We start from the raw sequence: 140,749 nt of genomic DNA, 5'->3' as shown, positions 1-140,749 counted from the left end.
GGGCAGAGCCAGGGCTGGAGCGCTGGGCAGGCCAGGCTCCCTGGAGAGAAGGGCAGGGGTGTGCCAGGATGGCTGTTTGGAGGAGGGAGTGCAGAGAGGGCATCTTGGGGGTCATGCTCTAGTTAGGTCCTCGGGTGGGGATGACCTCCCCTTCAGAGATGAAGGCGAGAACATTCTTTGAGTGGTCTCTCCATTCACCCAGGCGTTATCCACCAGCATCCCCAAGCCTCTCCAAGGCATCCTCCAGTCTCTTAGTCAAATATAGCCCTAAACCACCCCTACTCCAATCCTACTCCTGACACACCTTCCAAGTTGAAACTTCCTTCCAGCTAGCCCCACGCCTTCCCACTAAGATGCCGGGCATGGCCAAGGTATACCTGAGACACATCTGTCACACCTGTGTCACACCTGGAACACACCGTAGGGATGGCCAAGTCATGCCTTGGACTACCTGAGACATCTCTGAGGTGTGTCCAGGTTACACCTACAAGCATCCTCAGGGGACCAAACCCTCCCGCCCCTCCCCCCCACACTCACACATCGCTCTTGGTAGTATAGACACTGTAGTTCAGAGACTCAATGGCCATCCAGCGCACGGGGAGACGCCCCTGGGAGAGAGTGGGTTTGAGGGGTCAGGTGACGAGAAAGGGGCTGTTTAGCAGGTTCTGGGAGGCAGGGCCAGGCCTGGCCCTGAGAGGGGGACCCAGTGAGACTTACCATCGTCTTCTTCACATAAACCTCCTCCCCCCGAGAAAGGCCGAAGTCCGCAATCTTGGAGGCCAGGTTCTCTCCGACTAGCACGTTTCGGGCAGCCAGGTCCCTGTGGATGAACTGCAGGCACGGTCAGAAGTCAGGAAAGATGGGGGATGAGTGAGCCCCAGACTCTGGGGCCAGCGAGGCGTCTGGCCCCGTGGCTGCCTTCGTGGGCCCCTCCATGCCTTTAGTAGCCCCTTACTCTTCTGCCCCCCAACCCAGGCCTCATTCTGGATCAGAAACTCCTGCCTGAGAAGAACCACAGTGCTGGCTGTCATCCCTTCCTTCTAGTGACCTGGGCCACGGCCAAGTTCAGGCTGTACCCCTCTCCTGGGATGAAGGTGGGCTTTTCCCCAGTGACCACACTGCACCTTCTCCTCTTTGCATGCTCCCTGACCCCGTCTTTCCTGACCTCTCCCCGACCCCCACCCCACTGATGAGCGTGGAAAGGCCCTTCTCTTGCCCAAAGTGACCTCTCCCTTGAGTTCCAGATCCTCCCCACTGGGCACTCCACCTTCCTCAGAGACCTCTCTCCATCACCCCTCCCTCTATCTTGGCCCCTTCCCCTCTGCTTTCAAAGATACTCAAAACTTTAATAACTTCAAAATGCCTCCCCTCAGTCTCAACTGTCCCCTCTCTCCTTTTATTGAAGCGGGGTGTCCTCGAACTTGGGCTCGGGCCTCCCCTGTCTGTTCTACCCTCCAGCCTCTCCTGGTGAGTCTCACCCACTCCCTGGCCACCAGTGTCACCAACTGTGAAGTGACAGCTCCCAGACTGTCGTCCCTGGCCCCCAACTGTGAAGTGACAGCTCCCAGACTGTCGTCCCTGGCCCAGGCCTCCCTCCTGAGTTTTAGGCTGGCTTCTACAACCGCTAAGCCAACACCTCTACCATGATGTCCCTCGGATGCTTCAAATGCAACACCTTTTTCAGACCTGCTTCTCGCCCTGTGTTCTCACCCGCTCATCCAGGACAGGATGGGGTCACGTCCCTCTTTATTCCTCAATCCCACATCAATTAGAGCCTGCTGATTTAATCTCCTGAAGTCCGCTCCATGGTCTCCCCTCCCCTCCCCCAACACACACTCACACACACCTGCTTCTCACTCAGGTACTGCATGCCATTGGCAGCATCACTGGCAAAACGTAGCAGCTGCCGGGAGCTGAGGGTGGAGGCCGTTCCGTGTTCTCGGGCAAAAGCTGGGTCAGTTTCCAGGACCCGGCTCTTCCTCAGGAAATCGAGCAGGTTCCCATAGGGGGCATATTCAATGGCGATATACAAGTAACCTGGGAGGTGAGGAATACGGGGTGGTGGTTTATACTCAGGCAACCTGGGGTGGTAGCAGGCACCCCATGGTACTAGACAGGGAACCTGGTGCACAAAGGAGAACCAATAGTGATGTTTCTGTGTCCCGAAGCTTCCCACAAGCTACAGATACGAAGGCGACGGCTGATAATGGGGGTTTGGAAGAAGGGGTAGATGATGAGTTGGGGGCTCACCTCGGTTCTCACAGGCCCCCAAGAGGTTGATGATGTTGGGGTGATGTCCCAATTTGCACAGAACTTCCAGTTCTCCCGCGAAGTCACGATGGTCATTTTCAGAGGCATACTCTGTGTAAAGAATCCAATATCACTTTTGCCGAAAATAACCCTGGAGAAAGGGTATGGGCTGGTGAGGGCTGGTGTCAGTTGCTGGTGGAAGCCAGGTGGGGCCTGGGATTGTGGGACAAAGGAGAGGGTCAGGGCTTGGGCGGGAGCCACTCGCAGCGGACCTTTCAGCATCTTGATGGCTGCATTCATCTTGAGTCCGTCCTTCTTGATCATGGCCCGGATGACCTGGCCGAAGTTCCCTTCCCCAATGAGATCCTCAAAGGTGATGTCCTCCCATTCCAGCACTGGGTAATTCAGGGGCTCGGGCTGCGGTTTTGGCCTCCGGGTCAGTGTCAAGGTGCCCGAGCTGAACTGCAGGATGGTCTCCTCACCCTTCATAGGATGGGACAAGTGGGCAGACAGTCCACACAAGAGACAGGGGCAAGATGCACAGATAGGCAGACAAAGAGTGGTTAGACAAATGGATAGAGACTCAGACAGAGGGCACCCTGGTGGCCAGCCAAGCACAGTCAGACACAGGACACATACTGAGACAGAATCATATGAGATGGAGCCACAGGTGGGCTGTTGAGTGGACAGATGTCCAAGGAGAGAAATGCAGAGGCCGCCCCCTGGGGATCAGGTGTGTGGGGCTCTGGAGGAACAAGGAGTGGGTAAAGTTGCTAGAAGCCACGGCGTGAGTCGATGGAAGGATGATACTCCTAACATTTAAAACTGAAAGGAATTGGAATGAACTGTGACGAGGAGTAACGAGCTTCCCCTTGTTGTGCTGATCCCACAACCAGTTTTTTTTTTTTTTTTTTTTTGTCACCTAGGACGCTCTGGAGGGGGTTCCAGCCCTGGGCAGTGGGCTAGGGCACATTTACTGTACACCTACACCATGCTAAGCCCTGAGCTGCTGGGAGCCAGTGGATGGGTTTTCTTCTCCACCGCAGTCGAAGCAGAGATTACCCCTGTCCACCCACTTGGTGGCCACCCATAGCTCTCAAATCACCCCGGGACCTGAGGATAGAAAGAGCATAAAAAAGAGGAACATCCACTCCCCACAACCAAGTAGGAGCTGGGCCACCTGCGCAGGGCTGATAGGAAGAGGAAACCGCTAAACAGGACCACGGGCGCTGCCAATATGAGAGCCAAAAGAAGGGTTAAGACAGACCTGGTGGTGGGTGCGGTCCTCACGTGAGCTGCAGCCCAGCGTGAGGGGCGAGGACTGAGGACACAGGTCACATGGATTCACACAAAACATGGACAGCTGAAGGCACACACCAGCATGCACACGCATGTTCTAGTGGTGGCCCGTATGCAGGGCATCCATGAGAACTACACGTGGACATGTGCTCAAGCAGGAGCACAAGCAGAGGGACACACATATCAGGGACATACAGATGGGGGTACTCACAGGGACGCACACGTGCACTCACGCCCGGCACACGCGCTCATGTATACATGCACGCATACGCGCACGCAGGTGCATGTAGCAGGGGTACATCTTGATATATGTCAGGGTGCTATACCCAGTTAAGGCTGCTTTCCTACTCCTTCCCTCCACATTTGTACCCGTGACCCTCTCCTGCCACAGCCAGGGCCGCTTTCTGCACACACTGACCTCAGAAGGAGGCCAATGCAGCCTGGAACAAAGAGGCCGATTGAATCTCTGAAGGGAGTTTTCTAAAGGCATGGCAGAGACAATAGCCTCGGACACTAGGCTTTGTATCACAAGGATCAGCCCTTGAGAGAGAAGTTTTTTGTTTTTATTTTTTTGAAATGCCAAAGCTTGGCTGTAAATATCAAGAGCCCAGGCACAGAGGACCAAGGTCAGAGTTCAGATCATAAGTGACAACAGTGGGGAAGATCCCAGAGGACAGAGAGGTGGGAGGAGGTGACAAGATGAGGTGATGCCTGGTCCCTGAAGAGAAGCCAGCACCCCACCCCCACCCCCAGCCCCTCTGTGTGGGCCTGCTGGCTGGAGGGGCATAGACAGGACAGAAAACTCAGCCAGGTTTACAGGGAAGCCAAGAGGGGAGGCCTGTGCTTCCTGTCTCCGGGAGTGACAGGTGAGGCTGCAGGCCCAGCTCAACAGCTGTAGGAGGGCCTGCAGCAATGGGTCTGAGGGCCACAGAATACGCTGTCTTCTGCAGGGCACAGGGAAGCCCCTTGGAGTTCTTACGTCTCCCCAAGGAGGCCCTGGGATTTGCAAGGATGGAGGTTGGGACGAGTGCCCTGCCGGCAGGAAGGAGGCTACGGAAGGGCTGAGGACGTGAGTCACAGGTGCGTGCAGGTGCAGGGTGGTCCCCAGATGCGGGACGGCCCGCCCAGACAGAGGCCGGCACGGAGCCCAGGCGTTCCCTACATCATCACCAGGCTTCCCAGGCTTCCGTCACCCCTCGTGAGAAGGGGGAGAATCCTTAATTGACCGTGGTGCGACAGGGACATAACCGAGTGACTCTGAACTGGGGATATTAAACATGTCACCACGAATATAAATGGGCTGTGAGTTGAGTTCACTTCTAGAGAAATAGAGAAAGTTATTGATAAGTACCGTACCCTTGCACGTTGCTGAGTGTAGTCTTATACCTATGACACAAACACCACGTGTGCGCGCACACACACACACACTCGCAGTGTACAAATACTCATGTGTGTATAGGTAGGAACATATATGCACAAGGTCTGCACACACGTGCCCTGAGAAGGGTACAGGTGACTGACCGATCCCGACTGGTAGGTGAAGGTGCGTCTGCGATGCAGGCAGCTTCTGCGGATGCACGCCAGGGTTAAGAGAGCAGCCAGGATGGTGAGGCAGGTGGCAGACACAGAGCCCACCACAGCCAGGACCAGCTGTTGATCCAGACCCTCTTCAGCTGCCTGGACCTCTTGGACCGGGCCCTCGCTCTGCAGCCCTGGACCCAATAAGAGGGGCAGATCATAGGGACGCCTGGGTCAGGGAACCCAGAGGCCACCATGGGGTCACACAGAGGGAGAGGTCAGAGATCCCAGCTCCAGGGAAGGAGCAGGTGTATCAGGCCTAGGACCGATGGGTCTGGAATGACATGATTTTTCCAGCACTAGGACAATGGGTCATAGGAAGGGAAGGGTCAGGGTCCCCAGTGCCAGGGCTTGTGTCAGTTGTTGGGAGGGGGCCTAGGATGCCCTAGCTCCAAGGCAGGGGATCGCTTGGAAGGAGAGAGCATTGAGACTGACCCTGTGGCCCAGGAGTCCTCTTGGGCCCCGCCCTCTCACCGTTGCTTAGGGTGGACTCTTCTACCATGTCGCTCCAGTCACCGGGGCCCTGGACGCTGGCCCGCACACGGAAGAGGTAGCGCGTGCTGGCGTTGAGGCCGCGGACGACGGTGCTCGTCTCCTCGGGCCTGTCCACGTCCATCCACAGCGGGTCTCCTGAGCCCTCAGCCACCTGCACCTCCACAATGTACTTGGATATAGGCCCAGCTGGAGCCTCTGGGCGCTGCCACACCAGCTGGATCTCGGAGTCTGAAAGGGCCTGGGCGTGGAGGTGTCGGGGGGCTGGGGGCCCTGTGGACACGGGGTGAGAAGGCAGGGCTCAGATGGGACCGGGCTGTGTGGCTGTGGGGTCAGACAGATCCACGCTAGCTGTGTCCCCGGCTCCGCGAACCCAGAACGGGAGGCACCCTGCCGACCTCCTCCTTCCTTCCTGGGCTGAATCCCTCTCCCTGTGGCTTCCTTTACCCCTGAGCTTCTGCTGCCCCTGGTTCTCCTTACATGTATGTTCTCCTTACATACATTCTCTTCCTGGTGGCCCAGACCCTCCCAGTGTCATAGGTCCTCCCCATGTCGCTCCACACCCTGTGGTCCCACCAAGTCCCATGTCCTCCTGGTACCCTGTATCCTTCCCTGTGTCATGTCCTCCCCATGCTTGTGTCTGCCTCACATCCCGGGTCCTCCCTATGCCCGTGTTTTCACGTGCAATGCTCTCTGCATGTCCATCCAGGCTCCTATAACCTCCCATGTCCTTTTGGGTCTCCTGTGTTCCCTGCATCCCATGTCCTCCCTCGTCTTGAGCCCATCACCCCCTCCCCAGCGTACCGCTGGGGGGCAGAAGCACACGAGCAGCGGGTGAGGCTGGGCCCAGGAGGGTACAGTGGTAGAGCCGCACGTCCAGCTGGTAGTGGGTGCCAGGTGTGAGTCCGGTCAGGAGGGCGGTGCGGGCCTGGGGGGACGAGACGTTCTCCCGCCGCTCCTGTCCCCGGGCCCCGTCCCACAGGCGCAGCAGGAAACCATCGCCCACCAGTGGCCCCGGCACCGAGGGTAAGGACCAGCTCACTCGCAACCGGTCGGGGCCCTCCACATGCCAGCCCTCCAGCCACGGCTGCAACAATGGCTCTGGGGCCAGAGGTCGGGGGTCAGAACTGTCCGGTGGGTCCCTGGGGCCGGACGGGATAGTGATCCCCAGGGGACGACCCCAGGGTGGACAAGCCATGACAACCCTGAGCGCATAGGACAGTAACCCCTGGGGGGCGGAAAGGGATAGCTCTTGGCCTCTCACCAGGACAGTCTGTGGTCATGAGGGTGGGAGGCCCCCAGGCCCCCTCCCCCCCTTCCCCTGGCCGGCTCAGCTGCGCGCGGACCCTGTATCCTGTCTTCGGCCTCAGGTTCATTAACGTCACGTTCTCACTGGGGTCCACTGGGGGCGGGGCATGCAGCACACACTGTTCAGTCCCAACCCCTTCCAGAAGCCCCTCTCTTCTCCACACACTTCCACCCCCCTTCCCCTCATCACTGCCTGACATCCCATCCTTCCCCAGACACCCCCACCTCCACCCCTTGCTCTCTCCCCGCTCACCCACGATGGTGGACCAGGCCATGGTGCTGTCCTGGGGCCGGTAGTGCAGCCGTACAGAGGCGATGGGCCCGTCGCCGGAGAAGGAGACCAGCGGGGAGACCACGAGCTGACGGCTCTGCTTGGCCAGGAGCCGAGGGGCAGTCAGGGGCACCGGGGGCACTGCCAGGAGACTTGGGGTAAGGCATGGCCCAGACAGCGCCCCCAGTCGTTGGAAATAGGAGCAGACTCTGTCTTCTGGGCATCAAAGACAACTCTGGCTTTCGGTTTAGATCGGGGGACCCCCTGGGCTGGGGAGAGACCAAGTTCAACAGATGACCAGAGTGTCCAGGGCCCAGGGAGGACAGCTCAGGGTGCAGGGACTCGGCAATAAGGACATGAGGATGTCCCAAAAGATGTGAAGTGAGGGAGTGGCATGGCTGGACAGGGGTTTGGGGGAGGGCACTCTGCCCATGCAAGGTGGGTGCAGAAACCCAAGGCAGTGTCACCCTACTCTCTGCCCCTCCCCCCATCATCCATCATTCTCTTAATTAAAAAAAAAAAAGGGTAGCAGGTGATGAAGCACCTGCTCTACCCGGATGCTTCATGCGCATGGTCTCTAATCCTGACAAGGGCCTTCAGGCAGGGTTCATCACCCCTATGTTATGAGTGAAGAAACTGCGGCTCAGAGACATGGAACAACTTGCTTAAAGACACGGAGCCAGGGTTTGACCAGGCCACCTAAAATCAGCCCATCCTACTCCAAAGAGCTTTTGTGCTCCTGCTTCGTTTCCTTACCCCACGGTCACGGCCCTTTCTGCCTTAGCTTTTCTCTCCGGATTATTGCATTAAGGCCTTAACTGGTTCCCTTGCCTCTTTCAAACATTTTCCAGACGGATTTTCTAAGAATGGACGGATGGATGGATCGATGGATGGCGGAGGGTCAAGGAAGGTGCAGGGGTGTGGCTGAGGGAGTGGGAGGGAACAGTGGGGTCAGGCAGGAAGAAGTATGTCAGGAGGAAGCGCTGGTCTGGAGGGAGAGGAAGGTCCAGTTTGGATCCTATGGAGCCCCTGGGCCTGTGGCTCACACGTGAGGTTAGATGTGGCAGTGGCTGGATAGAAAGTGGGCCCTTGAGCCATGCACCAGGTAACTTCCATGCTCACTTCAGAATCAGACCTCCACTACACAGAGGTCCCACCAGTTGGGTCTGGGGCCCAGGAGAGGGGTCCAGGCTGCAGATCATATCTGGGAGTTGCTAGGGAACATCTGAAATCTTAGGAATAGTTGACATTTTAACTAATAATAAGAATAAATACCAACATACGTTGAGCACATACCCTGTGTCGGGCACTGTGCTAAATGCTTAAAAGCATCATCTAATTTAATCTTTACAGCAACCCTATCAAGGGAGCACTGATATCCTCATTTCACAGGGAGAGAAACAAGCTGTGAGGAGATAAGTAACTTGCTTAGGTGATGGAGCTAGAGTTTGTAGTGAAGATTCAAGGCCAAGCTGTCTGGGCCCAAAGCCTGGGGAGAGCGAGAAGAGAAAGGCTGGAGGTGGGGCACTGGGGTGAGTGACAGAGTAGTGGAGAGAGAGTGGGAGGCAGAGTGTGACCGTGAGAAAGAGGAAGATGAGCAAGAGATCTGGGCTTACGTCGGGGAGGGCGGCGTCAGGAGCACAGGGAAAGAGAAGCCAAGGCGCGGCAGGGGCTGTGAACGTCTGAGGCTTATGGTCCTGGAGAAGGTGAGGGACACCTATACCGGGGTGTGGGTGCTCTGCTCTGAGTGATCCTGGGCAATGGCAGCTACCTCCTGACTCACCAGGAAGCACCTTTGGAAACGAAGCAGGTCACCCTCTGAGCTCCATAGCCCCAGGCACCCCCCTGTCCTAGCAATGAGTGCCCTGTGGTGTGACTCGGGGTTGGCGGGTGGGGGGATGCAGCATCCCAGAGGTAGAGTGAAGGGCACTGTGTCTGTGGGGCGGGGTTTGGGGGAGGTAGAGAGGGGAAGCATCACCCTGGGCAAGGCTGCAGGGTGTCCCATTTCTGGGGCATGGGATGCCCTTTCCAGATGGGACTGAGCTGTGCTCCAGCCGGGACAATGCCCCGCCCAGGCCTCAGGTTGACGACAAGCCCTCTTCTCTGTCTGGCGCTGGGCTGTGACCTTAGATGCCCTTTGCCCCTCCTGCTACGATGCCCAGTCTGAGCAGCATCAGCTAGGACATCACTGACCTTTGACGTTGACCCTGAAGCGTCGGCTGTCTTGGCCACCTGACGTGGACACGCGGCACTCCCAGAGTCCACTGTCCCCAAGAGCCAAGCGGGGCACCTCGAACTCGGCTGTGGTCCTATCTGGCTCCACAATGGCCTTGGTGGACTGGGAGAGATGGGGAAGGGACAGACCACAGAGAATGTGTGCCATGTGGCAGATACAAATGTGCTCGTCCAGGCTGATGAGGGGACAGAGCCTGGGTGGTGGTGCCTCAACAATCAGCCTGACCCCATTTGAGCTGTGGTCAGGCCGGTGGGCAGAGCCCGCAGAAAGCCCCGAGGGGTCAGGGGTCTGGAGGGGCAGGGGCCCTGGGCTGGGGTCACGGGGCTGACCAGGAGGACCGTGCCGTCCGGCTTGCGGAGCTCCACGCTGCCCCGGACTGGGAAGGGGTTCCCCGCGGCGGCACAGTTGATCCGGGGTGTCGTCTCTAAGTTGAATTCCAGTTCTGAAACCATGTCCAGGATCTGGGGGATCCGGTCTGGGGAGAGAGGGGACACGCATCCTGGAGGCCCCGCGAGGGCAGATACGTGACTGCCATAGTGCCCCTCCCCCGGAGTCCTGCATCTTAGCGGAGGTACTGCCAGCAGCTCAGTCACCCGGGCCTGAAAGCCAGCAAAGTCCTGTGCAACTCCTCCAGGGCCCTCACGCCCACCTCTGACTGCCCCTGAGTCTACCTCCTTCACCCTCTGCCTCCTCATACCTTCCCACACGGAGACCAGACCCCTTGCCAGCCTCACAGCCGGAACGCTGGTTCAGGCCTCCATCATTTCTGGGCCCTGCAACAGGTCTTCCAGGCTCTTCTGCTTCCACTCCCCACCCAGCAGCCAGTGTCCTCTCTCAAACACAAACCCGAGAGCCCCGTGCCTCTTCAACAATTCCCTGCTGGCCTCTCATATTAAGTGCAAATCCTATAGCCTGTCATTCAAAGGCCCCAAGATTTGACCTCCTCTGATCACTCCCGGAGCCTCCCCTCACGCCACTGTCCTGGTACCTGAGCCTGAGTCCTCAATCCCCCGGCCGTTGCCCTGCTCTCTCTCCAGCCATCTTTCTCTTGTCCTTCATATCCCATCTCAGATCGCACCTCTTCCCAGAAGCCCTCCCTGACTCTCTCAGGCTGGTCGGGGCCTCCTCTGGGCTCCCACCCACTCTGGGGTGCTGCCCATCCCTGTATGGATGATGTGGGCTGGCGGTGAGAACTTCCAGACCATGAGCTCCCTGAGGGCAGGGCTTTGAGCCAGGGAGATGCGTCTGGTGAAGGCTGACCTGTTCCGAGGGACCTCAGAGCCCCCCGAGCTCGTACCTGACTTCTCACAGTGCACCCCATGCCACCCGGAGGGGCAGACGCAGCCGCTGAAGCGGTCACAAGTGCCGCCGTTCTGACACTGGCACTGGAGGTGGCAATCAGCCCCAAAATGACCTGGGGCACAGGCTGGGAACAGAGGGGGTGAGGTTAGAGGGGCACAGGTCAGGGGGCAACGAGGGCCGGCTGGGGCCTGGGTAATGACTGGCTGGGTAGAGAGGGCACTGGCCAAGTGAGCAGGGACCGTGGAGGTCTTGGTGTGCAAGTCGGGGCCAGAGTGAAGGGCTGGGGCCGGGCCTGTAGCCGACTGCCCGGGTCAGGGAGCATGGAGGGTGGTTAGTCCGTACCTTCCTGGCACTGGCTTCCTCTCCAGCCAGATCCACAAGAACAGCCATAGGGGTCCGGGAGGCAGAAGGTGAGGCCTCGGCAGCCTGATGTGCCTGGGCACTGTTCCTGGCAGCTCTGCCCAAAACGGCCCTCTCTGCAGGCTAGAAAGAGGGCATGTGGGTGCAGGGGCCTCTGCTGGGCCCCAGGGTTCAAGACCTACTTGGCATGTTCACCCTCCAAGGTCCATGCCCATGGTTTGAGAGTCTTCCCCCAGCCAGGCATCCTCTCCTGCCCAGGTCCTAGTGCCCCCCTCCATCTTACCTTGCTCACAGCGGGTCCCAGTGAATCCAGGGGGGCACACACACTCGCCGTCCTGGTCGTGGCAGACACCTCCATGCAGGCAGCCCGGGCATTCCTTGGTACAGTCCTGTCCCCAGTGCCCAGCCTCACAACCTGCAGGAATGTGCTTTCAGCAGCTGACCCTCACCCACTGGACCACTGCTGCTGAGGACGGGGGCAGCCCTGGGGGACCAGAGGATGCAGGGGGTCCACAGGAAGTACCACAGGGCTCCCAGCCTCCCACACCACCCACCACCTCTGCCCTCTGCTCCTGACCCCGCACGATGAGTCGAAAGAAGGCGCTGCCCAGTGGGCTGGCTTCCAGGTAGGTGGCACTGTAGATGCCGCTTGACGACGGCTGCACGTTTGGGAGCTGCAGCAAAAACCGCCCTTCCTGGGCCTCATGCCAGTCCAGGGTGTAGAAGTAGGATCCTGGGGGCATAAACGGGTCAGGGGCCTCACCATCACACAAGAGCTGGTGTTCCCTCCCTCTGCCCACCTCGGCCTGAGTCACATCAACGTGCTCCAGGCAGAGTGCGCAGACCTGGGGGAAGGCACCAGCCAGTGTCTGGACCCAAGGCAGAAAGCTGGGAAGCATCCTCTTTTCCATGCTCCACCAGCCACTCAGTAAATCGCCAAGTCCGGTTCAATCTCCCCCTCGTCTCCTAAAGCTGCCCACTCCTCTCCACGTGCACTGCCACCACCCTGCTCCCAGCCTCCCACAGCCTTCCAAGCAGGCTCTCTGCCTCCAGTCTCCCCCTTTCCTGCCCGTCCTTCACTCAGCAGCCAGTGAGGTTTTTCTCCAATAGATTCCGCAGTAGCTCCCCGGCTTAAGCTCTTCCACGGTTCTCCACTGCCCTCAAGACAACATCCTACTGCTTAGCAAATCATGTGCACCAGCCTGGCCGCCGTGTAGCCCATACCGCTCCACATCCTGCCTGACTCCTGACATTCCTGAATTCCTGAATTGCTTCTATCTCTTCTAGAAACACTGTGGTATCTCACAGCTTCCTGCCTTTGCTCTTATCAATCCTCCTCCTGGAATGTTCTTCCCCTCTTCTTCGTGCAGCTAGTTCCCAGAAGCCTCTCCCTCCAGGAGGTGTGGACCCTAATATCAGGGTCCTTGTCCCTGTCCCACCCCTTCTTGCCTCTTTGCTCAGGACGGAACAGAGATTCTAGGGAACGCAGGTCTACCTGACTCTCCACACCTCTCATCAATTCGGGGGACCTGGAGCTCAGGAGGCAAATCCCTTGGGCCAAGAAAAGGGTCCTCCTCCCTCAGGAGGCCAGGCACACATGAGTCAGCCAGAGGGCTGTGGGTGTGAGAGCTGAGGCAGGAATCTGTGGGGCCACACAGGAAAACTGCTTCCTTCTATGGGGTGGCCAGAGGGCCTGATAGGGCCAGGATGGGGGCAGGCCTGGGCTGAGATCCCCAGGCCTGCCCAGGCCCCTGCACGTGTCTTGACAAATCTCTGCAAGAGGCCAAACCTCCCTTGCCTGTTCTGGGACTTTGTTACCCGTTCTCTTCTTCAGCATGGGGACTGCTGCTCCCTGCCAGACGGGCTAATGTGATAGCACCTGCTAACTCTCAGAGGAGAGTCCAACGTGAGGGGTTAACATAGCGCTAGTGTGGGGGTGACAGGGAAGGAGGTAGCTGACCACGAGGCTGCTGGTCCTCTGGGCGCAGTAGGAGGACATCTCACAGCTAGAGATGAGTTGGATGCAGGTGCTTCCCATGGACCTGGTGCAGGAGAGAGGGGGCGCCCCGGAGGTTGGCCAGTTGGGGTAACAGGTGCTGTGTCAGGGGCCAAGACTGGGAACACTGAGGGCCGTGGAGGTGTTGGGGTGTCAGAGCTATGGGTTTACCTGCCCACCCAGTTCAGATGCCCCTCTCACCGTTGCTCTTCCAGATCACATCTGTCTGCTTCTCCTTGCGCACCCACGCGGAAAGTACTGCCGTGTCGCCCTTATTCACCGTGTGTGTGACCTTGTCCGGGAGCAGGTGGGCTGCGAGGCGGATGGAGGGCGGGGTCAGGGGTCAAGGGCAGCCCCTCCTGCCCCTCCTCCCCGCCGGCGGCCGGACTCACCTCCTGGGCTGTTGTGCACGTAGAGGACGCGCGTGCGCCGCGCCCCCGCGCCGCCCACGCAGGAGAAGACGCCCACCAGGTCCGAGGGCTGCGAGAAGCCGCGCAGCGTCACCTGGCGCGAGCCATTGCGGGTCAGGTGCAGGGGCTGCCAGGGCCGGGGCGTGCGCACAATGCGGTCGTCCTTTTCCAGCAGCAGCGGGGACCCCCAGGCGTCCGAGCCCCTGCCCGCCCCCGCCTCCCCGGACACGCAGGTCAGGAAGAAGCGCTGGGGCTCGGTCAGGCGCAGGTCGGCCAGCAGCGTCAGGTCCACCGCAGCGCCTGGACCGGGATACCGGGCTCAGTATCTGGCAGGGCCCCGCCCTCACCCCTGCCCCACCCTCCCCCTCTTGCCCCTCTCCTCCCAGCCTCTCCCGTCTCCTCCCCTCCTCTCCCCCGCTCTCCCCGCCCGCCCACCAGGCACTGAACTTTATCAGGCACGTCCACCCCCGTCCCTTCCTGTCCCAGTCCCCTTCCCGGTGCACTGGCCCCTTTCCTTCAAGTCTCTTCATCCTAAAAGAACAAAAACAAAAACAAAGCCCCTTCTCTGGCTTCCCCATCCCCTCCCTTCTCCTGCCAGATGGCTTCCCTTTACAGCCCAGCCTTCGGAAAGAAAGAATGATCTATGCGCCCCGTCTCCATTTCCTCTATTCCCGGCAGTCCCCTTTCCTGACCTGTCTCTACAGCTGCTTTGCAAAGGGGAGACGCTCTCCCTGCCCTCCCCCGCCCCTCCCCCCCCAACCCCGCCGAGAGATCAGAAGTGTCTTGGAGGGACCCCCTCCCCATCACTCCAGAAATCTGGACCTGTTTGTTGTGCTGGGATTGAAGGTGGGAGAGGCTGGGTTCTGCAGCCAGGTGGTTATGGGGCAGAAAGGAAGAGAGCTCAGGGCCCAGCAAAAGGCCAGAAGCAGGGAGGGCAGACCCTAGGGCAGAGTTGGGGCTGAAACACACAGACACCAGGTGGGCCTTGGTCTTTGCCTTCCAAAGGGCTGTGGGCCCCATGAGGAGACAGACATGGACCTACCTGTCAAATGCAGGGCACTGTGTGGGGAGCACAGAGAAGGGATGCCTAACTCAGCATGGGGGAGGCAGAGGATGAACAGGTGCCTCCCGGGAGATACAGCTTGAGGGTCTTAAAGCTGAGCAGGGTACGGTGAGGGTTCAGAATGAGGACAGGGTGAGGTCAGTGGTAGGAAGGGCATGCTAGGCAGAGGGCACAGCCTGAGTAAAGGTGTGGAATGAAAGGCTGGGGCACACAGTGTGAGGCAGGAACCAGGAGGGACCAAGCAGAGCTGGAGTCCAGGCCTGGCTGAGCCCTGCCAGCCTCCTCAGCCCCGGGGCCCAAACCTTCCCGAGCCCCTCCTACTCTGTCCCTGCCTGTTCACTGCCAAGTGGTTAGTTGGTTTAAGTGCTACTTCACTTATCAATGTGAGTAATGAAGTCATGAGTAAATGTACTTCACGAGTAAACGAAGCTGACTATCTTGTGCCGAGCACCTGTTTTCCTTTGGGTCCTCACACCCTCCAGAAGTTGATGTCTTTCCATCCACAGAGGAGGGTCATGATAATTATTCTCGACGCTTCCTCTAGCAAGCTCATCCCCTCCCTGGGCTTTCACTATCACTTCTGAGTCAATAACCCCTGGATGGCCTCTCAGCTCGGGCCTGCTTTCCATCAGCTCTTCCCAAACCTGCTCCTCTCTGGGCCCCCTGCCTCAGCAGACGGCAAAACCCGCCTGAGATACAAGCTTTGGAGTCATTTCATACTCCTGCTGTCATAGTAATTAATGTTTATTGGAGGTCAGTGATATGCCAGGTACTTTACTTATGTTCTCTCATTTTATCATCCCAACTCTCCTGGGAGGTGGGTGTTATCACCCCAATTTTATAACTGGCAAGTTAAGGCTCAGAGAAATAACTTGCACAAGGTCATACGATGAGTAACTGGCAGACCCTGGTTGTCTGACTCTAAAAGTCTACACCTCAGAGCACTACTCTGGTTGCCCCAATCAGTCACAAAATTCTATTTCCTCAAAGCCTCTTGGCTTCATCCCCATTCCCAAGCCCGCCCTTGTTAACCTTCATCCTTACTCCCCTGGACCATCCTGACAGCCACACTCCTCCTTCCTCAACTCATCCTCCAAAGTGATCCCTCTAAGACCTTGTGACTCTCTGGTCTACAACCTTCCATGGCTCCCTATTGCCCTCAGGATGCAGTGTGCCCTCTTGAGCCCTCTGCTGCTCACACTGCCCCTCCTGCTGCATCCCCTCCAGGAACCCTCTCTCCTATGCACTTCCCCGCCTCTGAGACTTGCATCTATTGTTCGGGCTGCCTGGAATGAAGACCACCCCTCTTAGTGCAGTATTTCCAAATCCCTTTTCATCTCCTACCCTGAAGCAGAGTAAGCTGACTCCTCCGTGTCTATCTGTTCAGCGCTCACCTGGTGTCCCGTGTCCCCCACTAGACCATGAACCACTCTAGGTGGCCTTTGCGTTCTAATCCTCTTTGGGTACCACACTGAAGGAATCGGCTACCGCTTATTCAGAAGCTCTTACCAAGTGCTCTGTGTCAATTACCTCCTTTAAACCCAGTAACAGCCATAGGAGGTCTGCACCATTTAATCTGTTGTACAGATCTAGTGACTAATGGCCTGTCACTTAGCACAGCTCCTGGAATATTGTTGGTGCTTGATAAATGCTTGATAAATGAATAATTGCGTGAGTCCCACACACTGACCATATGAGTACCCACTGAAAGCTTCACGGGCCCAGAGGCCCTGCTGCTCCCCACTGATGTGCACAGCCAACACAGGCAGTGGCTGCTCCCCTCCCCCAATCCCTAATGCCTGCCTGGGTTTCCCAGGCCGTGATCCCACTTTCTAGCGGATCAGCGTGCAGAGGAAAGCGATGGCAGTGATGATAGGGTTTTCTCGGGGGGAGTCAGGGCTTTGGGGGTTGGGTGGGGGGAGGTTCAGGGCAGACTTACCAACATGAGAAGCCAGGAAGACGATGGGGAGCAGCAAAGGGGGCCCCAGCCAGACCATAATCCAGAGGCTGACCAGGCCAGCTGGGACAAGCGGGGCCCACGGTCAGTCACTCTGGGTCCGGCTGCTCAGCCTGTGCTGTCAGTGTGTGTTGGTATTGGGGAGGAAGAGGAAATGAGTTAGCTTGGGTGGGAGGCGGGCCGGGGAGAGGGCTGGGGAGGACTTATCCTGCTTCTGGGCCTCTGGGCCCCCCTAGTCTGGCCCCTGCAAGGCTGGGGATGGGTGTGGTCTGGAAGGTCCTGGACTGGGGTCACTTGAGGTGGGGGAGGGTTGTGATAAGGACAGACCTGGGGACTGTGGGACTGTTTCCCCTCCCCTCTTCTCCGCGTGGTCCTCAGCCTTGCCAGCACGCAGGAGGCAGGAGGCAGGAAAGGGAGGAAGCCACTGGCTTCCTCCTATTGAGAGGGGATGGGGGAGGATATTGCTCTGGGGTGTCCCTCCCCCAGCACAAACACACGATTCCTCAAGTATGCGTCCCAGGACGTGGTTACATGGGTGTCCTCGAGAGCCGTTCATGTATGGAGCGCAAGGATCTGGAACGTACACAAAGGAACAAAAGAACACACTCAGGGCAAAAACCCTTTGATTCAATCTTGTGTAACTCTCTCATTTCACAGACGGGAAAACTGAGGCCTGCAGGGCTTGAAGGCTCTCTGAGGTCATGGTGAGACTGAGACCTGAACTTCTGACTTCGTTGCTCCTCAAGGACTCATTCTAAGCAGACCCAGAGAATGCACAGGGAGTGAGTCCCTTGGCTTAAGCCAGTAACAGAGGCTTCAGCACACTGTCTGCCTGATGTCATTACCCTTGGGCACTGGGGCAGCAGAAGCCCCACCCAGGGAGCGCCCGTACTCTTGAGGGCTGATAACAGCCTGGGAGCAGTCCCAGCCCCTTGACAAAGGCTCTGAAGCCCCATGGATCTGCTGTGCCCCTCATCTCTCCCGGCCCTGGTGCCACCTCTCCACTGGCAGTTCCCAGAGCAGAGCCTGACCCGCAGGCACAGAATGCCTGCCGAGGTGGGGTGGCAGTGGGGGTCTGTCCTGGCAGGGAGCAGAGGGAGACGTGTTAGAGCCCTCCGACGGCCAGGCTTGCTGGTGAAATCTGTGACTCCTCTGCCCTTGAATGGAGTGGTTGCGGTGGGGTGAGACCTGGTGCCAGGTTAGGGGACTGGTTTGGGAGTCCAAACCCTCCCTTTGGGGCTGGGACATCTTCCCAGAGCCTGTTCCCCGGGTGAAAGCTGGACTCTCTTTTGGACTCACCAGGCTCTAATTCACTGTCTGGGGGAAGCTGGGCCCCTGCAGCCTAGCTGAGCTGCTTTAGCCCTGCGGCTCATCTGAAAATCCCTGAAAAGTCTCAGGAGAGACGTTGACTCCGGGTGTAGTTTGAAAAATGGATCAGGGAAGACCCCCGGGCCCACGCTGTAGGCCCCCCGGACACCCCGTTCCTAGGTGTGAGCCTGGGAAGAGCTTTCTGTGGACAAGACTCGGGTGGGAGTGGGGGTGGTGGATGCCTTCTTAGTCTTCTGCTCATCTTGGTGCCAAGACCTTTGACTCTGGCGAGAGGAAGCAGCTGGGGAATGCTGCGGCACTTTGTCTGACAGGGTTGTAGTCAGAACTTCCTGCTTGGTTCTGGGAAAACCTGGTGGGCCTAACGTCATTTTGTGTGTATACATAGAGCACTTGGGCAGCATCTGATCTGGAAAATGACAGGTACCGGCACAGGTGTTTGCTCTGTGACACTATAGCATGATGAAGACTACAGGTCCATCTGGCCTCCCCACTTTCAACTGGGAAACAAAACTCAGTAGTAACGATCTGTAGATAAGCACAATGCACATCTTGCAGGGTTTGTATATAAGGGTTTATATTATAAAACAATGTCCTGTAAGTGTAAAAGTATATTTTTACATGTGTTGAGATTATGTTGCAAGTAACTTAAGTAGCATCTGTTTACAAACAGCATGTCACAAATGAACTCTCACCACACCAACTAATTTTGCGTGGGTTGTGTATACATCTGGCTACGGCAATAGGAATACTTAAACCATAATGCATTTCTTAAAGTCTCAGTCATTGGAAAGTTACAGACCAAGAGTAACGTTAATGCAGATATGCAGTTCTACACATTGGGAGGTCAAACCTCCAATCCAAAACAAAGCTGATAATGATAGAGCTAAAGGTAATTTATTTTTTAAAAAAGTAAGCATAGCAGCATGACTAACTCCACACAAGGCTGATAATTCACTGCTATGAAAGTCGCCTTCCTGCAAATAGTGGGAATTCCAGCTCTTGGCACATACAGGAGTTTTGCCAGGTCGCCAGGGGTTCAGGGCAGCCAGGCCTCCTAGTGTAACTCTGAAGCAGAGATCTTTAGTAGTCTTCAAGCCATTTTACTTTCCAAATGCCAGATTTTAGTCACCTTCAGTTAGAATGTTGCTAGTAAGAAGCCTGCTGTTGGACCTGAAAAGGAAAGGTAATGAAATTAGTTATCATTTGCCCATAACAACTGAAAAAGGACATGTGATTTTGGAACTGTCCAAGACTCATGGGGGCAGGCTCGTGCTCCACTGTGGGGCTGTGGAGCTAAAGAGGTCTGTGTTTCCTCGGTGGTATCAACTGATACTGAAAATGGTTGTGTATTTTTCATAGCTAATCCGTAGCTTTGGGGCTGCTGCTTTTGGAGACGCAGTCTGTCGCGGTCCCTTTGGGCTGCCATAACAAAAGCCTGGGTGATTTATAAACAACAAACACTTATTTCTCACAGTTTTGGAGGGTAGAAGTCCAAGATCAGGGTGCCAGCATGGTCTGGTGAGGACCCTATTCCAGGTCTCAGGTCCTCATAGGGCCGAAGGGCAAGGGAGCTCTCTCAGGCCTCTTTTATAAACATATTACAGGCATCCCTCAGAGATACTGTGGGTTCAGTTCCAGACCACAATAAAGTAAATAATGCAGTAAAGCGAGTCACATGAATTTTTTGGTTTCCCAGTGCATATAAAAGTTAGGTTTAAACTATACTGTAGTCTATTAAGTGTACAATGGCATTATGTCTAGAAAACACAATGTATATACCTTAATTAAAAAATACTTTATTGCTAAAAAATGCTAACAATTTTCTGAGCCTTCAGCGAGTTGTAATCTTGTTGCTGGTGGAGGGTCTTGCCTCGATGTTGGTGGCTGCCGACTGGTCAGGGTGGTGGTCGCTGAAGCTTGGGGTGGCCGTGACCGTTTCTTAAAATAAGACAATGACGTCTGGATCAATTAACTCTTTCTTTCCCTTGAACACTTAGAGGCCGTTGTAGAGTTATTAATTGCTCTGATTTCAATATTGTTGTGTCTCAGGGAAGCCTAAGGAGAGGGTGTCCATGCAATTATTTTTCAAAATAAACAGAGTGAGAGTTCCATCTTTGCTTCTTGGATTTAAGTCAAGCTATTACATATAAACTGTGTAAAGTCAGTATGTGAAGCTGAATGCTGCTTCGTTTTCCTCAGTGATTTTAAAGGAAATGGGTAGTTCCAATATGCCCCCCACCCTATTACATTCCTAAAGCATGCCCCTGTGTCTTGGCTCCTAGAATATTTTGAAAAATATTTATTTCTTTGTTATGTGCAACCCCAAATGCCGGTGTCTATCTATTCCATAAGTGCTTTAACTCTCTCTACTGTTCATCACAATTGCTTTTTGAAGCACCAAGTTAAAGTGTTGCCCAAAAAACATTAAGAAATTTTCTTTTTTTGAAATAAGCAACACATTAACCCAATTCCTAAGTCCTGTCTTTGCTTGAAAAATGTTGATCAGCAAAAAAAAAAAAAGAAAAAAGAAAAAGTAATTGTTTTCAGGTTTTTTTTTTTAAGGTAAATAGGTGGTAACAATTGTACTTTCACTTAACTTCAGCAACAACTAAAGCCATATTGGCAATTCAAAAACAGTTTTTGCTGTTCTTCCAGGAAATAACTCTATAAGTGAGAGGAAGTTTGTCAGCAAATGCTTTTGAAACATCAGGCTGGGGCTGTATTCCTGAAGTTAGCAAGTGAGGGAGTGTGTGTGTTTGCACTCTGGGCTGAAAAGATGTGCCAGGTGTTTGTGACAAGCTGTGATGAGGACTGTAGATTACTTGGAATCCATTGTGTTCTTTTCCCTTGTTGGAAAAAGAATGCTTCTGAAAACAAGCCCTTATTTAAAGGAAGCCCCAGTTAATCCAACAAGGCTTGGATGAAGTCCCTTTTATACAGACTGCTTGACAAAGGCCATTTGGTCCCGAGGAACCCTGTGAGGCCAGAAGCTGGTATCAACACCCCAAAGAGGGTTCAGATAGTTCAAAGCTCAGGACCTTCTTAAAGCACAACAGACTTTTATCGACCTTGGCTAGAATGAAATTACCCAGTACTGCAAGCAGAGGTCTTACATAGAATGCCAGCAAACCCTCATGAGAATGACTAACAGTTACTGAACATTTACAGGTGTGAGGAAAAGGTACTGACACCTCCTCATGGGCTCCCCACCTCTTGAGGCAGGTTTCATTGTGATTATCCCCATTTTACAGATGAGGAAACTGATGCTTCCTAAGGGTGTTAAGTGGTGGAGCTCAGCTTTGACCTCAGACAATTGGATCCACAACCAGAGAGCTTAACTCCGCACTGGGCCTGCTAAATGGCCCTGCCTAGATAGCAAGCAGGGTAAAATTCTTCTCCAGCGTTCACAGGGGGTGGCTACCATCTGCATGTATCACCTCCAGAGTCTTACAAAAGATTTTAAAAAGCCAGCCCTTATGTACTCAGAAAGCATTAGAGGTTTTATTCCAGAAAAATAATTTGCTCGTCTCTGTGCTGTGTCATGATTGAGTGGGGACCCTTTAAAAGGCAAGGGTGGGCCGGCAGAGAAGGGCAAGCATGCATTTTCAGGGCGTCTTGCCCTTAAGGTACACCGGGTCCTTGCTTCACCCCCAGATCACTCTGAAATCCTAGAACCACTAGCACCCGACACAAATGACTCATTGTCCTTGGCCTCAAAAAACAGCAAGCCTACTTAGAATACAAAGCACATTTTCTGGGAGTAAATTGCACCGGCCATAGACACACCTTCCTTCCTGCAGGATCCGTAGCCTGGTTGAAGAGCGGGGATGGCTTCCTGGCTGCTCAATCTCACTTCAAATGTTATTTGAGGATAAGGAGTAGTGATGACGCAAGCCCATTAGCTCTCATGATTCATTCACCAATGTCATAGGGATGTCCCACCCTTTTCTTAACCCTTTTTCCCTGAAGGCATGTTGGTGCACCATCCTTGCCCACGCCCTGAGGAAGGGACGCTTGTTCTGATTGGGGCATCGGAGTGGGTGTGTGTGCAATAGCACGCAGGGGTGGGCTTCCTGTTCCCGTGGGAAGAAATGCCTTTTCCCAGGCATGAGTGGTGCTGGCCACCAGAGGATTTCCACTCGGGAATGCTCCAACACTCCTGGGGTCTCAGGTGGGACCTACTTTCCTCCTTTCCAGACCCCAGGAGAAAGTGAGAATGTGGAAGAGATGACTATTCCTATTGCAGGGAACCCAGGGAGGCAGGGCTGCGAGGGGCAGCCTGATGGGGCCACTCTGTCTCGCTGTTCTGCCACCTCTGGCCACTGGCCTGGGCGTTACATCCCTCGGGAGAGGGTGTGGTCATCCTCTGCCAGGTCTGCTGAGTTCTGTTCCTCCCAGATCCGGTTACCCAAGAGGTAACTGATCATAGGGTGCCACAGATGGCTACCTCATCACACTGGGCACCTGTGATGTCCAATTATAAATCCGTTGCGGCAAGTTGGAGCTGGTGGCTTGGGAGGAAGTTGTCCCGTGAACCTGGATGTTGGATGTGGCAACCATCTGAGGTAATTATACTGGAGTTTCAGGGTGCTTTGACTGGGATAGAGGAGGTTTAGCAAGCTCTCCCTCAGGGCTTTGCGGAATGCCATGGCCCCAGACAGGCTGGTCTGCCTTGAGCAAGTTAGGAAACCGTAGAAGCTGTGATGTCCAAGCGTTTCCCTAGTCTCAGCGTTTCCCTAGTGTAGGTCTGGGAAGCACCACTGGGAATATATCCTTTGACCTTACTTCAGGGATGACCAGGTCAGAGAGCTTGTTTTCACCAAGTCTCAAGCCCAGTCCCCGCTGGGACTACGTCAGGGATGCTCTGAATGCTGGGGCACGTCCAGGAGGTCAGCGTTGGCAGAACAGGAGCAAGGAACAGCCAGCCTCCAGGGAAGATGGGGGTTGAATGAAGGAGGAAGAGGGCAGGATGGTGCCACCTCCACCATTGGGAGGCTGGATGCGACTGGGAGCAGGAAATGGGCAGCCACCCTTCAGAGGCTTGCAAAGGAGAGGTGCTCTACCTAATCAAAGGGGTACCTGTTTACAATAGAATAGAGGTTCCTGCACACACAGTGTGCAGGAACTGGTGTGTTAACACCAGTTCTTAACCCCAAGAGGGCAAGTGAGACCCCTGGAATTCCAACCATTCATTCATTCGACAAGTTTTTATTGAGCCCTTACACCCCGCCAGGCCTGTGAGCATATGTGACTGGGTGTGCAAATGCATTTTGTTTTTCTCATCAGCTGCTTTTTTTTTCTTTTAAAGAGACAGCCTTTATTTTAAGGATTTTACATTGAAGACTCAAAAAAGTGGCAGGTTTTTGGAACTTATCGATCTGTATTTAAAAGGAATTGTTGGGCTTCCCTGGTGGCGCAGTGGTTAAGAATCCGCCTGCCAATGCAGGGGACACGGGTTCGAGCCCTGGTCTGGGAAGATCCCACATGCCGCGGAGCAACGAAGCCCATGCGCCACAACTACTGAGCCTGCGCTCTAGAGCCCACGAGCCACAACTACTGAAGCCCACGCGCCTAGAGCCCATGCTCCGCAACGAGAGAAGCCGCCGCAATGAGAAGCCCGCGCACTGCAACGAAGAGTAGCCCCCGCTCACCGCAACTAGAGAAAGCCCGTGTGCAGCAACGAAGACCCAACACAGCCAAAAATAATAAATAAAATAAATTTATATAAAAAAAAAAGGAACTGTTGACAAAGATTCACCGGAAATAATCTGAACCCGTGGGAAAATACAGTTAATACTACTGAAACCTACTAAAATAATTCCAGGACGTATGGTTTATCCAACATAATGATACCTCTGAATGCTGTCACTGATATGAAACTGACTGCTTCTTACTTTTCCAAGCACACAGTGGTATAATGAACAATATTCAATCACTTCTGTTCTTTCCTGAATATATAAAAATTAAAATACCAATTTAAAAACTAATATATTCTTTGCTTTAAATGTTTCTTACAGATACAGTTTCAATATTTTCACTCAATAGTGATGTGGTTTAAGGGATTTTTCATTCTCGAATCAAACAGCAATCTACCGAAAGGCAACTGATAGTCTATAGGCTCATCGTGCAAATAGAGTTCAGGACTGCAGCAAGTGACGTTTCTAAAATACAAAACAGATAAAATTCTTAGAAGATACATACAATAAGCTCTACTAAGCAGCTGGCCACAGAACTAGAACATTTGATAATTTTACTGGTGATTTCAATGGGACTCCAGATGTTTCTAAACTCAACTTGAACTCAGGCTTTGTATTTTGCTTTTCTAGTTTCACTGATGACACGAACATGATTCAAATCCCTGAAGTATTCATTATAGTCAAGGGCATATCCTACAACAGACTTGCCTGGAATTTCAAATGCAACAAAGTCTGGTCTATATCCAACACTTTGAGGCGTCCTTTTCACCAGCAAACTTGCAACCTTGACCATCTTTGGATTATGCTGTTCGACCAAGGGAAGCAAGGTTTGCACTGTTTTGTCGGTGTCAATGATACCTTCAATAATCAAGATATTCTTTCCAGTCAAAGTTGAGAGATCATCTCCACCAATTACCTTTTTTAAAAAAGTATTTATTTATTTATTTGGCCGCGTTGGGTCTTCGCTGCTGCACGCGGGCTTTCTCTAGTTGCGGTGAGCGGGAGCTACTCTTTGTTATGGTGCGTGGGCTTCTCATTGCGGGGCCTTCTCTTGTTGCGGGGCACGGGCTCTAGGTGCTTGGGCCTCAGTAGTTGTGGCACGCAGGCTTAGTAGTTGTGGCTCGTGGGCTCTAGAGTGCAGGCTCAGTAGTTGTGGCGCACAGGCTTAGTTGCTCCGCAGCATGTGGGATCTTCCCGGACCAGGGCTGGAACCCACGTCCCCTGCATTGGCGGGCGGATTCTTAACCACTGTGCTACCAGGGAAGTCTCTCCACCAATTACTTTTATGTCACCTGTTGACTGGTCATTACAGTAGCTCTTCAGTCTGATAAAATCTACCATCATAGGAATGGATCTATCGCTATTTCTGTTCAGTGCTTTGATGTAATCAGCAGGTCAGCAAAGAATTTATAGCCCCCCGTTGAGCACACAAAGGGCCACGATGTGACGGCCTCCCATCTCCTCCATCACATCTCGAGCAAGCTGTTCAGTCCTGTCCATAATTAGTCCACGAGGAATAAACACCTTTTCCAAATCCTCAGCATAATGATTAGGCATACAAAAGAAATCCAGGTCATAACCTGGTTCATTATCACTAATCATGACGGTGGGGCTGCAGGTCACCATAACGGAGCTGGCTGGTGTGTGGGCTGAGGGCAGTCGGGGTTCTCATCAGCTTCTTAAAGGGGACGCAACTACCCCAAGGCTAAGAGCCCTGGGTCTGCCACAGGGAGGGGTTGGGTGAGGTGGAGGAGGAAGTAGGTGCAGGCTGGGGACCGGGACACCTCATTCTTTTGCTTGCTCAGCATTCATTCCTGGTTCTTCTAGTAGCAGCACCCCGAGCCTCCTTTGGGAAATATAAGCAAATCTTTGAAAAGCAGTGATTGCTATCTGTCACTTCAAATGACTGTGAGGAATGGAACACCTTGACAGTGTTACTCATAGGAGCAGTGGGGATGCATCTGGAAACGTGCTGGACCTAGAGGCAGAAGACCTGGGTTCAAATTCTGCCTCTGCCATGTACTCATAGAGCTGTTAGCACATAATCATTGGACCTCTGATTCAGCAGGTTGAGTTGATATGTTTCTGATAATAGTAAAACCACCACTGGTCTGTAAACCCTACCTCAGGACCACTCCATGGTTCACGTCCTAGGGCTTGTCTGTATCCCCTGGGTAACCTCCATTTCTATATGCTGTCATCTGCCCACCACCTTCTATGTTTTCAACTTTCTCTAGTACGTCGGTAATCGCTCCTAAAATCTATCAGTCCTACCACTTTTTCAGGGTTCCTCACCCCTCCCCGACCCCATCCTCACTTCCCTCTTTACCTGGCCTGATTGTCTGGGCCATCACGTCAACCACTGCCTTGCCTACAGCTCCTTGCCCCTCTCTGGCTTTATCAGACTTGCCTGGCAAGGCCCCAATCCTGATTAAATTCCAGGCTCCATCTTCTCCCCACCTGCACACCTGGAGTGGCTGGAAAACAAAACATTCAGCCACCCTTCCTGCTATCACTTTAAATTCATGCCGCCCACCTCAAGGGGGTCCTGATGCTGCCTGGCAAGCCTACCACACTCCATCCTCTCTCCAAAGCCCCAGGATGGTGAACTTACACCTTCTCTTCTCTCCTCAAACCCCAGCATCCGCTCCCCGCTCTTCACTCTCAGCTGATGACACTGCTTCCTATTTCTCTGCAAAAACAGAAGCCATGCGAAGAAAACTCCTTAAGGCTCCTATCACTCACCTGACCCTCCTCCTTCCTCAGAGGGAACCTCCCTGCTCCTGCCCAAGGCTAGCCCTCCACCTGTGCGCTCAACCCCGCACCCCTCGATGTCATTAAGGACTTCCCACCCCCACTGTCCCTTCTCTCTTCCTTCTGCATCATCAGTTTCCTCCCTCTCCTGGATTATTCTGACCCGCATACACACGTGGTCTAAAAGCTCCTAGCCTTGAAAAAATCCTTCCTTGATCCCACACTCGCCTCCCATGTCTGCCCCATTTCTCTGCTTCTTTTATAGCAAAATTCCTTGACTGCATTGTTTCTACTTCCTCTGCTCCCATACCCATGCATCGCTCTGGTTGGGCCTTTGTCCCTGACAAATCAGTGACATCGTCCTTGTCAAGGTCACCAGTGACGGCTACACCGCCAAATTCATTGTCAATTTTCAGTTCGTGTTGTCTTAGTTGACCTAGCCTCAGCATTTGGTGTAGCTGGTGAAGCCCTTGCCCTTGAAGCGCTTTCTTCTCTGACCTCCAGGGCACCTCCCTCGCCTGTCTGACTCTCACCATGCGGGGCCGTTCCCCAGTCTCTTTTCCTGCTTCTCCTCCAGTCCCTGACCTCTGCTCCCCGAGTGCTCCAGGGCTCAGCCCTCAGCCCTCTTCTCTTTCTGCACTTCTCTTTGGGGCCTCACCTAGATGACCAGCTTTAAAAAACCATCCACTTTTGGGCTTCCCTGGTGGCTCAGTTGTTGAGAGTCCACCTGCCGATGCAGGGGACACGGGTTCGTGCCCCGGTCCGGGAAGATCCCACATGCTGCAGAGCGGCTGGGCCCGTGAGCCATGGCCGCTGGGCCTGCGTGTCCGGAGCCTGTGCTCCGCATCGAGAGAGGCCACAACAGTGAGAGACCTGCGTACCGCAAAAATAAAAAACCATCCACTTTTTACTGGTTCCTCAATTTATATTTCTAGCTCTTACCTTCTGCTGCCTTCAGGCTGGTTTATGCTATTACCTACTTAGTATGTTCTTGGATGAATCACGGGCATCTCACAAGTAACATGTCCAAAACTGAGGTACAGACTGCCCTTCCAAAGCTGTCACCTCTGCAGTCTCCCACAACACCATCCTCCTAGTTGCTCAGGTCAAAACTTTGGAGTTATTCTTACTCCCTTTCTTTTTCTCAAGCCCCATATCCAGTCGGCAAATCGTGTTGACTTCACCTTCAAGTACATCCAGAATCTGAGCACTTCTCCCCGTTTCTGCCTGACCACCCTGATGCCACATTGCCCTTCTCCGGGATGATAGCAATGGCTCCCTGACTGGCCGCCCCGCTTCTGCTTTGGCCTCTTCTAGTCCATTCTTCACACAGAAGCCGAAGAAGGCATCCTTTGGTCCCCCGATCATCAGTGGCTTCTCATCATCTCACGGAGGCAAGGACCCAGTGCAGCACCACCATCTCTCCCCATTTACTGAACCCCATCCAGCCGGCCTCCTTTCTGTTGCTTGAACAAGCCACGCTCTTGCTTCTCCATCTTTGTTCTGGCTGTTCCCTCTTTCTGGAATGTTCTACTCCCAGATATTGGCATGGTTGCTCACTCACTCTTATTCAGATCTCAGCTCAAACATCCCCCCTTCAGCGAGTCCCCCCCTTTTCCGACCACCTAATATAAAATAGCAGCCCTGGGACTTCCCTGGTGCTCCAGTGGATAAGACTCTGTGCTCCCAATGCAGGGGTCCCGGGTTCGAGCCCTGGTCGGGGAACTAGATCCCTCATGCATGCTGCAACTAAGAGCCCACATGCCGCAACTAAGAAGTCCGCATGCCGCAACTAAAGATCCTGAATGCCACAGTGAAGATCCCGGGTGCTGCAACTAAGACCCAGCACAGACAAAATGAATAATAAGTAAATAAATATTTTTTTAAAAAGACTGTCACCCATAGAAGTCACAGCTATTAAAAAAGAAAAACAATAGCAGCCCCTTCCACAACTCCATCACTCGAAGCTATTTCACTTTCTTCATAGCACTAACCATTATCTGAAATGATCGTATTTATTTCTTTACTTGTGTATTGTCAATCTTCACCACCAGAATGAAAGCTGTATGGCGGCTGGAACTCTCCCCAGCAGCTAGCACAGAGTCTACCACGTGGTTGCCAGGGCTGCCACGGAAGGTTGTGCAGGTTGTTCACTGCACCAGAGCTCCTGGCTGATGGGCAGGTGGGTGCCAGTATCCAGCCTGCTCTCCATGCTGTGGGGCATCTAGCAGGTGGCCTTTTGCTATTTTGCAATGCTTGCCATATGGGCTGGCTGTGGCTCTGTGGTGGGCATTTAGTAAGTATTCATTGAATAAATGGCTGACTAATGGATGGGTAGACCTTTACTTGTTTTCTTCTGTGGGACTTAACGCAAATTACCATCTCATGGCCTCATTTTATTCATCTGTTAAGGAAATAATTAACATCTATCTCATAGTACAGTCAGGAGGATTAAATGAAATAATTCATTAAAAAGCTGGCCCAAATCTGATTACATTTGTGGGACATATCCAGAATAGGCAAACCCATAGAGACAGAGAGCAGATTAGACATTGCTGGAGGCTGGGGAGGGGGAAATGAGGAGTGATTGCTGAATGAGTGGGGAGAATCCTTTTGGTGTGAAGAAACTGTTTTAGAACTACATAGAGTGGTGGTTGCACAGCATTCTGAATGTACTAAATTGTGCACTGAAATTGACTGATATGGTGAATTTTTTGTTATGTGAACTAGATTATGCCATGTGAATACCTCAATTAAAACAACAACAACAAAACCACCTGGCACAGTGCCCAGGACATGGTAGGTGTTCAATGAATATCTTTTGAATCCTGTGACTTCCTTGCTTCAAAATCAAACCAAAACCCTAAAACTTCCTTGGCTCTTCACTGCCCCGTCCAGGATAATCTCCACGTTCGTCTCATTTATTTCAAGAATATTTATTGTTGTCATTTTAGATATTAGGGATTTGAAGGGGAACAAGACAGACACAGACCCTACCTCCAGAGTTTACAGGCTCATAGGGCACTCTGACAAGTAAAGAGAAAATCACAATGCTGTGTGGTCAGGGCTATGGGGGAGAAGGGCCAGGGTCTTCAGGGGGCACAGAGCGGGGAGGAGGGATCCAGGCTAGGGTGCATCTAGATAAAGAGGACCTAAGCTGGGGCCCATGTGATGGGAGGAACAGTCAGCCAGGTGGGAGGTGGACATGTGGTGGGGAGAGGATGAAGGTTAAGGTTGGAGGAAAGCAGGGGTCCCAGGAAGAGCGCATGCAAAACCTGGGAGATGAGAGCATGGCGGGTTCTAGGAATAGGGGACAGTTTGGTTGTGACTGCAGCAGAGAGTGTGAGGTGCAGGTGGGAGAGTTAGGAAGGGGCCATTGGCGGCAGGAGCTCAGACTTGGAGCCAAGATCTTCGAGGTCCTGCATGAACTGGCCTCCACTTTCCAGCCACAGTTCTACCGTGCCCCACTTGCAAGCCTTGGCAGCAGCCCTTGCTCCGCTGTGCCCTGCGGGTTCCTGTGAACTCCTGTGCCAGCATGGCTTAGCTCATGGAACCCTTCCCCCCTTAGATATTTACTGAGGGCCTGCCCTGTGGCAGGTGCTGGGAACCCAGAGACTGTCAAACTTGGCTCCACCCTGGGAGAGCTCCCCTGCTAGTCCAGGTGGGGAGGCAGCACAGGAAGAAACAATTACGAGATCGTGAAAGCAATGCTGTGACAGACGGTGCTCTGAGGATGGAGGAGGCGGGGCTTGCCAAGTGGAGGCGGGGCTTGCCAGGGTGGAGGCGGGGCTTACTGGGCTAGACGGAGGGCTCTGGGAGCGTGACTCCATGAGGGTCTGAAAGGACAAGGAGGCACTCGGCCTGGGGAAGAGGAGTAGGGCAAAAGGTAGAGGTTCAGAGCCTAGCTTTGTGGGGTCACAGGATCCTTGAGATCCAGACAGAGGCTTGTACCCTGTCCAGGTAAACACACATACACACAATAACCCCCCCAAGGGCACATACACACTCCTCAAAAGGCCTCTGAACTCACACTCCGCATTGACCTACACACACACACACACAGACTCGCTTACATACTCTTGCAGGCAGTTTTGCGTCTTCTTGGTCCCTCTGGCTTTGCCTGGAGAATGCCTACCCCCCTCCCGTCTGGTTCCGGCCGGCCGCCTACACAGGCGGTCCCTCTTCAACTCTGGACTTCGTACCTGTCACCGGAAATTCACTTGTTTATCAGGGCCGCCAGCTTGAGCGTCTGCCTGCTGAAGACTGCCCCCTCTCTGGATCCCAGCGGCACTAAACCCCCAACCGCCCCCGCCCCCGGTACTGGGGGTGGGGGTGAGGCCTGCGCCAGAAGGTTCTCCGCAATTCTTGGGAAGGTGTAGCATAAGTCCTCCCTATTGGAGGCTCTGCTCTCCGCCCTCATCTGCGGCTTCGGCCCCGCCTGGCTGCTGCGTCCACAGGTGAGTCAAGCTGCAGTTCTGGCCCGCCCACCTGGCCGGGTCCTGCCGGCTCTAACTGGAAGCTCCTCCGCGGCCTGTGCACAGTTCCTACAGGTGGGGAGCAGAGGGAAAGACACTCGGGGGGCCTGGGGTGGGGAACCCACAGATCCCCGAGGGCTCCTGGGAGCAGGAAAGGAGCTACAAATCAGGGTGGGGTGTGTTTTTGTCGTTGGAAGAAATGTGACCAGAAGGGGTGGGGTGACAGCCTGAGGGTGTGTGTGTGTGTGTGTGTGTGTGTGTGTCCTTGGGAAGAATTCACCGGGACAGGGCAGGAAGGAAAGGAGTAGGAGTAAAATCTTAAAAACGTCAGGTTGAATTCAACTCATTTCAATTTAACAAAATCCTTCTTTTTTTTTTGAGGACCCAGTGCCTACTGCCAGGCTCGTGGTAGGCACCCAATGAATGTTTGCTGATGAATGGATGAGTGAATGATTTACTCCTCCTTTCTAATGACGCCCCACCCTACCCCCATGTCCACTCATCTCACAAACATGTACGGAGCAGCTGACTACTAAGCTCTCTGCCAGCGCCAGGACGCACGTTATTCAGCCCAGTCCCTGACCAGGGAGCTGCCCATCTAGTAACTGGCCAGTTCTGACTGGTGGCTGACTGGGCAGGGCAGTGAAGGGGGTGATGAGAGGGGCCCTGGGACAACCTCACAGTCAGGTATGGTCTGATTTGACCTTGAGGGATGGGGGACTCAAAAAACAGGAGGGGGTGGCTGGGAAACAAGAGGGCAAGGCAGGGTGTGTGTGTGTGTGTGTGTGTGTGTGTGTGTGCGTGCGCGCGCGCACGCGTGTAGGTGTGTGTGCGTGCCTGCGTGTGTGTGTGCGCGCATGTAGGTGTGTGTGTGTAGCACGGGGAGGGAACTGGAGGCTGTGTGCTGGATTGCGTGCTGGATTGCGAGGACTTGAAGGATGTGCTGAGGAATCTGCACTCAGCCTTGCGGGCCTGGGGAGCTTGTGCAGGATTTTTAAGCAGGGGAGTAATGGGGTCAGACTTGAGCCATAGGCCCATCACTCTGAGGAATGGATGAGAGGTGAGGAGAGACCAGTTAGGAGGTTATTGCAAGAGTTGAGGTACAAGATGAAGGTGGCTTGGACTGGGGCAGTGGCGGCGGGGTGCAGAGGAGGGGCATAGGCATTCTAGGGATATTGAGAGCAAGAACTCATGGGGCTTGGTGGCAATGTGGAGTTGAGGAGCGAGGGCATCATTACAGTATTGATATTAAAGAGTATGGCCGGGTACTCCCCTAAACTAGGTGCTTCTCTCTTAGGTGCTTTCCTAGCCTGGACACCCCTCCCAGGTCCTCCTCTGATTCAGATACCTCCAGCCCCAGCTGTTCCTCCTCCAGGTACTTCTGTAACCCAGATGCTCTTCCTGTAGGTGCTCCCCAGAATCAGACACTCCTCTGGCCCAGATGCTCTTCCTCCTCTAGATCCTTCCCAGCCCCTAGTGATTCTCAGCCAGATATTTTCCTGATCCAGTTGATTTACATTTGGCTACTCCTAGAATACAGCTCACCACCCACTGAGGCAGAGGTGAAAGGACAAGGAATGTGCCTGAAGGGCTGAGGGTAGCGGTGGTGGGTGTGGACGCAGGGCTTCTGACTCAGGAGCAGAGGGGCCAGGCTGTGTCTGGAGCTTCCTGTCCTGGGTGGAGCCCAGCACCGTCCTCCGTGCGTGGTCTCCACTTTGCCCATTAGCTCCCAGCAGTTGCTGTTGCCCAACCTCTGGAAGCCAGGACTGCCTCTGCCCCACCTACCATCCTCAGCTTACCAAGCAGGGGAGCAGCCTGGGTCTGGGCCCTGGCATCAGAGACCTGGGTTCAAGTCCTGGGACTTTGGCTGAGTTAATTCACCTTTCTGGGCCTCAGAGTCCTCACCTGGAGAGTGGGGATAATGTTTATGCCCTCATTACAAGGTTCTATAAGCACGTTGCCTGGTGACTGAATCACGAGTTGTGCTCAGTAAATTCCAGCATTGAGTTATTTTTCCAGCCGCTTCCGGGTGTTCCCTTACAAACAGCCAATTCCCGTGGCTCGGCTTGTTTTTCTCCTGCGGGCAACTGGTTATGGTCAATTGTCCAGTCTCCGGAGTTTGTGCAGCGCCCTCACACAGCTGTGAGTGTGGCCTGGAACATGCGCCCTGTGGCCATCCCTGACATCCAAACGTGTGTGTATGTTCCAGGACTCTGTGCCCTGGGGCTGCCTGGCATCTGGGAGTCTCCTTAGAGCCAGGGCTCTTCTGGCAGAGGCTGAGGCTCACCAGTGTCTTCCGGCCCCTCAATGAGTGAGGCAAACCAAAGTGAGTGACAGTGGGAGGGAGGCTGAGGAGGGGATTGGGTACCCCTTAGATGCTGAGGTTGCGGGGAGGAACTTGCCCCACTCCTCTCAGTTTCCCCAGGGAGCCAGTCGGGGGCCCCATCCCTAACACTTTCCCTTTCTCTGCAGCCACTGTGGAGCCCTCAGAGCTCCCCACAGCATCGGCCGTATCCCCTGGACTGGGCAGCGGGGCCCGGGCATGGCCTGTGCTGGTAGGGGTCGTGCTGGGGGCTGTGGTCCTTTCTCTCCTCATCGCACTTGCTGCCAAATGCCACCTCTGCCGCAAATACCGTGCCAGCTACCAGCACCGCCCGCTGTCTGGGACAGTGAAAGGGGTCTGCCCCGAGGTGGGTGAAGATGATGATGATGGTTTCATCGAGGACAATTACATTCACCCTGGGGTTGGTGGGCTGGGGACGGAGGCCAGTAGGGACCACTTCTCCCTCTGAGCCCTCATCTTCAGACCCCCCCACCCCTGTGCCCGACAGCTTAAGGACAGCAGATACTTTGTGGGAACCACAAGCCTCAGGGACTTGGTGGCTAGGGCTTAAGGGCGGAGCAGGGGTAGATCAATCCCCCCTTCCTTGACACTAGCCACCAAAGTGAAACACCCTCTCTTGCTCAGTAACCCTCAATGGCTCCCTCCTGTTCTTGGGATAAAGCCTACCAAGGCCCTGGCTGTGAAATCAGGTCTCTGTCAGCCTTTGGCTTCCTTTCCTGCCTTTCCCGACTTTACTCCCTGCTTAACCAATTATTTGTTATTCCTCCCCCACCTACCATGCTGCTTCTCCATGGACCTTTGCTCACATTCTTCCCTTGTCTCCCTGCCCTTCTCTTCTCCCAAGTCCTTTATGACAGTGATGAGAATCCCTGGCCAGTAGACCCCATGTGGGCTGCCTACCTGCCAGCATTTCACATGTGCCCAGGTGAAAATCATTGTGCCAAGTTTCTCAGGGAGATTTTTTTCCTATCAATCAAGTGGTAATCTAAATAGTTATAATATATTATGTTTTTCACAGATACTAATAAATCTATTTTCATTTTAAATAAAAATAGGAAGAAGTCACTCATTTTTTATTTTCCTGAACCGAAACTTGTGCATAAACATGTCCCTGTCACTCAAAGGCATGACAGTGCTCGGACATCCCCTCCCTGGGACACCTTCCCGGAGCCCCTCCCTTCCATAACACCTGTGAGTTTCCCTGCCAGTCTCTTACCACGTTTAAATTTAGTCTTTATTACAATTTGCGCTAACCCCTTACCGGGCTAGACTGTGAATTCTCTGAGGCCACAGTCTGCGCCTTGTTCTGTGTCCTCAGAGTCTCTCACACGGAAGATGCTAAATAAATATTTGTTGACTTTGTAGAATTCCCGTGGGCTGACAGGTGAGTGGATGAAAGGTGAGGGCGTGGAGTTTACTGTGGAAGACTTTATCAAGAACCTTGGCAGAGAGAAGGACAGACTCATGGTTGCTGTGGGGGATTTTGGGGCAAGGGAGGCAGTTTCAAGATGGCAGAGACTTGAGTTAAGCTTCTTTGGTTGCAAGCAATGGAAAGGAGTTTTGGGGGTGAATTAAAGGGACAGATGACTCAGGAGGGCAGGAAGCAGGTGGTCCCAGCTGCCTGAGGTCAGGCATGGGACCTCTAGTGCTTTGTCATTTATCGGCACTTATGAGGCTCCATGCCTGGGACTGCCAAACTCTTGATTCTGGGTCTCAAGTATTCAGGTGCTTGAATCTGATTGGTCCAGCTTGAGTCAAGTATCTACTACTGTGGGGCTTCCCTGGTGGCGCAGTGGTTGAGAATCCACCTGCCAATGCAGGGGACACAAGTTCGAGCCTTGGTCCGGGAAGATCCCACATGCCGCGGGGCAGCTAAGCCTGTGCGCCACAACTACTGAGCCTCCGTGCCACGGCTGCTGAAGCCCGCATGCCTGGAGCCCGTGCTTCACAAGAGAGGCCACCGCAATGAGAAGCCCATGCACCGCAACCAGAGACAAACCCACGCACAGCAACAAAGACCCAACAAAGCCAAAAAAAAAAAAAAAAAAAAGTATCTACTACTGATGCAACCAGTTCTGACCAGTGGGGGCAGGCTCCTGTAGTCCACTTGTGATTTGGGGAGCCCACCTGTTTGTTCCAGGTCAGTCCCAGCCAGAAACGGGGAAGTCGTCGGGAACCAGGCAGCCACTCACATGTGTCCACCGGATGCAGTGTTAGCCTCTGAGGAAAGAGCCAGTGGAGAAAGAAAGGGATGGCTGACTAACATAGAGGGGTTCTTGAGGAAAAGGCAGGGGGTCCAGGAGGGTTGCAGTGTAGGGTCCAGGGTGCCCGCGCCAGTGATGAAGCTGAAGAGGGGGATGCCGTGCGTGGGGATGGATTGCAGGGGAGAGACCCAGACATGACGAAGGTGTGGTACAGGGAACAGAGAGATTCCAGAGGTGTGACAGAGGCAGGGTCACATCTGGAAGGGATGGGGGCGCATGGCAGGGGTGGTTGACAGAACTTTCGGCTGCTGGACGTGGGGAGTAGGGAGTCAACGAAGCCACCCTGGTTTCTGACCGGCTGGCTGGGCACTTGAGGAAGAGCAGGTTTTGGGGGATTGAGGGTTCAATGCCAGACACGGGATTTCCAGGGGAGAGATGCCTGGGGCAGCTGGATTCACAGGGCGAAGGCTGGTCTGTAGATGTGGGCTTGGGACTCATTGGCAGTAGGTTCCCTGAGTCCCTGGGAGTGAATGAGATCACCAGGGAGGGGCCGGGGTAGTGGAGGCGCTGAGGTCTGAGCAGGGAAACACTGGCAGAAGAGGGTTCGACTGCAGAGGAGCGCGTGGCAGGAGAGCTTGGCGAGAAGCCGCCAGGGAGGAGGGGAGCCCAGCCCCAGCCATTGTTCCTCAGTCCCGAGACAGCTGACCTCCTCGCAGGCCCGGGAGGGCCCTGCGTGGGCCCCAGCCCGAGAGCCTGCAGAGGAGGCTGAGTAGCAGAGCGTGTCCTGGCCTCTGGGGGAGGAGCTGCTGGGAACCCAGGTGGGTCTGTCCCCTGCCCTCATGCGTTCCCAAGGTCCACCTGGAGGGGCTGCCCTGCCTGAAGTTCGGGGCTAGGAAAGAGCTCGGCCGTCCCCATTTTCACATCTTCTAGGGGACTTGAGCCAGAACCTCTGAGGGATCCAGGAGGAGGTAAGGGCCCAACCCCAGATTAGAAGTCACTTTTCTGAGCCCAGCACCAAGAAGGGTTGGCAGGGAAGGCTTCCTCTCAGAACCAGCTGTGGGTGGCAGGAAACGTGGACCCTGAGAGCGGCCCTGCTGGATTCCCCTGAGGAATGGTTCCCACTGAGCTCCGCATGCCTGGCCCCAGGCACGAAGAGGGAGCACAACCTGGGTCCACAGGTTCAAAGGCCCGGGGATGCTGGAACTGCTGGGAGGCCTCCCTCTGGTCTGCCCTCCTCTGGCTTCAGACCCTGATCCCAGCCCGTCTCTGCCCCCGGCCCTGCACCCTGTCCTTACCCCTCAGCAGCTGGTATCACCTTCTCTTCCCAGGGAGCCCCAACCCAGACCTGACTGCAGAGGACAGCCTAGCTTCCTGGCTGCCTCATCCTGCTGCCCCCAGAGTAAGGCCACATCCACGGTCCTTGTGTGGAGGCCAAAGACAGGGGTCACACAAGCCACGGACATGAAGTTGAAGAAGCCCAGCAGAGCAGTAAACTGCGTTGAGAGCACAGACTATCTGGATTCAAATCCCAGTTCTGCCATCTACCTGCTGTGTGACCTTGGGCAAGTTACTTACCTCCTCAGCGCTCCAATTTCTTCTCAGTAAAATGAGGATGATAACAGTACTTGCCTCACACAGTTTTAGAAGGATTGAATGAGTGACGTGGAAAGTAGAACCGAGCAAGCATCTGCAAGTATTAGCCATATATGTATGGGCACCACTGGGGCAATTGCTCCCCGGGACAGGTGATCAGTCTTAATCCTGAAGGAGGAGCTTGCCATGCCTCCTCCTCCTCATTCTCTCCAGGCTGGGATTTGAACTTCTCTGTTTCCCAGGACTCAGGTCAGAAGATCCAGTTCAGAACAGCAAAGGACTTGAATTAGAAGTCCTGATGCCGTAGAATATAAAAATCACGACAACAATAACAATAATACCGGTGTGTTAGCACTTCCTGACAACCTCCCTGCTGGGCAGGCATCCCATTTTATAGACTGAGAAGTTGAGGCTCAAACATGTTAACTGCAACTTGCCTGCTTCACTCAGCAATAACGCCCTCATCTCACCTCTAAGTCATGATCAAACAGACCCAGCGAAGGAATCTCCTGGTAGCTGGACTTGTTCCCACCCTGCCTGGGCTGGAGCCCCTCTGCCCCGTGTGAATGGGGGCCAGGAAGTTCCAGGTTTGGGAGAGCAGGCTGTGAGGGTAGAAGTGGTATGTCCCATCCCTGGCTGGGGAGGGGATCAGAGTGGGCCGGTCTCTGCCATGCCCAGGGCAGTCTTACGTGTCCCGGGGAGCAGTCCGGAAGGCAACCCAGTCAGTGTGGAAGAACTGAGCTTGTGTTGGTCCCCCGAGGCCCGGAGGAAGCTCCTCGAGGGGGGCCTGAGGTCTCAGGTGGGGTGTGACTGGATATGATGGAAGGACCGCCTGGACTGGAACACATTTGGAAATTTCAGGAACGTGTTCTTCCAGGACCCAGCATCCAGGTGGCCCAGGAGGAACATGTGGCAGGTCTCTCTCCCTCCACCTTGCCTGCCGCCCAGTGGGAGCTTCTAGGAGATCCAGACCTCTCTGTGCCGTCTCCAACAGCTCCTCTTGTCTTTTCCCCCAACCTCAGTTTAGATTACAGGGCCCTTTATGTCAGCCTCCCTCTTGCTAGTATCCTCAGCTTACCTGCCCTGTCATGTCACCATAACACACTGCAGGTGACACTCCAACCTGAGGCCTGCATCCCGCCCTCCGTGTGCTGTGGAGGAACGCCCCCCTCGCCGCCCCCCTTGCCCAGGCCGTGCTTGTGCTTCCGTTCCCGCCTGTTCTCCAGCCTCCCGCGGGCTCTCAAAGCCTTCAGCAACCTCGCCGTTCTCTTGGGCATTCTCGGCAGCAGCTCCTTAAAACGGCCTCTGCCTCACAGAGAGAGTAGTTGTCAGTTTCCTGCTACAAAACCCACAGACCTTCCTGTCCACATTCTTCCTTCTCTCCTATCAAAATAGCATTGTGAGCCCAATCCCTCCACTGTGGGCTCGATCCACCCGCCCCGCCTCCCCGCTCAGGGACTTGAAGACTGGCCTCTTCTCTGCCTTGTGTCTTCAACTTCTCTTTCAATCGTCATGGACCCATCACATCTGTCCCATCCTAAAACTCCTCCAGGTAGTTAGTCACAAAGACCTGTCGGTCCCACCTTCTGAGCAACCATCGAACCTGTCCTGTCTGACTCTGTCCCAGCAGCCACCCCCACCCTTGTCCGAGCCGCGTCGTCTCGCATCTGGAGGTGGCATCAATCCACCAACTGATTTCCCTGCCTCCATTTTTACCCCTTCCAATGAATGCTAATTGTCTTAAAATACAATTCCGGCCAGGCCATCCCTTTCCTTAAAATCCTTCTCTGGATTCCTCTTGGCCTTAAGAAACTGTGCTACCTGCTAGGGAGCCTCTGAAACCTGGGAGGGGCCCAGGGATCCCCCCAGCTTCACCCTTGCCTCTTGCCAGCTGATACTCCATGTTCCCACCACCCAAACCTTCTGTGGTTCCTCGAAGGAACCAATTCTTTTGTCTCTGGGCCCTTCTGCGATTCCTTCTTTCTGGGGTTCTCTTCCCAACCTTCTTGACCAACTGCTTCTCATCCCTCAGGGGCCAGCTGAGATGGCATTTCTGGGGCTGTTTGGTCATTTTTTTTTTTTTTCTGCTAAGACCAATCCCAGCTTCACACTGCAGCCAGCGAGTCCCCAATCCTATTCTGCTCAGAGTACCCCCCTAATTAAAATCTTTCCATGTTTCTCAGTGTCCCGAGGACAAAGTCCAAATTCCTCAGCTGGGTTGACAAGACCGTTTGACAGACAGGAGTAAAGGAGGCGTGATTTCGCAGGAGCAAGGTGGAGGCTTCCCACCCCGCGACTCTTATTTTCTCATGGCGAGCGAGGGAGGCCAAGTCGTCTGCAGAGAGCAGTGTTGGGGGCTGTGAGGGGGTGATGTTGTGGTGTGAAGGGAGTGGAGAGAACTTGAGGGCGCTGTGGGAGCAGCAGCTGGCCAGGGAAACAGTGTAACTGGTAAGCTGAGTTTCAGACCTGGTTGAGGTTGGTGATGGGGAATCACGGTGACATCAGGCTGCCCGGCTGTGCAGATTTCTCTCGTAGCTGGTCGGTGTGAGGGTTCATCCACGGAGGGGATTTTGCTGGGAGGGTGGGACCAAAGGTCAGGGGGCTAAGTTGTTGAGGACTCTGTCAAGGAGTGGGTGACATGATGGGTCACAGGATCTGAGCCAGATGGGAGATGAAAACAGAATACGCTGCTTTAGAGGGACAGAGAGAGAGCAGAGGGGCCAGTGGATGACTGGTTGCCATGGGGACCAAGATGGGTTTAGTGCACAGCTTTGAGCACTCAAGCTGGAGGTGGGAGGTTGTGGGGGTCAGCTTTAGTGAATCAGGAAGTATTAGCATTTCCGCCCCACCTGGGCCTCCACCCAGCTCCTACCATCCTTCTCATGTTGTAGTTGGGTGTGTACATGCCGACTTCCACTGCCCTTTGGAATAGGTCCACAGTGTCCTCTGTGGGCACTAACCATGCTCTTCATCTGGCATCCTTCCCAGGAGAGCCTGACACGGGCCTGGCCTACAGTAACTGCTCATCTAGACATTTTCCTGTGTAACTCTTCCCCTCCCCCCGCCAATTTTCTGTGTTTCTGTTTTCCTTTAGTTTCTTAAAAGAAATATCGTAAAAGAGTCTAACCCTGTCTTAGCTGAAAAGAAACAGGATTTATCCCTGTTTAACAGGAGGAAGAGGCATTCTGTGGTCCTCTAATGGCCCAGGAATTGGGTGATAGTGAGAGCTCCCTCTTGGGAGCCCGGGAAGAATGAGAGTTTCTAGAGAAGACAGTGTGGGGCCTCAGGAGGGAAAGATTCAGGGCCAACAGCAGACAATGGGCTAACTTCCCTACCCTGCCCAGTTATAGGTTGGTCTCACCAAGCCGAGTCCTTCATCTGCCCATCCACACCTTACTATGTGCCCAGGCCCATGCCAGGACCGCCCGTGGTGGAGTCACGACAGTGGTGCAGCGTGGCTGGCTCGTGGGTGTGTTGAGGAAAGAGGGAGGCCTGTGGTGTTGGGGAGTCGGCACACTAGCCTGCAAAAGCAAGGCGGAACCTCGGCACCTGAGGTCTCTAACCTGGATGCTGGGTGGAGGGTGAGACGGGGACCTAGTTCAGGGTAGAGAGGAGAGGGGCTCACATTTGAATATGTGGAGTCTGAGGTGCACGGAATTCCCGGTGCACCTGGACTTGCCCTATTCTCTCTGCTCACGTTTCTCCCTCCCAGGCCTGGCAACACCCTTTCCCTCATCCATTGGCTTAGTGTTTTCTCCAGGAAACTGCCTTGATCTCGGCAAGCCGAAAGCCATCTTCTCCTGTCAGAGCCTCTGTAGCTCCACATTTGACACCTGTTAGGCAACACGTCTGTCTGGCTTCCCGGCCTCTCTCGGTGCCCCCCGTGGGGCTTCCTATAATCTTCATTTTGTGAAGCAGCAAGTGATGGAACAGTAACTGGCGCTCTTGGGCGTTCCTCCAGTGGACCTCTGTCCTTGTCACACAGGAAGTGCCCCTGCCTCCAGAAAGGGAGATCCCTTCCAGGGCTGACCCCAAGCAGGCAGGTACTCTCATCCCCAAGCGGGCGTCCAACACCCCTCCCGTGCCTGGAAACCCAGAGGCGGGTCCGCCGGTGCTGCAACGACACAGAACAGGATGTTCTGGTTTCAGAGGTGGGGTTAGGAGCTGCAGCCTCCAGAGAAACCAGGCGATAAAACCCCAATACTTCAGGCTTCATCTGGAACCAGCACATAAGCAAATGAGGACTCACCATCCTCCCTGCCCACAACACCCTCTCCCTGGGACCAGAGACGCACTACCTTCCTGAAGCTAAGCATCCCCTCATCCGTCTCCCCTCAGGCTTCCTAGTACCTATGAGGAGAGACCACAGGTCTGGCTGAGGATACCTTCAAGGCACCTTGGGTCAGCCTGAGGTAGGCACGATGCGTTCCCTTTGGGAGGGGTGGCTGGGGGTGGGGAGGGGAGGGGGAGGGGAGGGAAGGTCTCTTGGTGAGATGGTGAGATAAAGACAATACCACTAATAGCAGTCACCACTTTTTTTTTTTTTTTTTTTTTTTTTTTTGCGGTACGCGGGCCTCTCACTGTTGTGGCGTCTCCCGTTGCGGAGCACAGGCTCCGGACGCGCAGGCTCCGCGGCCATGGCTCACGGGCCCAGCCGCTCCGTGGCCTGTGGGATCTTCCCGGACCGGGGCACGAACCCGTGTCCCCTGCATCGGCAGGCGGACTCTCAACCACTGCGCCACCAGGGAAGCCCCCAGTCACCACTTTTATTGCACATCTGCCGTGTGCCCGGTCCTTCTATACGTAAATAATATCATTTGATCCTAACGATTGATGACCGTGACCGTGACGCTCAAGAAACCGGGGCTCAGAGAGGTTAAGCCACTTGCCCAAGGCCCCCACCTGGTAAGTGGTAGAGCGGGGGACTGCAGCCCAGGCCTGTCATGCCGGAGCCTGTGTTCTGTCCACTCTATCACCATTCAGTCTCCTTGATAAAAGGGCTCACTGGCGCAGTCTCTGGGGCAGGCAGCAACCTCTCCTGGGGAAATCCCTGACAGGTGTTACAGGGCAGAGTTGCCTTTGAGGGGTGTTAGGGATAGGGGCCAGGGATCTTCAGGGATCCCAGACCCTTCTCTGCCTAGAGGCCCCGGACACAGACAGGCAGACTGACGGTTCCTGAGCTCCAAGGAGAAGCAGTTCCCTCCTTGTGACGTGGGTGTGTGGGTGCAAATCGGCCCCTCATCACAGTCACACAGTCACTCAGAGGGCTGAGCAGTCCTGGGGACACCCATGCAGTCACTCTCCCCTTGCGTGTGCACACACGCGTGTGCACACACCCTCACTCGCGCCCGGGCACGGCTCTGTGGAGGCTGAGGCAGGTCACGGGAAGCAGGGCCCGGGCTCCGTCAGATGAGGCTGGCGATGCTGGACGTGGTCTCGTGATGCTGGCCAGCGGACAACCGTCCTGAGATGCTGAAGACGCTGCCATTCCCACTGTGGTCACTGCGGGCGGAGGGGGCGGCCGCGCGGGTAGGGGGACAGTGTCCGCTCACGGCCACCTGATACAGCAGCAGGCCCAGCAGCAAGAGCGCACCTGAGGCAGCCAGGGTGATGCCCACGGACAGCATGGCGGCCAGCGGCCGGGCGGGGGCAGGGGCGGCGGCCAGCCCCGCCAGCGTCAAGCCGGTGACCAGCAGCACCAGGCCGCTGAGCAGCACCACCAGGGCGTCGGCCCCGCCGCCGCTGCGGAGCAGGGCCACGTGGCGGGGCTGGCGGATGCAGTTCATGTCCTGCACGGCCGAGCTCATCAGCTGCTTAACCAGGACCAGCAGGGCCAGCAGGCAGAGCACCGTGCCCACCGCCAGACGCCACTCGCCCGAGCGGCTGCTGGTGGAGGACAGCAGGGCCACGCCGCCCGCCCCACAGCCCGCCACGAGGCCCACAGCCACGGCGAAGCAGAGCGCTGAGCGCCGCGGCTGCTGGGACCACCACAGCTCCACCTGCTCTGCCAGCACATCCGGCGGCAGCCCCCGGCCCGGCGGGGCCCGAGCCCCTCCCTCAGACATGGCTGATCCGGCACGAGTAAGGGCGGAGGGCCGCGTCAGGGGGCAGAGGTACGGATCATGGCCTGGAGCCCCCACTACCTGCGCGACGGCCAGAGGCCCAGAGTCCTGTTCCTCGCACGGTCCAGGGGATGGTCACCATCACCTGCAGGGGGGAGAATCACACTTGCTATCTCCCTGGCCCACCTGCCCCTTATGGTCTCTCCTGGGAGCCTTGGGGATGGTCCCTGGGAATCTTCCCATGTCCCCTGCAACCAACACCCCCCCAGGGAAACCTCCTCCCTAGCACTGCCCCCTTGGGAATGCCTCTCCAGAGATCTCAGGAGAGCTCCCTCCACCCAAAGCATCCTCACCCATCCAGGGAACCCCCTGCCCAGTCCCTGACCTCTCTGGCTCTGGCTGTCTCAGTTGCCTGTCCCATCCCGGCTGGCCGAGGGAGCTGGTGCCACGGTGGACGATGGGACTGGATGGAGACCCAGAGATAAAGCCTCATTCAGGATCCGACTCACATGGCCTCAGCTGTCACCGCTGGCTCCTGGGGGGAGGGTTGTGGGGAGGGAGGGGGCTTATGACTTAACCCTTCTGCAACCAGCTGCCTGACCCTGAATCTTCTCTCTTTGGGCTGCGACTCCTTCTCCGCGAGTCAGGATCTGACCCCCAACACCCCATCCCACCTCACAGGCATGGCTGCTGTTTCCCAAATCCCTCTCTCTCTCAAACCCAGATCTCCCTCCCAAGCTCCAAGACCCATAGGCAATTGTCACCTTGATGTCCCACAGGTACCTCTGATGCAACGGCTTCCAACCCAAGCTCATCATCTTACCGCAAACCCACTCCTCCTCTTGTGTCCCTCCCTTGTGCGTGTCACCTCTAAACATGTCTCCGTCCCACTCCCTGCCCTCGTCCTCCTGCTTCTGCGTTTCAACCTCCCTCCCCCCAGCTTCCTCACCCGTCTTCCTGCTTCCCCCACTCTTCTCCCTCTCACCGCACTCCCATGCCATCCTCCTCCACGATTTCTCTAAAGTGGTACAAAGGGAAGGAGGGCTTTGGACTGGACCCCCAGCTGCAGTCCCTGCCACCGTGGGTATGTGGACGAGGGACCTCGCAGTGGTTCCTCATTGAACACATCCTCCAGAGGCCAGTCAGCATGACTCCCACTGGGCAAAGTATAGCAGCCCGGCCCCTGCCCTCAGGGAGCCCCAGTTTATAGCAGGTGTGTTCCTGTGATGAGTGCTGGCTGTGGGTTAGTCAGAAGAGGGGCTTGGGGGAGGTCAGAGAAGCCCCCAGTAAGTTCACCTCTTGGAGCTCAGGACCCTTATCTGAAAAGTGAGGATGATAACTTTTATCTTGAGGGGTGGGGGCATTAAAATCTCCAGGTCAGAATTCCAATGGGAATAGATGCCCAGAGCATGCTTAGATGCCCAGAGCATGCTTTCTGAATAAAAGAACACAACATTCTCTCCTCCCGCTTAGGACGGGACTCCTGCTTTATATATAGGACGCAGGTCCTGGATCATTCGGGACTATGACTTCATGGCTGTACGTGGGTTACACCTCTGATAAGGTATCCGTCCTCCACGATCCCTCAGCAGGGGTTGCCCCGCACACGAGGTAGGACGGGCAGCTGCAGGTGCCCCCAAGAGAGGTGGGGGAGGGGCCGAGGGAGGGGCCCTGGAATCAGTCCCAGCATTCCCCAGGGCTGTGACTTCACGGGTCTGAAAGTGCTTGCACAGGTGTGCCGGGACCATGGAGCCAGGCTGGGGGTGGGGTGGAGGCTCTCAGGGGAAAAGCCAGTGGGAGACGGTGAATGGTGGGGGTAGGGGGGACCACGGGGCACTCACAAGAAGCCTGGAGGTGCTGGATCCGATCTGAGCAGGCAGGGCGGGCAGGTGGGGCGCTCCAGCTCTGTTTCCGGGGAGGCGCTTCACCTGCCTGACCTGCACCTGGGTGAGCTCAGGCGGGGGTGGGGGGTAGCGGGGGAGGATCAACAGGTGTTTCCAAGGCAGGGCCTGAGACGATTGGCTGACGTGGCGCTGCTCCTTCTGCTGGGCTGAGGCATTCCTGGGAAGGGAGGGGCTTCTGTCCCTTGCTGTTAGGGCACGAAGACAATTTCCAGACCCGGGCAGCAGTAGGAATGTCGTCCATCTGCCCCAGAGCCCGGGCCGGAGCCCATCCCCCAGCTCCAACCCAATTTAGCTTTAGTTCCAGCCTTAAACCCAACCCCAGCCCCAGCTGCAGCTTCAAACTCTAACTAGAACTCCTAGCTCCAACCGAGGCCCCTACCCCACATCTCAGCCCCAACCCTGAATCTCAAATCCCAACCCTGACCCCCCAGCCCCATTTCTAAATCCAATTCCAGTCCCAGCCCGAGATCCCAACCCCAAATCTGGCCTGAAACCTCAGCTCCAAACGCTGAAGTTAGATCTTAGATGGCAGCCTCATCCTTGGCCCCAACCTTGACCCATGTTCCTGAATCCAGCCCCCAAATCCTGAATCCAAGCTCAAATCCTGCCTCAGCCCCAAACCCAGCCCCAGTACCTCCATCCCTTGGCGCTTTCCCCTGGGCCGGAGCCCCACAAGCCCCTTGCCCATTCTCCTTCAAAGCCTCAAGGGCCTGACCAAGGGAGGTTTGTCCCCCTGAGGAGGCAGGATTTGAGTGCACAGGGAGGAGGGGGTAAAGGCTTTTCAGGTGGGAAACAGGAGCTCCCTAGCTTAAAACACTTGCAGAATAAACACTTCGGGATAAATGCCATATTCCTTTATAAGGCTCACAGAACCCCTGCTATCCACCGCAGGCCAGTCGTTTGCCCCTGGCCCCTGCCCTCCAGCCAGAACGCCTGTCTTTCAGTTTTGTATGCTCTGCACTGCTCTGCCCTTCCGCTTGGTTTTTGAACTCAGAGTTCTCTCTCCCTGGGATATTTACCACGCCCCACCCCCAGCCTTGGTCTGGCTAACTCAACTTCTTCAACTGAGATGTCACCTCCTCCAGGAAGCCCTCCTTGACCTCTAGGCTGGTTCAGGTTCCTCTTTGGGGCACCTATGGCCCCCATGCTTTCTCTACAACTGCTCTTACTGCATGTGCTGTGATTGCCCTATTTATTCACCTGTCATCCCCCACTAGATGTGTGGTTCCCAGTGCGTGCAGGTTTAGTGGCTGTTTTGCTAACCCTCGTGACCTCAGCAGCCAGCACTGTGCCTGGCACATGGGAAGTATTCAGTAAACATGTGTTGAATGAATGAACTGTGAACTGCCAGATGTGGGGCTATGCAGGGAGCTTGTGAGGTGTAGCTGGAAAGGCAAGTTTGGCTCAGGTGGCACAGGGCCTTGAATGCCTTGGTGAGGCATTCGGACTCATCTGAGGTACTCATGGAGGGTTCCAAAGTATAATGAGGACATGGCCAGGGCTCTGCTTCTAACAAGTGAATCTGGCACCACACACTACACGATGGGCGGCGGTGGGTGGGGGGGCTAGTTGGAGGTAATTGATAGTCGGCTGGATTGAACCCCTTCTAATGCCTCCTGCTGTCTCTCCTTTTGGTGTGTATGAAATAGACAAGAAAAACAAAATCAAAGTTATCTTTCCATTATCAACTCACAAAATAATTTTGCTGGACCTGTCCATGCTTCTCTTTGCTTTGCTCGGTGGAGATGACTGGGGGCCTGGTCATAACTCTAGAGCAGCACGGTCCAGTAGAAATATAATACGAGCCACATATGTAATTTAAAATGTAAAATCGTCTAATAATCATGTGAAAAAAGGAAAGAGAAACAGGTGAAATTAATACAGTGAAATTTTAATTTAAGCCCCAAATATTTTCATTTTAATACACAGGTGATTGAGCTCTTTCAGTCTTTTATTTCGTCTTGAAAATTCGCTGTGTATTTTATGCTTACAGTATGTCTCAGCTCAGACTAGCCACATGTCTAAAGCTCGCCACGTGTGGCTTGCAGATCCCTTGCTAGGTGGTTCTTCCCCTCAAGGAAAGGTTAGGGCAGGCTGGATCTTGGGGACAAACATGTGGGTTTGCCACTTTGCAAAGCATTATAAAGGAGTTCCCTGCCCTGGGGTGAGCGGGGAAGAAAGGGCCTGGCAGGGCTCAGTGGCTTTGTATTCCTCTTGTCCCTCTGACATTTATTTTCCTCCTGGTCCCAAGGTGGGGCTGGTCCCAGCCAGACCCATCCATGTCCAGCTGTCCTGGATAGAGCTGGGCAGGGCAAGTCATGAGATCCACGTCCCCCTGCCCTCCACCGGCTTCCCTTGGGGGTTTGAAGGGAATTTTTTGGATGGAGGGAACAAAGCCTAAAAGCTTCCAGTTTAAACATTGATTGGGGCTTCCCTGGTGGCGCAGTGATTGGGAGTCCACCTGCCCATGCAGGGTACGTGGGTTCATGCCCCGGTCCGGGAGGATCCCACATACCGCGGAGCGGCTGGGCCCGTGAGCCATGGCCGCTGAGCCTGCGCGTCCGGAGCCTGTGCTCCGCAAGGGGAGAGGCCACAACAGTGAGAGGCCTGTGTACCGCAAAAAAAAAAAAAAAAAAAACATTGATCGGGTGAGACTTTGTTCTCATTCTGGGTCTTATCGAATAACTTGGAGTTAAAGTGGACAGCAGGCTCCTCGCAGGGCTGTTGGACTCTGTCCCCAAAGCAGAGGCTGTTGAGGCAGCTCAGCTGGGCGGTACTGAAGGCGGGGGAGGAGGTGGCAGTGGGCAGAGAGCCTGAGGTGTGGATTCTAACTGATCCCTTAGAACAGCGGTCCCCAACCTTTTTGGCACTAGGGACTGCTTTCGTGGAAGACAATTTTTCCACGGATTGAGGGGTGGGGTGGGGGATGGTTCCGGCGGTAATGCAAGCGATGGGGAGCGATGGGGAGTGGTGGGGAGCGGTGGGGAGCGGTGGGGAGCCGTGGGGGGTGGTGGGGGGCGGTGGGGAGCGATGGGGAGCGGTGGGGGGTGGTGGGGAGCAGTGGGGAGCGGTGGGGGGCGGTGGGGAGCGGTGGGGGGCGGTGGGGGGCAGCAGATGAGGCTTCGCTCGCTCTCCCACTGCTCACCTCCTGCTGTGCGGCCGGTTCCTAACAGGCCTTGGATGTGGCCTGGGGGTTGGGGACCCCTGTGTTAGATGGTGGGAGGACCCAGGAGAAGGGAGAGCTGTAGCCCAGCCTGTAGCCCAGCCTGTAGCCCAGCCTCCCTGCTTCGGCCAAGTTCCCACCTCAGGCTATTCGCCACCCGGTAGCTAGAGTGATCCTGTTATAAGGTAGAGCAGGTAAAGTCCTCCAATGGCCTGTCTTACCCAGAGAAACAGCCAGAGTCCTCCCACAGTCTCTAAGGCCTTCTCTGACTTCACCTCCCGCCTCGCTGTCCCTCTTCTGCTTGTGCTTCCTCAGAGCCTTTGCACTGGCTGTTCCCTCTGCCTGGAGCTCTTTCCTCCCACATGGCTCCCTCCCTCACCTTTCTTCAGGAAGGTGCTCAAGTGTCACCGCCTCAGTGAGGCTTCCTTCCTGTGTCTAAAATCACAGCCTTCCCCCTACTTCCTACCTCTCTGCCCTTCATCCTTTGATTTTCTTTATTCTCTCATGTTTCTCCTTAGCACTTGTTGCTGTCAAATATGCTATATATTCTTATCTGTCTGGAATATTGTCTGTCTACTGCCCTGGAAGACAGGCTTCATGAACGGAGTGATTTATGCATCCTAGCTCCTAGAACAGGCCTGGCATATAATAGGTGTTCAAGGAATGCTTGTGAATGAAAGCATGAACAGTGGAGAGAATATTGGTTTTGGAACTAGATTGACGTTGAAGGTCCCAGTCCCAGCTCTAGCCCTGCAACCTTAGAAAAATGGCTTAACCTCCGTGTGTCCCAGTCTATTCATCTGTAAAATGGGGACAATAATACTTAGTCTAAATAGTTGGTGGGGGGGCGATAAGTAATATAATTCATCCAGCAAACATTTACTGTTTCCTTCCTCTGGACCAGGGATTGTGCAGGTGCTGGAGACGGTGGTGAGCGAAAGAGGTCCCATCCTTGCCACCCTGAAAGGCAGTTGGAGAATAAAGGGCTTAAAGCACAGGTGCAACACCAGGTCTTCAATGGCTCCAGGTCCCCTGCCCCCACCCCATGTTCCATGACTGACAGCTGCCCCAGACAGACATCTTTTGGAATATCTGCTCCACTCACAATGACCAACTTCACTACAGGGATGAACCCCAGTAACCAGCATTCTGTCCTGTGACCCACCCCTATGGGTACAGTTGATTGGATAGTGGTGAGCTCCAGATTCAAGCTAGGCCCCAAATATTCTCCTTGGGCAATTTAAAGTTAGACTAGAGACTCCATGTCAGCCTTGGGGCATCTACTCATGGGATGCTAAGGGTCCCCTTCTGCCAACTTACTGGCAATGGGAGGCTGGTCTATAGAGAGGCAAGAATAAGAGAGGGAGAGGGGGTTCCAGCCATGTCCCAGGTCTTAGTTCAAGTCCTTCTCGAGCTCTGGTTGTATCTCAGCCCTGAGATTCCATGACACACCAGGAGAGATCGGGGGCTTAATATTTGTTATTTGGGTATTAGAAGGGTGTCTGGCTTCTGCAAGTGGGAGAAGACAGGCACATCTGGGTTCTTAGTGCATAAAAAACCACCTCTCCTGGTATGTGTGGCTGGGCCACCCAGTATGGGGTCTAGAGGAAGAGGTGGCCCCCAGAAATGGAGGAGCAGGGCAGGGCCCTGCAGACCGAGGATGACAAGTCTAGAGAGGCATGGAGGTAAGAGAAAGAAGGGCAGAGTTCTGCTTATATTCCTGACACCAGGGTCTGCAGATAATGGAAGATGTGGGGGAATTCTACCAACTTTGCCATGTTCATGATTTTACTCTCACCTTCACACAGCTGTGAAAATTCTCAGAAAACCTCATTATGTTTCATAAGTAAGAAGAAAACGTAGGAGGCTTTGTCTGGTCCTGACGTGGCTGGCAGAGGAGAAGGCAGGTCAGAAGCGACAGGCAGCCCTGCCCTTGAGGTCCAGAAAAGAGTGGGGAGGGGCGTGGGATCTCTGCAGTGACAGGCAGCCCTGTGCCTGGACAGGGACTAGCAGTGGTGGCTTTGGGTGAGCAGGAGCCCCCCGGGCCTCAGGGTCCCTCTTCCCTTCCTCCCTCCCCAGCTCCCCGGCTAAGCAGAGAGTTGGATGCGATTGTGGGAGAACACCTTTATTCTGCCCGTGTCCCAGGTTCCCCAGGGCAGGAGGGAGAGGCTGGTGTGGTCAGGGCTGCAGGGGCTGCAGCCCAGAGTCAGGCTGGGGACGGGAGCACCGTGCTTCTTCCGGCGTGGCTGGAGACGGCTCACCAGAGTGGGTCACTTGGTCTGCAGCTTTAAGTCTGCTTCTGCCCCCAGGAGGGAAGGCAGCCGCATCCCAGTGAAGGGGTGGAAGCCTGGGACCTGCTCCTGCTCTTGGATCTGGTCTCTGAGGCGCTGGATCTCCAGGCGCTGCATCTCAATGATTCTCCCAGTTTCTTCTTGCTCATTCAGTCTCATGGTGGGAGGCAAGCCTGGTAAGTCTTTGCGGGACACTGTAGGGGACAGAGCAGGACTAGTGTGGGCCTGTTACTGGGCTGCTGCGAAGCTTATCCTCCCTTCCCCCTCTAACCTCTATCCCCGCACATATTTATGGAGCACCTGCTATGGGGTAGACACTCCAACCCAGATGCTAGGGAGATGGAGATGAGCCATTTCACTGTCTAGCAGAGAAGGAGAAATGAAGAGACATGCTTTGGAGCGATAAGGCAAATGCTAAACCTGACCTCAGCCCGGCCCCTCTCCTGAGCCCGGCAGTGTGCCTGCCCCGAGCCCCCTCCACTGGCGGCTGCTCAGTCCCCACACCCCAAGCACAGTGGCACTCTTCTATTGACCCGGGTTGGCCTCCAAGCTGCCGGTCCTCCTCCTCACGTAAACCTGCTCCCGGAGACCCCTCTCTAGCCCTCCTGCTGTGGCCATTCACTCATGTTCCCTGGGGACGCCCCTCGAGACTCTCAGCCATCCTCCTGTCTCAGTGCTGTCCTGGGTGATGCTGGTGTCCACGAAGGTCCACGGCTCACCACACTTCCCAGCCTCACGAGGCTAAACTCTCAGCATTAATTGTTTGGCCTGCATGTCAGCCCCATACCCACTCTGTGGCTTCCCCTCCCTTGTCACGCCCAGGATCTTTCACTCTAGTGCTCCATCCACCTCTTCTTAGACTGAATTTAGACCTCATCTTCCTGGACAACTCCATTTTTTACCTACTAAATGGGTTCCTCTTAGATTCACTCCTTTTCTGACCAGGTTGACCCACAGTGAGTTTCTTCTCCCATCTAGATGCCTCATCCATCTGCCCCAGGTACCCTGCCCAGCCTACATCCAAGATAATCTGAGCATCCAGGGTCGCCACTTTCACACCTGGCCTGCTGTGCGTTACCGATAAAAGTAACACACGAGATTCAAGTTCTTGGTTTCCAACCCCAGACGGACTTTATGTCCATAGTCAGCAAACTCTCATTCCCCACAGAAGCACTTAGGAACTTCAATCTTTACTCCAACTCCTCTGCCCTACTTAGAAAAAAAAATTGTGGTAAAATCTATATAGCATTTACTAACTTAACCATTAAAAAAAAAATTTATGTACTTATTTATTTATTTGGCCGCACGGGTCTTAGTTGCAGCACTCGGGATCTTCGTTGCTGCGTGTGGGATCTTTTAGTTGTGGCATGCGAACTCTTAGTTGCGGCACGTGGGATCTTTAGTTGTGGCATGCGAACTCTTAGTTGCGACATGTGGGATCTTTAGTTGCGGCATGAGAACTCTTAGTTGCGGCATGTGGGATCTAGTTCCCTGACCAGGGATCGAACCTGGGCCCCCTGCATTGGGAGCGCAGAGTCTTAGCGACCGGACCACCAAGGAAGTCCCTTAACCATTTTTAAGTGCATGGTTTAGTAGTGTTAAGTACATTCACATTGTTGTGCAACTAATCTCCAGAACTCTTCTCATCTCGAAAAACTCAAACCCCATCCCCATTAAACAGCTCCCCAGTCCCCCCACCCCCAGCCCCTGGTAGCCACCATTCTGCGTTCTGTCTTTATGAATTTGATGACTCTAGGTATCTCAGATAAGTGGAATCACACGGTATTTGTCCTTTTGTGTCTGGCTTAGCATAATGTCCTTAAGGCTCATCTATGTTGTATCATATGTCAGAATTTCCTTCCTTTTTAAGGTTGAATAATATTTCATTGCATATATAGACCGCATTTTGTTTATCCATTCATCTATTGTTGGAAATTTGGGTTGCTTCCACCTTTTGGCTACTGTGAATAATGTTGCTATGAACATGAGTGTACAGATATCCTCTTTGAGACCCTGCTTTCACTTCTTTTGGGTATAAACCCAGAAATGCAATTTCTGGTTCATATGGTAACTCTGTTATTAATTTTTTGAGGAAACACCTTACTGTTTTCCATAGTGGCTGTACTGTTTTACATTCCAATCAGCAGTGCACCAGGGTTCCAATTTCTCCAGACCCTTGTCAACACTCGTTACTTTCTGGGTTTTTTGTTTGTTTTTGTTTTTTCTTTTTGGTTTGGTTTATTTTGATAGTAGCCATCCTAATGAGTGTGACGCAGTATCTCATTGCGGCTTTGATTTCATTTCCCTAATTGTTAGTAATACTGAGCATTTTTCACGTGCTTCTTGGACATCTGTGTATCTTCTTGGAGAAGTGTCTATAGTCCTTTGCCCATTTTTAAATCAGGTTTGTTTGTTTGTTTTGGAGTTGTAGGAGTTCTTTATATATTCTGGACATTGACCCCTTATTAGCTGTATGATTTCTCTCATTCCCTAGGTTGCCTTTTCACTCTGTTGATTGTGTTCTTTGATGCACAGAAGTTTTAAATTTTGACAGTCTAATTTATTATATATTTTCTTTTGTTGCCTGTGCTTTTGATATCATATCCAAGAAGTTATTGCCAAATCCATCCTCTCCTCTTCTCTTAATGGATGACATTGCCAGCCTCTTCACTGAGGAATGGTGTCCCCAACTCCCTCACCACAGTCAATCTTCTCTCAGTGGAAGAGGGGTCTCTTTTCTATCTGCTGCCAGCCCCTTCCCTGGAGGAAAAACTAGAAAAGAACAGATGATGGTGGCCAAGGAAGAGAGTATTTTAAAGAGGAAGTGGTCAGCAGTGGCCAGTGGCCAGCTTGCCTTGGCCTCTAATTGACCTGATGGGGCCAGCATTCAGAGTACTCAACTTATCCCATCCTTCCCAGGAGAAGTCTGGATCCTTCTCTGTCTGCCTTTGCTCCTTGCCTCTTCTCCTTTACTGCAATTTCTAGACTCTTGATCTTTCTAGGCTCTTGATTTCTTCTCTTTTCTAGGTCTTGACCCTTCATCCACCTTCTGCTACTGGTTGTCCCTGGTAACCATCTCCTCAGTCAAGCTGTGGCCTAGCCATGGAGCCCTGGGAAAAGTAGCACCCCTGGGAAGGTATAGCACACAAAAGCCTACCAGCCCATCCACCTTCTTGGGCCTGCATCACTCGCCTCTGCCTAGTTTCTGTTTACCTCCCCGCCAGCTTTTTTCATGTATTTATTACAGGCATCTGTATATTTTCTTTGGAGAAATGTCTATTCAAGTCCTTTGCTTATTAAAAAAATTTTTGTTGTTGTTGTTGTAGTTAAGTTGTAAGAGTTCCTTATATATTCTGGATGTCAACCCTTTATCAGATATGTGATTTTCAAATATCTTCTCCCATACCATAGGTTGCCTTTTCACACTTTTCGATAGTGTTCTTTGATGCACAAAAGCTTTAAATTTGGATGTAGTCCAATTTATCTACTTTCTTTTTGTTGTCTGTATTTTGATGTCATATCTAAGAAATCATTGCAAAATCTAATACAATGAAGTTTCCCCCTATATTTTCTTCTATGAGTTTTATAGTTTTAGCTCTTATGTTTAAGTCTTTGGTCCACTTTGAGTTAAATTTTGTATATGATGTAAGGTAAGGGTCCAACTTCATTCCTTTGCATGTGGGTATCCAGTTTTCCCAGTACCATTTGTTGAAAAGATTGTCCTTTCCTCATTGAATAGTCTTGACACCCACATTGAAAATCATTTGACCATATATGTGAGTGTTTATTTCTGGGCTCTGTATTCTATTCCATTGGTCTATATGTCTATATTTATGCCAGTACCATACTGTTTTGATTACTATAGCTTTGCTGTAAATTTTGAAATAGGAAGTGTGAGGCCTCCAACTTTGTTCTTTTTCAAGAGTTTTGGCTATTTGGGGTACCTTGAAACTCCCAATGAATTTTAGAATGGATGTTCTATTTCTGCAAAAAAATGTCATTGGGATTTTGATAGGGATTACATTGAATGTGTAGATCACTTTAGATAGTATTGACATTTTAATAAATCTTCCAGTCCATGAACAAAAGATGTCTTTCCATTTGCTGGTCCTAAGCCAGACTTAGGTTCTTCATGATCAAGGCAGACAATTGGTAATACCTGTCTTCAGCCACTACTGATGAAACCTCCCTTGAGTAAAGCTCTATGACACAAGTGGCATGATATTTGGTTTGCTTCAGAATAATCTGCTATGGGTATAGGAGGGAATAATTGGGGCGGGGGGGGGCGTGGCGATAGCGATGAAACAAGAGCGACCGTTGTTCAAGTCAGGGAATGAATTCATGGGGATTCATTAGAATTTCTCTCAATTTTTGTCTATGCCTGATAGTTTCCAACACAGTAATAAGAAGAACCTGGCTATATCATACAGCATCCTGAGGAGGTCTCGACGGGTTATTTGCTAGGCCGCTGGGGCATATTTGAAATAATTTTTTAAAAGAGAAGTTTTGTGATTGTTCACAGACACATCTATGCTTCACCTCCAACTGAAGATGGTTTCACCTCCAAGAAGTCAAGTTCTGTCTTTTTTTTTTTAACAGATTGATTAATTAAATTAAATTAATTTATTTATTTGGCTGTGCCACGCGTCTTGTGGGATCTTAGTTCCCCGACCAGGGATTGAACCCTGGCCCTCGGCAGTGAAAGCGCAGAGTCTTAACCACTGGGCCGCCAGGGAAGCCCCCAAGTTCTCAGTCTTTTTAACACATGCTGTGCTCTTATGTCAGTTCTTCAGAGTTAATATTGTTCTTCGGGTACTACTTACAGAGTTCACCCTCTCAACTTCAACTCTAACGACAATGGCGTATGAGACAACAATTATATATATATATAATATATATATATATATATATATATAAAATTTGTAACAGTTCAAGACTCACAAACAGTTATGAAAATAGTGCAGAGAGTTCCTGTGTATCCTTCAGCTACCCTCCGCCAATGATAATACCTTGCATAACCACAGTACCTGAGGTGGTGATAGTTGAACGACCCAGTCCACAGCTGTGGAATGTTTCAGTTCATTAGGGTTTCTAAGCTTTAGTCCTGAAGGTAAACCACCAGAAAACAATATACTTGAACTATGTTGGCTTAATTTCCCACAGTAATACCTTATGCTCTTGTTTTTTTATTGACTGTCCAGATAAGAAATGGACACCTGAAGAATGTTTTTTTATTGTCTGAAAACCTACAGTTAAAGACTGTCAATTACGTTGTTCAATATCCCTTTTTTCTTTTTCTTTCTTTTTTTTTTTTTTTTTTTGCAGTACACGGGCCTCTCACTGCTGTGGCCTCTCCTGTTGCGGAGCACAGGCTCTGGACGCGCAGGCTCAGCGGCCATGGCTCACGGGCCTAGCTGCTCCGCGGCATGTGGGATCTTCCCGGACCAGGGCACGAACCCGTGTGCCTTGCATTGGCAGGCGGGCTCTCAACCACTGCGCCACCAGGGAAGCCCCCAATATCCCTTTTGTAAGGCTCCATGTATTTAGTTTCTCACAGAACTTAGTACCAGGGAAAGGTTTGTTCCTCCAGAAAAAAACTTCCTTTCCCCATATGAGAGCTATGTAAACCATCATATTTTTTCCCTTTTCGTCTTGGCTATCAGAAATTCAGAGGAATTTTATAACTGCAATAACTAACTCATTTAATAGTTTTAATGTAATTCTTTCCCCTCTCCCTTTAAATTGTTTCTGGTCCTTATTTTTGCCTTTATTTTCATCATACAGGTCCACAATCCTTGATCCACAATTGTAAAATGCAAAAAGCTTTAAAAATGGAAATCATTTTAAAATTCATGAAGTTTAGTGCGAATATTCATATGTTTCACTACAGAAATACTAATGTGTTTGATTTCAGGGCACTGCCCCAGACAGTATATATAGTATGTTCTTCCTAAGATGTGAAAGATTCTGAATTCTGAAACCTTTGCTAACCCCAAGAATTCTGGACTTGCAAGTGTTTGAATGTGGTAGGGTCCTCACAAATCCTTTGAAGAGCAGGCGCGTGGCATGCAGAGGTGCCCAGCAGGCCATAGGGTGGATGTGAGCTGATACAGGAGGAAACTCAGGAGAGGCAGCTTTGAAAGCCAAAAGGAGAGCTGCTTGTGGCTGCCATTGGTCCCTGGATCCCAGTGCCCATCTTTCTTGACCACTGGTGACAATACCTGTCTCTGGAACGTCTTGTGGTTGAATTTTCTTGGTCAGTTTCAGGGCTGCTTCAAGGTCATAGACTTGGGAGCGGGTTAACTTCAGCTCTCTGCGGAGCTCATTAATCTCCTTGATCAGGGAGACATTTTCCTATAGAGAAGGAGGAGGAGAGAGTGAGTGTAGATGGATAAGTGGTCAGTGGGCACAGGACCTGCTCTGGCCTCTGGGGCTAAGGGTGTGGGGAAGAGTCAGGGTTGGTCCTGGACCCAGATTATGTCTCTGGTGCCTCTACTGTGGCATGAGTCTTTATCCTGGCTCATGGATCAGCCTCTTGAGGTACCAGCTGACTTACCTTCAGGTGGACTCTGGCAAAGTTAGCTACAGGCAGTGTGCACCATTCCCATCCATCCAGGCTCTTCCCATCCGTAGCAACAACAATGCTTTTCTAAGCACTTTTCATGAACTTAATGCATTGAAGTTTCATAATAACCCTATGCATAGGTTCTATTACAACCACGGTTTTAAAGTAGAGAAAACTGAGGCACAGAGAGGTGATGTAACTTACCCAAATTACATAGATAGCAAGCGGCAGAGCCAGGATTCTGACCCAGTCTGGCTCCAGAGCTCTGAGCTCTTAAGTACTGTGCTACACTTTGTTTTTTTTCCATTCATTTGTTGAACCTACATTTATGTGGTATCTGCTGCATCCCCTGGATGCAGACAGAAATAAGACATGGTTTCTGCTCTCAGCAGCATACAGTTTACTGAGGAATAAAGAAAAGTAAATGGATAATTAACATTTGCTACATCCACTGGAAGTTCACTTCTCTCGTTGGTGTTTGATGAATATCCATCCATCCATCCAATATTTATTGAGTACTTATTTTGTGCCAGGCACTGTGCTGATCCTGAGGTGTATATATAGAGAAAGTAAGACTTGGCCTCTGTTCTTGAGGAGTTTAGGGTTTAGTGAGGGGTCTGGGCACACTTTAGTGAGGTGGCCACCTTGCTGGGATGGAGGAGTGGGACACAGAGGAAAGGCACTTGGCTCTGCCTGAATGACCAGGGTGGATTCCTAGGAACTGACCCCTGGGCTGAGGCTTGACAGAGTTAGCAAGGAGAGGGTAAAGGGGGTCCCAGATAACTGGAATGGCAGGAGAAAGGCACAGAATGACACAGCAGGTGTGTGGGGTGACCTGCAGCAGTTCTGTGTCACGGGAATACGAGGTGAGAGGAGTAGAGAGGCATGCAGGGCAGAGCCTGCTGCAGGCCAGGTGGAGGGGCTCTGCGCTCTGGGACCAAGCAGTCTCTTCTCTCTTGCCTTGCCTTCCTTTTCACACTCAGCACAGGAGCCCCAAGGGAGGCGTCCCTCTCACCATGGACCGCTCTGCTCTTGGAGCCCACGGCCTCAGTACTCAGCACGTCCGCCACAGCACCTCTCATAGGACTGTGCAGGAATCGCCTGAGGATCCTGTTTAAATGTGGCTTCTGACTCAGCAGGCCTGGAGCTGCTCCTGAGATTCTGCATTTCTAACCAGGTCCCAGGAGATGCTGCTGTGGGTAGTAGCAAGGCCCTCGAGGGTCTGAGTACCAACAAAGGCAAACACGGACCAAATCTACATAAGACGAACCTGTGCTGGAAACAAACTGTGCTTCCCCTTGGGACACTGGCTCTGGGGTGGTGAGTGTGGAGTCTGAGCCCAGAGGACAGGGTGATCCCAAGCACTGCTGTCAGCGAGCAGGACAAGCCTTCTCTGTCATGGGAATGTGAACTGCAGACACCCCGATAATCCTTCCCTCCAGAGCCTTTTTAATTAGGCAGATCAGATCTACCTTCAGATTTTTGGTATTTCACTTAATTTCACTCTTCCTCATTAAAAAAAAAATGTTCTCTGGATGAAATGCCCAATTATTACCAGTCCCACATTGGATGAAATGCCCAATTATTACCAGTCCCACATTGGATGAAATGCCCAATTATTACCAGTCCCACATTGGATGAAATGCCCAATTACTACCAGTCCCTCATTGGATGAAATGCCCAATTATTACCAGTCCCTCATTCGCAGGCTCAGCTTTGTGCCTGTTTTTCTATAAAGTCAGCAGGTTTTCTCCTTCTGATTTTTTACCCTTTTAACCAGCCCAGGCCTTGGTGATGCATAGCCCACATTTTCTTTCCTGATGCTCTGTTTCCTCCCCCTGGAATTTCTCCATGCTGACTTTATATCATGACATAATCACTTAAGTGCGTATTTATTGGATTCTAAGACCTTGGACTCTGCCTGGCCTGTAAGAGGTGCTCAATAAATATTTGTGGAAGGGATAAGCAAATGAGTAACTAGCACAGTGGATACCAAGTTGAATAAGACGAATCCTGTAAACCAGTGAATTACAAACCAGGGGGTAAATGTTGAGCAGGGGAGACCAGCCAGAAGGGAGTCTTAGGAGAGCCACAGGGAACTCCTGGGCACACCAGCCCACTCAGGGGCTCTCTCCACTCCTCCTCTTAGCTGGCATCACTTAGGTTCACTTCCCCTGCTTCATTCAATAAAATAATCGTAATCAGAATAAAGATTAGAGACTGAAAGTGCCATTTCTCCAGTTCTCTCCAGAAACTTCTTCCCGGTCAACCTCCATTCATTTTGTCACTCAATCCTGTCGACTTTGTGTCTGAACTGAATCTCATGTTCATTCATAACCAGCTCTCAGCATCTTTCACCTCTACTACTGTAATGGCCCCACGTGGAGCCCCCACCATTCTCTCCACCCTGACAACCCTGTCGCCATGATTGGGAATTCAGGCTCCTGGTACCTTTTGATATGCATGTTTCTGATGCCACTGCCAGCCCTGGACAACTTCACGAGGCTGGTCACCTAAGACATGTCTCCAGAACACGACTCAGGCCTCACTAGAGTGTGATTGAGGCCCAGGACTCAATGCAGCCCGATTCCTCTGCTCCGTTGGTTCATTCATAAAAACAGAAACCCTATTAGGTGCTTATTGTGCCAGACGTGGGAGGCCAGCTTGGATCCAGTGCAGAGAGATGCCCCGCAGGGCGGTCACATGAGGAAGCCTCCCTGTGGAGCCTGGGGGAGGGGCGGTGCAGGGAAGAGTGTTTCAGGCCCCGAGCCAAGAGGGAGCAAGCAGGGTCTGAGCCGCCAAATGCTTGATGACGATGATAATAACAAGATAACAACTCCAAGGGTGGACTGGATTCCTGCACTGTGTCAGACACTTTGCATACCCAACCTCGTTTAATCCCTACAACCACCTCAGGAGGAAGGTATCATGGGATTCAGCGGCCTATGAGGAAGCCGAGGCCGTGCATGGGTGGCAGAGCTGGGATTCGAACCTGGTGGCGTCCGCCCCCAGGTGCCTTGATGCCTCTGACTGCTGCCTCCCAGACTCCACTCTCACCTCTGCTGTACGTCACCTCTGTCAACACCTCACATGGTATGGAGGCCGAGGGAGCCCCTGAAAAGTACAAGTGGGGCTGCCTTAAGAGGGCTTTCTGGGGTGGTCCGTGTTCTGAGGAGTCCAGAGGCCACACTGAGGTCGACTGTAAGTGCCTTGGGTAGTTTTGTGAAGTCAAAACGTGAATGCAGCAGGTTTGCTGAGCTTTTCTGTTCTTGATCCCCCCTTGGTCAGAATGGCCTACAAAGGCCCCTCTGATCCTCCAGACCCCCAGCCAGCTCCTCTGCAGGGAAGATCTGACCTGGGTCCATCGAGCGCCAGGGCTTGGGGCATGTGAGAGAGGATGGCTCGGGGATACTAAGGTCTGTTTATACAGAAAGGCTTCTGAACAAAGAGGCTATGCCAAGCTGTCCAGGACTGCCTTTGGTTGAGGGCAATGCCAGAGAGCCTCACACGGGAACCTGCTGACTGAACTTCAGACTCCGAGGGAGAAGGGCGCAGAAAGGAAATGCCTAGAGCACCCCCTGCTGGCCTACCTTGAGTTGACAGCTTTAAGAATACAGCAGGGTCTGGTTAGTGTGGAAAAAGCAGGCAACGGATTTATTCCGATAACTTGGGAGCCCCACTCAGTGGCGTCTTTCCGGAGCCCACAGTTGGTGGGATCGCCATCTGCCTAACTGCACAAGTGAACCATTTCTCCACTCCTCTTTCAGCCTTCCTCTCACATCTAACCACCCACTTCTATTCATCACCTCTACTCTGAAACATCTTCTGACATCACAACTTGCCTCTCCCAAGGCCTGTCATCTCCCTTTAACATGGGAGTCATCTTCGAAAGGGTTTTCCTGCCACTTAACTTTCCCCACTGGTCTTTCCCCCCTGCCCACTGAAGTAACCTTTCCGGAACAGATAACACCCCTACCTACATAAGAAACCTTAGGGGGCACCAGCTTATAAAATAAACTTCATGCTTCTTGTGTGACACGGAAAGCCCTTTCAACGTGACCCTAAGCTACCTACCGTTCCAAAGGGCCCTTCCTCCTTGCCCCCATGCTTTGCAATAAAGTTACGTTGGGGGATTTCTGGGTCCCCAAACACCCCACAGGCCTCTCTCTTCTCTGACTGTTCTCAGGTTGTGTCCTCGGCTTGGAAGGCTCTTCCCCCATTGCTCCCTGACCCCCTCTACTCACCCTTCGAGGCCCAGCTCAAGTGCCATGCCCCCTAGCTGAAGCCCCCCTCTCCGGTGAGCTTACCACCCTGGATGCCCTGCACGGAGCAGTGCTTCTCTGTGTCTGGCTCAAGTTCCCTAGGTGAGCTTGCTGAGAGTAGGCAAGCCATCACATTAATCTGGGAATCCTGCACGGCCAGCTCGCAGCTTGGCATGTAAGAAGCCTGCAAAATACGTGTCCTGAATGAATAAAGTACGTGTCCTAGACGTTTGTATCCCATTGCAACTCTTCTTTCAGTATCGGCAGTCATGATGGAGAATGAACGAGGAGGCCCCGTGCTCCTATCTGAACATTTTCTGTGTTTTCTAACAAGTTTCTCTCAGATGCCATGTCTGGTCCAGCCTTCCTCAGCCTTTTGAGACTTAAGTGTCAGGGCCCTGGTACCTGCAGATGCAGCTAGCTCCTTACCAACGCACACCAAAGCAATGGGCACCCCGGGCCACCAGCTGGGGGGCCTGGGATCAGCTGTACTGTCCCGTCTGCTGTGACTCAAGCCCATGGGCACTCCCAGTCTGTGCTGTGATGGCCTTTCAGGCTCTCCTACTAGATTTTGCCTTGTTTCTTTTTTTTTTTTTTTTTTTAATTTTATTTATTTTTGGCTGCATTGGGTCTTCGTTTCTGTGCGAGGGCTTTCTCTAGTTGCAGCGAGCGGGGACCACTCTTCATTGCGGTGCGCGGGCCTCTCACTGTCGCGACCTCTCTTGTTGCGGAGCACAAGCTCCAGACGCACAGGCTCAGTAGTTGTGGCTCACGGGCCTAGTTGCTCTGCGGCACGTGGGATCTTCCCAGACCAGGGCTCAGAACCCGTGTCCCCTGCATTGGCAGGCAGATTCTCAACCACTGCGCCACCAGGGAAGCCCTGCCTTGGTTCTTGAGTAAGTCTTTTGCTCGGAAGAAGGGAAGGAAAATAGCATTTTTGGAGCACCTTTTCTGTAGAGGGCCAGTGGCCAATGCTTGACATTAGTTAGCTCACTCAATCCTTGCAGTAACTGGCTGAGGTCGGTGTTTTCTTCCTCTCTTACAGATAGGAAGGCAGCTCCTGGACAAGTTCAGGACCGCCCCCCCCCCCCGCCCCTCCCCCAGCAAGACTGGCCAGCAGGAGGGTAAACTGGGTCTGTACAAAGATAGGACTGTGCTCTTCTCTCCAGGCCCGCCACCTTGCCTGTCCCTTAAGACCAAAGAAGGAAACAATTTTTATCATCCAGAACGGTAGTTTTGAAAGTTTTTCTTTTTTTAAGTCTTCCAAACAAAATCTTACACAGAGCCCACCGCAATAAGCAAGGAGTCTCCCTGGCCGAGCAGGTGCTGGGAACCCAGAGCCCTGCGTCCTGACCCCCCTCTGGCCCCCTGCAGTTGTCTGTGGCACTTCTGTGCATCCACAGGGCTCCGCAGCACACAGGTTTACAATGCTGCTTGAGCAAACACTCTCCGGGGTTCTCCCTGTTGATGGCTCCCTCTGCCAGCCACCAGGGAGTGGTAGCGTTGGGCAGAAGCCCTGCTTGGGTCTCCTCTGCTCCCGCTACCCCAACTCTCACCCTGGCCCAGCAGGAGTGCGCCTGTGGCCCCTGGGGAAGGGGGGAGCAAAAGAGGCCCTTCTGCCTGTCCCGAGCAGCCGCAGGCTGACGCTTACACCCTCACCTAGGCTGTGGTCTTTACTCTCTTTCCTTTTCCTTCTTCTCCTAGGATAGACGTTTGCTTTGGGAGTCTGGTTGGCATGGAGAGAGGGACCCAGCCCTTGGAGGACCCCTCAGGCCTGTGCCCTGGTGGCAAGTCACAGATGAGAGCTCAGCAATGTCACCGGTTGACAACCACTCCTACAGTCTCCCTGGTCCCCCTGCCCCGCAGGCCGCACTGCAGTGCCCCCGGGGACTCTCCATGCTCGGGAGCACTTGAGACCCTTAGCAATGGCCCTGTGTATCAGCTGCTGGCGCCTAAGGGTCCCAGCAATTGAATCCACTCCTATCTCTGGGCCTCTGACTGCTTTCATGGCTCAGGAGCTGGGCCGTGGGCTGCTTGATGGTGTGGGCTGCTTTTAAGCAGGGGCTTGGTTGTAAGGTGGCAAGAGACCTGCCGTGCCTGGGGCTGGCCTGAATTGCAGTGTGCTCTGCCCAGCTGTGTTCAGAACTGATTTGTTTCAATCCAACTGCAGCCCATCCCCATTCCAGCATTTTAATTACAGCATTAAAGAAATAGGAACATAAAAAGGTACATGCTTTATAAATGTGATTCTGACGTTCTCTTCTGATATTAATTCACATTAACTGCCTCAGGTGAGACCGATACCCAAAGAGAAATTGGCAGCAGAACCCTGCCTGGGAGTCTGACAGTGTGTAAGTGGAGGTGGCAGTAATGGGGTTAGGCTCTCTGAACGGCCCTAGGAAGAGTCCGGGGAGGTGGGTGTGGAGAGAGCTCATTAAAGCGAGGGGAGGCCAACACTTAGGGTGGGTGTGGTTGGCTCTGGACCCGAGAGATAAGAGTAGGGACCTGAGGCACCAGAAGAGCCGGAGGAGGTGGGAGGAGACGGGCATGTTCCCGGGAGAGAACTTGGCCAGCAGGGACCATGTGATAACAGGTAGCAGAATAAAAAGCAGCAAAACAAAGTAAGGTGAAACAGAAGCTGGAAACAGAAAAGAGGAGAAGGAAGAGAGTAACTGGGAGAGCTAAAGTCACGTGGCCAGAGTCCAGAGGGGACAGGGGTCAAGGAGAGGAGTGAGGCAGGATGCAGGAGTGCTTTGGATAAAGATGCGAGTAGAAAAAAGAAACGGGTGGCTGGTGAAGTGAGATGGGGCAGAAATGAACGAACCTTGGAGGGGCAGGAGTGGGCACGGAAGTGCCTAGAAAACCTCCTTGGCGGGCCTCTGGGCCATGGTCACCGCCAGGATGAGCTCTGGGGGGGACAGAGGAGACAGGTCAAAGAAGGAGCTTTGGAGAAAGCTAGTGGGTTCCTTGGACATTTGGGGAACCCTGAGGACAGTGGTCTTGGAGGGGCCCTTGACAGGCTCTCTTGTCTCGGACGGCCCAGCCTCGAGGGAGCCGAGGGGCGCGCGCAGGTACCTGCATGATGCGGACGTAATCTGCGCGGTGTAGCTCACTCTCCTTGACCACCTTCTTCTTGAGGGTGGCCAGGCTCCTCTCCAGGTGCTCCCGCTGACGGCTGTACTCCTGCTGCAGGTCCGAGTTCAGCCCTGTGATCTCTACCTGATGGGGCAGGAGGGGCTCACCGTCAGGGAGGGGAGAGCCTGGAGGGCAGGGGAGGGCGGAAAGGGAGGCAGAGCTCACCATGTCTGCTCGCTGCACGTACTTCTCAAAGAGAGCGCGAAACTTCTCCTTCAGCTGCCGGGGTTCTTGGATGTACGCCACACAGTTGTGAAGGTCCGTCTTAAACTGTTTGACCAGCGCCTCCAAGTTCCGCTCCTGCAAGCAGAGGCATTTACTTCTAGCCCCATAGGGACTCTCCAGGGTCAGGGGCTGCAGCCTTGTGACTGCTTAAAGGGACAAGAGACACCTCATCTAGGACTTCACCGTTGACCACCAGGGGCCACACAGGGCCCAGAGGCCTAGATGGGCACCTAGCCCAGAGGGAGAGGCCCTAAAACTCCTGTGTCCCTGGCCTGAACAGGTGCATTTTTAGGAGGCAGCACACACTGAGTCCTTTATTGGCTCTAGATTCCTTCCAGGACCACAGGCCTTAAAAGGCTAAAAGAGGCGCAAGTGGTCACCTACTCCTTTCGGAGCCAAGATGGAGAGCATCGATTCTCTCTTGCAGATCCCTGCGCCAGGGCTTCCCTGCCCCTTTGTTAGCTCATCCAGTGTTTCTCCTTCCTGAGGGCTGCTGTGAGTGGGTAGGGAAGATAATGACAAAATTGAGCAGACTGGTTCATCTGCAAGCTTGGGCTACGTCCTCCCTCTTCCATCATGCTTTCTCAGATACCCATCTTCCCCTACCCCTGACCTAGAGAGACTCTCCGTTTTCTTCACTCTCACAGCTCTTTATTCACGTTCCATAATTTTCAGCCTTGGCTGGCTGATAATTACTATGCACATGCCACAAATCACCTGTCAGTTTGTGAAGGGCAGGATCTGTATCAGTTCACGTTGATAGCTCTGCAGCTTCTAGCATTACCTAGTACAGAGTCAATCCTTAATGTGAGGGGTGGAAAAATTCAATCTGATTCTACCAACATTACGAGGTGCTCTGTGCCAGGGGGTGAGGGTGCAGCCAACTCCGGGCCCAGGACCAGAAGACTGGGTTCCCAGCCCTGGCTCTGTATGTGCTCACTAGCTGTGGGTGCTGGGTGAGGTTTCTAACTTCCTAATCTCTCTGACCTTGCTTTCCTTGTTTATTACATAGAGAGACCGGAATAGGCGATTTCTGAGGTCCTCTTAGCTCAGTATTGTTTTGGCAGTCAAGCCTTTAACCACCGACTACAGATGATCTCTCTGAACATGTTCCTTCCCAGGCCACACAAGCCAATGTTGTGAGCGTTCCTATAACACTGGCTTCCCACCTCCTTGATCACTATACTCAAAGTCATTTTATAGTCTCAGATGGATTCAGTCACGTAAATTTACATGAGCCTGAAATAGGGCAGGGCTGTGAACAAGTAAAGAATGCGAGTTAAAATGGGTGTATCTTAGCTACGGGCTGGCTCTGTCTCTTGAAAGCCAGCTGCCCGTTGCAGACAGGCACCAGCTCCTGAATCCAAGAGCTGCCAGACTTTGAAAATCCTCACACCTTTTGTCTCTCTCTGTGCATCTCCTGATCAGTAGCTCTTAATTTCTGCCACAATTCTGTGATGTTCAGCTCCAGCTGTGTGTTCTGCTTATGGAAATGCTCCAGTTCAGTTTCCATCTACAGACAACAGGGGAAAAAGAGTCAAGAATAAGAAAGTAAGCCAAGGAAGACATGCAGATGGCCAATGGGCACATGAAAAGATGTTCAACGTCACTAATTATTAGGGAAAGGGAAATCAAAACCACAATGAGATATCACCTCCTGCCTGTTAGAATGGCTATTATCAAAAAGGCAAGAAATAATAAGGGTTAGAGAAGATGTGGAGAAAAGGAAATTCTTGTGCACTATTGGTTGGAATGTAAATTGGTGCAGCCACTATGGAGAACAGTACGGAGAGTCCTCAAAAAATTAAGAATAGCTGTATAACAGAGGATCCAGCTATCCCACTTCTGTGTATTTATCCAAAGAATGCAAAAACACTAATTTGAAAAGATATATGCACCCCTATGTTTATCGCAGCATTATTTACAATAGCCAAGATATGGAAGCCACCTAAGTGCCCATCAGTGGAGGAATGGATAAAGAAACTTTGGTACACACACACACACACACACACACACACACACACACACATGGAATACTATTCAGCCATAAAAAAGAATGAAATCTTGCCATCTGCAACAATATGGATGGGTCCCTTTAGGGTATTATGCTAAGTGAAATAAGCCCAACAGAGAAACACAAATACTGTATGATTTCATTCACCTTTGGGATATAAAAGACATGGAAGGAACTTAAATGTCCATCGACAGATGATGGATAAAGAAGATGTGGTACATATATACAATGGAATATTACTCAGCCATAAAAAAGAATGAAATAATGCCATTTGCAGCAACATGGATGGACCTAGAGATTATCATACTAAGTGAAGTAAGTCAGACAGAGAAAGACAAATATTGTATGCTATCACTTACATGTGGGATCTAAAAAATGGTACAAATGAACTTATTTACAAAACAGAAATAAGACTCAGAGACATAGAAAACAAACTTATGGTTACCAAAGGAGATAGAGGGGGTGGAGTGGGGGGAGATAAATTAGGAGTTTGGGATTAACATCTACACACTACTATATATAAAACAGGTAAATAAGGATAGCACAGGGAACTATATTCAATATCTTATAATAAGCTATAATGGAAAACAACCTGAAAGTTATATGTATAACTGAATCACTTTGCTGTACACTTGAAACTAACACAACATTGTAAATTAACTGTACTTCAATTAAAAAAACAACAAAAAACAAACAAAATAAATGAACAAACCAAACAAACCAAGCACATAGATACAGAGAACAGAGTAGTGGCTACCAGAGGGAAAAGGGCGGGGCAAGGGCAACATGGGTAAAGGGGAGAAACTGTACGGCGACGAATGGAAACTGTACACGCTGGAAGTAGAAGTATAATGCTGTTGGGTGGGAGGGAGGGAGAGGCAAGAGGGAAGACATATGGGAACATATGTATATGTATAACTGATTCACTTTGTTATGAAGCAGAAACTAACACACCATTGTAAAGCAATTATACTCCAATAAAGTAGTAAAAAATAAAAAAATAAACAAATAAAAGAACAACAACAACAAAAGAAATACAATGCTACACACATGAAACTTACATAACATTATAAACCAATGGTACCTCAATGAAGAAAGTCAGAGAATGAAAATTATATTTGAGAACTGAAGTCTTTTAGTGGGAATGTTTCCCCTGCTACCAGGGCACTTCCCTTCTAGTTCCCACACTGGAAGGAACATTTCTTCTTATGCCTCGCCGTCCCCAAAGCTCCCCACCCCTTGGCTGATATGTTAACCCAGATCGTGTGTTTCTATAGCCCGGCTATGAATTTTTTGCCCTTAGTTTTCCTGTTCCTTCCTTCTTTTCTTGAATTCCTTATAAATTGACTGGAACCTGTAACCTGAGGCAAGGTTCTGCAGAAAAGCAAGCTTCCTCGTTCTACTTTGTGAAGTTGTGTGAGTGAATCTTGACCCTCTGGGGCCACAAACCATCAGGGCCGACCCTCAAGCAGAAAGCTTTGAGGGACCAGCATGTAGGTGTCCCCAGTCTAAGGCATAAAACAGAAAAGAGGAGGCTGAGAAGGAATCTTTGCCTCATCATTCTGTTGAAAAGGTCTGAAAAGTACAACTTCAGAGGGCCTCATCTTCAAAAGAAAAAAAAAAAGAAGCTACCCATGAGCTTCTGACTCTTTCTTCATTGTTACGTGGGTATCAACCAAGGACATGTAACAATCAGAGTTTCTGATTAGAATGAGATCAGCTGTAGGTGAGCTCGCCTTTGATTTAACTCCTGCCAAAAGCAAAGGAGTGCAGTCTGACTGACATGCCAGATCTGGTGGATCTGGTGGATAGAGAGGTTTGCTGACTATTTTGAGGGGGATGGGGAGTTCGCGGGGTTTTTTCCTGGCTGGATGGAGTAGCCCCTCTAGCTTAACGCAGGCCCTTAGGCCAGATTTCAAGGCTCCCGGCCAGCTTCTCAGGTACCAGGAGGCCCTAGGGAGCCGTATCCTGGACAGGAAGGGGCAGCGTTTGGAAGAATGTTAGCCTAATTACTGGAAGCATTTTGTACGAACAGAGTAGCCCTTTGACCCAACGCCTGGCATAAAAGCGGCTCTCAATAATTATTCATATGAATAAATGAATGCATCACAGGTATAGAAGGCCAAGGGAAGCAAGACTGAGGGAAGGGAGGAGAGCCTGAAACAACCTGCCCCTGGAAGAATGATAAGATAAACATGCAATGTTGGCAGAGCTATGTGGAGCCACCTGGTAGAGGACACAGAGCAAGTGTGGATGTTTACACAGCTAACGAAAGAATGTATCCCTTAGAAAGGACGGGCAGGCTGAAGCCCCAGGTCTAGAGGGATTAGAGGGAAGTAAATGAGAAGTTCACGTGCAGTAGGATCAACACCATCAGCAGTCAGGGTGGAAAGGCCCCTGTGTGTGCCCAGTGGAGCTGAGGGGTGGCACCTAGGGAAGGGATGCTCAGTCGGGTTTTGTAGGAGGCATAGGGTTTAAGGACAAGTTGGGAAGGAGAATCTCAGGCAGAGAAAGCAGCCATGCACAGAAAGGACCAGAGGCATGGGCAGCCTGGCACATCTCTGCAGGCAGCAAGTGGTCCAGCCACCCCTGGACCTTGGAGGCGTGCGTGTGAGGAAGTGGGAGAGGAGCTAGAGAGGTCAGCTGAGCTGGGTCACGCAGGACCCTGGGGCTGAGGCTCGAATGGTGTGAAGCTCAGCCTTTACCCTGCCCAGAAGTTTAAATAGGTCAGAAGTTTGGCCCTTATCCTGAAAGTTCAGGGAGCCACTGGCAGGTCTTACCCAAGGAGTGGCATGGTCTGATTTGCACATTAGAAGGCCTGATGCAGAGGCTGTACCGGAGAGAGTAAGACTGGAGCCAGGTAGCCTGGTCAGGAGGCTGCCGCTGTGGCCCATGTGAGATGCTGGTGCCCCAGACAAAGGAAACGGCCGCTGCAAGAGAGAAAGGAGCTTCTCCAAGGCCTGGGTGCTTGCAACTGGCTGTGCCTCTTTCCCTACAACCTTAAAGTCAGCAATGACCAGGTTAGGTTAGAAAGGAGGATGATATGAGCAAAGCCTCAAACCATGCTGAGAGTAAAAAGAATCTATTTCATAGAAGGATTGACATAGAAATATGTCAAATTTGAGTAGCTGGCTGGTCAGCCAGGAGACTAGCCAGTGAATGGGAACAAGCATCCTTTTCCTGGAGTGGAAATTCCGTCTACTCGTCCAGGTGGTACTCATCACATTCAGAGATTCTTAGTGGGGAGCGGGGGCTGGGGAGAGGCATCTTGACCCCCGCCCCACCAGGGGACATGTGGCAACATCTAGAGACATTTTTGGTTGTCATATCTGGGGGAGGGGGAGGACAAACCCCTGGGGGAGGATTGTCTCTACCTCTGGTGGGTGGAGACCAGGGATGCTGCTAAATATCCCACAATGTACAGGACTGCCCCCTAACAAGGAATTATCCACCCCAAAGTGCCGAGGCGGAGAAAACCTGCACTAGATGAGGAAATAAAAGAGTGTGAAGTAAAATGATGAGGTTCTGGAAACTCCTGCCCTAGGAAGGAGATAGTCACGTTTCATCAAAGAGAAGCTGGAAGAGTGTCTGTGAGGGGAGGCACTTGAGTCAGGGAAGTTTTCTGTTTTCAGGCACGGATGTCTCAGTTCTACAAAGGAGCCAAGGGCTTGCGGCTTCCTTCTTGCAGGGAAAGGAACTTCACAGGAGGTCCACAGCAGGTGGGCCTAATGTGTCTGACCCACAGAGGGAAGCCACCAGGTCACAGGCCCCTGGGGAAGGAACTGGGCCCAGACATCAGCCCTGGCAGCAACTGGCACCTGGGGTGGGGCAGGAGGGGTCCTGTTTGACTCGTTCCCAAGGGGGTGGCGTATTCCCTGCTGAGGATCAAAGCCGTGGTTGGTCCAGTTACTGAAGGGAACGTGAATAATCTCTCAGGTGTGTTGCAGTGGAAGGCAGCCAACCCAACCTTAAGTGCAGTTGACAAACATGTCAGATGAGGTGGGAGAAGTGAGGCCGTGACTGCCAGGGGCCTGCGGCGCATCCGCTTCCCAGGCAGGTAGGGCCCCTGCTCTTTCTCATCTTCTCAGGCTGCCATTCTTGGGCCCCGAGGTCACTCAAGAATGGCAGGAGGGCCGGAGGAGGCAGCTCTGTGGTCAGCTGGGAACATCCTTCCTTATCCCAGAGGCCAGGGAGAAAGTCATCGTCACAGGACATATCCTCTCTGGATGTCCCAGCCCTGGACTGATCCCACCACGTGGCCTCTTTTCTGGGCCTCCTGGAGAAAAGGCTTTGCTTTTCTCCACGACAGCCCTTGTGGAGCCAATTCTAGTTGGGCCATTGGTACACCCTGCTACCCTTTTAGCTTTGCTCAGCACAGTTAGAGAAGATGGAGGGGGAGTAGGAGGCTATTTTGGATAGGGTGGCAGGGAAGACCTCCTTGGAGAGGTGACACATGAGCTGAGACGTGAAAGACGCAAAGAAGCCAGTCGTGTGAAGATCTGAGAGCCTTCTGGGCGGGGGGAACAGCGCTGCGAAGGTGCTTGTCCTTGGAACTGTGAGAAAGCCTGCAGGCTGGAGCCGGGAAAGGAGCCTGGAGATATGGCTAGAGAGGCTGGTTGAGGTGGGATCACGCAGGGCCTCTGTAAGGAGTCTGGGCTTCATCCTAGGTGGGAGGAGATACCACTGGCGGTTTGCTGTGGTCTCTATGTGGAGACCAGACTGGAGGCTGGAGTCAGGACCAGAAGAGAGATGATGTAGGCTTGGACTGGAGTGATGGCAGCAGAGGGCAAGGAGGGTTGGATCTGAGATATCGTTTGGAAATAGATCAGATAGGCATCGGTGACTTGGATATAGGAGTTAAGAGAAGGGAAGAACCGAGATGGCTTCCACACGTCTACGCCAAGCACCTGGGTGGATCGTGGTGCCACTGACTGAGAAATGGGGAAACTGGACGAGGGGGAGGTCAGGACCACCCTCGTTTAGATGAACCATGGACCCCACTGTCAGCTGCTCACTGCCCAGTGTGGGGAGGCTGACAGGTAAACACGTCATAAGGAAATGCCCTGTGTACTGGGCAGAGAGGCCAAAGGGGAACATTTGTACCCCACTGGGCTCTCAGAAGCCCTCATCCCTTGCTTCTGATCTCTCTCCTCTCTGCCTCCATCCTGTTTGCTTCCCAGAACACACTCTTAATTTTGCCACTCTCCTGCTCAAGAGCCTTTGATGACTTCCTACACTCCTTATCAGACAAAGTCCAAACACCATGGCCTTGTACAGGGCCCCCACCAACATGTTTAGTCTGAGAAAAAAGTGTTGAATCCGGAGGGGGTGTACTTTCTGGTGGACAGGCTGGTGGCTGAGTACACATCGCCCCCTGGTGGCTGAAGGCGCAGCAACCGTGGTCCAAATAGGTCCAAAGCCCACCCCAAGGCCCCGGGGGAAGCCAAATCCCAAAGCACTTTGCTTTTGCACCACCGAACCCCCGTCGGGCCTTCCCGTGGCTTCTTCTGCGGAGTGGACGCGGCCCACACCTTGGGAGCAGGGAGGGGCTGCAAGGAGAGCTTCCTTTCTTTTTTCTTTTCTTTAAAAAAAATTTTTTTTTTTGCTGTGTTGAACGGCATACGGGATCTCAGTTCCCTGACCAAGGATCAAACCCACACCCCCTGCAGTGGAAGCATGGGAGTCTTAACCACTGGACCGCCAGGGAAGTCCCAGGAGAGCTTTCTTTCATTCCCTCCTGGCCAGCCAGGAATGGTTGGGAAGGAGGCGGGGGGTCCAGATGGCTTCTCACCTTTTGAATCTGTTCCTTCATCACCTTGATCTCATTCTCTCGAGGTTCTATTTGCTTCTTCAGCTCCTTTATTTTGTAGTCAAGCACAAACTTGAATTTCTCTAGTTCTTGATTTTTCTTTTTCAGATCATAGATTCGCTTCTCCTGTGCGTGAGAGGAGAGAGAAGTTGAGAGAGCTACCAGGAGGCCCTGGCGCGGAATCCCTTTAGGCAAAGTGCACAGATCCTGTGACCTCCTGATTGAGGAAGCCACAGACTGCTCCCCTTGCTGGGGACACAAAGGCCGGATCCCCCACCAGAGGGAACCCTTGACTTCTTGGCTTCTGTGCCAGGACCACATTCATTCACTCACCCATTCAGACATCGGTTTTGGTCAACTGTGTTTTCCGAAGCTCACCTGGGCAGCATCTCCTGTCGTACGTGCTCTTCTACAAGAGAAGAGCGTGCTTCTTGTGCTTCTCCATCAGGAGGTGGCGTCTAACTCCCTGCCCTTGCATCTGGCTGGACTTACGGTTTGCTTGTATCCAACGAATGAAACTCAAGTGAGGCTGCATAGCTTCCCAGGCTAGCTTGGAAAAGGCCGAGCAGATTCCACCTGGTTCTCTTGGAACACGTGCCCTGGGAGGCCATCTGCTACGTGAAAAGTCCTCCTACACTGAGACCTCCAGGCTGGAGAGCATGTTTGGTGCTCTGTCAACAGTCCCAGCTAAACTCAGCCTCCCAGCCATGCTGGTCAAGGGGCTGGACATGGGGATGAAGAAGCCACCTTGGAGGCTGTTCTTCCAGCCCCCTGCTGCGGGAGTCACCCAACTGAGGCCCCACTAGGACCCAGACATCGGGGACACAGACAAGCCATCCCGTTGTACCCTGTCCAAATTCCAGACCCACAAAGTCTGCAAGCATAATAAAACAGTTGTTTTTCACCACTACGTTTTGGGGTAATTTGTTGCAAGGCAATTGTAGTTGGAATGTAGGTCTATCCATTATCACACATTTACTGCACAAAGATCTTTTGCCAAGGTCGGAGATTCCAAATAGAAATACGCCACGGTCCCTACCCTTACAGGGAAACACACTAGCTGGGAAAGCAGATGTGTCAACAAATGTAAACCTACACTGTGACAGGTATTGTGGGAGAGGGAGGCACGTGGAAGGCGTGGTGTGTATTGAGGGTGCTGAGAACAACTTGTGTGAGTCAGGGTGGTGGTTCATGGGGACAGTGAAAGGTGAGCCTGGAGGGGAGGAGGGGAGAGAGGCAAGGGTCTTCCATGTTGGGTTAAAGAGTTGAGAATTTATCCCGGAGGCCAGGAGTTGGTAAGCTATAGCACTTGGGCCAAATCTGACCTGCCGCCTGTTCTCATAAAGCTTTTTTTTTTATACTTAAAAAAAATTATTTATTTTCGCTGCGTTGGGTCTTTGTTGCTGCGCGCGGGCTGCTCTCTAGTTGCAGCGAGCAGGGGTTACTCTTCGTTGTGGTGGGCGGGCTTCTCATTGCGGTGGCTTCTCTTGTTGCGGAGCACGGGCTCTAGGTGCACGGGCTTCAGTAGTTGTGGCACGCGGGCTCAGTAGTTGTGGCACACGGGCTTAGTTGCTCCACGGCATGTGGGATCTTCCCGGCCCAGGCCTTGAATCCGTGTCCCCTGCATTGGCAGGCAGATTCTTAACCACTGCGCCACTAGGGAAGCCCATGTTTTCATAAAGTTTGGCTGGAATGTAGCCAAGCCCATTCATCGATGTCTTGTCTATGGTTGATTTTATGCTACTGTGGCAGAACTGAGCAACTGTGGCAGAGACCACACTGCTTGAAAATATTTACTACCTTGCCCTTTATAGAAAGAAAAATTTTGCTGCCCCTTGCCACAGGCAGTTGGGACGTGTGAAAGAATTTTAAGTGGAAGAGTGACAATAATTACACAGTGTGGTGGCAGGGAGCCCGGATGGGAAGTGGGAAGGAAGGTCGTTAGACCCGTTAGGAGGCTGGTGCAATTTTCTAGAGGTCTTAACCTCTTTCTTGTCAAAAACCCACTTTGAGTTGGGGGGAGCAGTAAATTGGGAGATTGGGGTTGACATAAACACACTACTATATATAAAATAGATAACTAATAAGGACCTACTGTATAGCACAGGGAACTCCACTCAATACTCTGTAGTGACCTATATGGGAAAAGAATCTAAAAAAGAGTGGGTATAGGTATATGTATACGTGATTCACTTTGCTGTACACCTGAAACTAATACAGCTTTGTAAATCAACTCTACTCCAATAAAATTTAAATTAAAAAAAAAAACCCTTTGAGAATCTGTGGAGAGCTTTGACTCCTCCCTAAAAAATGCCCAGATACAAATGCAAACGCTCACTTGCAGAAATGATATGTGTGCACTGTCTCATTTCATCCTTATCAGAGCCCCTGAGGGCCGCATCCACAGGTAGGGAAACAAGGCTTGGATCAGTTGCCTGAGGTCCTGTGGCCAATTGCAGAGGCTGCCCTGGCACCTAGCTCACTAGGCTGAAACCTGCGTTCTCAACCACCCAGGAGTTGTGTCCAACTAAGGCAGCAATGGCAGAGGGGCTGGAGAGGAGGGCACGGAGCCTGGATTTGCTCAGGAGGGGGATATGAGATTTTGGATACGGAGGTGGTGTGCCTTACAAAATGTGATGTGTTTGTTTTAGTGTTTTGTGAGAAAGCCATCCAGAAAAATGATACCACTTTCTGGGGTATCCAGTGGTTACAGGGCCAACCACGGGGGAGTTCCTCTCTGACCAGGGGGACCACATGGGCGATGGGGTGAGTGAGCTGCCCCCAGTCCATGGGATAGTCACCCTGGGATGCCTGGCGCAGTGGTGAGCAGGGGCCTGGCAGTCAGCACTCAGGTTGTTACCCCAAGTCCGTCATCTATGAACAAGATACTTACCCCTCGGAACCAGTTTCCTGAGCTAAACAACTGGGTGGCTCATGGTCCCTGGGGTCGTTGGGGGAATTGAATGGTATGTGTTTACAGCAGTTAGCCCAGTGCCAAGCACACAGTAGGTCCTTCACCCCGCCCCCCTCCATCAAGTTCAATAAATGGGTTCCAGGAAGGCAGGGACCCTGTCTCTTGAGCTGTGTCCTCATTGCCTGGGTCTGTCTAGGCGGGAGTTGAGGCGGGACACAGGATATGCCTTTACCTTATCCTGAATCGTCTCGTCTCTTTCCTGGATCTCCTGCTTGAGACCCAGGATGTCCTTCTCCAGGGACTTGATGACTACTTGCAGCTTCACCTGTTCTCCCTTCAGAATCTCAGTGTCATTGGTTCGCTCTTCAATCTCTTTCTGCAGGCTGCTGAACTAGAGGAACAAACAGCAACGACAGAGACCACCAGAGCCTGTGAACTCATCTCCATTCCTCCTGACTGCCTGTAGACTTTAAGAGCTCCCCATCAGAATTTGGGACAGTCAGGAATTTCCCAGGGGACAATTCTGTCCCACAAGATCCAGTCCCATCCCCTTATGTGAAGAAGGACTGTCTGCCTTAAGAGGCTCCAGAGAGACCAGTTCTCCCAGCAGATGCAGAGTTTTCCATGACCACACTGACCCTGAAAGGCTGGGATCCATGCCCCATCGAGGTTGCAGAGGTTGGGCCCTAAGTGATGAGCCATCTCAGTCATGTCCAAGAAGGGAAGATGTGATTGTCCCCTGGATTGACTAGTAGTGTGATTTCTAATAGGAAAGAACATGAGCTTGCTTTGAACTTGGCTTCTCTAAGGTTAAACGTTTCGGGGCAACTGGCAGTTCTATAAGGATCTATGAATTGAATGCCTCCTCACTCAGCCATCAGTGACTACAAACATCTCCCCTGCCTTATAACCTAAGCATCCTGTACTCCCAATCTTTCTCCCGCCCACAGAGTCTGAGCAGGAGCTCCCCTGAATCCCTGCACTGAGAGCCTGAGGACACCTCCAGGTGAAGACTTTATCTATCTCACCTCCAAAGACTGCATGTCCACTATTAAATGTTTAGCTCTGAAAACTCGAAATCCCACTTGCCAATAAATGAAAGCCCAGGGTATCCACCAGTGTCATGGTGAACCTCACCGTCCCTGCAAACAGGAAAGAGGAGGGGGAGCCCCGATGGTTACCCCATCAGACGATGTGGTAAGGATCTGTCTGCCTGTCTGGGCAGGGGGAACCCTCACACCAGCCAGTGCTGTTTTCCTAACCCGCTTGCTGGAGATGAGGACGTTCAGATGGGATCTTGCCAGGTCATCCCGGGGCAGAGCCGCCATCAGCCGGCTCCGTGTCCATCTACCCACCCCGTGCTTTCTCTGTAGTGGGCCCTGGTCTGCCCCCAGGCCTCTCGGGAACAGCCCGGTACCTTCTTCCTCATGATGCCCGTTTCTCCTTTGAGCCGCAGGTTTGATTCCTTTTCATCCCGAAGCTTCTTCTCATACTTGGTTTTGATATCTTGGATCTCACGGTCTTCGTCTTCTTCAATCTGCTTCTTGGTCTCTTCAAACTCGCGCAGCTGCTGCCTGATATCCTCCTGGGCCTGGCTCGGAGAGAGGGAGAGTGTGTGCCCAGGGCAGAGGGGACACGCGGCACCCTTGTGCTCAGAGGGCCTGGGACGAGGTGAACGTACAAGGCCTATCATGGGGATGGGAGACCGAGTGTTAGTACAGCAGTGGAAACCAAGGCCATGGGTCCCTTGACCCTTCCACTTTCTTTCTGTCCTTCTGTTTCCCTACCAGATCAGGCCTTGGGCTCTATCACTTCAACCACTGTCCCACCAACATCCCCCAACCCTGTTCCACCTCTGGTCTTCTTCATACTGACACCAGCCCCCTTCTATCCTTCCCTCACTAAACTTGTGACGCTTGTAACTTTATATTTATTTGTGGAATTACTTGATTGTCTCTCCCATTAGATGTAAGCTCCTCGAGGGTAAAAACCCAGTCTATCACGCCCACCAGGAGTTCCCAGTGTACAACGCACACTGACACACAGTAGGTACTCAATAAATATCTGAATGAATGAGTGAAGCTCTAATTCCACCCTCCCCCTCCTTAATCCAACCAATCCCGTCCTTTTCACCTCTTGAATCCATCCACTTTATGCCTCTGCCACTGCCCAGGCCCCTGTCATCTCTTGCCTGGACTGTCGTCAGCCTCCTAGCCAGCCTCCTGCCTCTGGTCATGCTTCCCTCCAGTCGGATCTCATTCTCTAGTCGAGGGGAGCTTTCTAAACCACACAGCTGGTCATGCCAACCCCCACTTGCAAGCCTTCTCTGGCTCACCCTTGTCCTCATGGTAGAGTCCAGACTCTTGAAATGGGTCCACAGGCTCTCAGGAGGCAGTTCTGGTGCATCTCCCTGGCCTCAGCCATCACTCCCACCCCAAGCTCTCTCCAGTGTGAACTAACTTCAGATCCCCCAGTGTGCAAGGTCCTCAGCTGCTGTCTTGATACCTGCTGTCCCTCTGACTCCAGCGTCTTCCCGTGGCTCTCTCTTATTCTTCCTCCCGCTCTTGGTTCAGCTATCATTTCCCGTGTGAACATTGTACGTCCCCCATCACTTTACATTATATTGTAAATGCCTGTTTGACACGGAGGCTCCTTGACGGCAGGGCCACATCTCCACCCACTGCAGTGAACACCCAGCACGTATCTGGTACATGTCGGTACTGAATGAGGAAAAGCCTAGAGCCCAGATGCTAGGAAAACGAGCTCTGCCTGGTGGAGTTTGGGGAGTGACTGGGGTAGGGCTCCTCCTTGCTCACTGCTGCCCAAGGGTGGACATTTAGATCACGGTAGAGTCAATGTCTTTCTTCTCACACTGACCCTGGTATTCTCCCAGGCTGCACGTACCATCCCTGGACTGAGTGTTTTGGAGGTTGAGTGAGACAAGGTGGTTTTAAAACTGGGCTCAATGGCCTCCTGAGAAAGGCTTCTCTTTGCCCATCACGTCACCAGACCCTTGCTGGACAGAATCCTGGCCAGGGCGGCTCCGACTGCAGCCTAGAGGGGCCCGCAAGCCCCTGCTCTTGGTCTGGGAGATGTTGCTAAAAAGTAGAAGCAGCCCAGCCAGTAGTAAGATGGCACTTGGGAGGAATCTCCCTAGGAATGTTCTGAGTTGAAATCTTACTGACTCAAAAGAAGAAAAGCCTTGTCATCACTGTGGGAGGAAGGCTGGCCTCTCTCCCCTCTGCGAGGATCGATCCATTCACCCTAAAATCAGAGCCCAGCAAACCACGATGTTGCTGTGTAAGCCACATGGGCGAAAGGGGCCCGGGGGTCCTGAGAACGCAGAGGAGGGATGCTTAGCCCTGTGGGAGGGAAGGGTTAGGGAGGAATCGTCAAGGAGTTAGCTCTTGTCCTGAGTCCCTGAGGGGGCAAACAAGTGCCTAGATGAAGAGGCATCACCCTGAGCAGGGGCTCAGAGATTGTGCAGGAAACTCCCAGAGGCTCCACATCACTGGACAGGGGCAGCTGGAAATGGGGCTGCGGAGGTGGGCAGGGCAGTGAAGGAACACTCCTCACACCGTGGAACTGGAAGCAGGCTGGGCTCAGGTGGGGGTGGAATCTCTTAGCTCCCCCTCTGCTATCGGAGCTCAACCTCTGCCAGGTCTGCGGGACCTCCACTTTACTTCTCACCACCTATATATCCCCCACTGCCTGGTCACCCTCCCTGTTCACCGAAGACTTCTGGATGTCAACTCACCATCTTCCCTGCCATCACCAGGCTGGTTACAGAGGATCCTAGAACGTCTCCTGGTGCTTTGACCCTTATCTTCCCGCACCCACTCTCAGGTCCACCCCCTGGAATGGTGCCGCCTCTGAAGTCTTAAAATACAGGGCCTGCTCGCTGAGCACAGGTGACTTCTCTGTTGGATCCCAGGTGTGCCATCACAGCTCTCAACCTCATCACGTCCCCTCGCCTGGTCACGATTCCTCCACTGACTCTTGGTGCCTTACTGACCCTCTCTGGCCTGGACCCCGTGGCAGGTCACCAGCCAACCTTTATTTTCACCACCCAGAGAAGCCCCAGCTCTGGCTCAGGGCGGCTCCAGGCCTTCCTCTCTCACACACCTATTTGCTGAGCCCTGCTGTGGAAAAGCGCACAGCCTGGTGGGTGAACGCCGCCAGAATTCGCCTCTCAGACCTCAGCTGGGCCTTCAGCTACAGACCTGCCCGTCCCCTTCTTAGTCACTCCCTTCCTCATTCCCTTCAAAAATCACTCCATACTTTCGTGACTCTCCTGCCCTCTCACTGTCAGCAACAACGTCTGTCAGAATTTCGTGCCAAAAAGGACACCATCTGGCCTCTCTCATTTTCCCTTCATCTTGGGAAACGAGATACTTTGGCAACCCAACTGCTTGAATATTCGATGACTTTGCCCTGCCTGTATGTTCTTAACCTCCTGCATTTCCCAGTCTCCTGGTTAATTCCAGCTTCCAAGCCTCCTGGATCTCGGTAGCTCCTGCCAGCCTTTCCAGACCTTGCAGGCCAGGGTGGGTGCTCTGTGTCTGCATTCCCCACTGTCCCGTCTACACCTTGATGAATATCAGCCTGTGTGACCGCCTTTCTCATCCACTGAGAACCTGACCCTATGTTTCACTTTGCTTCACCACCCAGCACTCAGGCTGGTAAACCAATAAGACACTGTCTGTGTTTGTTGAGTCAGCGCAGGAATGATTTCACTGGCTTACAATGTCTTGCAAGACATAAGAAGTTACGAAGGGGTTTCAGGCAACCACCTTTCCCATGGTTCAGGTCCCTGTTCCTCTACAGTTCTAGAGGCTTCTTATAGAAAGCTCTCCCCAGTGCTTAAGGCTCGAAGGTACAGTTAGGAGAGAACAATAGTTATGAACTTAGTCTATCCAAGGAACTTTAGTTTCAAAAGCTGAGCACCTCCCAGCTCAGGGAGTCCCATGGCCGCCAGGGAAACAAACATATAAACAGCACGAAACAAGGCCAAACGAAACACACTTGGAAAGGAAGGTGGGGAAGGAAATGGAGGTCAAGTGAGGCTTCCCACAGCTCTCTGGGCTGTTCCCAGGCCAGGTCTGCAGGATGGCACCGTGACAGGGAGACACAGCTTGGCTTCCTGCGAGTACCTCTTCCAGGAGGGTGGTTTTCTCCTGCAGTTTGGTCTCGTAAAACTCAGTCAGCTCCTCCAGGGCCTGGCTCTTGGTCTCATCGTTATCCCGAAGCTGTTTCTCATACTCTTCCTGCATCCTCTGGGACTTGAGCTGCAACTCCTGGTACTTCTCATATTCTAGAAGCAACTTTTGGTTGTTGCAACATTCTGGAGAGAAGCAAGGAAGGTTATTTCAGGAGGGACAGTAGCATCAGCCTCAGGGACACCCAGGGGAGCCTTGGGTGCTTTTCCAGCCTTGGGCCCCCTTCCAGCACCAGCTAGAGCTTCTGCCTCCACAGGCGAGATACAAATGCACACCTGTCTTCCTCACGGGCCCCCCACGCCATCGTCTTGTCTGGCAGCCCGATTTCCTCCCTTCACCGTCTAGGCAGAAAGGTTTCCAGGAAAGTGCAGAAGGGTATTTGGGGGTTCAGGGCCAAGAAGAATGCCCTGAGTGTGCAAAACGGGTACTAGTACCCCCATTTTATGGGACAGTAAACTGAGGCTTGGTGAGCTTAGGTGATTCCCTAGAGCACCCAGCAAGTCCAGGTGAATATGGGACCCAAGGCAGCCTATCAGGCTCCAAACCCACACTTTTCCTATCTCCTACTGGCATGCAGTAGGTGTTTAATTTGTGTTTAATCAATGAGTAAATACACAGGAGCAAAAACCATGGTGAGTTCCAGGGGATAAATGTAGGCTGTTTATAGACTGGGGCTTCTGCTGAATCTGGAGGACTCTCAGACTTTGCTCCCAGTCAACTGCCCTCTGCCCAGTGGCCTCCACTGACGGCCTCACCCAAGTCCTGCAGTTCCTGGCTCTGTTTTTCCAGGAGGTCTTCCATGCGTTCACGATGGAGTGCATCCTGCTTTTCTTTTTCTGCTCTTAAAACCTAAGACACAGAGTAAAATGCTCTCATTTCTACACATCTGCTGAAAGCACCACCATGAGAAGCACCAATTGTACAAGTGAGAGCCTCCTTCACTCACAAACATTTCCCAAGCCCTTACTTTGCACCAAGCACTGTTCTACAATCAACATGCAAGCTATCACTTTTATTTGCATTATATTCTGCTCTGAAAGTTCTATACTATCTCTATTTATATCCTTCTACGAAATGAATCTTGTCAATGATGAGTTCAGTTTTGGACATGCACCAAATGGATTTCTGGGTGGAAAAGGTAAGGATTGATTTGAATTCTCTGTTGTCAGCACATGGCTCTCAAGGAAATCCTTGGCTATGTTAATGTATCAGCTTCTAAGAAAGTGTTTTCTTTAATGAAGCAGGAAAGCTCCTTGCAGGAAGGGGAGGTATCTAACTTTGTGCTCAGATTACAGAAGGCACCAATGTTTGTTGATTAAATGAATGAAATAATAAAATTAACTGCCAGGGTGTTTTTAGACCCATGGAGATAACATAAAAGAACAAATATCACTTGAGCAAAAAACTGGCTGTTCTGGTGAAGGGCCAGGCAGATTTGTACAGAACAGAGAAATCATTCTGGGAGAGTCCTGGACCATCTTTAACTACAGGAAGGCCATTTAGACTATGTATTTTTTAAATTAATAATTATTTTATTTTTTGGCTGCGTTGGGTCTTCGTTGCTGCGCACGGGCTTTCTCTAGTTGCAACGAGCGGGGGTTACTCTTTGTGGTGCATGGGCTTCTCATTGTGGTGGCTTCTCTTTGTTGCAGAGCACGGGCTCTAGGCACACAGGCTTCAGTAGTTGTGGCATGCGGGCTCCGTAGCTGTGGCCTGCGGGCTCTAGAGCGCAGGCTCAGTAGTTGTGGTGCACAGGCTTAGTTGCTCCGAGGCATGTGGGATCTTCCCGGACCAGGACTCAAACCCGTGTCCCCTGCATTGGCAGGTGGATTCTCAACCACTGCGCCACCAGGGAAGCCAATTTAGACTAATTTTATTTAACCTACTGACAATTCTGAGGTCAATATCCTGCTAGCTCTTCTCTTTCCATACTTTATTTTTCTTGTTACTTTTCCTTTTGCTTTTAAATAAGTTTCTCTTGACCACAAAGGTAATATATTCTCATGGTGGAGAATTTGGAAATTATAGAAAAGCATAAAGAACCAAACTTAAACTATCCACAATCCCAACTTCCAGAGATAATCACACTGCTAGCTATTCTCTTAAAAATTGTTCTATGTGTATTTATTTTACATCATTAATAGCATTCACTATAGAGAGCTCTATATTCTGCTTTTTTTTCCCACTTAGCACTTTGTTGTAAGCATTTCTGATGTAATCAACTATGCTTTAAAATCGCACATTATCATACGTCTTATTGTTTGACCGCGAGTGAGCAGGAAATTTCTTGTTATTCACCGTTGTTGGTTCAACAGACCTGGTTTTTCATTTCCAAGGACTCCATTTCCTGGAGGAACTTGTCTGTTAGTTCCTTAACCTTCTCAGAATAGTTCATATCCTTTAGTCGAAGTTGATACGCATTCTCCATTTTTAATTCTTCCACACGAGTCTTCAGCTCCAACATAATCTGAACCTTTGGGAGAAGGACACAGAATCAACAACAATCACAGTGCGGGTGAATCAGACTATTTAAACCCGTGGCCTTGAGCTCTCTGAGACCTACAGCTCCGCTCAGCCTCCAACGCATGTGTCATCTTTCTGCACAAGACACACAGACCAGACACTAGGAGAAGTACGAGCTTCTTCCTCTACCCTCAAAACGTGTAATCAGTGAGCTCCACTGTGCCACAGGTAGAGTGCTAATAACGCACATCTCCTTCAGCTATGCTTAGATGTCACCTCAGTGAGGTCTACACAGACCTCAGGACTTAATCCTGCTTCCTTCCCCTTCCCATTCCCGGCACCTCTGACTCCCCCCACCCCCTTACTCTGCTCTACTTTTTTATTATTCCCTTAAATCTTGGCACTTTTAAATGTTACTTATTATTTTAGGGTCTTCTGTTTTCATCCCCCACTAGAATTTAATCTCCAAGAAGGCTGAGATCTTTGTTGGTTTTGTATGCTGATGTACCCCAAGTACTTAGAACGGTGCCTGACACAGAGTAGGCGCTCGAAAAATATGTGTTGAATCATGACTCCTGACCCCAAGGAGCTTACAGTCTACTGAGACAGCCAAGGAGACTTAACATTACCAATTGTTACAAGTGCCCAAAGCCAGGGAGTGTGCACACAGGCTAGGGTAGAGAAGGACTGAAGGCAGATGCATTGGTAGGGGGGTCTGCATAGCTCAGGTGGGGGACGGTAAGGGCCTGACCAGAGGTGGGGAGCAGAGCAGAAGGGAAAGATTCCAGAGAAAGAGATTTTAGGGAACGTGGTGCCTGATGGGTTGTGGGGTGAAGTGAGAGGACTGTGGATGGAGACCGTCTCCCTGGCCCAGACAATTCCCTGAGGGTTGCATTGGCCTGTCTTGCTTCACTGCTTTATCCTGGGAGCCCAGCACAGGACCGGCACTAAACAAATATGTATCAGATGAATACACGGCCCTGGGAGCCCGCCGCGGACGAGTGGGACACATTTTGGTGGGAATGACCTGGTTCTGACAGGTTGCATTGGAGGCACCTGCTCATTGCCCTTCTCCATCCTTCTCCACATTGCTGCTACAGAGCAGTCTCTTCAGACACAAATCTACTGAGTCATCCCCTGACTTAGATCATCAGTGGGGCCTTAGGAAGCATTTCCAAAGTCTAAAACATGGTGTAAAATGCCCCTCACTATCTCTCTGTTTCACCTCCAATGCTTCTCTCCGGCACCCCCTCTACTCTCCAGCCCCACCAGCTAGGAGCATCCTCCCCAGAGCATCCCCCCTCATCCGTTTGCACACACTCATTCCTTGGGGTGGAAGGCCCTTTGCAACTTGTTCTGGAGGCTCCATTCAAGGCTCACTTCCCCTGGCACCAGCTGGCCTGGGTCAGGGTCCCGTCCCTGTGTTCCCACAGCACAGTTTCTTCATAACACTCATTACACACTTGGTTCCCTTTTAAAATTTTACCTATACTTCTTCCCGTGATATAAGCTCCAGGACCATCAATGTCTTTCATTTCTGTAATCCCAGACCTAGTACAGTGTCTGGTACATAGCACATCTTTCTGCAAATACTAGTTAGGTGCATGAATAAATGAATGACTGAATGAGTGGGTAAATCACGATAGTTACGTAGAATGTAAAGAAAAAGAGGGAGCTGGGAATTCTGGGCAATGTGGCTTTTAAGGCCAGTTGAAGGAAGAGCCAGGAAGGGAGCTGGGGAGGAACAGTCCGAGAGGCACACAGGTAATGATGTGGTGTGGTCTCCTGGAGCCCGAGAGAGAGAAGGGAATTTCAAGAAGTGAGCGGAACATACACTAGTCACTTCCAGCTTGGCAGCCGTGCTGTCAGGCCTAGCTGGGGGCTGGGGGCTGAGGTCAGGAGTCAGCCCAGACACCTCAGGCTTTTGGTGCAGCCTGGTGTCTCCTACTTGGTGTCTTCCCCTCTCCTTGGGGAACAAGAGAGAAAATAGAGAAGAAGGAAGAGGAGGAGACACATTTGCCTGCAGGTCAGACTCCTAACTCTCACAGCCTCTCCCTCAGCCTTTCCTCCCACTTCCCTTTCCTGAAGAAAGTTCCAGGGAGCTCTAGGAGGGCTCTCCAGCAATCGCCAGGGGCCTGTCATCCTGCTCTGGGGCCATTGTGGTCCTGTTGGCTTCGCTTGTCTCTGCCCCTCACTTGGAGTTTTGTTTTGTTTTGTTTGGCGGTACGCGGGCCTCTCACTGTCGTGGCCTCTCCCGCTGCGGAGCACAGGCTCCGGACGCGCAGGCTCAGCGGCCATGGCTCACGGTCCCAGCCGCTCTGCGGCATGTGGGATCTTCCCGGACCGGGGCACGAACCCGTGTCCCCTGCATCGGCAGGCGGACCCTCAACCACTACGCCACCAGGGAAACCCCTCTGTCCTTCACTTGACTGTGAGTTTCCTGATCACAGGGCCCATCCTGTCTTCTCCCACATGCATCCACAGTGACCAGCAAACAGTAGGTACTCAATGAAGGCACTTTAAACTCTGGATGAACAGCAGTGAGCTCGCAGCTGTGCACCCTCTGTGAGCCCCGTGAGGTTACCACCCAGTCGGTTTCTCCCTCGGGGAGCGCAGCACTCAGAGCGCTCAAGACACATCTTAACGGACTGTTAGCTGCATCAACAGGAGGGAAGGTGCTCTGAGGTCACGATTAGGAGAGCGCGCTCCAGATGAGGTCTGGATTGGAACTCTGGGCCTACACCTAATTAGCTCAGAGACTTTGGACACGTCACCCAACCTCTCCAAAACCATTTTTTGAAACGTGGGGAAAACAACAGTATCTTCTCCATAGAGATATTGGGAGATTTAAATGAGAAAATACTTATAAAGTAATTATCACAGTGTCTGCTTCGTGGCTAACCTAAAAAAAAGTTCGTGATTGGTTATTATTACTGTTATTGTTTTATTATTGAGAGAAGTGGGTTTCAGGACTGTTTTATAAATATCTTTGTTTTCTTTTTAAAGAAGTTTCCAGATACCAGCAGTTATTAAGTTTCACAGATACAACTGGAATATACAAGTTTGTCACTTTAATTTTGTAAATATTTATTGGAAATATTTATGTAAATATTTATTTATGCCTTGCACGAGCTGGAAACTGCTGGTCATACAAGCGAATTATATGTCGTGGTTCCTGCCCTCAAAGAGTAGGAGAGGAAAGATAGGTCATAGGCTAGAAGTAGAGCTCAGCGTAAGTCAAGACGATCACGTGGCAGAAGGACAGGTGGGGTGGGGAGGACACAGAATGCAGTGGTGGTGGTGTGGGCGAGCATGTACAGGGAGCTGTGGGGGTCTGTGCTGGGCACAGGGGAAGCCGGGCTAGAGAAGGGCTCTATGCCGGTCCCAGGACTTTGGATGCAGCCTGGTACGGAATTTCCATGTCCCTCTTCACTAGATCCAATTCTTACCTTCTCTTCCATGTCCGTCTTGGTAACCAGCACCTCTTCAGCAAAGCCCACCTCCCTCTCTCGCTTGATTCCCGGACCATCCTTATCAAAGACCTTCCAGGTGAACAGGCAGCCATCCTCGGCGACGCTCAGCAGGAACTGGTCATCAAAGGTGAGCGACATCTGAGGAGACAGAGCATGGACAGGAGGCTTTCACAGGCCGTGGAGAGCAGGACTGAGCCAGCTGTTGTGCAAGCCCTCCCTCCATGCCAGCCTGGGTACAGCCTCCTGGGGAGGAAGACTCTATCTCAGAAAAGACATGAGACAAGAACCCTCACGGGCTTCTGGGAATGAATAAAAGAATAAGACTATATATATGTTCTCTGTGGATTTGGAATCTTTAGAGTCAATTATTATGTACACTATATAAGAACTCTCAAAACTCAGCAGTAAAAGAACTCGATAATCCAACTAGAAAGTGGGCAAAAGACACAGAGACATTTCACTGGAGAAGTTATACAAATGGAAAATAAGCAGATGAAAAGATGTTCAACATTATTAGCCATTAGGGAAATGTGAATTAAGACTATGACGAGATGTCACTATACACCTATTAGAACAGCTAAAATAAAAAATAGTGATAATACCAAATGCTGGCAATGATGCAGAGAAACTGGATCTCTCATGCATTGCTGGTAGGAATGGAAAACAGCTTGGTAGTTTCTTAAAAAACTAAATAAACACACTTGTAATATATGATCCAGCAATAGTATTCCTGGGCATTTACCCCAGAGAAATGAAAACATGTCAACCTAAAAGCCAGTACATAATTGTTCATAGCAGTTTTATTCGTAATAGCCCAAAACTGGGGGAAAAAAAATCAAATATCCCACAAGAGGTAGATGGTTAAACAAATCACGGTACATCCTTACCATGGAATTCTACTCAGCAAAAATGGAATAAAGTATTGATACATGAAATAGCATGGAGCTCAAGGGTATTATGCTGAGTGAAAAAGCTCCTCTCGGGGCTTCCCTGGTGGCGCAGTGGTTGAGAGTCCGCCTGCCGATGCAGGGCACACGGGTTCGTGCCCCGGTCCGGGAAGATCCCACATGCCGTGGAGCGGCTGGGCCCGTGAGCCATGGCCGCTGAGCCTGCGCGTCAGGAGCCTGAGGCCACAGCAGTGAGAGGCCCGCGTACCGCAAAAAAAAAAAAAAAAAAAAGCTCCTCTCAAACAGTCACATACTGTATGATTATTTATATAAAATTCTCAAGATGTCAAAATTATAGAAATGGAAAGCAAATTAGTGGTTGCTGAGGACTAGGTATGGTGTTGGGTGACTATGAAGGGTAGCACGAGGGAGCTGCTGTGGCACAGGAATAGTTCTGTGTCTTGTGTGCAGTGGTGGTTACACACATTTATGCATCTATGTGAAAAAATGATACAGAACCCCACACATAATGTACCAGTGTCAGTCTTCTGGTCTGACACTGTACAGTAGTTACATTAGATGTAACTATTGGGGGAAATTGGGTGAAGGGCACACAGGACCTTGATGCTATCTTTCAGATTTCCTATGAATCTATAATTACTTCAAAATAAAAAGTGAAAAGTAAAGAATCAGCTATGGAAACTGTCCTCTCACAATCACCAATATGCATCAAGAACCTTAAAAATGGCAATGCTCTTTCCCTCAGGATTCGCTCTCTGCCTAGGCATTTAGCCTTAGAAAATAATCAGAGACGCTCAGAGAAATCTATAGGCTAGGATAGTCATGAGTTCATGATAATTTAAATGCCCAGTTGTAAGAGAAGAGTTAAATAAGTTACGTTCCATCATTGTGAGAGGATATTTGAATAGCTACTAAAATCATGCTTTTGAGGAATATTTAATCATACAAAAAATGCTTATAAGAGCATAAATTTAAAAAAGGCAGCCTACAAGAGCATACGTACAGTATGGTCTTAATTTATTTAAAGCATATGCACAAAAAAGTAGAAGAAAATGCATCACTATGTTAACGATAATGCTATTATGAGCATTTTTATTCCTAAAATAAACATTTATTGCTTTTATAATCAGAAAAGTAAACATCTTATCCACAAAACTTAGTAGCTCTGAAGCAAAAGGGGGGAATATGTGATAGTAATTTACTTTGGACCCAAGACTCACGCTCAGTATAGGAATGTTCCAGTTTATAATGTAAAAGCCTTTCCTAGTAAAGATGGTGTCTGCAGGCAAGCCGGTATAGAGTTTGGGACATAATTAAAAACCTCAGGTGTTGGTATTGTTCAGTTGGGGATAAGAGAGGCGAGGAGGGAGAGAAAACATATTTTCCCAGTGCCTGTTCTTCAGGAGCCCATGTGTACATAGACACTGCTTTTTTACAAGGGGGAATGGAAGGACAATTTACAAATGTGTGCTCATGCTATGACCCCCAGGGATGGGTGGGGGCTCATCTCCTGGGCCATGACTCCTTTTAGTCCAGAGTGACTCTGTGGAGGGCGAGGAGACCTGTGAGCCTTTAGTAGCCAACATTCGGCAGCTGGGACACGAGGGCACTGGCTGTGGTCAGGGGGCCTATAACATCTCTCGAATGGCCCATAATTATGCGAAATATTATGATGAACAACCTTGTACCTCAATCTTCAGGTGCATCTCTGATTACCTCCTAGAACAAATTCCTGGGAGTAGTTTAACCAAAGAGTATTAAGAGCCAATAAATGTTTATTGAACGTTCGGCTGGAGGAATAAATAAAGGGAGAGAAAAGATGCTGGGAGATTGAAGGGATAAAGGTGGTATGTGGAGGGCAAGACCAGGTGGATCTATTGAGAGCTGGATCTGGGACTGGGCCCTAGGGGAGACGGTTGCCCTCACCTTGGTGATAGGACCGCAATGGGCCTGGTACTCGTTGAATTCTTTCTGCAGAGGCAGCGGGTACTTCATCGCACGAACGGTTCCCACCGAGGTGCCCACGAACATCATGTGTCCGGAGTGGGAGACGACGATGGCTGTGTAGGTGACGTCAAATGCTGATATCTCTCGAAGGACCTGGAACACAGCCAGCTCTGTTCAGGGTGAGGGGCTGAGCCGTGTACCCACTGTCCCCATGTCATTCTCCTCCTTGCTTCTAACAGCAACATTAGGGCAAGTTCTGGATTTTAAACTGTGTTTTTTCCATTCGTTTTAGCATCTGGCATACCGTCCAGCACAAAAGGGGCAGAAACTAAATATTTCGTGGCTGTTTGACCGATGAGTAAGCAGCTCTAGGAGTTAGGAATAATACTGAAAAAGGGAAACCTTCATAACGCATGTGCCAAGCAGTGTTCTATGGCTTTTACAGGTTGTAACTCATCCAGTCCTCACAAAACCCTTTAAAGATGCTGAAACAGTCACAGAGATACTAGGTAAGTCGACTCAACTCAACCACCTCCTAGGTAGCGGTCAGGCTCCCAGGACTATGCTCTTGACTGCTATTCTACCACGTATCTCAAACTAAGAATGGGATGTGGATCATCAATTTATTTAGCAAACATTTATTAATGTCCATTATATACACAAAAAACTATTCTATCAGGGAATTCATTCATTACTTTGCTCTTTAATTCACTCATCAACCCACCCACCCAGCTAGCCACGAAATATTTACTGAATGTGTGCTGTGGGCCATGCATTGTGCCAGCTAGTAGGGATACCAAGAGGTGTGAACCATGGCCCTGCCCTAAAGGAAGGAGCTTTGTCCTGGTGCAGCACCGTGGAAGCCACCACAGAGTCAGGACCAAGCTACTTGGGGGCACACTGGAGAGACACCCTACTCTCAGCTGGGCTTGTGGAGAAGGACACAGCCACATTTGCAGGAAGTGTCTTTGCTGAGCTCTTCTCTCCTCCCTCAACTGTTTGGAGCCAACATGCTAATTCTAAAATTTCAGAGTAGTTTGGGGATTTCCAAACAAATATGGTAGCAAGCTTAGGTGATAGCCATAACTAGAGTTCTGTTTTTACCCCATGAAAGCATGTGCAGATCAAGGGTTAGAGCACAGTTTAGAGATGCTGCTGACCTCCATCCCTGGAGGGTAGGAGAGAAGTTACAGACAGCAAGCAAAGTAGAAATGGAAAAGGGCCCCACAATTTAACCCACTCAGTTGGACGCTGGGCAGGAAATTCCAGGAGTAACAATTACTGAGCTGACCCTATAGGAATGAGAAGCCAGGTGTTATCCCATGAAGAAGGCACGCTGTTCTCACAGGCCCGCTTTCCATCCCTTTCTGCTGTAAACACAGGAGGCGGTCTTCTGCAAATCAGGGCAGCAGCCCAGAGGAGGGACAGGGGCAGACTTACTGAAGAATCTGCGATCTCCTTGAGAGTCTGGTCTGATCCAACAGCAAAGATGATTTTGCCATCAGGGGAGATGGTAACACAGTTGTAACTGCAGGACTTGAGCACACATTCTGTCTCTCTCTTTCCTGTGGACAGATTCCATTCATATACAGCACCATCCGTGCCACAAGAAATCAGTTTGCTGTCATCTGTATTCCATACAACTGAACGAATCTATGGGGGATGAAGATATACCCAATTAGGAGTGTACACACACACACACACACACACACACACACACACACACACACACACACATGCCTTTCACAGAAAGGAGGATAACTCCTTTCTTTTTTTAAATTATTATTTTTAACATCTTTATTGGAGTAAAATTGCTTTACAATGATGTGTTAGTTTCTGCTTTATAACAAAGTGAATCAGTTATACATATACATATGTTCCCATATCTCTTCCCTCTTGCGTCTCCCTCCCTCCCACCCTCCCTATCCCACCTCTCCAGGCGGTCACAAAGCACCGAGCTGATCTCCCTGTGCTATGCATCTGCTTCCCACTAGCTATCTACCTTACATTTGGTAGTGTATATATGTCCATGCCTCTCTCTCGCTTTGTCAAAGCTTACCCTTCCCCCTCCCCATATCCTCAAGTCCATTCTCTAGTAGGTCTGTGTCTTTATTCCTGTCTTACCCCTAGGTTCTTCATGACATTTTTTTCCTTAAATTCCATAGATATGTGTTAGCATACGGTATTTGTCTTTCTCTTTCTGACTTACTTCACTCTGTATGACAGACTCTAGGTCTATCCACCTCATTACAAATAGCTCAATTTCATTTCTTTTTATGGCTGAGTAATATTCCATTGTATATATGTGCCACATCTTCTTTATCCATTCATCCGATGATGAACACTTAGGTTGTTTCCATCTCCGGGCTATTGTAAATAGAGCTGCAATGAACATTTTGGTACATGACTCTTTTTGAATTATCATTTTCTCAGGGTATATGCCCAGTAGTGGGATTGCTGGGTCATATGGTAGATCTAGTTGTAATTTTTTAAGGAACCTCCATACTGTTCTCCACAGTGGCTGTATCAATTTACATTCCCACCAACAGTGCAAGAGGGTTCCCTCTTCTCCACACCCTCTCCAGCATTTACTGTTTCTAGATTTTTTGATGATGGCCATTCTGACTGGTGTGAGATGATATCTCATTGTAGTTTTGATTTGCATTTCTCTAATGATTAATGATGTTGAGCATTCTTTCATGTGTTTGTTGGCAGTCTGTATATCTTCTTTGGAGAAATGTCTGTTTAGGTCTTCTGCTCATTTTTGGATTGGGCTGTTTGTTTTGTTATTGAGCTGCATGAGCTGTTTATATATTTTGGAGATTAACCCTTTGTCCGATGATTCATTTGCAAATATTTTCTCCCGTTCTGAGGGTTGTCTTTCCGTCTTGTTTATGGTTTCCTTTGCTGTGCAAAAGCTTTGAAGTTTCATTAGGTCCCATTTGTTTATTTGTGTTTTTATTTCCATTTCCCTAGGAGGTGAGTCAGAAAGGATCTTGCTGTGATTTATGTCATAGAGTGTTCTGCCTATGTTTTCCTCTAAGAGTTCGATAGTTTCTGGCCTTACATTTAGGTCTTTAATCCATTTTGAGCTTATTTTTGTGTATGGTGTTAGGGAGTGCTCTAATCTCATACTTTTATATGTACCTGTCCAGTTTTCCCAGCACCACTTATTGAAGAGGCTGTCCTTTCTCCACTGTACATTCCTGCCTCCTTTATCAAAGATAAGGTGACCATATGTGTGTGGGTTTATCTCTGGGCTTTCTATCCTGTTCCATTGATCTATCTTTCTGTTTTTGTGCCAGTACCATACTGTCTTGATTACTATAGCTTTGTAGTATGTCTGAAGGAGGATAACTTCTTACGTGTTCCACTAGACTGAGGCAGAATGTCCTTTCCTGGTACATGCCCTTCAGTAAACACTAATCATAGCTTTGTGGGAAAGTTAACATTCTATTTTCTCATATGCTTGCAAAATACTGAAGATGAAACATTCCCATTTCCATTTCACTTTATGAGTGTAAAGATGGAATCATAATAGCTCCTCTAACACTACAATCAATCATTGCTATGTTTTGCAAAACCTTTTTATTTTGAAATAATTATCTATTCACAGGGAGTTGCACAAATTGCACAGAGAGAGGGTTCTTCCAGATGGCAGAGTAAGTACGTCAGCTGACCTAACCCCCACACAATAAGGTAACTGTTAAAAACAATAAAAACAGTTATGTAAAGTCTTTGGAAATTGTCCTAAGGGCATGCAGCAAATGTAGAAACATTCATTCAGGAAAATCTCCTCAATCTCAGTAGGAACAGAGACTGTGGCATATGAGCCATAATCGGCTCCTTTACCCTCTTCAGCTTCAAACACTTTATTCCTGTGTACTCTGGGCAGGTGTGGCTCCCTTTCTTCCTGGATCTCAGTCTTTGGCTATGGCTTCACCCTGGGAAACCTGCTGGTGTTTCTTATCCCCACCTAGAAGCTCTATTCCAGGCAGGTGTGGCCAAGAAGACCTCATCTTCCTTCCCCCAGCCAATTCCCACCTGTTGGTGGAAGCTCTACTCCAAGTGCAGAAGCACGAGAATACCGGTGCCCCGACTGCCCCGCCCCAGCTAACTCATATGGTGAGGGTTCCGCACCATGAGGGGGGAGCTGAAAAGATGAGGGATTCCACCCCCTTTCCACCTGCAAGTGCCACTCACGGAGTAGGGATGTCACTCTTGGAAAAGAAGGTCCCTACCCCCGGCTCTGGTGCAGTGGAGCAGGGACTCTTCCCAGAGGGAAGTCAGCCATAAGACAAAGGAGCCCTACAGCTCTGCCTGAGGAGACTGACTTATTTGGAACAGAGCATGGAGAATTCCATCCACGGGCATCATCTAAATCAATGGAGATCTAGGTAGAGGGCGATTAAGAGAAGGCTGGTAACTCCTTGATATAAGCAAGATGGCAGAATAACAGAATTGTAATAGAGAGGACAAGGGAAAGAGACAGTCAGGAGAGCCCTTCTGGGATCACAGACAACTCTGGGGATCGGGAAGGCTGTATGTACGTGCAAGGCTGCACCCACTCAAGAGCAATCAGAGCAGGATATGGGGAACACTTGAAAGCATCTCCTAAGGTGCACAATGACTCATTAACACAGGGCGGAAGCATCACAGGCACAAGGGGTTTAAACACATCTGACCAAACACTAACTGAATACTAAGCACCTGACCCAGGGGCATTTCCCAGGAAGTCAGGCTTAGAAATAAAACCATGCTTATATCTGGCAGCCTGGAAGGCTGTGTGCATGGCTAAGGCTGCACCCTCTCAGGTACAATCAGAGAGGGAATCTCCAAACCGCTAGTCTCTGGCTAAACATGGAGCATAAACTCCATGAACTGTGACAGCAGCCTCTAAGCCAAACACAAATCCAACAGTAAAGGGTGAACATCTAACTGGCTAAGGGGCCTTAAGCACCATCTTAGGTCAACCAGGGGCAAGCCCTAGGTAGCCAGGCTAAAAGATCAAAATAGAAAAACATCCAAGCAGAGACATCCGAGGCTGCCCACTGTAGGAGAAAAAAAAGATTTCTCAGAATTAGTTCAGCCAAGTTGCTAAACAAAACAACCAAATAAAAACTTTCTAGCCTTTTCCCCTTTTCGTATTTGTAACTCCATTCTCCCATAGAGAGAGACTGGCTCCCATGAACTCCAATACGTTAATGGATTTTCTCAGTCTCCTTATAAGTAACAAACCTGCTGACCCACTGGTTACCTCTTTGGGTGTTCCCATGACTACAGTCCTGTCAGCCACATCTCAGTCCTAGCTCTACCATGTCTCAGTCCTAGCTCTACCTCTTAAATTGCATTTTCTAATTGTTTTCTACTACCATGTAAAAACGCACTTAAATATAGTTATTTCCAACAATATTCTTAGATTCACTAATTTTAATAGTTTATCTGCAAATTCTCTGAATTTTCAACATACCTGATTATGTCTGTGGTGATAGTTTTATTTCGTCCCGTCCAACCTTCATGCCTTTTATTTTGCTATGGCCTGAATGTCTACCTCCTCACCCCAAAATTCATATTTTGAAATCCTGACCCTCAAAGATGATGGTATTAGGAGCTAGGGCCTTCGGGAGGTGATTGGGTCCTCAGTGCTTCCCTCATGAGCCCTTAATAAAAGAGGCTCCAGAGAGCTAGCTTGCTCCTCCCACCATGTGAGGATACAAGAAGTCTGCAGGCAGGAAAGAGGGCCCTCTTCTGACCATGCTGGCACCTTGATCTTGGACTTCCCACACTCCAAACTGTGAGGAAAATTTTCTGTTGTTTATAAGCTATCCAGTCTATGCTATTTTGTTATGGCAGCCCCATGGACTAATGCATAGTTCATTTCCTTGCCTTATTGCACTGGATAGGACTCAGTACAAGGCTAACAGAAGGCATCGTGTTTTGTCCTCTATCTCACAGGGAATGCTTTCATAATCAAGTGTGCTGTTTGTTGTAGGTTTTCTGTGTCTTTTTTTTCTCCAGGCTGTACTTTTTTTTTTTTTTTACTATTTATTTATTTATTTGGTTTCACTGGGTCTTAGTTGTGGCAGGCGGGCTCCTTAGTTGCAGCACGTAGGCTCTTTGGTTGCAGCAGGCAGGCTCCTTAGTTGTGGTTTGCCGGCTACTTAGTTGTGGCATGTGAACTCTTAGTTGTGGCATGCATGTGGGATCTAGTTCCCTGACTGGGGATCGAACCCAGGCCCCTTGCATTGGGAGCGCAGAGTATTACCCACTGTGCCACAAGGGAAGTCCCTGTAAATGTCTTATATAAGATTTTTAGGGACTTCCCTGGTGGTCCAGTGGTTGAGAATCCGCCTTTCAATGCAGGGGACATGGCTCGAGCCCTGGTCAGTAGCCCTGCTACTGAGCCCGTGAACTCTGGAGCCCACACGCCACAACTAGAGAGAAGCCTGCACGCCACAACAAAAAGCCCGCATGCTGCAACGAAGATCCGTGTGCCACAGCTAAAGACCCAGTGCGGCCAAATAAAATATTTTTTTAAAGTACCTAAAATTTTTTTTATAATATAATAAGTTCCCCATTATTTTTAGTTTGTTTTTTAAAATCATGAATGCACGTTAATGGTATAGATTTTTATTATATCTGGATTTATAGAGATAAGCATATGCTTTTTTATCCTTACTACGTTAATGTGGTATTCACTAATTGATTTCAAAATCTAAAATAACCTTGCATTCCTGGAATAAATCAACATGGTCATGCTGTATTATCCTTTTAATATATTGCTTGATTGGTTTGATGACAATTTATGTAGGACTTTTTATGTTCATACAAAAGACTGGCTTATCATTTTCCTTTCTTGTGATGTCTTTGACAGGTATCACAATTATGTTCACCTCCGAGAACAATGTTGGAAGTATTTGCTTTTTTTTTTTAATTCTCTAGAAGAGTTTTTTCAAGATTCGTGTCATATTTTCCTTAAAACTTGATATACTTCTCCAGTGATAGTTTTCTTTGTCAGAAGGTTTTAAATTACAGATTCAATTTTTCTAGGAATTTGTCAGTTCGTCTATGTATTCACATTTATTTACATAAAGTTGTTCATAATATCTTCTTATGATCTTTTTTAATGTCTGTAGGACCTGTACTGATATCCCCTTTTCATTCCTCACATTGGTTACTTATATCTTCTCTCTATCTTTTTTTCCCCTTAATCAGCTATGCTAACAGTTTGTTCATTTTGAGTTTTCAAAAAATCAAGTTTTGTCATGTACCGCAATGTTCATTGCAGCTCTATTTACAATAGTCAGGACATGGAAGCAACCTAAGTGTCCAATGACAGATGAATGGATAAAGAAGATGTGGCACATATATACAATAGAATATTACCCAGCCATAAAAAGAAACAAAATTGAGTTAGTTGTAGTGAGGTAGATGGACCTAGAGTCTGTCATACAGAGTGAAGTAAGTCAGAAAGAGAAAAACAAATACTGTATGCTAACACATATATATGGAATCTAAAAAAAAAAAAAAGGTTCTGAAGAACATAGGGGCAGGACAGGCATAAAGACTCAGACGTAGAGAATGGACTTGAGGACATGGGGAGGGGGAAGGGTAAGCTGGGAAGAAGTGAGAGTGGCATGGACATATATATACTACCAAATGTAAAATTGATAGCTAGTGGGAAGCAGCTGTATAGCACAGGGAGATCAGTGCTCAGTGCTCTCTGACCACCTAGAGGGGTGGAATAGGGAGGGTGGGAGGGGAGACGCAAAAGGGAGGGGATATGGGGATGTATGTATAGGTATAGCTGATTCACTTTGTTATACAGCAGAAACTAACACACCATTGTAAAGCAATTATACTCCAATAAAGATGTTAAAAAGATAAAAATTAAAAAAAAATCAAGTTTTGGCTTTGATGATCTTCTATGTGTGAACGTTCTCTGTTTCATTAACTCCTGCTCTTATCCTGATGACGTCCTTTCTTTTGTTTTCTTTGAATTAATTTGCTGTTCTATTTCTAATTTATTGAGCTGGATGGTTATATCACTGATTTTCATCTTTTTCACTTTTCCAATACATGTATTTAATGTCATAAATTTCCCTGTATGCATGGCTTTAGCTGCATGCTTCATCTATATTTTCTTTTTGTTTTTTCTTGCAGTATTACACATGTAAGCCTAACATATATCCGTGGTTGGAGACAAGTGTTATAAATTCTTGTAAAGTGATGAAACATGGCTGCTCTCCTGGGTTGGTGAGGTAGAGCCTCCTATGGGGGTGTGCGTGGTCCTGGAAAGAGCATCACATTCACCTGGTGTGCTTTCCTCCGCATCTCCACAGTCACACTGTTGGAGCTGAGGAAACGCAGCAACTCTCAGTACTGCTTGTGCTTAACAGCACTTTTGCTTGTGACCTGTTAATTGCTAAACTCAGTGGTCACTTTTTAGTATTCACACCCCACTCTCTGACATTTAATACCACTGACTACTTTATCCTTTTGGAAACCAGTTCCCTGGCTTCTTTGATACAATTCCTCGATTCCAGGTTCTCTTTGTACTTCATTTGCAGTCTCTCTCTTCTCTACCAGTCCCTTGGTCACTCATCTCCTGCCCAAGATCTCAGATTCCGCATGAGCCCTTGGTGATCTAATCTATGCCTCTGACTTCTACTGACTACCACCTAATCCCCTGAATTGGAATTTTTAGCCTTGACTTCTTTCTGACCTCTGCACTCATATATCACACTCCTGGACACATCAAATATAACGTGTCCAAAATGGAGCTTAATATCTTTTTTCTCTCTGTCCCTACTACTAAAGCCATGGTTTAGTTCCTAGCTCCTTTTTCACCCTCATTTCCTAGCTGATCTCCTTCACTCCAACTTCCCTCCCCTCTAATCCATCCTCAGTACTGTTTGGAGAATTATCTTTCTGATACCATTACTTCCTTTCTTAAATCCTTCCGATTGTTTCTCATCACCTACAGACTAATGTTCAATTCCTTGGCATGGCATACACACTCCATGGTGCAGCAGACTTCTCCAGCTCCTCCTTCTATCACTCCTTAAATGTGCCCTATAAACCACAAACCACCATCCTATTCTATACTCCCATTCCTTCATCTACAACACATCCTGCTGCTTAGAATGCTTTTCTTTTCCCATTGCTTGTTCTCTCCAAATTCATCTGCTGACTTCTTACCCTTTCAATCTTTAGTCTCTCCGTTTTCTGCATGCTCCATATCTACTTTATCTTTAGGAACTACTGGTTTTACTTCCTAAATATCTTTTGAATCCATCCATTTCTTCCTATTAGTACCACCTCCATCCTGGTCTAAAATACTAATCATTTATCATGTAGATAACAATTTCCTTACCATTTCCACTCTCGTCCTTTTCAATACAATCTTCATTCTGCAGCCAAAGTAATGTTTTAAAATGTAGATATGGTCATATCATTTCTTGTCCTAAAAGTCTTCAATGATTTCATGGAACAGGAAGGATAAAGTATAAAATCCTTAAAAGGCCTACAAGGTTCCATGAGCAAGGTTCCATGAACTTGGGTCGCTGCTAACCTCACCAATCTCAGTTTCATTGCTGATACCTATGCTTCAGTCTCACAGATGGTTCCTCTTATACCCTTAGAAACCTCCCATCTCAGGGTCTTTGTTTAGTTATTTATTTTTGGCTGCTTTGAGTCTTTGTTGCTGAACATTGGCTTTTCTCTGGTTGCAGTGAGAGGAGGCTACTCTTCGTTGCGGTGCGTGGGCTTCTCATTGTGGTGGCTTCTCTTGTTGCGGAGCATGGGCTCTAGGCACGCAGGCTCAGTAGTTGTGGTGTGCGGGCTTCAGTAGTTGTGGCACGTGGGCTCAGTAGTTGTGGCTCACGGCCTCTAGAGCACAGGCTCAGTAGCTGTGGCACACGGGCTTAGTTGCACTGCGGCATTTGGGATCTTCCTGGACCAGCGCTTGAACCTGTGTCCCCTGCATTGGCAGGCGGATTCTTAACACTGTGCCACCAGGGAAGCCCAGGGTCTTTGGATCTCTATCTGCAATGATTTTCCCCACCAGCTCTGTCTGATTAATTCCGAGCCACTCCTTAGGACCAAGCCTTCGTGAACATCCCAATTTCCCTCATCATGCCCACTCCTCAACCACTTCCTCTCATAACAACCCATATTTTTCTTTCATTGAGTTTACTACAGTTAGTACTTAAATCTGTCTGTGCATTTGTTTTATTGTCATTTCCCCCAACTAGACAGGGACCTTCGAGGGAAAGGAATCACTTCTCTTTTGTTCACTTATACCCCATTGGCTAGCATGATGCTTGGCTCTGAGTCCTTGTTTCCTTGGACACTGTTCACTCACTTACCTTCCCTGTGTGTCCTTTCAGATTCGAGATGTTCTCCAGGCTGGTGGTGGAAAAAATGTGAATCACATTCCCATTGACTGCAGCAAACAGGTGACCTCCATTGCTAAAGCAACACTACCAGGAAATACAGGAAGAGAGCAAGAATGAAAGACAGTAGTCTATCTGGAGGTTACAGTTGAGTTCAGGGTGAAACCATGCGTAGGATTGGGAATCAGGGGAAGGTGCAAATAGGACTGAGAAGTGCTGACATCTCCACTTTCACTATTCCTGTAGCTCATATTGGCCAAGATGCTGACACTACCATGTGCACGAATCATGAAGGTGCTTGGGTCAGAGAATAGAACACTCATTTTGTCTGCAGAAGAAGTTTCAGAACAGGGGAGCAATTCCTCAAATCACTGTCTTGATTCCACAAGTCATCTCAGGGGGAAATCTGATGGGCTATTTTCTCTCCCTGTTGCTCATTTTCCCTGGCCCCTCCCAATCGCCAAACTCGCCTTCCCAGCTATGACTCCGATTCTGTGATAACTTTCTTTTTAATGTTTTTAAAAAAAATATTACTCCACAGTCACAGAGTGGACTGATCACAGGTGGGATCTCACATGGTTTGGTTCAGTGATATATTTGGTGGGCATAAAAGAAAGAGGATAGAACCAACATACTCAATAAGTTTGGTGGGAGAATTGGATTTCTTTTTTTTTTTTTTTTTTTTTTTTGGATTTCTTTTTAAGCCACCAGAATTCTCTAAGACAGTCTTTGGTCCTACCTCCCCAGTTGTGCTAGTTCTTGATATTTCAACTCTGGCTTTCCAAGAAACTGGACCTTTATCTCCAGCAGTTCTTACCTCTTTGCACCCTCTGACAGGGTATTCTTTGAAAGAACGTATATCATCAATGAGTAGATTCATAAGGCGTAGTTTGTCAGCAAACCCTACTACAACGTAGTGTCCAGATGGGTGAAGGCTGATTGTATAAGCTTCTTCTTGGTATTCCTTAAATAGTTCCAGGGTGCTGTGAAAAAGATAAATTATTGAATATAAGTCTAGCCCACTGAGTCCCTCAAGTCCTCCATTGTATCTGGTACATATTTTTATCCTAGCGTTTGAGATACTTTATTACTTGCAATTATTGGTGCCTCTTTTTCTAGATTTTGGTTACTTGAGGGTAGTGTCCAGCAATGAGTATGGCAAGTAAGGGGACTGAATATGGCGTTGTCTAGACATGTTGAAGGCACAGCTCCATTTAGATTTCCAAATCAGAAGTATTGCACAATTTTTTTTCCAGCAGCCCCAGCAGCTATATACAAGAGCAAAGAAGTTACGTCATGGGGCCAATCTAGGCTGGAGATTCTCAAGGAAGCTGTGCCAGGAGGATAAAATCACTGGGAGCTGAAGGTGGTTGGGGCAGTGATCTGGATTCAAAGGGCAAATCAATGGTCTGGAGAGCTCTGTGGGGCAAAAAGCAGGTCTAGTGGGGGTGAGGGGATAGGAAAGCTAAAAGGACACAGGAGGGTATGTAAGGACGGGAGATATTGGGATGTTTCTTTATGTCCCACGTGCCAAGCATGGTGTCTGGCACGTAGCAAGCACTGAATAAAGTATAAAGTGATTTTCTAGCTCATGCAAGAGTGAAAAGTAAAGAGAATAAGGTAGTTTGACTGACTTGATTAAAAAAAAAAACTTTTCCAACTGAAAGCTTCTAAGTAATTAAAATTTCAAACCTCTAATTAAAATAATTCGCATGGAAAATTTTTTTTTTTTTTTTTTTTTTTTTTGCAGTACGCGGGCCTCTCACTGTTGTGGCCTCTCCCGTTGCGGAGCACAGGCTCCGGACGCGCAGGCTCAGCGGCCATGGCTCACGGGCCCAGCCGCTCCGCGGCATGTGGGATCCTCCCGGACCGGGGCACGAACCCGTGTCCCCTGCATTGGCAGGCGGACTCTCAACCACTGCGCCACCAGGGAAGCCCTACATGGAAAATTTAACAGCTGAAATCGTGCACATCACAGTAGCAAAGCCTTTCACTCCTTACTTTGATTCGTAATTCCAGATGCGAACAGACCGATCCACAGAGCAGGTGGCAATGAGGGGTTTGCGGATGCAAGTAGCTAGACCAGTGATGGATGCTGAGTGTAACGGGTACATCAGATACTCAAAGCGGGCAGGCTCCCCCTGGAGAAATCACACAGAATGAGATTGGGCAGAGGAAGCAAAAGGCTGGTAATGCACTCCAGCTCTCATTACTACTTCTGGACGTTAATTAGCCCAGATGCCCAGAAATCAGGCTGTGGGCAAACTGCTTTAACATTATGCATATTTTCCTATACCATTATTATTTTAAAACATCATTTTAATGGCAATAAAGTATTTTATTCTATGAATATACCAGAATTTAATTTATCTATCCTTCTACTATAGGAACATTTAAGTGGTCTCTGATTTTTGTTAGTTAGGGGTAACACTAGACTAAATATTCTTACATGTAAGTCTGTGTTCCTCTCTGATTACTTCCTTAGATGCTGTAGGGTAAGTGCCTGACATTAAGCTTTTGAGTCTCAAGGCATCTATTTCAAAGGACATCCATCTTGAATAAACATATTGCCGGTTGTATGACACAGCTACCAGCCAAATAATCTGCCAAGGAATTAAGCCGTCCCCACCCTTGAAGATCTCTTTTGCAGAAAGTCCTGGATAACTTAAATAACTGACTTCTTGAGTGACCCCACTTTTCTCTTCCTGTGGCCTAATTCTCACTCTCATGGCTAAATGACCATTAAATCAATAGTGAACTCGCAAAACCCTAGACACCCCACCTTCAAACCTTAATAAATGCAGAGCCCCAGGTCCACCTCTCTCTTTAACCATGGCCTCACTGTGTGGCCCTTGGGCTTGCTCTGTACCCTCCAGGACCTGTGAGTAAGAAATCTTGTTCCTCAAAGTTCCCTGATGGCTTTTTTTTTTTGCAGTACGCGGGCCTCTCACTGCTGTGGCTTCTCCCGTTGCGGAGCACAGGCTCCGAACGCGCAGGCTCAGCAGCCATGGCTCACGGGCCTCGCCGCTCCACGGCATGTGGGATCCTCCCGGACCGGGGCACGAACCCGTGTCCCCTGCATCGGCAGGCGGACTCTCAACCACTGCGCCACCAAGGAGGCCCCCCTGATGGTTTTTGATGAAGTACATCCTACAATCACAATAGGAACCAAAGGGCCAGTCAGGCCACAGCATTGGCCCTGGTTGGGGGAGTGTATGTGGGGCCTTAGCTAGGAGTAATACCGCTCCCGGGGAGTGCCTCCGGCATTCCTAGCTGATGGCATCACCACCAATAGGTTGGGACCCACACAACAGATATATTTCTAGAAGTGGAATACAGGGCAAAATGGTGTGAATGATTTTCAAGATCTTAATGAGAACTCCCAAATTTCTCTGCAGGGAGACTATGTTACTCCACAAGCAGCAGCAAGGAGAGTTGGGTGAATGATTTTAAGTTAATATTTATCCTATTGCACTGCTTGTGTAGATTCCAGGTGTCTGTCATCAAAGACATTACACCTGGGACACCTGAATGAGGAGTGATGACTGGGGAGTTTAATGAGGTGTACATACTTTGTTCACAAGCCAAGGCAAAGGCTGAGCTGGCAATCCCCTCAAATTCAGACGCTTCCCTTCTCTACTGTGTCAGAAAGAGGTGCTGGGCTGGGGTCGGGGTAGGCACAGATTATTCCCATTCTTCTCCATCTGCTTCCCCTTCTTTCTCCAATATCGTCAATCTTGCTGTCTCTACTAGCACATTTCTATTAGCTTTTTTTTTTTCCCCTGAAGGATGAGCAAGAACTAATGTGGGGAAGGGGACAATATAAGAGTGCCCCAGGCGGAGGTAGGAGCATACTGAAGCCTTTTGGCAGAGGGAACATGCAGACTCATGGTGATCAGAAAGGCCAGTCCTATCAGGTGGAATGATGGGATGGGGCTGCGGAGACATTGCCCAGCCCTGTGCACCTAGTTCAGTTCTTCTCAGAGCACCAGGAAGCCAATGAAGGATCGCAGCTGTGATGACGGTGGAGGTGGTGGAGGATGTGTATTTTGCGATAACCACATCTGGGATTTGAAAAGATCACTCTGGCAGCCAAACAGAATATAAATCAGGTGCTGGAGGGCAGACTGTACATGCAGAGACAAGCAGGAAACTTTTCCAGCCTGGGAGAGAGAGTGGAAACACTCCCCTCCACAGAAGGTCCCACTCTCTGGTCTAGTTCTCTCCTCCCTACACAGCCTTCCTTCTGAGAGGCCCTGCCCACCAGCAGGGAGAGAAGCTCTATGCAATGAGCTCACCCTTCTACACAGAGAAAGTGGACAGAGTGGAGATCCAGCCATCAAATTAGTCCTTTCTGAGTCCTTGTGAATGAAGTGTCCCCAGGTGAAATGATAAAAATGTCTTAGTTTGGGGTATACAACATAATGACTTATATACTAGCCGACAAGCTTTTAAGTACACTCAAATTCCTGTTATGTTAAAACAAAAGCAATTCTCTCTTTTCCGCCAGGTCTCTGCACCTCATTCTATGAGGCCAGTATTACCTGGATACCAGAAGCAGATAAAGGCATCACAAGAAAACTACAGAGCAACATCCATTATGAATGTAATTTGTTTTTGAATTTTATTTTATTTATTTTTTTATACAGCAGGTTCTTATTAGTTATCCATTTTATACATATTAGTGTATACATGTCAATCCCAATCTCCCAATTCATCCCACCAGCACCCCCCGCTCCCCGCCACTTTCCCTCCTTGGTGTCCATATGTTTGTTCTCTACATCTGTGTCTCAATTTCTGCTCTGCAAACAGGTTCATCTGTACCATTTTTCTAGGTTCCACATATATGTGTTAATATACGATATTTGTTTTTCTCTTTCTGATTTACTTCACTCTGTATGACAGTCTCTAGATCCATCCACGTCTGTACAAATGACCCAATTTCGTTCCTTTTTATGGCTGAGTAATATTGCATTGTATATATGTACCACATTTTCTTTATCCATTCATCTGTCGATGGGCATCTAGGTTGCTTCCATGTCCTGGCTATTGTAAATACTGCTGCAATGAACATTGGGGTGCATGTGTCTTTTTGAATTATGGTTTTCTCTGGGTATATGCCCAGTAGTGGGATTGCTGGGTCATATGGTAATTCTATTTTTAGTTTTTTTTTTTTTTTTTTGTGGTACGCGGGCCTCTCACCGTTGTAGCCTCTCCCGTTGCGGAGCACAGGCTCCAGACACGCAGGCTCAGCGGCCATGGCTCACGGGCCCAGCCGCTCCGCGGCATGTGGGATCCTCCCGGACTGGGGCACAAACCCGTGTCCCCTGCATCGGCAGGCGGACTCTCAACCACTGCGCCACCAGGGAAGCCCTATTTTTAGTTTTTTAAGGAACCTCCATACTGTTCTCCGTAGTGGCTGTATCAATTTACATTCCCACCAACAGTGCGAGAGGGTTCCCTTTTCTCCACACCCTCTCCAGCATTTGTTTTTCGTAGATTGTCTGATGATGCCCATTCCAACTGGTGTGAGGTGATACCTCACTGTAGTTTTGATTTGCATTTCTCTAATAATTAGTGATGTTGAGCATCTTTTCATGAGCTTCTTGGTCATCTGTATGTCTTCTTTGGAGAAATGTCTATTTTGGTCTTCTGCCCATTTTTGGATTGGGTTGTTTGTTTTTTCAATATTGAGCTGCATGAGCTGTTTATATATTTTGGACATTAATCCTTTGTCCATTGATTTGTTGGCAAATATTTTCTCCCATTCTGAGGGTTGTCTTTTCGTCTTGTTTGTAGTTTCCTTTGCTGTGCAAAAACTTTTAAGTTTCATTAGGTCCCATTTGTTTATTTTTGTTTTTACTTCCATTACTTGAGGAGGTGGATCAAAAAAGATCTTGCTGTGATTTATGTCAAAGAGTGTTCTTCCTATGTTTTCCTCGAAAAGTTTTATATGTCCAGCCTTACATTTAGGTCTCTAATCCATTTTGAGTTTATTTTTGTGTATGGTGTTAGGGAGTGTTCAAATTTCATTCTTTTATATGTAGCTGTCCAGTTTTCCCAGCACCATTTATTGAAGACACCATCTTTTCTCCATTGTATATCCTCGCATCCTTTTTCATAGATTACTTGACCATAGGTGCGTGGGTTTACCTCTGGGCTTTCTATCCTGTTCCATTGATCTATATCTCTGTTTTTGTGCCAGTACCATACTGTCTTGATTACTGTAGCTTTGTAGTATAGCCTGAAGTCAGGGAGTCTGATTCCTCCAGCTCTGCTTTTTTCCCTCAAGAGTGCTTTGGCTATTCGGGGTCTTTTTTGTCTCCATACAAATTTTAAGATTTTTTTGTTCTAGTTCTGTAAAAAATGCCATTGGTAATTTGATAGGGATTGCATTGAATCTGTAGATTGCTTTGGGTAGTAGAGTCACTTTCACAATATTGATTCTTCCAATCCTAGAACATGGTATATCTCTCCATCTATTTGTATCATCTTTAATTTCTTTCATCAGTGTCTTATAGTTTTCTGCATACAGGTCTTTTGTCTTCTTAGGTAGGTTTATTCTTAGGTATTTTATTCTTTTTGTTGCAATGGTAAATGGGAGCGTTTCCTTAATTTCTCTTTCAGATTTTTAATCATTAGCATATAGGAATGCAAGAGATTTCTGTGCATTAATTTTGCATCCGCCAACTTTACCAAATTCATTGATTAGCTCTAGTAGTTTTCTGGTGGCACCTTTAGGATTCTCTATGTATAGTATCATGTCACCTGCAAACAGTGACAGTTTTACTTCTTCTTTTCCAATTTGGATTCTTTTTATTTCTTTTCTTCTCTGACTGCCGTGGCTAGGACTTCCAAAACTATGTTGAATAATAGCAGTGAGAGTGGACATCCTTGTCTTGTTCCTGATCTTAGAGGAAATGCTTTCAGTTTTTCACCACTGAGAATGATGTTTGCTGTGGGTTCGTCATATATGTCCTTTATTATGTTGAGGTAGGTTCCCTCTATGCCCACTTTCTGGAGAGTTTTTATCATAACTGGGTGTTGAGTTTCGTCTAAAACTTTTTCTGCATCTATTGAGATGATCATACGGTTTTTATTCTTCAATTTGTTAATATGGTGTATCACATTCATTGATTTGCATATATTGAAGAATCCTTGCATCCCTGGGATAAATCCCACTTGATCATGGTGTATGATCCTTTTAATGTGTTGTTGGATTCTCTTTGCTAGTATTTTGTTGAGGATTTTTGCATCTATATTCATCTGTGATATTGGTCTGTAATTTTCTTGTTCTGTAGTATCTTTGTCTGGTTTTGTTATCAGCGTGATTGTGGCCTCATAGAATGAGTTTGGGAGTACTCCTTCCTCTGCAATTTTTTGGAAGAGTTTGAGAAGGATGGGTATTAGCTCTTCTCTAAATGTTTGATAGAATTCACCTGTGAAGCCATCTGGTCCTGAACTCCTGAACTTTTGTTTGTTGGAAGATTTTTAATCACAGTTTCAATTTCATTACTTGTGATTGGTCTGTTCATATTTTCTATTTCTTCCTGGTTCAGTCTCAGAAGGTTACACCTTTCTAAGAATTTGTCCATTTCTTCCAGGTTGTCCATTTTATTGGCATAGAGTTGCTTGTAGTAGTTTCTTAGGATGCTTTGTATTTCTGCAGTGTCTGTTGTAACTTCTCCTTTTCATTTCTAATTTTATTGATTTGAGTCCTCTTCCTCTTTTTTTGATGAGTCTGGCTAATGGTTTTTCAATTTTGTTTATCTTCTCAAAAAAACCAACTTTTAGTTTTATTGATCTTTGCTATTGTTTTCTTTGTTTCTATTTCATTTATTTGTGCTCTGATCTTTATGATTTCTTTCCTTCTACTAACTTCGGGTTTTGTTTGTTCTTCTTTCTCTAGTTCCTTTAGGTGTAAGGTTAGATTGTTTATTTGAGATGTTTGTTGTATCCTGAGGTAGGATTGTATTGCTATAAACCTCCCTCTTAGAACTGCTTTTGCTGCATCCCATAGGTTTTGGGTCATCGTGTTTTCATTGTAATTTGTCTCTAGGTATTTTTTGATTTCCCTGATTTCTTCAATGATCTCTTGGTTATTTACTAACGTACTGTTTAATCTCCATGTGTTTGTGTTTTTTATGTTTTTTCCCCTGTAATTGATTTCTAATCTCATAGCATTGTGGTCAGAAAAGATGCTTGATATGATTTCAATTTTCTTAAATTTACTGAGGCTTGATTTGTGACCCAAGATATGATCTACCCTGGAGAATGTTCCGTTCGCACTTGAGAAGAAAGTGTAATCTGCTGTTTTTGGAAGGAATGTCCTATAAATATCAATTAAATCTCTCTGGTCTGTTGTGTCATTTAAAGCTTGTGTTTCCTTATTAGTTTTCTGTTTGGATGATCTGTCCATTGGGGTAAGTGAGGTGTTAAAAGTCTCCCACTATTATTGTGTTACTGTCGATTTCTTCTTTTATAGCTGTTAGCAGTTGCCTTATGTATTGAGCTGCTCCTATGTTGGGTGCGTATATATTTATAATTGTTATATCTTCTTCTTGGATTCATCCCTTGATCATTATACAGTGTCCTTCCTTGTCTCTTGTAACATTCTTTATTTGAAAGTCTATTTTGTCTTATATGAGTATTGCTACTCCAGCTTTCTTTTGATTTCCATTTGCATAGAATATCTTTTCCATCCCCTCACTTTCAGTCTGTATGTGTCCCTAGGTCTGAAGTGCATCTCTTGTAGACAGCATATAGAGGGGTCTTGTTTTTGTATCCATTCAGCGAGCCTGTGTCTTCTGGTTGGAGCATTTAATCCATACACATTTAAGGTAATTATCTATATGTATGTTCTTATGACCATTTTCTTAATTGTTTTGGGTTTGTTTTTGTAGGTCCTTTTCTTCTCTTGTGTTTCCCACTTAGAGAAGTTCCTTTATCATTTGTTGTAGAGCTCGTTTGGTGGTGCTGACTTCTCTTAGCTTTTGCTTGTCTGTAAAGCTTTTGATTTCTCCATAGAATCTGAATGAGATCCTTGCCAGGTAGAGTACTCTTGGTTGTAGGTTCTTCCCTTTCATCAGTTTAAATATGTCATGCCACTACCTTCTGACTTGTAGAGTTTCTGCTGAGAAATCAGCTGCTAACCTTATGGGAGTTCCCTTTTATGTTATTTGTCATTTTTCCCTTGCTGCTTTCAATAATTTTTCTCTCTTTACTTTTTGCCAGTTTGATTACTATGTGTCTCGGCATGTTTCTCCTTGGGTTTATCCTGTATGGGGCTCTCTGCACTTCCTGGACTTGGGTGGCTATTTCCTTTCCCATGTTAGGGAAGTTTTTAACTATGATCTCTTCAAATATTTTCTCGGGTCCTTTCTCTCTCTCTTCTCTTTCTGGGACCTCTAATAATGTGAATGTTGTTGCCTTTAATGTCCCAGAGGTCTCTTAGGCTGTCTTCATTTCTTTTCATTCTTTTTTCTTTAGCCTGTTCCACAGCAGTGAATTCCACCATTCTGTCTTCCAGGTCATTTATCCATTCTTCTGCCTCAGTTAGTCTACTATTGATTCCTTCTAGTGTATTTTTCATTTCAGTTATTGTATTGTTCATCTGTTTGTTTGTTATTTAATTCTTCTAGGTCTTTGTTAAACATTTCTTGCATCTTCTCGATCTTTGCCTCCATTCCTTTTCTGAGGTCCTGGATCGTCTTCACTATCATTATTCTGAATTCTTTTTCCGGAAAGTTGACTATCTCCACTTCATTTAGTTGTTTTTCTGGGGTTTTATCTTGTTCCTTCATCTGGTACATAGCTCTCTGCCCTTTCATCTTGTCTATTTTTCTGTGAATGTGGTTTTTGTTCCACAGGCTGCAGGATTGTAGCTCTGATTGTTGTTTCTGCTGTCTGCCTTCTGGTGGGTGAGGCTATCTAAGAGGCTTGTGCAAGTTTCATCATGGAAGGGACTGGTGGTGGGTAGAGCTGGCTGTTGCTCTGGTGGGCAGAGCTCAGTAAAACTTTAATCCACTTGTCTGCTGTTGGGTGGGGCTGGGTTCCCTCCCTGTTGGTTGTTTGACCCAACACTGGAGCCTACCCAAGCTCTTTGGTGAGGCTGATGGCGGACTCTGGGAGGGCTCACAACAAGGAGTACTTCCCAGAACTTCTGCTGCCAGTGTCCTTGTCCTCATGGTGAGACAGAGCCACCCCCCGCCTCTGCAGGAGACCCTCCAACACTAGCAGGTAGGTCTGATTCAGTCTCCTGTGGGGTCACGGCTCCTTCCCGTGGGTTCCAGTGCACACACTCCTTTGTGTGTGCCCTCCAAGAGTAGAGTCTCTGTTTCCCCCAGTCCTGTTGAAGTCCTGCCATCAAATCCTGCTAGCCTTCGAACTCTGATTCTCTAGGAATTCCTCCTCCTGTTGCCGGACCCTCAGGTTGGGAAGCCTGATGTGTCGCTCAGAATCTTCACTCCAGTGGGTGGACTTCTGTGGTATAAGTGTTCTCCAGTTTGTGAGTCACCCACCAGCAGTTATGGGATTTGATTTTATTGTGATTGCACCCCTCCTACCATCTCACTGCGGCTTCTCCTTTGTCTTTGGATGTGGGGTATCTTTTTTGGTGAGTTCCAGTGTCTTCCTGTTGATGATTGCCCAGCAGTTAATTGTGATTCCGGTGCTCTTGCAGGAAGGAGTGAGTGTAATTTAAAAATTAGATAAGAACAAATGTTGGCAAAAATAGAAATGAGAACACTCGTACACAGCTGATAGGAATATAAATGGTGCAGCACCTTGGAAAACTATCTGGCAGTTCCTTAAATGTTTAAATATTGAGTTACTACGTGACCCAGGAATTCCACTCCTAGGTATACACCCAGAAGGATAAAAACATATGTCTACAGAAAAACTTGTACACAGATGTTTATAGCAGCAGTATTTATAATATCTAAAAGTTAGAAACAGCCCAAATGTTCATCAACTGATGATTAGACCGACAAAAGTGGTACAGCCATGCAATGGAATATTATTTGGACATGAAAAGGAATGGAGTACAAGGGACTTCCTTGGTGGTCCAGTGGTAAAGAATCTGCCTTCCAATGCAGGGGACGCAGGTACAATCTCTGATCGGGGACCTAAGATTCCACATGCTGTGAAGCAACTAAGCCCATGCGCTGCAACTACTGAGCTCATGCACCTCAAGGATAGAGCCCACGTGCCGCAAACTGCAGTGCCCACGCGCCCTGGAGCCTGCACGACAGAATTAGAGAGGGAAAACCCACATGCCACAACTAGAGAAAAGCCCGAGCACCGCAACGAAAGATCCTGCATGCCAAGCACCACAACGAAAGATCCTGAATGCCTCAACGACCCGACGCAGACAAAAATAAAAAAGGAGTGGAGTACTGATACAAGCTACCACATGGATGAAACTTAAAAACATTGTGCTAAATGAAAGAAGACAGTCCCAAGAGTCCACATATTGGTATGCAATGTTCAGAAAAGGCAAATCTATACAGACACAAGACAGTAGTGGTTGGCTACAGCTGGGAGGGAGGCAGATGGGATGGTGGGAGCATAATAGCTAAAGGGCATATATTTTTTTTAAGTGATGAAAGTGTTCTAAAATTGATGGAGGTAATGGCTGCACAACTCTGAATATACTAAAAACCATTGTATGGTACACTTTAAATAGGTGAACTGTATAATGAATTATAACTCAATACAGCTGTTATTTAGAAAACCACAATTACTGAGAAAGATATATTAAAATCTCCTACAATTGTAGGTGGTTTATTTTCCTTGTTGTTCTGCCAAAGTTTGCTGGATATATTTTGAGTCCATGCTATTAGGTGCATACAAATTTAAAACTAATGTCTGCTTGATGAAGTGAACCTTTTATAAGTACAAAGTGCTTCTTTTTATCTTTAATACTGCTTTTTTGTTGCAATGTCTGCGGTGTATTCATACTGGCTTTCTTTGTTATTTAAAAACAAAAAGCAATGATAAACCTTTACATATATACATCTCTGTGCACAGAAGCAGGTATAGCCGTACATTAAATACCTGAAGTACACTTGCTTGCTGGGTTAAAGACAGGTACAATTTAAATCTGACAGATGTCTCCAGGGTGTTCTCCAAAGAGGCTGCAGCAATCACATTCCCGGGCACCCCTCTGCCCGCCGCCCAGGGTATCGGAGCGCTCCTTACGTGGACAACTTGAAATTTGAGTTTCTTTTGCTCTGTTATGAAGTGGTGAGTGAGCCTGCACTCAGGAATTGGATTAAAAATTTCCCACATGGTGACCAGTCTCCAGGCTGGAAGGAAGCGCTGCTGGGAGACTCACCTTGCTGATCTCCATCAGGGACATGGTGATGCTGTAGAGCTGGTTCTTGCTGGTGCTGGCGATCAGCATTTCCTCAGAGGGGCTGAAGCACATGCAGAGCACGTCCTGTTTGTCTGACTGACTCGGGTCATTGCTCTGTGGGTCCACAGGAATCTGCCCAAGACACAGAACAGCGGTCAGCAATGGCCTCACATTGTCAGGGTGTCCTTGGGCTTTCAGATTCTCTCAGATACTGTAGCTTATAGACTCCTGACCATGCTTCCGGGATCCTCCTCAGATGTGGAGAAGGGAGGGCTTGAGGGGCCTCCGTTCCTGTGGGTTTCCTACTCACCTTTAAGTGATTAGTGGCTGAATAATAAGGCAGCAGCACAGGTGAAACTGATCCATCTGTACGTCTCAGTTTGAGATCCCCCTTCACAACAAGCGTTAGTCTAACCCCGACTCTCGCCCAGCTGTTGGGAGCCCAGTGTGGGCGCCCACCTGCACCAGGTACACAGTGTGTGCTCCAGGGCAGTAGAGGGGAAGGTGGCAGCCCTTCTACCACGTGGAGTAGGTGACAGGGCAGAGAGAAGAGAAGGGGTCACACAGCTCCTGCAGCAGTCTCAGAGGGCCGGGAGCTCCTAGTGGACATTATGAAACTAGATTTCCTTTTCCCTGCTATTTCTCTCCTTCCACTAACAACCAAACTTATTGAAAGGCTGGTCTGCACATACCATCTCCACTTCCCTACCACCCACTCAGTTCTTAACTCCTTATAATGTGGCTTCCACCGCATCATTTACTGAAACTGTTCTCATAAACATCACCAAAGCCTGATGTCCCTGCTCGGCCCTCATCTTCTAGGCTTTTCTAGAGCCTGCAGCAGTGACCTCGGCACCTTCCTCCCTAGAAGGCCCCGGCCTCCTGTGCCGCCCTCCCCCTGCCTGGAGTCCTGTCTTCCTATGTACCCCCTAACCTGTCCTCATGAAGTCTACTTTCACTGCCTCACCAGAACAGCAAGGGCTCTGGGAAGCCCTCCCTGACCACCCCGGGCTGAGTGGGCCCTGATGTTCCCTCAATGTGCCCACAGCACCCGGGGTTCCCTCTGCTGTCACACGCATCACACTGTATAAAGTAGAACGGGAGCCCGCAGACCGAGGACAGTGTCTGTCCCCACGTCTGTCTCCTGGTGCTTGGAGCAGTGCCTGACACATAGCAGGCGCTCAGTGACTGCGCGGTGTGGCCTCACGGTCCTCCCCCAGACAGCGAGGTCCACAAGGGAAGTGCCCATGTCTGATTCACCCACCGCAGGCCACACCACAGAGCCTGGCCCATGATAGCTGCACGACGGACGTTTGTTGACTGAATGAGTGAAGGACGACACCTTCTCAGTGCCCTGCTGGATTCTCATCCTGTCTCAGTCTTGAAATTAGGAAATGCTAAGTTTTGTCCTCAGTTCTCTTTTTGGCTCTATATTTTTCTCTCTCAGTGATTTTACCTAATATAAGGGTTCAGCGAAAACAATAGTAGTAAAGTAATTACAATAATAAATACTTAAGGGCTTCCCTGATGGTGCAGTGGTTGAGAATCTGCCTGCCAATGCAGGGGACATGGGTTCGAACCCTGGTCTGGGAAGATCCCACATGCCGCGGAGTAACTGGACCCATGAGCCACAACTACTGAGCCTGCGTGTCTGGAGCCTGTGCTCCGAAACAAGAGGCCGTGATAGTGAGAGGCCCGCGCACCGCGATGAAGAGTGGCCCCTGCTTGCCGCAACTAGAGAAAGCCCTCGCACAGAAACGAAGACCCAACACAGCCAAAAATAAATAAATAAATAAATTTATAAAAAAAAAATAATAATAATAATAAATACTTAAAATAGTATTGACTATGTGCCAGATACAAGCCAAGCACTATGGGTGTGTGTGTGTGTGTGTGTGTGTGTGTGTGTGTGTGTGTGTGGTGGATATATCGATCTCACTCCCAAGGTCTAAACCACATATCCAACTGCTTCATTTTATCCTTGTCTCTGGTCAAATGTCAACATTCCTCAGCGAGGCCTCCCCAGGTCACTCCCTCTAGAACAGAAGCCCCTCTTGCACCCCGTCCTTTCCTGGCTTTATTTTCTTCACAGAATGGATCTCATCCAACAATCTGTTCATATTTGTTTGTTTACTTGTTGACTGAGTTCTAAGGGCAAGTCTTAGTGTGGTTACTTCTCATCTGTATCCCAGCCCCGAGCATAGAGCCTGGTACATAGTAAACACTCAATAAATATTTGTTAAATGAATAAACACACAAAAGAATGACCTGTTTTATAGGCAAAGTAAACTCACAGTGGTCCCCCCGAGTCCCCACCCACCTTGCTCTCACCTCCAGTTTTCGTGCCGTGGCATCCTTTCCCAGCATCCAGCACAGAGCCTGGGCATCTTCCCTGAGAGCTCCTTATCTCTGGCCTCCCACATCTGCTCAGGGAACGTCCTACAGACTTAACCTTCACAAAGGCTCTGTCGGCTTCCCACTGCTGTGATCCTAGACCTCGTTGCCTTTTCGCTTCAGTAACAAAAAAGCCTCAGAACTGATTCCTAACAGTGGCAATAATAACTTGTATCATTTATTAAGCACAGGCACTGCATCAGTGATTACAGAGATGTCGTTTAATCCTTTCGATAACCACAAGGGATAGGCTAGTTCCTTAACAAAGAGACACAGGTTTGCTAGATTCAGCAACTCATGTGAAGCCACTCAGCCAGTAAACCTCAGAGTCAAGTCTAACTCATTCATTGCGTATTTAACCACTTCATATCCAATGCCCCCGAATGGCCCACACCATGCATCACAGGCAGATAGATTACTTCTCTGAAGCATAATGCTTCTTCGCTGAAAACAGGATGCCTGCCAACGTACATACACACTCCTCAGGCTGGCTTTGCCATCTTTCACCAGCCTTAGCTCCTCTCTTTCCCTTCAAGTGACTTCAGGCTCTTCCACGGGGCAACAGGTGTCTCACAAACACACCACCTGCTCCCTGTCAGTGGTGCCTTTGCTTAATTTTGTTCCTTTCACCTGGAATCCCTGATCTGTTTCTTCCTCTATGACCCTTCCTCAAAGATTATCCTCAAACACCTTGAAGCCTTCCTGGTTCTTCCGCAACCAGATAAGCTCTCTCTCCACAACAGTTTGTGTCACTTATTCTCCGAATATTTACTGAATGCTTGCTGTGTACCAGGTAGTTTTCTTGACATTAAATATCAATATACATTATGGGAACACTGAACTTCAGAGAGAAAATAGAATTTGCCAAAGCCCTCTCCCAGGAGTCAGATCTGGATCTCCTTAATTCTATACCCCAATTCTGTCCAACCCATCCTAAAACTCCCCTCAGGACAAATGGCTCAGCCCTCAGCCCCTCTCCCCGCACCAGACGCCCTGTCAGTGCTCTGCTGTCAGAGAACAAATGCCAGTTGCATCCCAGTATTGCTTCCTCCTCCCCTCCTTACCCGGATTTCCCTGCTCTCACGGTAAAACCCCTTCTCTTCTATCTTCTCAAACAGTAGAACTCTCCCTGGCCCAGCAGAGCAGGCAAATCCCTTGGAATAGGCTGCGATGGCAGACACCTGGGGCAGGGACAGCTGGTGGTGGTTACTGGCCATCACGACCTGCTTGTAGGAAGGGACTGGGGAGGTGATTGTCGGAAATTCGGTCAGGCTGGAAAAGAAGACAGCATGTAAAGATAACAGAGACGATTCCAAGGAGATGAATCCTGCTAGGGATGAGAAAGAAGGGCTGTCCTTGGGTGTGGGAGAAACCAGCGTGAGCCCCTTTCCCACGGCCCAAATGCTCCCCTTTGGCTGGGAATGCTACCTGAGCTCCATGGAAGATGGAAGTTTGTGCATTTATGTGGAAGTCTCGCAAACCTGTGTGGTCACTGTTTTCATTGTTATTATCATATTCATTTTGTTGTTTGGAAAAAAGTGGCTCAGAGGGGTTGTTTCCAAGATCACAAAATTAGTAAGGGGAAGAGCTGAGACTTGGGTTTTTTTGTTTGTTTTTTGTTTTGTTTTGTTTTTTGTTTTGGCCTTGTTGCAAGGCATGTGGGATCTTAGTTCCCTGACCAGGGATGGAACCTGTGCCCCCTGCAGTTGAAGCGTGGAGTCCTCACCACTAGACCACCAGGGAAGTCCCAAGAGCTGAGATTTGAATCCAGGTTTCCATTTCCTCCCTGCCTCCCTTCTCCTTCCTCCCTTCCTTCCATTGTTTCTCTTTCATTCATTCACTCATTCATTCATTCATATAACATTTACTGGAGTTATGCTGTGTTAACAGCTCTGTGAAACAATGGTAAATAAGTTGACACAGTTTCTGCCCTGAGAAGCTGATGGTCTAGGGGGCATGTGATAAGGACTGTTAAGGGCAGCTGAGTAGGATGGGAGCAACCAGTCAGCAACTAACAAGGGTTTTCTGAGGACAGTTACAGAGGAGCACCACCTATTTGAGATGAGCAGAGGCTGAGAGCTCCCAGCTGAGAAGTGAAGGACAAAGAGGACTGTGTCAGGCATGTGTCTATGTCCGGGGGAGTGGGGTCGGGGTGGGGGCAGACCAAGCCCAGAAGCAGGAGAGTACACGAGGCATGTGCGGTAGACAGGGGTAAGAGCTGATGCTGCAGATGTAAAGAAGGGTCCGAGCAGCAGGGACATGTGGGCCAGGCTCAGGAGTCTGAGCTTTATTCTTGGAGCCCTGGACCCACTGAAGGATGGTGAACCCAGAAAACTGGAGGGCATATGGTCTTATTAGGAAGTTCTCAACATAATCACGATAAAAAAAGGAGACGTCATTGGCATGGAGGGTGGTGAAAATGGGTGAAACCAAAGTCACTGAGGAAGAGGCATCTACAGTGTGCCATTGTGGTTGAGGGCTCAGGCTCTGGGGTCAGACAGGTCTGGGTTTGAATCCTGACCTGTCATTTAACAGTGCTGTGATACTGGGTGAGGCACTTAACCTCTTTGGGCCTCAGTTTCCTCATCTATAAAATGGGCATGATAATAATATATACTTTTTAGGGTAAGACTCAAATGAGGATATATATAAAGTGCTTAAGGCAGTGTCTAGAACACACAATGGTACTTTCCAATATGGGTGAGATACGACTGTTATTGGTTGCAGTAGAGGTGAAATAGACAGCTCTATCCTGACCCCCCACTTTAGCCCATATGCTTTGTCAGATTGACCGACAACATCTCCTTGCACTTCCTTGTTGGTCTGGTGCCTCCCACTCAATTGTAAGGTCCTATGGACCTGTGTCCCCAGCACCTAGCAAGATGCCTTGCACACTGCAAGGGCTTGGTGGACATTTATTTAATTGATTCAGTAAATTAGGCAGCCATTAGAAAACATATTTTTGAAAATCTGTTGTTTTGAAGACATCATACTAAAACGTTTATAAAATGAGGTTAGGTATAAAAATAAAAAGGATTGTATCTAGGTTACGGTCATAACTTTCAAATTTGTGCTTGAATATGGAAGAACACTAGAAAGGCAGAGGGAAAATGAAAAGCATTGATTTTTAAGGTAGAGGGGATAGGAGTGATTTTTAAAGAATGCTGTTTTTGGTGTAATGCTATTACCATGATGAGTGTATTTTTCCAAGAGCTCCTGCCCAGAGGGCGCCGTTACCTCTCGGATTCCTGGATCACCCCCAGGTTCTTCATCTCGCTGGTGGGCTCCCTGACCATGATACTTGTCTCCCAGCGTTGATCTCCAGACTCAAAGAGGAAGAGCCTGCCTGTATCAGTGCCAGCAACAATCTTGTCATCAGACACCCAAGTGTGGGCGAGATAGTTTTGGGGTTCTCCCCTCTGAAAATTAGTTTGCTTCAAGGTTCCCTCAACAAAACGGAGAAGCTTAAACATCCCATTTCCAGTGACACAAATCTGAGCGTTATCCTGGGGATTGAAGCTCACCTGTAAAATGGGAAGGAATTAAAGAAAAAGATATATAAAACTAAACTTGATGGCATTATTTCCCATTTTACTAATTACGAGTTATCCCAGGTAGCTCATAGGATCTTTTAAATATCACTAAATCATATAATTTTAAGACCATATTTGACAAGAGGACAGATCTATATCTATTGTATTTGTACAGCCCATGAGTCTTTAACCTAGGAAACCTTCAGAAGTCATCTGACAAAGGCCAAAAAGCAAGATGAGCAGGTCTTGACAATCACCAAACTCTGTGCCAACAAAATGGAATGAAGGCTCAGCTGGAAGCATAAAATGAGGGTTTGGCAGGCTTACGTGCCCTGTTCAGGGCAAAGGAACCACATGTCAGGGACTAAACTTCCTTTATCTCTACCCTCATCCCAATGCGCAGTCATGGGCAGTCAACCTGTCACCTCCACTGGATGGTGAGCACCTGGTGGGGCTGTGGCTTTTTCATCTCTGTATCCCCAGTGCCAGGTTCAGCGCGGGCATCCAATGAATGTTTCCTGGATCTGTTTGAGAGGAGGTGCTCCCTGCTCTGAATAGGACGCCATATCATGCCTTACTGTGACCTGGGTGAAATAATCTTCGGGCTCTACCTGCCTTTGCTCTGATTCCGTGATCAGCAAGCAACCTTCTGACTACTAATTTCATCTCCCAAGGACTCTGTTACCAGGGAGGAAATACACTGGATAAATGCTGTGTGTTCTGGTTGTGACATGCTGGTTCACAAGCCAGACTCTTGTGAGAATAACAGAGTCTGTGCCTGAGATGCTGACTAGCAAATATCTCTGAACATGAACAGAACTGAGTGCTTGGACTTGGCAAACTGAACACTAGATCCTAGACCAGGTTGACTGCTCCAAGAAAAGCCTCCTTGGGCCCCAACCAGCCCCCCGACACATCCTCTTCATTTTGCCCTCAAACCACGATAGAAACTTCTGCTCCCCACGTAAGTGCGATTTCATGGACAGCTTCCTAAAGACCTACCACTTCACACCACCTTCCTGAAGTCTTCCCACTGCCCCGCAATGCTGCCCGGAAGAGGCCAGGATCAGGGAGAGACAGCAAGTTTGATCAACCTGCCTCTGGGCTTGACCTGGGACCAGAAAGCAGTTCTGGGCCAAAGTGAAGAACACAGTCCCTGGAATCAGGGAGCCCTGGCTCTGCTAAGTCCTTGGAGCCTCAGTTCCTTCATCTTTAAAACAGAGACAATAGGGGCTTCCCTGGTGGCGCAGTGGTTGAGAATCTGCCTGCCAATGCAGGGGACACGGGTTCGAGCCCTGGTCTGGGAAGATCCCACATGCCGCGGAGCAACTAGGCCCGTGAGGCACAACTACTGAGCCTGCGCGTCTGGAGCCCATGCTCAGCAACAACAGAGGCCACGATAGTGAGAGGCCCGCACACCGCGATGAAGAGTGGCCCCCGCTTGCCGCAAATAGAGAAAGCCCTCGCACAGAAACGAAGACCCAACACAGCCAAAAATAAATTTAAAATAAATAAATAAATAAATAAAACAGAGACAATAATTATGCATACCTTATATGGTGTTGTGAGGCAAATTTTAAAATGCATTTTAAGAAATGAGCACTATTCCTGACACAGAAAAAGCATTTAATGAGGGACAGCTTGTACTATTTTTTAATGATTTGTACCATACTTCTCGTGCTGGATCATACCTGGTAGACAGCATTGTTCTGAGTATCAGTTCTAACGATGGCCATTACTTTCTGTTTTTCCCACAGCCAATAGACAAGGTTTGACTCTGGAGGTGAGGTCTGGGTCAAGAGGTATTTGGAGTCTGGAGAAAAAGCCATGCAAATGAACTTCTGAACTGGGAAGTCAAAATTATTAAGGACTTTGCGCTTTCGGCAAGGAACGGCTGACAGTTCATAAATGGTGATGACGGGTTTTTCTTGCACAGTCTCAGAGATAGCGAGGTATCGCCGATTGGGACTGATGGACAAGGCCAACATGCCCTGACTCTTGTCTGAGCCTGCAAACAAAGGAGAGGAGCTGGTGAGGGGAGATCATGCATTCACCAAGATTCAGCATGAACCAGGCACCGTGGTGGGCACTGCTGAGGCAAGAGGAGAAAAGTACAGAAATAGGTCATTGTCAATCCCTGTGTCCCTCGGGGCAACTGTGTCTGGGCTATTATGGAAATAACTAGGATGGGCACCTCACTGAGGCCGTGGTGGGAGGATAAGTCAGGGAAGGATTCCTGAAGAAAGATGAAGTGTGGTGGGGAGGTGGGGGTGGGGCACGTCAGGAAGGGCAAAGGTGTGGATGTGAGAAAGGGTATAGATGGAGGGGGAACTGCACATGGTGGGAGATGGCTGAGCATCCCCTGTGAGCCAGGGGTGACCAAAGATGGGTCTGGAGCATGCAGTAGGGTCAGATCAGAGGCCTTTATGCCCTGAGCAGTCAGCACTCAATACTCTTCCTCCACTTTCCAGGCTGGGACGCTAACCACTAGATTCCTCAGCCTCCCTTGCAGTTAAGTGATCTATGTGACATTCTGCCTGAGAGACAGATGCAGAGGTCTGCTGAATGGGCTTTATGATAAAGCCCGTGCTTCCTTCGAAACCAGGAGGGATGCATTGTATCCGTTTTTCAGGAATATAGAGGCGATATCTGGTGGTCAAGCACTCTTCTTGTCCATGAGGTAACAAGCATGAGAATGAAGTCCATCGGCCTCTAGAGAGCAGAGCCTGATGTAAAGATTAAACTGCAAATGCTTTATTTGGGTAATGTAATCAGGTCTGCATTATAATTTTCATGGGCCCTAGGCACTTCTGCTTTCATGGGCCCCTTCCTCCATTAAAATCTGGTAAAAATTATACTTTATGACTCATTGGTTTAAAGAAGAATATAATCCATGCTAGATTCACTAGTATTATATTCATTTTTTCCTGATTTTAAAATAAATTAAAATTAAAATATTTTCTTGGGTCCCTAAAAGCATCACGGGCCCCAGGCTGTGCCTCACAGTAATTTGGCCTGATACAAGCCCCGGGCGGGGCGGGTGAGAGAGGCAGGGGAAGCTGTGCTAGAAAGTGACACGTTGGACTCCATGCTGCTGTGTCACACAAGCCACAGCAAGTTGCACCAGCCCGCGGGCTTCTCTGGAAGGGCTGCAGAGAATACCTGCACCTCTGAGAAGAACCCAGGGTTTGGGTCACTGAGAGCCTTGCATGAGAGTTTGGACTTTAACAGGGAGGCCAATGGGAAGGCCCTGGGAAATTTTAGGAAGGCCCAATGTGTGTTGTAGAAAGATCCCTCTGGCAACTGTATGGAAGACAATCCTGGAGGGAAGGAAACTTCAGCATGTTATTTCAAAAACCGGGACACATGGCAGCAATGAGCAACAGGAAGGCAGTAGGGGCAATGGGAACAGGAGGTTAGAGAAATGCTAAGGGGTAAAACCAGGAGGACTCAGTGAAGGTGGGGTGAGGGGCTGATGGAGAGAGAGGAGCAATGAATGACATTTAGGTTTCTGGTTTGGTGATGGGAGTGGTGGTGACAACTGGGATGGAACACAGGCTAAGGGAGCTAGGGGCCATGGTGAAGGTCACGTCCACTGTTTTTCACGGAAAATAGCTCATGCAAATATTTCTGATTTAATCGTGCTTATTTGCTTTCAGTTTTTTATGATTTCTTATTTAGTTATTTATTTTTTTGCACTGAAGTCTTTAATCCATCTCAGGTTCATGGTGACTCCCCTTTCCCAAACATCAATACCTAACTGGTTATCCCAGCACTAACTACTAATGCCACCTTTATGTTGTATTAAATTCATTTATCCATTGTGTTCATTTATGTGTGTATTACTGGGTTCTGGGATATTTATACTAGGACTAGATTATTTTTGTAATCATATCCTTATCATGTGTTTGGATAGCTGGCATAGTAGGCTCTTAAGGAAAGAGGGAGAAAAAAGGAAGTGATAAATTCCATTCTGGATATATTGTGTGTGAGGTACATACTGCAGAACTTTAAAGAGGTCTAGCAGGCAGCTGGATATGATGAAAGCTGGGGGAGATGTTTGGACTGAAATATAGATTTGAGATAAAAGTCATGGGGCTATAAGATATTGATGAAAGAAATAAAAGATGACACAAACAGATGGAGAGACATACTATGTTCTTGGATTGGAAGAATCAATATTGTGACAATGACTATACTACCCAAAGGAATCTACATATTCAATGCAATCCCTATCAAATTACCAATGGCATTTTTCACAGAATTAGAACCGAAAATTTTTACAATTTGTATGGAAACACAAAAGACCACAAATAGCCAAAGCAATCTTGAGAAAGAAAAACAGAGCTGGAGGAATCAGGTTCCCTGACTTCAGACTATACTACAAGGCTACAGTCATCAAAACAGTATGGTACTGGCACAAAAACAGAAATATAGATCAATGGAACAGGATAGAAAGTCCAGAGATAAACCCATGCACTTATGGTCACCTAATCTATGGCAAAGGAGGCAAGAATATACAACAGAGAAAAGACAGGCTCTTCAATAAGTGGTGCTGGGAAAACTGGAGAGTTACATGTAAACAAATGAAATTAGAACACACCCTAACACTATACACAAAAATAAACTCAAAATGGATTAAAGACCTAAATGTAAGGCCAGATGCTAAAAAAACTTTTAGAGGAAAACATAGGGAGAACACTTCTGACATAAGTTGCAACAAAATCTTTTTCAATCCACCTCCTAGAGTAATGAAAATAAAAACAAAAATAAACAAATGGGACCTAATTAAACTTAAAAGCTTTTGCACAGCAAAGGAAACCATAAACAAAAAGAAAAGAAAACCCTCAGAATGGGAGAAAATATTTGCAAATGAAACAGTCAACAAGGGATTAATCTCCAAAATATATAAACAAGCAGCTCAACATCAAAAAAACAAACAACCCAATCAAAAAATGGGCAGAAGATCTAAATAGACATTTCTTCAAAGACATACAGATGGCCAAGAGGCACCAGAAAAGCTGCTCAACATCACCAATTATTAGAGAAATGCAAATCAAAACTACAGTGAGGTATCACCTCACACCAGTCAGAATGGCCATCATCAAAAAATCTGCAAACAATAAATGCTGGAGAGGGTGTAGAGAAAAAGGAACCCTCTTGCACTGTTGGTGGGAATGTAAATTGATACAGCCACTATGGAGAACAGTAAGGAGGTTCCTTAAAAAACTAAAAATAGAACTACCATATGACACAGCAATCCCACTACTGGGCATATACTCTGAGAAAACCATAATTCAAAAAGAGTCAAGTACCACAATGTTCATTGCAGCTTTATTTACAGTAGCCAGGACATGGAAGCAACCTAAGTGTCCATCGACAGATGAATGGATAAAGAAGATGTGGTGCATATATACAATGGAATATTACTCAGCCATAAAAAGAAACGAAATTGAGTTATTGGTAGTGAGGTGGATGGATCTAGAGTCTGTCATACAGAGTGAAGTAAGTCAGAAAGAGAAAGACAAATACCGTATGCTAACACATATATATGGAATCTAGAAAAAGAAAAAATGGCTCTGAAGAACTGAAGAAGGGCAGGATAAGAATAAAGACGCAGATGTAGAGAATGGACTTGAGGACACAGGGAGGTGGAAGGGTAAGCTGGGATGAAGTGAGAGAGTGGCATGAACATATATACACTACCAAATGTAAAATAGATAGCTAGTGGGAAGCAGCCGCATAGCACAGGGAGATCAGCTTGGTGCTTTGTGACCACCTAGAGGGGTGGGATAGGGAGGGTGGGTGGGAGATGCAAGAGGCAGGAGATATGGGGATATATGTATACATATAGCTGTTTCACTTTGTTATACAGCAGAAACTAACACATCATTGTAAAGCAATTATACCCCAATAAAGATGTTAAAAAATAATCTGCAAACAGTAAACGCTGGAGAGGGTGTGGAGAGAAGGAACCCTCCTACACCGTTGGTGGGAACGCAAACGGGTACAGCCAGTATGGAGAACAGTATGGAGGTTCCTTAAAAAACTGAAAATAGAGTTACCATATGATCCAGCAATCCCACCCTGGGCATATAACTGGAGAAAACCATAACTGGAAAAGATATGTGCACCTCAATGTTCACTGTAGCACTATCACAATAGCCAAGACATGGAAGCAACCTAAATGTCCATAGATAGAGGAATGGATAAAGAAGATGTGGTGCATATATACAATGGAATATTACTCATCCATAAAAAAGAACAAAATCATGCCATTTGCTGCAACATGGATGGACCTATAGATTCTCATAGTGAATGAAATAAGTCAGATACAGAAAGATAAATAACATATGATATCGCTTATATGTGGAATCTAAAAAAAGGCTACAAATGAACTTATCTATAAAACTGAAATAGAGTTACAGATACAGAAAATAAACTTATGGTTACTGAGGGGTAAGGCAGAGGGAGGGATCATTTGGAAGACTGGGATTGATACATACACACCACTATATATAAAATAGATAACTAATAAGGACCTACTGTATAGCACAGGGAACTCCACTCCGTACTCTGTATTGGCCTATATGGGAAAAGAATCTAAACAAGAGTGGATATATGTATTTGTATAACAGATTCACTTTGCTGTACACCTGAAACTAACACAACATTGTAAATCAATTATACCTCAGTAAAAATTTAAAAAAAGAAAAAAAGAAAGGAAGGTGGAGAAACAAGAAGGAACAGTTAACAAAAAGCTGGTATACAAACAAACACTGTATAAAACAATAAAAGAAATATTTACTTTTGGCCTTTAGAAAAAAATTTTTTAAAAAGTCACGGTGTGGAGTTTAAAGTGTGCACATAGATGAGATTGCCTGGAGGACGGAAAGGGCAACAGTTCACTCCCTCCTCTGTGCTTTTGTACCAGGGCTGTACTTGGCCTAGCAGGTGTGCTGCTCATTTACATAGTCCCGCTCATTTGAATACATACCTGTCCCCACTACAATACTGAGAGCTCCTGGTCTGGCTTTCTTTCTTATTCATTCTTTCAATCACCAGCGCCTGCCACCAATATACGCTGACTGCAGAGTCTGTAAATGCTTTCTCATTGTTTTAACCCAGTCAGTGACTGATTCCTCCTTGAAATACGTTCACCTCTTGCATGGATTTCCTCTTATCTTTCTGGCTACTCCTCCAAAAACTCTTTTGCAGGTTGTTCCTCATTTCCCTGGCACTATATGTCGGAGGGCCCCAGAGCCCAATCTTTCACCTTCTCTTTCATAAACATATTCACTCCTTGGGGGATCCAATCCATTCTAAGGACCTAATATTTCACCTCCATGCTGATGACCCTCAAATTTCTATCACCAGCCTGGACCTCTCTCTCTCTTGAACCCAAACCTGACATCAAAGTGCTTGCTTAGGATCCCATCTGCATATTTAGCAGGCATCTCAGTCTTCCCATGTCAAAAACTAACCTCCTGATGCGCTCCACAAAGCCTGCTCATTCTGAAGTCTTTCCTGCTTCAGTTAGCAGCAACTCCATCCTTCTGGTTGCTCAGGCCAAAACCCTTGCTTTTTCCTTTTCTCTTCCACCTACATCAGGTCTATGAGGAAACCTGTCACCTTCACCTTCAAAATACAGGCAGGCTTTGGTCTCTTTTCACCACCCTATTGCCTGCCACCTGCTGCGAGCGACCATGCTCTCTCAGCTGGATTATATTAATAGCAATGGTCTCTCAGCTGGTCTCCTGCTTCCTCCCTTGCCCCTCCTTAAATCTATTCTCTGTACAGTAGCCAGAAGGAACCTGTTGAAACATAAGTCAGATCATGTCACTCTGCTCAGAATCCCCCCTCATCCCCCGCCCCCACCCCCCCACCCCTGCTGGCTTCTCACTTCACTCAGAGTAGGAGTCCTTGACCTCAAAGCCCATGTGACATTGCTCCCATTACTCTGCCTCACCTCTCACTCCTCCTCCATTTACTCCACTCCAGCCACACTGGCCTCCTTGCTATTCCCCTAACATACTCAGCACCCTCCTAACCCAGAGCCTAAAAGGTGAGAGGCAAATGTGTAGAGCACCAAAGAGATAATACAGGAGAATAAGCTTGGGGTAAGGGATGATTCCTTAACAAGACACAAAAAGGAAAAAGTTGACACATTTGACTTCATTAAAACTAAGAATTTCTGTCCATCATACCATAAGGAGGAAGAAAACACAAGCCTCAAACTGGGAGAAATTATTTGCTTTATATATATATATATATATATATATAATACATATATATATATATATATATATATATATCTGACAAAGGATTGGCATAAACTATAAAGTGTGCCCATAAATCAGTAAGAAAATTACCCCCAAAAAACACAGAATATGGATAAAAGACTTAAGACATTTCACAGAATGAGTAGCCCCTTAACCATGTGAAAAGTTATTCGTCCTCATTTGTACTAGATAAATGCACATTAAAACCACAATAAGATGCCCTTTCTCAAGCATCAGATGAGCAAAAATTAGGAAACAGAAACTAGAAAGATAGCAAATGAGGGTGAGGTTGTGGAGGAATGGCAGTGTGAATTGGTACTGCCACATTACCCAGTAATTTTAGTCCTGGTGTGTGCCCTGGAGAATCTCTGCACAAGTGGATAAGTACACATGTGCAACAATGTTTATAGTGGCATCATTTGAAATAGCAAAAAAAGTTCATTCCCAAATGTCCATCAACACTAGAATGGATAAATATAATTGAGAATTAGAGTCCTATGAGTAATAAAATGAACTCACTTAATATGTATCAAGATGCATGAATGTCAAAAGTATGTCGTTGAAAAAAAGAAGTCACAGAATACATACACTATGGTTACATTTATATAAAGTTGGTGAAGAGCACAAACAAAAAGGATACCTTACATAAGGCCACACAGATAGAGATGTGGTAAAATTACGTAGAGAAATAAGGGAATAATTACAAAGTCCAGGGTGGAGTGAGAGTCTGCATGTGTGAGAAGAATGAAGTCAGGGAGAAACACTGGAACTGGTAATGTTCTATTTACTCTCCTGTTGGTGGGTTCACAGATCTTCATTTTATTATATATAGTTCTTTAAATATTACATATATGTAGTGCACAGTCTTTTGTATGCAAGTCACAATAAAACATGTTGAGTGCAAAAAAGAGTGGAAAAAGAGAGTAGGTGGTTAAGCTGTGGAAATCATGTATATTATTAGCAGCACCAATGCAAACGAAACCAAATGTTACAGTATACAGACGGTTATGTGTGACTTGGGCTGAAATCTCCAGTGTCTTCACCATACATGGGTTCAAAAGGTGCTGTCATGAAAGTGGTGTACTCTGGAAAACTGTTAGAAAACTCAAAAAGTGGCCCTGGTGACGACAAAGACAATGATATTGAAGATGCATGAAACTCTTTAAAAGAATTTTTTTCATTAAATCACAGTGAAAAAAAGTACTTTTAAATTAACATGATTTTACATGTGATTTTAACTATGTATGTGTGATTCATTAATCTATACATTAAATATGGCAAGTAGACATGTATTTCTTCTACATTTATAGAACTATATATATATTCAAGTTGGCCAAAAAAGTTTCCTTTCAATCGTCGTGTCGGTATTATGGGGTTATATGTGGCATACACGGTTACGTATGCGTCAGATTGGAAAGCGTTTTACCTGGAATGAATTTTTGCCACTTCTGATCCACATTGTACTTCACACAGTGATTTCCTGAAGGAAATATAATGATCTGTTCATCGAAGAAGAACACGTTGTTGGACACGTGGGATCGAAGACCAAAAACATGCAGCGACTGAGCTACCACAGTGGACATGGTCCCAGTAAGGAGTTTCGCTGAAGATGCAGCGCAGCTGGTGAGCCTGGAGAAGCGCGTCACCCCGCCCACATTACCGTCCCCGCCCCCGCGACACGCCTCTAGATCCTCTCCTGGACTCCTCCTCCGCCCCCTCCCCCCAGCAACCTTCTCCCGCGCCCCCGACCCCGCTCCTGCCTCTCCTCTTTCCTTTGGCCTTCGTGGCTTCCTGCTCCTCCGGACGACCCCGAGGGACCGTTCCCACCTGCCGCTTCTGCTCTCTAGATCACCAGAGCACGCGTGTATACAGGGTACTACGCCTACGAATCCCAAGCAACGCTGCACTCCCAGACGCCGGAGCGGTTCCTATAGCAACGGGAAACCGGAAGTGTGTCAGCAGCCGGAAGCGGAACTCCTATCAGAAAGTTCAGCTGCATCTGGGGGCTTTCGGGAGCTGGTGCAGTTCGAGTCCACGTGGAGCAGCGGGCGGGAGGGCAGGGGGCTGAAAGCGGGCGGAGGTGGCGACGAGGGGAGCCCTTTTCCAGGCGCGGGGGCCTCGGGCGCCTTCGCTTCCTCCGGCGGGTGTGGACGTGCGTGCTGGGAGATGGACACTCCCCCGCTCTCAGGTTCGGACTCGGATTCTGACGACTCCCTTGTCACAGACAGAGAGGTAGGTGTCATCCGAGCTCGTGGGGCTGCGCGCAGGAGAGGGGTCCTCACTCCCCGGTACTGACCGCCGATCGTGCCCTGTAGTTGCAGGAGGCGTTTTCCCGAGGGCTTCTGAAGCCAGGCCTCAACGTGGTGCTAGAGGGGCCGAAGAAGGCCGTGAACGACGTGGTGAGCTCGGGCGCCCGGTTGGAGGGTGCTGGACTTGGGATGCGCGCGAGGCACCGTTGTGCTCGGGAGGCTGCGTTCTAGTCCCAGGAAAGACACAACCTGCGTATTGCCAAGAGGGTCAACTACCTGTCGGGGTCTTGGGGGTTAGCTCTTCATCCACTGGCCTGTTACTGTCTTGCGAGCTTAGTGTCTGAATTTCCTAGAATGGCCTGAAGCAGTGTTTGGCTGAATTCAAACGGGATCTGGAATGGGTTGAAAGGCTTGATGTGACCCTGGGTCCGGTACCGGCAATCCGTGGACCGCAGGCAACATCTCAGAACAAGGATCAGAAAGCTGTTGATCCAGAAGATGACTTTCAGCGTGAGATGAGCTTGTATGTATGTTTTCAGATGTGGCAGAGGTTGTGGGTTCTTGTGCTGGAGAGGGGGAAGCCGTGAGCCCGTACTCCTCAGAGGTGTCGTAGGCCGGGGTGTAGGGAGGAAGGCTTCTTTGGACTGAAGAGCTAGGAGATTCTCCCTGGTTGAGAGAAGAGCCCCTTTGTCCAGCAATCACAATTTAAAGTCCAGTTTATTTTCAAATACCCAGTTTTAAAGTTTGTGTGTGTGTGTGTGTGTACAGTTAATTATTAGAACAAAAATTTGCTTACGGAACGCCCTTATATAGGCTCTTCTTAGTGACCAAATAAGAATGTGTAATTAGCATTTGTTTGTAAGTTAATGGGCACTTCTAAAGTGGTCATTCTCTTAAACTACTAATTTATTTTTAGCAATACTCCCCACTCCTTTTAAAAAGAGTGTACATCTCAATTTCTCCCATTAAGTTAATGAGGTTTTATTACTGTTTTTGTTCGTGTGTGTGTTCTTGCTGGTGGAGGTCAGATGTTGAGAGTCCTGACCTTGGATGCCTCATGAGAGCAGTGAAAAGGATGTAAGGCCTCTCTCCCTTAGCTTATTTTACACTTTTGTCCTACATCCTCAGCTACTGTCAGGCCCAGGCAGCAGTGCTTGCAGTATTGCCCCGCCTCCATCAGCTCAAAGTCCCTACCAAGCGGCCCACGGATTATTTTGCAGAGATGGCCAAGTCTGATCAGCAGATGCAGAAGGTGAGAAACAGAAAGGGTTTTCTCTGGATAGCTGAGGCGTTGTACTTAAGGGTATTCAGCTGGCTTATCTCCTTTAACATTTACACATAGGCATAAGCCCACTGATAGGGAATGGGTTGTCAGTGGACAATTATTATCTCAGTTATCTACATCAGATTCGTGCCAATCGCCACCAGTTGGATAAATGTAAGGGTGACATTTTCCCAATTTAAACAGTTAAGGGGAGGAAAGTACTGTAAGAAGTGTGGTCCCTGAAGTAAAGATGGCCTTTATGCATTTCCTAACTGGCTTGGTCATGGCATGATGCGTGGAAAAGACAATAGTTCTTTCCTGCCAATGCCTGGGGGCAGCACTATAACTGGTAGACAGTTACCTTTCTCTGGGCCTCAGTTTTCCTCTTCTGTAAAATGAAGGATTAATATATGGCTCAGATTTGATATAATTTAGAGTTAGGTAGAATTTGCCCTCATTCAACTTTGGGAGGCAGAGAATTACCAACATCTAATCCAAGATATACCTAAATAATTCCCTTGGGTCTCAAGCTGGATTTTCTTTTCTCAGTGTACTCAGGGAAGCTAATCTAGAGACGAGCCCAGACCCATCTCTGCACATTCAAACTGACAACTGCTCATCCTTTAACTGAAATGTGTATGTTTAATGCATGCTGCTAGGTACCTGATATCTGTTTGAGCTTTTATTGTGTATGTGGTGTATTGGAGAAGGGGGCCGAAGCTGCAGACTGGTTTCACCACAGTCTGCCGACAGTAGGGATGGAGAGAAGTTAGTCTTCTCTCCTGGTACCATGCCATTTTGCGTAATGGATCAAACAGCACACTGGGAGGAGGGAGGTCGCTTTGATATTCTGGTTGCAAGGCTGAGACTTTTGGTGTCTTGGACAAAGTGGTCAGCCTCTGGGCCTTGTCGTCCTTGTGTGTAGAACGCAGGGCTTGAAGTAGATGATTCACAAGGTCCCTTTGAGCCCCATAGTCTGCAGAGCTGGGGATAACTGCTCCCTGCTGCAGTGCATCCTAAGCAGCAGTCATCCCATTTTCAAATAACATAAGCTGATAATATTTTGTGTTTTAGATTCGACAGAAGCTGCAGGCTAAACAGGTCGCCATGGAGAGGTCGGAGAAGGCTAAGCAGCTGCGAGCACTTAGGAAATACGGAAAGAAGGTGGGAGGGAAAAGGAGCGGGGTTGGGATGGGGCCGAGTGTGTCTGTCGGTAGATTGCTTGGTCTGCGTTGGTTCCGTGCCCCGTGTGTGTTCCATCGTGTGTTTACTGTTTCACAGTGGCATGGGTGCTAGTGTCCGTGAGCACAATCCCTCCTGGACACCTGTGTGTGGCCAGAGGTAGTGTGGTCACTACCGGCAAGTCATGCGCTTCTCTGGGCTGCAGTTTGCACACCTGTACAGCAGAGAATTGGGTCCAGATCAATGGTTTCCCAACCTGACCTCACAGCACAGTCAACTGGGGAAACTTCAAAGCAGATTTCTAGGCTTTGGGAACTTTGGGAATCTGTATGTTCTCATCCCTTGCCCCTAAATCTTCTCAGATGTTTCCAATACACATCCTGGTTTGAGACTCACTGGCCTAGATGATTATAAAGTCCTTGAAGGAATCAATCATATTATTGATTGTTATCCAATCAGAAAAAATGGCACCAGTATGTTTGAACTGTGACTGAGTTCTAATGTAAAGCCAGAAGGCATATACCATGAAACTTTCCTTGATTTCCTTATTTATTTCATGGTTACCTAAGAAGGAAGATGACAGGAACTAAACTTAGGGTTGTGGGAAGAAATGACTGTGAAGAGGATCAGCATGGGTGTTAAGACCTTGTTAACATTTTGGACGTAAACACTCGTGATCTGGGTGCTGAGCCGCCGTCCACAGTTGCAGTTATTTCCCTGATGGATCCTCAGCAGGGTATGAGCAGATTAGCATCCTGGGCTCTGCACGAGGGCAGCTGTGGATCTATTGGATGGATGTGGTTGGTGGTTGAGATCAACTCAAAGACTTGGGCAATTGGTTTAACAGAACTTAAATTATCAAAGGAAAGAATAACTTAGTCGGGTCCATTAGCCCCTTGTTTCTAATGTGAGGAAACCTCAGGGCTGTGTTTCTCAGTGGCGGACGATTCTGCTTACCGGGGAACATTTGGCAATGCTGGAGACATTTTTGGTCGTCGCGTCCTGGTGGCAGCTGGTGGCTCGAGGGCAGGGAGGCTGCTGAACACGCTACGGTGCCCAGGGCAGGCCGTGCCCCCCACACACACAGTGATCCCGCCGCAGCTGTCATAGTGTTGAGATGGAGGAGTGCTGCCTTAGAGTTCAATCATCTCTTTTTGTCCTTAAAGCTTTTTTTCTTTGTTTTTCAGGGAGATTGTTTTCTCCGTTGGTACTTTCATGCCTAGCAACAGTAGGTTAGATATTTAATCTGCCCAAATATAATTAGTGGGAGAATTGGATGTAGACATAAACATGATTTATGCAGTTTTGTAGGCAGGTTGTGTCATGGGGTAAGGGTGCAGACTGCCTGGGTGTGAATCTCAGCTCCGCACTTTCTCGTGTATGACTCAGTCAAGTTGTGTAACCTCTCTGTGCTTCAGTTTCGGGGTCATAAGAATTTCTACTTCACTGGGTGGTTGAGACGAGAAATAGAGAATATCCTTAGAGCTTTAGTGTAGTCGTGGCACATAGTCAGTGTTCAGCGGTGGTGGTAATGTCACGGCGTGGCTACTGAGAGAATGTAGACACTTGTAGTGCCGGCTTGGAGTGGGTTTGACAGTCCTGTGTCCACGTCCAGGTGCAAACAGAAGTTCTTCAGAAGCGGCAGCGGGAGAAAGCACACATGATGAGTGCCATTAAGAAATATCAGAAAGGTGAGTACATTCTCTCCTAAGGCTGCAGAGGAGCAGGGGTACCTGCTAATTCTAACAAACACATAGTGTTCTAGAGGCTTGATTGATTGGGAACTACTGGACCTAAGGCTTGGGAATGGTGTGGGGAGCAAGATGGGCCTCTTAATACCAATTCCATAAGTAACATCCTTCTTTCGAAGCTTAACCTTTTCTTAAAATGTGATGGCGCTGATCAAAGTACTTCTTCACTCCCAGGCTTCTCTGATAAACTGGACTTCCTGGAGGGAGATCAGAAGCCCGTCGCACGGAGCACGAAAGAAGGAGCCAAAGGCCAGCAGATGAAGAAGGGGTATGGGTGCCGGGTTCTGTTTTGGTGGTGGTGCATGCAGGGCCACAGTTCACAGTGTGACCTCAGTGCAGAGAGTGTGGCCACAGATACAGGCCGTGTGATGGGCCCGTTCAGCCACATCAGTCTTTGAAGTTTAAAATGAGGCGATTTCAGGATTTGGCACATTTTGAGTGAACACTCGGTAGAAGTTGATTCCTCACGTGTGACGGTTAAGTGTACAGACCTAAGGTTCCCATCTGGACTCTGCCGCTCATTAGGAGGGTGGCTTTGAGCAGGTTACTTCACCTTTCTAAATGTTAATTTCCTTATCTATGAAAATGAGAAAATTGTAAGTGCCTCTTAATATTAGGAAGATTGAAAGGGATAATGTTGGATATTAATACTGGTTCTTTTTGTTTACCTTTATGCATTTCTGGACACCCGTCCTGGGGGAAATGGTCATTTCTGTATAATATAGTACATGCTGTGATAGAGGCATTAGATATAGTAGTCTGGAAGGACATTTTAGAAATATGTGACATGGTCCAGGGGTCAGGGTCAGGTGATGACTTCCTGGAGGAGGGTACACCTGAGCTTAGTCTGAGGCATGAATAGGAAGGAATCAACCAGAACGGGAGAGACACGGGGTTTCGGGAAGAAAGAAGAACACTAATGAGCAGGAGCGTAGAGATGAGAGCAGCCAGCATTCGGTATCACAGGGACACAGCGTGGGCAAGGAGTGGCGCGGTGTAGCTGGGGGGACCTGGGCCGGGCACAGGGCAGCGTTCGTTGGCCTTGTGAGGAGCCTGGGCTGTATCCAGCAGTCAGTGGGGAGCCGCTGATGGGCTTTATTCAAAATAGCGAGCAGGTCACGTTCATATTTTAAATATTTCAGTGTTGCTTGTGTAAGTGAGGGAGGCGGGGACTGTTACAGAAGTCCAGAGAACAAGATAATGACATAGAAGTGTTAACGGGGGTAGAGAAGAGAAAATGGGTTGAAGAAATATTCAGGAGGTTAAATGAGCAGGTCTCAGTAACTGAGCTGGGTGTAGAAAATGAAAGAAGGAAGAATCAAGGCCCACTCCAGGTTCACAGTGTGGGTGGCTGAGTAGATGGTAGGACCACCAGCCTCAAGTTAGGACATAGATACAGGAGCTGAAACCAGTCTAGAAGGGAGGTGACGTGTGACTTTGGATATGGTGAATTGAGATTCCTGTGGGACGACCAGTTTTGAAATGTATGGCACCTGAATGTTAACTGCATTTAATATACTTGAGAGGAACTGAAACAACTGAGGATGATTTAGCAAGATTTAGTGTAAGTAGAAAGGTTTCTGAAGATAAGTGGTAAAAGCCACACGACATATCTGGGTCTTTTCCTGATTCTTGCTTTGTTTTCCTGCTTTGGTGGTTAAGACTGTAAAGAGATGAGCTTGCCTAGGGAGTTGGTAGAGTAGAAATGTAGGGCCAAGGATGAGATTCTAGGTACAGTAGTACCTGTACAGATAGGAAACTGAGGGTATTCTTGGGTCATTACATTCATCAGGATTTGCAGTGCTGAGGGTAACGTGTAAGACTGCTTTTTTCCAGGCCCAGTGCCAAGCGACGCTATAAAAACCAGAGGTTTGGTTATGGTGGGAAGAAGAAAGGCTCCAAGTGGAACACTCGTGAGAGCTATGATGATGTATCCGGCTTCCGGGCCAAGATAGCTCATGGCAAGGGCCTCAAGAGGCCTGGAAAGAAAGGATCAAATGTAAGTGAGCTGGGGGCGCAGGTGAGGGGCCAGAGCAGCTTCCTCTCCCACCCCGCCCCTCCCCTTCCCTTTCTTTCCCTGTATCCTGACCCTGAGGCAGAAGGCCAACTGCTGTGTGAATACATGTGGTGTTTCCTTTTCTGCAGAAGAGACCCGGAAAACGGACAAGAGAGAAAATGAAGAGCAGAACACGCTAAATAGGCAGCATCTTTGTATACAAAGACCAAGAAAAAGGGATGGAGACTTGGGATTTCACAATGCAATTGGATCCCTTCTGTTGGTTTCCTTTTGTAAAAATTCTTTCAATAAACTAAAGAAAAATTTTCAGAGAAATATATATTCTTGGTTAAAAACTCAAGACTAAAAGATTTAGAAGTTACTTTTTACATATTAAATAATACTGCCATTTGTTGATAATAAATAAGTGAGCCCTGTTTAAGTTAAAAGCATGGATTCTGGGGCCAGACTGCTCGGTTTGGCACCTGGCTCTGCTGCATACTTGCTGCTTGACCTTGGGCCAGTTAATTTTTCTGTGCTTTGTCATCTCCATGTAGACGTGGTAATAGTATCTACCAAAGAGGGTTCCTTTCAGCCTTGAGTTAATATGTGGAAAATGCTTAGGACACTGCCTGCCGTATGAGAGTGTATACCTGCGTAGGCTTATTTTGCTGGGGGGGGGTGGCTCTCCCTAATGTCTGCTGAGCCATGGTGGTGCACGTTTGAAGCTTCTCCACTGCTGGCTGGGAGCTGTGCACGGGTTGGATGTGGTGGGCGGGCCGTGTTTGGGCTTTCCTGTATCTTGAAAGGTGGGAAAGGAAGACAGCTTCCCTGCCCTCCTCTCTCTATTCCAGTTCAGAAGCCATACTTTAAGGAGGCCACAGATATCTAAGAGCTCTATATGCTTAGGCAGAAAAAACAACTGATTTTCACATTGTTTCCTTGTAGCATCATTGGGACTTAAAAAAGGATCTCTCTGGTTTCCTATGATGTTGAGTTTCTAGAACAAAAAGAATGAATTTAGTTTTTGTAAACTAATTTCAATGAGCAAAATTCCAAGCAAACAAGTCGTGTTCTCAGAAGACCACCATGTTTAACCCTGACCTATTTTGACAGTCTGTACAATGGCAGTGAATGGGGTAACGTATAGTAATTCCAATAAGGAGCTTCAGCTCAGAGACTTTGAACTAAATGTGGAACATATTGAGAGCTTTAAGAAAGGTGAACACAGATTGCCAGAGTTCACACTGGTAGGGACAAAAGTAAATTACTGATTTGAGTACTTCTAAAGGTTTTGAAAACAATGTACCTTCTTTCCTTTTTTTTTTTTCTTTATAGCAAATGGAATCACTTTCCTTAATTTCAGAGGTATACTTTATAGAACTCAGCATTAGCCCCCATACTGCTTTAAAATGCAATTCCATGCATTGAAAGATAAGTAGGAGCTAGCAGTTCCCATTACCGAGTCCAGGCTGTTCTTGCTTTGCTTTGTTCCAATGTACGTGGACTTCAGCTATCAAGGTGCAGTTATAGCAGCAGTGTTCCTCGACAAGACTGTTCATGTTTCAGTTACCAAAGTATTGTTAACCAAGTAATTGCAGAAAGTAGAAACTTTGCTGCTGGCTCTTCAGTTCATAAACCACTGCATAAAAGAAACATAATGAATAGTGGCCAAATACCACTGCTTTTGAAGCATGTGGGTGATTGGCCACTGCACACCTGTTATTTAGTTCATGCACAGGTGGCAAGGAGTGCACTTGTGTTGTCTCATCTCCAGCGATAAATCCACATGGTGTTTTACAAAAGTAAGTCATTGAAAGAGGGAATTGACCAACAGATGAAAGTGCGGCAAAGAAATGAAAAGTGGTAAGGTTGGAAGTAAAATGGAATAGAATGCAAATGGAGTTATAGGAGAGACAGGTGATGGGGGGATGGAGACGAGGCTGCTGTTGTAGAGACTAGATAGAGATGCAGCCAGAGAAGTAGTGAATGTGAACTTAACAGAATGAGGAAAATGATGGAAAGGATGATGATGTCCCAGAGGAAGTGACACTGGCAGAAAACTTCCCATTAAAGGGACTCTTGGAGATATTTTGTGGCATTGAAAGTACAAATGATAAAATGTTGGAGGTGAATCTGATAGGGATAGAGTAGGACAATTCGTTTAGAAATCCCACTAGGGGATCAAAGACAGGGAATTTTAAAGGCATTCAGGAGGCTGTTGTAAGCTAATGACCACTCAAGAAAATCCAGTAATCTAGCAATAATCAACACTACCTTAAAGGAAGACCAGGTGCATCCAAATACCAGGCACACTCAAGCCACAAATCCTGATAGTTAAAATACTGCCACCCCCCAGCACCTTGATGTGTTCACCCACCCAGAAGCTCTCCAAACCCTGCAGTCCAGGGGTCTTTGGAGGTTTCATTATGTGGGCGTGATTGATGAAATCATGGGCCATTGGTGATTAATTCAATCTTGAGCTCCTCCTCCCTCCCCAGAGGTTGGGTGGTGGGGCTGAAAGTTGCAAGTTTCTAACCAAGACTTGGTCTTCCTGGGGAGCAGCCCCCATGCTGAAGCTGTCTAGAGGCTGCTAAGAGTCACCTCATTAGAACAAAAGACCCTCCTACCACCCCTATCCTTTAGGAAATTACAAAGGATTTAGGAGCTCTGCGTCAGGAACTAGGAAAAGACCAAATCTCTTTCTACGATATCACAGGTCACCCTTTGGTCATTGACCATGGATTCCTTAGAGCAAAAAGTTTGTAACAGTTACGAGATACTGGCCCCCTTCTAGATTCCCATGTAGTCACTAATAATTGGTCTAGTCCAGCCTTGTATGAAAATGGCTGTCAGGGTGAGGCCACTCAGCGTTGGAGCTTCCATTCAGTCTTGGCAGGATACAAAAGCAGGAGTGACCGCAGCAATATATGGCTTCACCCCTCAAGGCATAAGTCAGGAAGAGCCAGATGGAAGAGATACAGAGAGCAAGGGATTCGGGGGCAGGGTGGGGGGCAGTGCACAGAGCGTCCATGCCCTCCCTGGGCGAGTGACTCTCCCAGCACCTCCGTGTGTTCACCTGCCTGGACGTTCCCCGGTTCTTGTTTCCCAGGACCTTCAAATGGTATCGTGGGGGGGGGGGGGGTCTTTTCTTTAGAGCTGTTTCATTTTTTTCAGAAAGGAGCCCTCTAGCTTCAAACCCGGGGTAAAAACACAGCATGTGCGAGTGAGAGGTTCAACCTCCTTTTCACAGATGGTCATTGTCTTCAGCCTGACACGTCTTACTTAGTGTCCCTGAGCCCTGGGCTTTGCCCATTTCTCCAAGAGTAAACCTCCAGCGTGGGAGCTGTTACACGCCTGGTGCTGGGGTGTGTGGAGGAGACTCCCTGCAGAGCCCCCCTCCCAGTGGCCATTTCAGTTCCCTCCCACACACCCCGCTCAGTCCAGAGTCCTGACCTCCCTCCAGAGTTCTGGGGGGCGGAGCTCTGTGCTCAGAGGTGTCCCGCTCGCATTTTGTGGTCTCCTCCACCCTCTTCCATCAGCTTTCCGTCTTTTAAACATGGCTTCAGTCTTCTTGGCTGCTAAGGTTTCTCTCTCATTTTCTCTGTTGTGGGTTCATACCTTTTAAAAAATCCATGTATTATCCTTTACTGGGGTCTGGAAGGCAGAGGAGATATTGTAGGCCTTTAGTTTGCCATCTTTAACTGGAATTCTCCCCCTAGTTTATTAAATTAAGGATATGAACCAGAAGGGAGAAATGTGAGACTCAGGATGGTAAAAGTCAGACCTAGGCTTTAAAGTGTCTTTTTTTAACCTGGGAAGCACACACTCTGGGCATTAACGACAGCGATTGACAGCACTGCGGGAATACTACTTGTGGTGACCATCTTCTCCCAAGCTCCACATTTTAGCCTTGTATAGAGTGATGTCACTGTAGACCCTGAAGTGGTTCAGCCTGTGGTCATCGCGTTGTGGGTTGACCTAGAGAGGGGAAGGCAGACATCAGAAAGAAGCCAGTGGGGAAGGAGGAAGACCTGGGCTTGTAGGGACCTGGACTCGAATCAGGCCTCAGTCTCCTGATGTGTAGCCTCTGGTGCTTTTCCTTGCTAAACCTGTTTGTGAAATAAAGACAACATTTCCACCAAAAGACTTGCAGGGTTGCATGAGAATCTCAACTGTGCAGAGTTGCTGCACTGCCCTTTCCCGCTGCCTACAGTGGAGGCCTGTGGACTCTTCCCCCTACTGGCATGGACGCTCCATGAGGGGAGGTGCTGCATCTATATCCCAGCACCCGGAACAGTATCCAGCACACACAGGGGACTCAAGACATATTTGCTGAATGAAAGATTGGATGTTGTTGAAGTAGTTACACAGAGATCTGAGTAAGAGTGAGTCCCGGGACACACAAATCTCACAGAAGCTACACCGTGCCATTAGCTAAAAGGTTATACTTTCAGCAAATGTTACCAGGAGACCAGAGGCTGAGCGATACTCACTGAGTGTGGCTTCCCCAGAGTCCCAGTATTGGGGTTGGAGTTCTCTGCCTGTGTGGGGCGAGGTGCCGCTGGGGGCAGGAGCCCTGTGTTAAGTTGGGGCTGATCAAACCTCTTCTGCCCCCAAACACATCATTCTGAAAGCTTAATTACCTTTTATGGTTGCATGACCCCTGGATCTAACTTTTCTGGGTATGCTTTCTTACTTTGCCACCAGTGCCATCTGATGGCATTGTCCCCAGGTTTAAAATGAACAGGTGTGGTGTATTTCCAGACCCTCTGAAACCCCACAGTGACTAGTGATCTGGAGGCCCATGCAGGGCAGGGCTAGCCGAGCCAGTCTCCTATCATGGCTGGTGGGCCTGCCCTGAGATGTGCTGGTCAGAGATGCAACACTTCTGCCCATACACTTTGTACCCATGGGAGCCAGGCCTTTTCTCTTTAAGAAAATGAAGAGTAGTGAGTTAAATGACTTGTGCTTTGTGATATTTCTCTACATTGCTCAGTTATCTAACTTGGAGGACTTTTTCTTCACTCCGCCTTCCTTCGTTCACAAGCCCCCTCTCCATTCCCTTAGTCACTGTAAATTATGTGGCCCCGCCTCCCATCCTCCTCCTTTACCCTTTGAGCGTTTATCTCTTCCCCAGCTGCCCAACAGCGCCTCTCCCTCTGGACTCAGTTCTTGGGTAAGAGATGAGGGCTCCTGCTGGAAGCCTCTCCCTGTCTTGCACAGTCTCCTCCCTCCAACGCGATGCCCCATATCTGAAGAGGGGCTGTTACAAGTGAGCAGCTATTTGCTCTCTTCACTGGTAAAAGCCAACTCAGTGAGATGTTTATTCCAATCTCCATGCAGTAGCCCTGCACAGAACCAGGGGTTGCAGAGCCATGCCCAGACTGGAGTTGTATAAATGGGTGAGAAAGGGCTTCCCTGGTGGCGCAGTGGTTGAGTCTGCCTGCCGACGCAGGGGACGCGGGTTCACGCCCCGGTCTGGGAGGATCCCACCTGCCGTGGAGCGGCTGGGCCCATGAACCATAGCCGCTGAGCCTGCGCGTCTGGAGCCTGTGCTCCGCAACGGGAAAGGCCACAACAGTGAGAGGCCCGCGAACCACAAAAAAATAAAAAATAAATGGGTGAGAAAGACAGGTGCCTGTAGAAATATGAGGACTACAGGGTGTGGGGAGTTCTTGGGAAGGGAGCACACTAGAAAATTATTCACCAGATAAAGACAACAGGGATTAAGCCACCAGGCCAGGAGAAGCACTGAGTTGGTCCTCAGTTGGGCCCCATGCCGTCTTGTCTATTCTTCCCCCTCAACATCACAGTAGCCTGCATTTCCTGAGCACATGCTGTGTGCTAGGTACCATTTTAAGCAGTTTATATATGTCTCAGTTCATCCACACAACAAACCTTCAAGTGTTGACACTATTATCCCCATGTTAAGGCAGATGAATGGAAGTTAAGAGAGGTGGAGTTCACAAAGCTAGAGAACATTGGAGCTGGGATTTGAACGCAGGCTGTCTGGCTCCAGGGTCACCAGGTTACATTGATGCACTGATACTGAGCTGCAGCTCAGCAGGA

General features: G+C 49.3%; 7 protein-coding genes across 7 annotated transcripts in view; 2 read left to right on the top strand and 5 right to left on the bottom strand.

Moving 5' to 3' along the window:
• TIE1 (tyrosine kinase with immunoglobulin like and EGF like domains 1) overlaps positions 1–16,598 on the bottom strand; it is an 18,833-nt gene extending 2,235 nt beyond the window's left edge. Inside the window, exons 1-19 of the mRNA XM_065898202.1 lie at positions 16,505–16,598; positions 13,485–13,802; positions 13,294–13,404; positions 11,674–11,829; positions 11,380–11,511; positions 11,079–11,219; positions 10,732–10,860; positions 9,764–9,909; positions 9,392–9,536; positions 7,181–7,339; positions 6,884–7,021; positions 6,424–6,720; positions 5,602–5,892; positions 5,071–5,261; positions 2,523–2,733; positions 2,251–2,361; positions 1,847–2,037; positions 718–831; positions 538–608 (exon numbers count right to left, since the gene is read on the bottom strand). Coding sequence (XP_065754274.1) covers positions 538–608; positions 718–831; positions 1,847–2,037; positions 2,251–2,361; positions 2,523–2,733; positions 5,071–5,261; positions 5,602–5,892; positions 6,424–6,720; positions 6,884–7,021; positions 7,181–7,339; positions 9,392–9,536; positions 9,764–9,909; positions 10,732–10,860; positions 11,079–11,219; positions 11,380–11,511; positions 11,674–11,829; positions 13,294–13,404; positions 13,485–13,802; positions 16,505–16,562 — 3,110 coding nt within the window. The 5' untranslated portion in view covers positions 16,563–16,598. The remainder of the gene's footprint in view (positions 1–537; positions 609–717; positions 832–1,846; positions 2,038–2,250; positions 2,362–2,522; positions 2,734–5,070; positions 5,262–5,601; positions 5,893–6,423; positions 6,721–6,883; positions 7,022–7,180; positions 7,340–9,391; positions 9,537–9,763; positions 9,910–10,731; positions 10,861–11,078; positions 11,220–11,379; positions 11,512–11,673; positions 11,830–13,293; positions 13,405–13,484; positions 13,803–16,504) is intronic.
• A 7,553-nt stretch (positions 16,599–24,151) lies between these two features.
• On the bottom strand, positions 24,152–25,173 carry LOC136125510 (hypoxanthine-guanine phosphoribosyltransferase-like). Its single transcript, XM_065880280.1, is given in 2 exon segments — positions 24,152–24,463; positions 24,829–25,173. Coding segments are annotated over 2 exon segments (657 nt in total).
• Positions 25,174–33,083: 7,910 nt separating this feature from the next.
• Positions 33,084–33,568, top strand: C1H1orf210 (chromosome 1 C1orf210 homolog). The gene is made up of 2 exons (XM_065897671.1): positions 33,084–33,102; positions 33,249–33,568. Exons 1-2 carry the CDS (start codon positions 33,084–33,086, stop codon positions 33,566–33,568), a joined length of 339 nt encoding a protein of 112 aa, XP_065753743.1.
• Positions 33,569–41,675: 8,107 nt separating this feature from the next.
• TMEM125 (transmembrane protein 125) lies at positions 41,676–43,514 on the bottom strand. The gene is made up of 2 exons (XM_065895225.1): positions 43,365–43,514; positions 41,676–43,124 (listed from the first exon to the last, which is right to left on the bottom strand). Exon 2 carries the CDS (start codon positions 42,980–42,982, stop codon positions 42,323–42,325), a length of 660 nt encoding a protein of 219 aa, XP_065751297.1. The 5' UTR covers positions 42,983–43,124; positions 43,365–43,514; the 3' UTR covers positions 41,676–42,322.
• Positions 43,515–50,316: 6,802 nt separating this feature from the next.
• CFAP57 (cilia and flagella associated protein 57) lies at positions 50,317–127,818 on the bottom strand. Its single transcript, XM_065889203.1, has 22 exons — positions 127,662–127,818; positions 119,645–119,961; positions 117,658–117,944; positions 115,485–115,692; positions 112,006–112,158; positions 101,670–101,809; positions 100,486–100,651; positions 99,642–99,755; positions 90,712–90,924; positions 89,251–89,424; positions 86,393–86,554; positions 82,798–82,953; positions 81,236–81,329; positions 80,415–80,605; positions 76,679–76,852; positions 75,494–75,652; positions 72,330–72,473; positions 65,921–66,037; positions 64,465–64,599; positions 64,240–64,383; positions 56,559–56,691; positions 50,317–50,531 (listed from the first exon to the last, which is right to left on the bottom strand). Exons 1-22 carry the CDS (start codon positions 127,816–127,818, stop codon positions 50,317–50,319), a joined length of 3,753 nt encoding a protein of 1,250 aa, XP_065745275.1.
• Positions 127,819–128,195: 377 nt separating this feature from the next.
• EBNA1BP2 (EBNA1 binding protein 2) lies at positions 128,196–135,013 on the top strand. The gene is made up of 9 exons (XM_065880229.1): positions 128,196–128,467; positions 128,551–128,634; positions 128,838–129,007; positions 129,613–129,736; positions 130,823–130,912; positions 132,546–132,621; positions 132,856–132,949; positions 134,518–134,680; positions 134,827–135,013. Exons 1-9 carry the CDS (start codon positions 128,402–128,404, stop codon positions 134,875–134,877), a joined length of 918 nt encoding a protein of 305 aa, XP_065736301.1. The 5' UTR covers positions 128,196–128,401; the 3' UTR covers positions 134,878–135,013.
• Positions 135,014–138,466: 3,453 nt separating this feature from the next.
• Positions 138,467–140,749, bottom strand: part of CFAP144 (cilia and flagella associated protein 144) — an 8,560-nt gene continuing 6,277 nt past the window's right edge. The window contains exon 4 of the mRNA XM_065894990.1: positions 138,467–138,658. Coding sequence (XP_065751062.1) covers positions 138,548–138,658 — 111 coding nt within the window. The 3' untranslated portion in view covers positions 138,467–138,547. The remainder of the gene's footprint in view (positions 138,659–140,749) is intronic.

This window comes from Phocoena phocoena, chromosome 1, assembly GCF_963924675.1.
Source record: "Phocoena phocoena chromosome 1, mPhoPho1.1, whole genome shotgun sequence".
In the NCBI taxonomy this organism is placed as follows: Eukaryota; Metazoa; Chordata; class Mammalia; order Artiodactyla; family Phocoenidae; genus Phocoena; species Phocoena phocoena.
Note: the sequence above shows the minus strand (reverse complement) of the source record. Positions and strands in the feature narration are given on the sequence as shown.

What these genes read in the sequence shown, in the direction of transcription:
- TMEM125 (XM_065895225.1), bottom strand. Translation starts at nt 42,982, where the DNA reads ATGTCTGAGGGAGGGGCTCGGGCCCCGCCGGGCCGGGGGCTGCCGCCG.
- CFAP57 (XM_065889203.1), bottom strand. Translation starts at nt 127,818, where the DNA reads ATGTCCACTGTGGTAGCTCAGTCGCTGCATGTTTTTGGTCTTCGATCC. An exon ending in ATCTGGAATTACGAATCAAA is followed by an intron (nt 100,652 to 101,669) that starts GTAAGGAGTGAA and finishes TCTTTTTCACAG; the next exon opens with CACCCTGGAACTATTTAAGG. An exon ending in ATTGCGGTCCTATCACCAAG is followed by an intron (nt 86,555 to 89,250) that starts GTGAGGGCAACC and finishes CTGTCTCCTCAG; the next exon opens with ATGTCGCTCACCTTTGATGA.
- EBNA1BP2 (XM_065880229.1), top strand. Translation starts at nt 128,402, where the DNA reads ATGGACACTCCCCCGCTCTCAGGTTCGGACTCGGATTCTGACGACTCC. An exon ending in CCCTTGTCACAGACAGAGAG is followed by an intron (nt 128,468 to 128,550) that starts GTAGGTGTCATC and finishes CGTGCCCTGTAG; the next exon opens with TTGCAGGAGGCGTTTTCCCG. An exon ending in AGAAGGCCGTGAACGACGTG is followed by an intron (nt 128,635 to 128,837) that starts GTGAGCTCGGGC and finishes TGAATTTCCTAG; the next exon opens with AATGGCCTGAAGCAGTGTTT.